This window comes from Enoplosus armatus, chromosome 6, assembly GCF_043641665.1.
Source record: "Enoplosus armatus isolate fEnoArm2 chromosome 6, fEnoArm2.hap1, whole genome shotgun sequence".
NCBI classification, from domain to species: domain Eukaryota; kingdom Metazoa; phylum Chordata; class Actinopteri; order Centrarchiformes; family Enoplosidae; genus Enoplosus; species Enoplosus armatus.
In genome coordinates, this window is record NC_092185.1 from 19,855,029 (window position 1) to 19,999,207 (window position 144,179).

The 144,179-nt window shown below is 41.9% G+C and overlaps 1 protein-coding gene across 1 annotated transcript; it reads left to right on the forward strand.

Moving 5' to 3' along the window:
- The first annotated feature begins 20,357 nt into the window (after positions 1-20,357).
- Positions 20,358-108,869, forward strand: tmtc2b (transmembrane O-mannosyltransferase targeting cadherins 2b). The gene is made up of 12 exons (XM_070907728.1): positions 20,358-20,440; positions 60,620-61,196; positions 80,972-81,818; positions 83,559-83,673; positions 84,200-84,285; positions 85,635-85,819; positions 87,075-87,153; positions 90,016-90,137; positions 95,967-96,048; positions 97,768-97,882; positions 102,946-103,009; positions 108,690-108,869. Exons 1-12 carry the CDS (start codon positions 20,358-20,360, stop codon positions 108,867-108,869), a joined length of 2,535 nt encoding a protein of 844 aa, XP_070763829.1.
- Positions 108,870-144,179: the final 35,310 nt, after the last annotated feature.

Sequence of the window (144,179 nt, forward strand, 5' to 3'; positions counted from 1 at the left end):
CTAGATTATATACACAGTTCTACTTGATGTATTGCAGCTAATGAGCAAGGGGGCTACTGATTATGAGTTGTTGCTTTCTTTCTGCATGTGCAATCATCTGAGCTCTCTTTGTCAGACAGAGCGTCCCGCCTACTAACAAATTGTAATTATTGTACCTAACATTATGTGACTAGCTGCACAAAGCAGCTGCTTTATGTTATTATGAATGTATTATGATCAGTTCGATATATGATAAAAAAAATTGGTTTTATAATTGTTTTGAAGATTTGGAATATTTGAGAAGACAAATGTAACGCTGTCCAATCCAAAACAATCAATTATGTAAACAGGAAGTCACTATAGCATCACGAGCTGTAACATAACTGCCAAAAATTTAAGTTTTAGGGGAGCAAAAAAGATATATATTAAACTGAACTGCCAATCCTTTTTAAATGTAGGTGTTAGGCTTTGTTTTATTTATGTATGCATACATGGAGATTGCGATTTAGAATGCTAACGTGGCTAACAGGATTTAGCCTAACATTGGTACATTTTGTAATATAAAGGTATGCTGTGTCATTGTTGTGAACTGAAATGTAATTCAAAATGTTTCCAGTTTACTTCATTATTAAACAGCATTTTATCAAGAATCAGAACAGATATGTTGACCATATTCTATCGGCTCATTCAAGACAGCCTTTTTAAAATAAGGCCTGCTTTTCTGAGCCTTCTTTAAGAAAAATCAGCATGTGGCAGGTGTCTGTTCCATGAGGCAGGCTTGAGTTATCTTTTATTTTAATTTCAGCGTGCGGATCATTACATTGTCTCTTTTAATAAATACGACCTGATTTGAGTCCATGACACACCTTCACACATTGTATATTTGGTATAAGGTTATTTCAGACCATGCATATTGTGGCGCATCTCTGGTACCATAAGGTCTGTGATACATTACCACAGATTTACTCTTTGTGGTACTGAAACATAGTACCACAGGACATTTTTGTAAGGGTTTCCTCCATTCTTCAATGGAAACGGACATATTAGAAAGCTAGCTTTTGTTAGCTATGAAACAGTTACACCAAGAAGTTACAGGTGGAAATTACAAACTACTTTGCTGACTTGAATGGTTTCGTGCGGATCAGTTAAAAGATTGGAAGTCACTGACTAACACTCAACTGTGTTTCCTTATATACACATCAGTAAGTAAACGCATCATCATTCATAACGCTGAGTCGTTGATTCTCTGTGTTGGAAAAGCCACCATGGTCCCCGGTCGTTCCCGTAACCCCACACCCAGTTTATCCTGATTGAGGGGTGTATGGGGAGCTGTGGGAGAGGGCTGTGGGAGCACACTATAATCCAGTTGTCAAACGAGAGAGGGAAAAATGTTGCAGGTCATCAAAACTGTTCAGCACGGGGAGAATATGGTGCGCATAGTATTGAGGCTTTGTGGGAGGCTATTACGCTGCAGATTGTTAATTAAACTGATATACTGGCCTTTTCTCATGACAAACAGACACGACTGCTTTATTTTCATTGTGGAAGATAAATTCTAATTAGAGAGCTTGAGACAAATTGTCTGTGCATCCAAGCAAATCAAATCAGAAACACGTGAGCCCCCTATCGTGGATGATTTTGTGTAATTTAGCTTGTTTAGCAGAGGATGGTTTGGGGCTCCAGCAGTACTCTACCAGATGTTGTTCTTTGATTCCATGAAGTGATTATTAAAACATACTTTTCCACCTGGATTTGGTGGCTGCTGTCAAAAATGTGTCTAATGAAACTGGGGATCTGGGTTGTGTTATTATTTATGGCATGAGGTTTATGTTTCCCACAGAGAATACATGATTATCTGCACCAACAGTTCTGAGGTATTGTAGCCCAGGGAAAGGAACAGCTACTTGATTTTCATTTATGCATCTTAGAGTTATTTAACGTACCCAATTAACATCAACGTGTTAGATTAATTTCAGTTCAGCAGATGGGACAGATTCATTACTGGAATTTATTCTTTATCTTTGCATGTGTGCATTTCAATTCTTTATTTCTGAAGTCACTTATAGACTGTTGCTGGTGAAAAGAATCAGACAAGTGTGAACTATCTCAACATTTACTTGATGGATTGCAACTAAATTTTGTACAGACATTCATGGTTCCTAGAAGATGAATGTTGATGACTTTGGCGATCCCCTGACTTTTCCTGTAGCTCCACAACGACGTTCACAATTCTGGTTTTGACATCTTTTGGATGGAGTGGCGTGAAAATGGGGTCAGGCATTCATGTGCCCCTCAGGTTGAAGTGTACTAACTTTCACAATCTCTGAACTTTTCTCAACAGCTCAAAATGATTAATTTGTTAAATTATGCTTACCTACAAAACAAATGACTTTTATATCAGCTTCAGCTGTACGTTGTGTTTGGTGCTAATTGGCAAATGTTAGCATCCTAACACGTGTGTGTTGGCATGCCGACATTAGCAATTAGCTCTAAGCCCTGTTCCATGAGACAGGCGAGTGACGGACGTCAAAAACACTTCTAAAAACGCTCTTTAGGTGGATTGGCCCATCTTGTTTTTGGTCACTTATCGGGTAAAGAATCCCACATTCCACAGCTCAGTGACACAAAAGGTAGATTTATCATCAGTACAATGACGCTCACGGTTATCACCATTTAAACCAGTTTCATGTGGATCAACATAACCATCAAAGCCTTTATTGTTTCTCATTTAGGCACAGTACATTCAGACCAGACTACATTTTTGCAGGACCTCTAATCATCAGGTCAAATGCTTCTCAGTATGTATCTATACTTCATTTTTACGGCTGATGGTCCCATGGATTTCACTGTGTGGAATTTCCTGTAATGCAGTAAAGATGGCTAAGCTGCAACAAATCAACTCCACAGCTGAAAGTTTCATAGGCAGCTTTTTTTTCATGTTGCAAGAGATATTTATTTTACATTTAGGTTGAATCACGATTGAGAAATTTGTGTTTCAACCTTTACTAACCCAATAAGTAAGTAAATACTCATATTTGAGAGATATGTCGATGGTTCGTTGTTGTGGCAAGTCACCTCAGCCTTCTGCCAGTTTTCTGCATACATTATACAGCTGATTGCTTTTCTTGACTACAGCCCAAATCACAGGAGAGCAACACACACCGCTAGTGACCCAGTGTGGTTTAAAGCTAGCTGCTCTGGAGGCCACTAGAGGAGACGGTGCCTCTGACACAAAGGGAATTCTCTTTGTCACGTAATTGCTTCATAAACACACACACCTGGGGCCCTGGTGTTTCCAAACCTGCTGGGAGAAAAGCTGAACCTCCTCTCGTGTATCTATGAACTTCGTACATTATCTCATGTTTTCTAAGAAAGACATTGCTGTGTGGGAGTATGAGCGCTGACTTATGGACATGATGCAACGCCATAGAGAGGTGATGGCTCCCACATGGCCTCTGATTTAAAGTCCATCCTCAGTCTGCTGCATTGTTTGCATGTCAAATACTCCTCTTCCTCAGGATTTGGGTCTTCAACCCTTTGAGGCTTGAATATTGTGGGAATGGGTTCATCAAGCTGTTGATTTTCAGCGTGCACAGGGTCTCTCTAGATAGATGTTACAACACCACGAGGGGTCACTACTTTAGATGTATCTTCCTGTTGCAGCAATAAAACCTGATAGAAAGGAACTTCTTTGTACAGAGCACCAAACTTTCCAAACACAGCTGAATTACAGATGCGTTTGTGGTTTCTTTTTATCTATTTTTTTCCACATATCGACTTAACTGTGTCCTGCGAGCACAAGAGTAATGGTACATCCACATATCCAGTTTCCTGCAGTAGTGTCTAATTTCAGCAGTAACTGTCTCCACCGCTGTTTTTTTTACGATACAGTAGTCTCAGACGCAAAGGACCACAAATACCCAACTGTCTGAATTGGTCTAATGAGAGACAGCTATAGCAAATACACTGTAGATTTACATGCTGATGAGTATCTGGCCTTACACGTGGCCAAAGAGGTGCATGAATGAAAAAAAGGGCAATGTACACAGCTCTATATTGTATAGCTGTCCGGGCCACAACTTTACTGTTTTGGTTCACTCTCACCGCTCTCATAGCGCAGTTTTAGTACATCTACTCAAGTATTGTACTTCAGTACAATTTTGAGGTAGTACTACTTGAGTATTTCCATTTCATGCTACTTTTAGTTGTAAAATTCAACTTAGTCCACAACATTTATTTGACAGCTGCAGTTACTTTTCAGATTACGATTTTATATTATAAAAAATAAAATGAGCTTATAAAATACAACACATTGTTAAAGATTAAGACAGTGAGTTCCAACCTTTTTGACTTGTGACCTCTCACAACAAAGTTCTATCTGTGAGTTCCATCAGAGTGATTTCCACTCTAAACTTCTCAGAGGTTTCATTTAAATAACTGTTCGAGGCCCAAAGAGGTAAAACTATTGATTCTTTTCCAACACAAAGCAAAAATTGTCTAAAAAATGGATACAAATTTGTTTAATGTTTAACAGAACTTTGTTTTTTCTTCTTTCCTCTCCCATTAATCATTTTATGAACCCTCAGATTTATCTTGTGACCATTTGGAGGGAGCTCAAACCATACGTTGGGAACCACTTGTCAGGATAATAAAGACATGGACACAAACCACACAAATCATGAAATGCACAGTTATAATATCAACAAAGTAATAACATCACTGCAAGAAAATAATAGTCCTGAAACTCTATTTCAGCTTTATGGGGTCAAATCTCAGAGCACATCACATCACTGGTAATGCAACAAAATTCAGCAAAGGAATGGTCCACCCAACCATGGATCTGCCCATTGCTCGCTTGGCACTCACACTCACTTTGCAATGGACACAGAAAAGGTTGAAACAGAACAGTGGACCGAAGTTAGCTGAACTCAGCTGATGTTTAAGCTGGTCCGGAGGTGTGACAGTGGAGTTTGATAACCTAGAGTTTTCCAGAATTTCTCGGCGCCAGTTGGAATGCTGATCCACCAAATACAAAACCTCAATACAAAACCTTCATGCGTAATCACGGACATAATGGAGAGGTAATACATCTGTCAGTACAACATTTACAGCAATTACAGATCCCATTGTAAAGGCTTAATTACTGCAGAGAGGACATTCATCTTTGCATGTCCTTTAAATGTCACTGAGTCTGTTCTGTCTGGGAGACGCCACCTCGTACCTGAATTGCTGAATCCTGTGTTCCAAAGGCAGATCAGATAGGTCAGCTCACATCAGGAGGCGTTTTTTTCAGCTGTCAGTGTATTAGCATATCATTTACATTCATTTACTTCAGTGTTTAGTCATCATCGCCTGGGTCTCACTGATCAATAGCTTTCTAATGATAATAATAAGGTATACATAAAGGAGAAAAGGTGGATCTGTCTGTCACATCAGCTGTTGCTTGATGTTTATGCAACATGCTGTCCTTGTATAACTTTGACTTTGAATTTATTCTTTATGTCGAGAAAGTTACACATGATGAATATTGCAGTGACTTCTTTGATTCCTATATATTTTTCACTCTGATTATCTAATTGTACACTTAAACATGTGATATTTGGTCAAAATATGTTTTATAAATACTTATTATGCTTATATTTACAAACAAAAAAAACTTTGAGACTTTGTTTGCAGATTAATCTGTTAATTTCTGATAGAAAAGCTACCTAGTTTCTCCAGTCGCTCACTTTCACTATGGAGGCCATTGATATTTACTCTTATCTTAGATATCTTAAACTGAAAAGGCCAGCTAAAAGTGAATGTGGAATGTTTTGTCCTTCACTGAGCACTGCAAAAACATCATGAAGCAGCTTTACAATGCCAGCTCCAGCATCACCAGCATTCATTTGTTACCTTCAGATGCTCATATGTTTAACAGAGCTCTGCTTTCACAAAAGCTCCGGCCTCGGATCGTTGTTTTATTTATATGACAGTTCAGAGGCTTTATTTTGAGCAGCAGTCTAACTTTGCTGCATGTGTTCTGTTTTGGTGCACCGCCAGGACCTACACCTGTTTGCTTTTCTGAAAATATGAAACATTGAACTGCGAACCGTCGAGATGAAATGTAGCTCCCAAGCAGGGGGACTTTGAAACCGAGGTAAACGAATACCTGCCTGACACACAAAGCTGTGAGTTACTCAAACCCAACAGCCAGCATCGAACTGAGCCGACGGAGTCAAACTCTTCTTTGAAGCATTGAAATGCGATGCTCGGCTTTGCAGAACTTTCCGCTCCTAAGTCATCTCAGTCTTTACTGCACGACCCCTCCCCTCTCTGGTTCGCTGTCTACAGTGTGTCTGGATGCATGTGTGCTTTGTGTTCTATAATGTAGTAAGTCCATGTGTTTGCACAGATGAGCCTCTGTTTGTACAATGAGATAAACCGGAGTGATATCATGCTTGGGCCCTTGTACATGGGACTTGTGCAAGTGAGGTCAGTGCCTGTGAGGGGGGGTTTGTGTGTGTGAGAGTGTGAAGATGGGCTCCAGATGGCTGGATGGTGGAGATTTATGGCTGAACGGTGGCTTTGTAATGTGAGCGTGTGGGATGGGAGAGAGATGTGTGACCTCAGTGCTGCTGCTTCCACACTGTCGAGTGTATCTACATGCAGCAGGTTTGCTCTGCATGGGACTCCTTTTGATTGCTTGTCCCTTCTCTTCTCTGGGACACTGGGAGCAGGAAAGGAAACCCTTCTGGCAATGATAATGATTCCAGTGAGAAATAAATCCTCTCTTCTACAGCCTCGCTTTAGTTTTTGGGGTGTGAATTTTACTGTGTCACTGTGGAGCAGTGGAACTCTGCAGTCCTGATTCTTCCATCTAAAATAGCACACCTGCACGCAGTCCCATGTTCCTTTTCCTTACTCATTCTCTCCTGCAGGAGGTGCTGCTTTTCTAGATTCATCGATATCTCCTCTGCTCTGTTCCTACTGTGTGGACAAACCACTGGTCCTTATCATCAAAGGATTTAGCCAGAGGCTAATTGGTTTCTCACAAGCCTCGGCCCACACTTTCTGGGATGCTGCATATGGGTGGAGTGTGTTCAGTCCAACCAGCCCGCCACTTCTAAAGGAGAGAAAAAAGTCTTGATGAGATTAAGCGCTTCAAGATGTTCGCATGTTGGTGTAAAGCGGAGAGAGAAAGAGAGGGCCACTCGGGGCATTGCATTGTCACATCCTGTTGTTTGTAATGGTGTGCACTCTCCCACTCTGATACTCACGCAGAGCATGCACATATACAATGGCAACACTGTCCTTGTGTGTCTGGCAGTAGTCAACAAACTCCATCACTGCCTCCAGATACAGGCGTAAAAGAAGAAGTAAGAAAAGTATTGGAAGTGATACACTTGACAACTTCTGCTGGAAACCAAAAAAAGACTCTTTATGGGAAGTGGAAAGTGGAGAACTTGTTGCACAAACAGAGTGGAAAATTAGTCCCATTGGCTGCCAGAGGTCTTCTTTAACATCTTCAACACATTAGTTACCTGCTCCAGAGGCATAAAAAGTTTCCGTGTCATTTTATTACATGGCAGGACTTTCATTCATGGTTTCAAAGCAGCGAGTTATAGTCCAAAACAAATGCGGTGGGGTTAGTTAATTTTAGGCACGCAAAGCAGCGCACTGCACACATATTGACACAGCCTAAGGCGAGGCCTGGTGTCCTGATTTCTGAGCTGCCAAAGATTTCTAAAATAGCATGCGTTGCGTACAACAGTTCATTCCCCCTCTTCCTTCCAGTAAAAAAGGGGGAAACCAGCTAGAAGGATTTATTTTTTGTTTGGCTTTCGTGGCGTTATTGCATGCTGAGAGTGAAATTGACTTGTGTTTAAGTCATGAGGCTCAACCACACACACTCACACACTGTGAGTGGCCAGCCCAGGTAAACAAGCCACAGCAAACAGAGAGCGAACAGATGATGAGAGGACTGGCAAGGGGAGAAGCACAGGGTTAAGGCACCTACATGAAGCCCTCCCAATGGAAGGCTAAACTACATGGCCAAAAGTATATGGACACTATCGTATATACTGCACACACACACATATATATATATATATATACACATATACTAGGGCTGTAACTGACTCAGAAATTTGTCAGTCACATCAGATGTGGCTGTTCAATACGAATATTCAATTATTTGATCCTTTTTTTCATATAAACCATCAAGCGGCAATTCATTGAACTGCCAGATTTTTGAACGGGGTTTGGCAGGACGCTCAAGGTGAGGGACGTTCAGGGTGACAGCGAAGGTCAGTAATATAGTAAACAAGTCAAGTTAGCCCCCCAAGCTAATGCGTGCTAACTGCGCTAACATATACGCTAACATTTTTTGCTGTCAAACAAAAGCCAGAAACTATATTGTATTAAGTTGCTGTGACCTGTAAATCCACCAGTTCTAAGCAGAACCGGGCAGCTGCCTCCATCTCACTCAGACTCACCCCAGAAACACACTGCACACTGACTGACAAAAAAGTCAGTTAATGTCCATTCTGACTTTGGGTAAAAGTACAACAAAGTATTCTGGGGTTTTTTCATCAGAGTATATCTGTTACTCTGCCTCCCATTATGAAAACAATTTGTTAACCTGAACTTTGTGTAACCTGCACTGAATGACGGCAGCAAGGACAGAAAATTGCTTGGATGATTTGTTGTGCAATTATCAATGAAAAATTCAAGGCTGATCCACCCACTGGTCATCATCATCATCATCATTAACCTGATATTGCTTCCACACATGCAAAGGCTGGAAATTCACTGCCTGCCGTCAGTGTTCACAGCAACAATCCCGGTGATGAATTAGTGACACTCAGGCCTGTGCAGCAAACTGAACCAGTTTCAAATGGAAAAAACATTTACAGTCTGTCTTTTGAAGGACAGCTTATGCTAAATGAGAACCAATATATGTGTATGCTAATTGTTAAATCTAATCAGGCATGTCTGCCTCATGGCCTAATAGTTGAGGTTGCATTTATCAACACTGTGACCTTTGTTACTAATCCAAATCATCACAGCTTCTAGTGGAGCTCTCTATTCCTCAGAAACATGGGAGACAATGTGAGATCTTGTAGTTCAGAAAATATATTTATGTTAAAAAGATACAAAGGCAATTTAGTATTGCATTTCCATAAAGTTGGGACTTTAAAAAGAAGGGTCACAATTGAAGCAGCAGCAGCCGAGATATCCAGGCTTTAAGTCTCTAGTATGGACAAAGCTCCCAAAACACTGGATCCTACAATTCCCATAATGCAGCTCATGGATACCTGGATATCATCATCAGATTTAAGTTTCTAAACTTTGGAAAGCTCCCTTTAAAACCCCAGAAAACATCACACAACTGTTTTCACAGGATGGGTGGACGAGTTAACTGACTTTGAAATCGGTGCAGTGCCCCTTTAACGTAGCACACAATATATTAGGACAGATGTGGTGAAAAATGATGCAGCGCGTTAACGGCAGCGGGCCGTTCATGCGTGGTGAGTCATTTTCAGTGCATCTGTGTGTGTTTAGTGAGGGACAAGCATCATCACAGCACAAGTCTGCAATAAAAAGGAATCCCATAACTCAAATTCAGTGTTAAAGCCAACTGTTTCTTTCTCTGGGATCTTGAAATCTTTATCAGTTTGCTCTATGAAATATGGTCAGTAAACATTGCAGGACTTACTGTAGCTGTGGTTACAGCATTAAGGAGAATGTGGGAATTCTATAAAGAGATACCCCTCTGCATTTTTAAGAGAATGTGTTCAGAATCTGAATCAGAATGAGAAATACTTTATTTATCTGTGGGGGGAAATTATACAGTACCGGTGCTCCCATTCAAGAGTAGAAAGTAGCATAAAATTTCTTTTTAAAAATCCATCCAGCCAGCTTTTATCAAGCCAGCCTGCTGGACCCACCTGGACTTACCTGATTCTGGTTCCCTTGAAGATCAGCTGTGTTGCAGTCAAAAGTGGTGGAAATTCACAACGGGAAATGAACACAACGGTTTGGTTTGGTTTGAACGTTTTGAAGCTTTTAGTTTGGTTTGGTTTTTGCATTTTTTATTTTGAAGTTGTTTTGGAGCTCCACACACACACACAGGTACCTCAGGTAGTCTTCCCCAAGGTTTGATCCCACGTTCCCACATCACCAGTCGGTGGCCTTCCCCTCTGGACCATCAGCACAAGGTGGGAGGTTGAGGGGCAGGTGCATGGACAAGACGTCCACAACTAGAACATTTCATTGGTCAACAGATAAAGTTTTGACAGACAAGGATCTGTTGAAAATGTTCAAGGGACAGTGTTCCCATCTGATCAAGATCAGAAACCTTCCCTTGGACATACAGTTGAAGAGGGTAGATTGTGTCCTTCCGAGCGACAGGGAAATTCCCTGTGGGAAATTCCCCAATTTAATCTCAGTGGGCAATTCACTTCGGTGAGTCAAAATGCCACGTGACGTGACATCAGGCTGCACATTAATATTGTTTGCATGGGATGGAACATTTACAAGAGAGTTGTAGGGTGTTGTGTGTACGTAGAAATGGCACACTTTGTTGAAAAAGTTCAAACATCGGCTAAAAAACAGCTAGTTGATCTCAGTACATAAAAAGTTAAAATTCTTCATTGAATCACTTCCAGATGTCCAGGACAAAAATAAACTCAAACAAACACGTAGACCTGCGCAACACAATCTGCTTCAAAATTGAAATGTTGCAGAAAAAAGTCCAAACATTATCAAGCCACTGTTTATCGCCATTCCAAATATTTTCCTCTACATCCTCCACATCTGTCCCCATCCGTGTCTGCTGCGTCTGGCTGCGCTGTTGAAAGGATGTGCAGATTAAAGGGCCCATTAGAGCCTCAGTGACAGTGTATCCTATATCACAGGGGAGTGCGGTGGAACTGCTGGGCGAAAGGTCTGTGTAATCCTAGTTGACGGTATAAACAGTTTGAAATATCGCGGCGCCCCAAAGCGCAGCAAGGACAAAAGGCATCATTATGCGTGTGGAGGAATTTCACTCATGGTCATTATTTGTGATATGAGGCTGCTGAGCCGCAGCGTCAGAGAGCGTTCTCTCTAATTTCATATGGGAGGCTGAACCATTTCTCTCTGCTCATTATCTCCCTGGCTTTGGTGAAGAAGAAGTGTGTATGGGCTGTGCACTCTCTTTTACAGTGTTACTGCATGTCACTGATTCAGCCCTGATTAACAATAATGGGCTACTGCACTTATCACATCAGTATGCTGGAAGAAATACGGTCTAATATCTGCTCTAGGGGCACATACAAAGCTGATTTTCATTTTTTAAACATTGGTTTTGGGATGGACTGCTTGCCAGTTTTGGGCAGTGGGAATAATGGCAATCAGTGGCAAACAACATCTGCTGCACCCCATTCTTTTTCACCGAAAACCAGAAATTATGATGGTGGAAAATAGCCTGCTGTAACATTCAGTTAGAGCTCTGCGACGCGCCAAAATAGCAAGGGACTGAGTTGAAAAACATGTTCTCCGTTTTCTTAAAATAAAATAAAAACTGACATTCATTCATTTTTTAACCGGCCAATCAATCGCCTCACACAGTCCGTGTACGTTGGGTCTGGCAGACGCTCCTGTGTATATGCAACATTTAAATCCAATTTCATTACATTTGACGGAAAATATGTCAAGGCTGCTTGTGGTATTGTGGTATTTTGAGCGCTCAGCCTTTGTTTGGTATCTGTCATCCCTTCGCCTTGCATTGCGTGAGCTGGCAAACATGACTGCACTCAGAGTCCCCGTGCCATTGTCCTCTGCTTGTCTTAGAAAATGCAGACTTGTCAGATAAGATTGGATCGCTTTACATTCAAGACATCTTAAATGAATGCAAAGGCCCTGGTTTTATGCGTCTTGTTATATCAAGACCGATCTTTCAGACTTGATGTCATTTTCAGTCTCTCAAAGTTGCAGGGGTCACAGTTTCTTCATTCTGCTGTTGCTCATGAGTGCTGCAGAGTAGCAGCCCAGCACGACTCCACAGTGACTGAGATCTGTCATCATGGTCCACAATAGCTAAGAGCATCTAGGTCTAGTTGAATTTGGCACTGTTTTGTCTATGATCTTTGAATGATTACATACATAATGTGCATTCATGCCAACAAGGAAAGAGCAAAATCGTTGCAGTATGTCACTCGATCAACGACACATGAAACTTATTATGTGTTTAGTAGGAAAACAGCTGATTTTTGAACATTTTTGCTTGATGTGCTTTATCCCACTTGTTTGTGTCTGATGATGCCCGCCTCTGTTCTTTCATACATGTAATGACATTATTACCAGTGTAAAGGATGTTGGTTTTCTCTGATGTATAATAGCACACAATCCGCTAAACCACATTATATGGACAAATTACAGCCTAAGTGCATCTCTGTTAGCCCCAAACAGAGTTTCCTGTGTGTCTCCTCCATATCAGTCCAGACTGAAATCCTTGTGTGTGGCTCCACTTCAACTCTGAAGCTCCTGGCTCTGAATGCTGTTGGAGCTGAGAGGAAAAAGAAAGCAGCAGGAATAGAACAAAGGAAAAACGTTGGAGCCACTTGCCTTTCCTAGCTCGCGTGTTGCATTCGCCGCTGAAACTATTCCACTGTGTAGAAATGCATGAGAGCGGCCCGACAATATGTCAGCTGCGTGTTGTCTCCCAAGAGAGAGCGCGGAATTAAGTCAGAGCGACAACAAGAGCAGGAGAGTGGGCACAAAAGAGGAAAAGAGAGGAGGATAGAGAGAGAAATAGTGTGAGAAGTGTGTTGGCAAAGGCGAGAGGGGGAAGACATTTGTATGCAAGGCTTAACTTTGGCACATTAGCATTCAGTGACTAGTCACTCTCCACTATGTGCTCACCCCACTATAAATCAAACAGCATGTTTACAGCGTAGGAGCGCACCGACTGAGGGGTTATTGCTGATGCAAGGCACACCATGAGACCACTCTGAGCGCCTCACATTTGATTTTGATTTTATGTGCGAAGCCGGCAGTCAGAGCTGGATCTCCATGCTAATGACACTCAGAAGAACACCTTGATAAAAATTGATTCGACTGATAATTGGCGTCCAACAGACAATAAAACCTTCTTTTGCTTGGAACGTCTTCCAGTAATTCATGCAGTTCAATCGACTGGTTTTCATCTGTGGCTGCTCTTCGCTAATATCAACTCGTTTACAAGTTTAAGGGGATCTTAATGGTCTTCGCGCAGAGATTAGGAAAGAGTCCCAGTCTGTCTCACGGTTCCCCCAAGCCACTTTTGACAAAACGCTGGAGAATTATTGGTCATAGTTGGATTTTCAAAGTAACACTGGCTGGCCTGAGGGGTGGTGTACGGTGGCCCTGAAGGTCAAAACACAACGACATTTCAGATTACAGAAAAGGTGGGACAACACTTCTTGTTTGTGATTGGACAGAACCCAAGTCCCTGGCGAGTTCAGTGTCATTTCCTGTTTCTGTTGTGTAGCCTACTACTCTCAGCAGCACACATTTTAAACTGAGTTTGAAGGGATGGAAGAGGAGACTGAAATCATAAGGGTGTATTTTAACAGACATTCCTATGATGTAATTCTCGATATGCTTTCAACATATCATGACATTAAAATGTCCTGTGGAACCCTGAAAGCACGCTTGAAAGAATTAGAACAACATTTTTTAAAAAGCTGTGTATATTTTTTCCTTGGTGGTAATTTTAGCAACTGATCAAAGAGTTGTACTCATGAACATGTTTCCTTATTTCCGTCCTCTGGTCATCTGAGTTATCGGCAGAAAATATCGCTCATTCAAACATCTGCCAAACTGCAGCCGAGCCAAGAGACTCGTGACCAGCGGCCGTCATTCTGTGGAACTCTGTCTCAAGACATGACACCAAAAATACACAATTCTGTAACATCAGGGAGACTTTTATTCATAGCCCCCCCCCCCCCCCCCCCCGCCTCTGGTGTGCACTTACCAGAGGAGTCGAGGCCGAGGGCAGGAGGAGCAGGCGGAGGAGACCTGAGCTGACGTTTAAAGGATCCCTCGGCGCGGCTCTCCTCTTCAATCCTCTGCAGAACACATTAACCCAGATCAGCTGCGCTTCTCATCAGAGGCGCTCAGGCTGAACACCAAATGTTACACATCAAAAACAACTGGGATTGGTGTATGAACACACTGCTTTATGTGTATGTGCAAAACATCCAGACACACACATAACCTGTCTTTCTGGCGCTCATGCTGTACAGTAACACACTAATACGTACACACAACTACAGCTCTGGGATTCACAGCTTGCTCGGGTTGTTGGGACAGCTTCAGGGAGCAGTGTGTTCATTAAAATGGCTGCAAACATCCTCTCATTGAACGTATTTATGGGGTGCAGGTGAGAGATGCGCCAGCTAAGCTTGAGCAGTCCTTTGGGTCTCATTAAAATGATCATTTAAAGGGTTTATAGCACGAGTTGTTGCTGCAGATCAGACAGATTGTGGTTTGCAGTTTTTACATTCAATCATCTACTTACATTTTGTGCATAATGTCAAATATTCCTTTCTTACTAGTGTTTCAACAATCATTGTGTTTTATTTCATTTATTTATAGACCAGGGCACAGTTTTATTGACTAAAGGCATAGACTAAAATGTCTTCAAGTCTGCTTCCAAGAAAAGCATCATGTCTGGCTACATCCAATATCAGAAGGATATTCTGAAACAAAAAGAAAGGTAGTTGGTCGAATGTCTTTTTGCCTGAAAAGTGTCATTTTTGCAGCTTTTAAAGGTTACAGAAGGATCCAGTATGAATCCTCACAGCTCTAATGTCCAGCGGAGCTTAGAATCTGCCAGTTGTGTGGGTTACAGAGGCCGAGGTTGGGAATAACAGAGGTTTCAGGGATTGTCTCTGGAGTGGAGACGTTGATTCATCCATGGAAAGAGACCTTGCTCCGGGTAATTTCATTATGCAGATGAGTATGAGAGCTCCTGTGCCTGTGACCGTGCCCAAAAGGACGTAGGCTGGCAGGACACGTACGGGCTGGCAGAGTTATCCATACACCACCACCACCACCACAGTGATCTCCTGATCAGTTGCAGTTATCCCCTTTCCTTTGGTTAACAGGAAAAATGGCATTCTGAAAAAAGCCACAGCATTCCTCTGACAATGTCTATGTCTGTATAGCATAAACAGATGGGAGTTCTTGGCCATGCCGAGCCCCAGCTTAACTTTACTTTCTATTGTTTTTATTTATAGCAGGCTGCCGCTGTGTTGGCATTTTCATCTGTGGAGCCTAATCAAAAAGACTTGGAAGTTACTGAACCTTCCATTGCTAATGATAACAAAAATTAAAGTGGACATTTAATATAACAGGTTTCCGGCAAAGTGTTGAAACACACACAATGGAAACTGTTCATTTTGTAGATGATTCGTTGGCTTCCTGCTCTTCCACAGCTTTTATTATTCTCCTTCCTTTCTGTGCCACAAATAATCACCCTCCTCCCTCATTCTGCTCATTAAAACATAACCATTTCTGCTGCTGTGGAATGTGTACACTGATCCTTTTGAGCCTAACATTGCACATGAATGCTTAACAGTGCAAATATATATTCTGAATTCTCTCCTGCTCATGAGTTAATGGGCGGGTGATGTGTGGGTAAAAGAAGATAGAAATCAAAGTTCTTCATCAACTCCAGCTTGCTTTAATTTTACCTGGCAAATCACAAGAATCTACCTCAGAAATTATGACTCAAAAGAGGGAAGACAGGGTTCCCTTCCTCGCCAAAGATCAAGACTTTTCCCTCTCTGCTTAAAGTTGTGAGGGAGACAGCAGCGTGGCTGCCGCCGCAGGGGGCGTCAGGGGTTCAAAGCAACACGCAGAGTGTGCTGATGGACTCCTAAGATGGTGGTGGTTCCATGGAGAGAAGTAAAAAGCTCTTTTAAAACAGCCAAAGAACCTTAGGTTATGTACCACTGATTTAGGCAACTTCAGCCTAAAGATAAGCAAGCTGCAGTCGGGTGCTTTGATAATACGCTGGATTCTCTGCTCGGAATTCTAATTGGTTTTTAAATTGGAAATGTTGTTCTGTTCGCCCCATCGCACACTGAGAGGTGGTGGAGGGAGGATGTATGTGTGCGTGTGTGTGAGCAGTTATCTCCATGTATATATTTAGAAGGTTCAATGTAATCTTCCTAACATCACACAACCAGGCAGCTTGAACCTCCCTATACCAACACTCCATACAGCACCCTCCACAGCAGAAGGTCCATCAAAATTCTTGCTCCTCCATTTCCGTCACAGTTAATGGACCTGCCACGTGGATTGACCAGCCAGCTCCCTAATGAGAAAAGAGAACGACAAATTATATTAATGGAAATGCCAACTGCGTCCTGTTTGATAGACACATTCTTCTTCCACCTCCACTCGGTCTGTTTGTCAGCTTTACGTTCTCTCCGGCTGCACCGTCGACTCTGAAGAGAAAAGTAATTTACTGATGATAGTTTACTGCTGACTAAGCTGTCTGGAGACGAATATTCAGAGTTAATGTCTCACACTAATGATCTCGTATTTTTTCCTGATTGAGAGTCTCTTTCGGGGTAAAAGGTTGAAGAGCAGAAGTGTGTCCCCTCACACTTCTGCTCTTCAACCTTTACCCCGAAAGAGACTCTAACAGATCACACGAGGATGAAGGCCATCACACCGTCTGTGTGCATTTCTTGGCGTTAATGCTGTTTTATATGTTTTCTTGTCTGATACTCGTGTCAGTCCCTCCAAAACACCCGCAAAGCAGATCAAGCCTCTTGGCTTCATGCAGCGCCATACTTGGGAGAGCCTGCATTAAGCATCACTTTCTTTTTCTTTTCTTTTTTTTTGTTCTACCACACTCACGTTTCTTCTTCGTTTTTTTTCTTTTTCCATGCAGAAGTGATTTGGCCCCTCAGACGTGGATCTGAACCTGTAATTATCTAACAGCCAGAGCAGTGCGCCTGTAATTCTTTTAAGCAGTCCAGCATCCAAAGACATTCAGGGAGGTCTTCCTCTGTCGCACACATCAGGCAAAAGAACCCCTCCAGCGCCCCGCCCCCCTCTTTTCTCTCCTCCACCCACACACACATGCATATGTTTTCACTTTGGCACACACTTTACATGTGTGAAGCTGAGAACGTGTCATCATAATGTACGGTCACCAGGATTCCCTCACACAGAAGCTCCAGTACCATAAATGATATTTTAGTCTGCACAATATTCAACTGCATTAACATTGTAATGGTACACAGTGTAAACTTTTCCACAATTCTTCATTCCTTTAATTCCAAGTTGGTCACAAAAGAAGTCAAGTTGTATTGAAATGTCACTTTATGCAAGTTCACACAAAGATCCAGAGGTCAGCGGTGTAAGAAGTATTCAGATTCTGTATTTAAGTAAAAGTAGCAATAACACAATGTAAACACTTTATATATTACAGCTTATAGTGAAGTAACTTGTAACTATAGCTGGCAAAGGAATGCAGTGGAGTAAAAAGTAAAATATTTCCTTCAGAAATGGAGTAGAAGTATAAGGTATCATCAAATGAAAGTACTCAAGCAAAGTACAAGTACCTCAAAATTGTCAAAAATGTTGTTTTTCCCCCTGAAGTCTTTGGTGTTTGGAGAGAGAGAGACAGCCACCTGTGAAGTAAAGGAGAGCAGCTATACATGCACATGACATAATAGCAGGACATTTTGAGCATAATCAACAAGACGAATCGTTTGATCAACGGTTCCTCTGATAATCAGATTATAATCACTTTGATCACAGCAAAAGTTTCTGTTTTGGTTTCTTGCAGTGTAACACAGTGAGACGTTGTAGCACATGTGTCGGATCTTTCATGTTTAGATGTTTAAGCAGTCCTAGTGAATCGTAGACTAGAAGCAACAACCTTGTACTGCTTGCTCTGATCAGTCTAATTAATTCCTGAAATGTGTTACATGGCAGTGTCCTGCTGCTGTCCTGTGAAAGGCTACATTGAAGTCTGCTCTGACAGATGGGCTCTGTCTATTGAAACAACCCTGAATCAATATGCAGTGGGCCAGGCTACTTGCTTTGTCTGGGAAGCACTTTTACAATTATTCTTTTTTTTTTTTCTCTTTTTCTTTCCTGCTGGTCTCTTACTTCTTTATATTGTGCAACGTCCTCTATGAAAGAGAGTCCAAGAACATTTCAACAGTCATGAACAGTGGGAGACTTTGATTTTAAAATGCTGTATATTGTTTTTGGAAATTAAAACATGTTGTTCGTCCTGAAATTGATGATACAAGATCCAATCTAGAAAAGTATGATAACTACCAGGCATTAAAGTCATCATGAAAAAGAACACATATTTTATTCTATCAGTGTTTTAAATGAGTCATTTTGGAACAATGAGATAATCACTGGAGAATAACAACAGAGTACTACAGAGGCTGAAGTAATGAGTGTTAGTTGTACCGTCTCCGCACAGACATCATGCACTGTGAGCCCTCTACTGGTCACTGTGGGGCCAGCTAGAGAGTACACTCATTTTTAGCCTGGTCAAACCCAAATCAATAGAAAGCAATTACTGGAGTGACACTGAAGAAACTCTTAGTAGCCAGTGTGATGAACATGTCACCTCTTCTTCACATCAAGTAAAGGAAACGTTTTTTTTCCCTTTTGATTTAATCAGACAACCAGTCTTTCTGATCAAAGTGGTCTCTACTCCGACAGAAGTCCTCTCCCACAACTATGATTTCAGACTATAGCAGCTTTAAATAAACAACTGTGAATTTTCTGCCTTTTTTCAATGAACAGAAGTCAAAGCACACACAATGTTCCTTTTATAGCTGCTGTTTTCTGCAGCTGTGTTCAATGTTTGGTTTATTGAAGCCAGATTAGTATCATAATAAAAGTTGTGAGATTCAGTAAAATAATTCACAACACACTGGAGGATTTTGCAGCAGTGCTGTTGTACTTTATATAGCCTCTGGGTTTAATTATTGTGTGTCATAATTAAAGAATAAGAAATACTTATTAACCTATACCATAATGTACTCTATGCTGTAGTTGGTAGGTGAGGAGAGTGATTCTTAATTAAATAATATTTTATTCATCATGGTGGTAACCCCTAGGGAATAAAATAGTAGTGAAATTAAATAAAATATCCATGATTATGCTCGAAGAATCCATAGTGTCCACCTGGAAAAAAAAACCTCCTAGATGTCCCTGAACGTCCCTCTGAGGACCACCTCCATATTATGGACTACAGTCAGCGGTAGTAAGTGACCCTTACCAACGGGTCTCAGCATCATGTAGTGTGATTTATCCCCATCTCCGGAGGTGGGGAAGTGCGCATGCGCTTGAGATCTCCTAACCACATGCGTTTGGATCTGGACTGCGTCAATTCCCGGAGACACGAAGAGCAGGACCGGAAGTTAAGCGGGTCAGTATTAAAGCATAAATATCTATTATAAACAAGAGTCCAGCAGTAGGAAAATGAGCATGGACAGAAGCTGTAATATACATAAAGTTATATGCATACGTTTTATTGTAGCCTATGTCGCCTTTGCTAATCGCTGTTTCAGGTGAGAATAGCTACACACATAACAACATGTAAAATATCAACTGTTAGATGATGCAGAAATGGATGATTGGCTGTTTTAAAATGATGCATTCAGGCACAGATGGCAGAATTGGGTTCAGTCATACGCAATGGCAAACATACAGTGCATGCAGTCATTGCATACAACGTGGGCAGGTGACATTTTTATTTTTTGTTCTGTCTTAATATGTTTTAATAAGGATTTCTACGTTATGAAATTAGAGGGAAGCGTTCACGTCTCTCGCTCTCTCTCTTTTTTTTTTTTTTTTTCAACATTCGTAGTATTGCTCCGAAAATATAACGTGTATCAGCGGGCTTTATTTTAAAAGTCAAACCGGAAGTTGTAGGCGTCAGTGTGGCTCACTTGACGGCGGTCTGGCTCTCGACGTTCACCCAGCAGCATCGGCCGCGGAGCATCAGAGCGCCGATCCTCCTCCGTGTCGGGAAGGCGTGCGTTCCGCTGTCACGCGTTCACTGGACTGCTGCTCGTGTTTTATTTTCTGCCCGACTCCCCGCGGGATATAAAGCTCCCCAGGCTCAGACCCAACATGGGTTAGAGAGAAAGCCACCTATGGATTATCCACTTTGCGCACTTCAGCGGAGATGATGGGGGGGGGGACGGACTTGTTTTCGCAGAGACATCCTGACAAAGACGGGCACTGAGAGGGAATAGAGACCGGGATCCGCTGCCTCTCTCTCTCTGTGTGTCTCGCTTTGCATCTTTTGTTATTTGTTTCCTGTTCTTGTGTTTTGTTTCTTCATCGTTTCCCCGCGTGTGTGCGAGAGAGAGATGTTTGCTGAATTGCTGTGCGGCGCCGTGGCTCTGGTCCTGTATGTCAACACTCTGGGCGCCGATTTCTGCTACGATGACAGGTAGGCTACTTGGGTGAATGAATGACATCCAGCCCGGTGCTACTAACGGCACCGTCCCCACTATCTCTCCTCACGCACACCGTGTCCGTTCTGGACAGCAGCATGGGAATAATGATTCATTCGTTATGTTGCCATAACTCAGACTGAGCAGCATTTCACTGCACCAGCAAACACTGGCGTGTAACTCACGTGAGCTGAGCCTTTTCATTAACACAAGCAGGTTGCCTGAAGGCAACTATCAATTTATCAATAGTGCATGCTGCTTTGAAGAGCTGTCGAGTGATCGATCTACTGGCTATCTGTAGTACAGTGAGCCAACAACTTGGAAATCACTGTTGCACCCTCTCTCCTGCAGACATGTGTGTGTGCGTGGCTTTATGCGTTTATTGGGTTTATTTTCACATTAATTCCTATCATATTCCTGCAGCATTCTTACAGTAATGTCTTTCCTGGAATCACTATAGTATTCCATAGGAGGAACAGTGAAATCAGGCATCGTGCTTGGACGCCTCAGTGCAAAGAGTTGCAGACTCCAGAGTCTGGACTCTGCTCTAAGTCTTGAGTTGTGCAGAGGAAATAATTGATCTCTGGAGGAGAAACATGTCTCCTCCACTCCACAGCAGAAGTCCCTTTGCCAAACTGTCCCAAATGTTCTGCCTCCTGAAACTTTGCGCAAAGCGTTTTGTTGTGAATTTACTTTAAAAAACAAAACAAAAAGAAGATTGGCAGCAAGTTGTGTCACCCTCCACTTGGAACCATCAGTTTGAGAAATGGAGCGCAGTGAGTGCAAGGGTTCAGCAGGGTGATGCATTACTCATAGCTGGCCTTTTGATATTTGATGGCTGAATGGTTGTCAGAGCCTCGGGCTCATTAATGCACCATCCACGCCTCCATGTAGGTCAGAGGCATCGTCGTTTTTCCTGCCATGACTATGTTGCATCTTGTTATCCTTTTATAGCTAATACAGGTTGATTCGTAAAGAGCCGATACTTCTAGATATGAGGAGTACACACCTGCTCTCAACAGAACATGACGCAGTTTATACAGCAGTCATATAATAGGTGCTGTGTAGCTTTTAAAACACACCCTGAGGATACAGCTTAGTGAGCAAACAGTACATTAACACCCTCCACATCAACTGGTGGTGTATTTCCTTCACAACCTACTGCTCTGTACTGTGCATAGAACCCTTCCTGCTTAACATATCTCCCCAAGGCCCTGTTTTGCTGAAAGTCTTGATACTTTTCTTGCGGTAGAGTCGCTATGCCTTTGCACTTTGTGTCATGGTCAGGTGCTTCTGGCAACTCCTGTGTAAGAAAGATGGTGTTCAGTGTCCATAAACCTGTCAGGGAGCAGCCACGCTGTGGAGAGGTGAGAGAGGCTCCCGCCGCCGCTGCTGCTGCTGCAGAGTCAGCTGCTGTGTGGCTGCCGGAGAGCCTCGAGCCTCCAAGTTTTAATGTAAGACAGAGAGCCAAGCCCTGATTATTCTGCGAAGAGATGTTAACATAATGTTATTTATTACCATGTGAATTTGGGTCCAAGTTATTGCAGGCTTCTTACGAAACAGATGAGTGTGAGAGAGCTCTCCCATCCCAGCCAGGGATTTTTGAAGATTTTCTCTGACGTTTTCTGTCGCTGGCATGTTTTTCATTGCAGCCTATCTGTCATCCAGCGTTATCTGTTTTTAACACCATGTGTTTGGTTCAGGCTTGTAATTAGCAGCCGTCCCCTGTCCCCTTGGGCTCCACTGGAGGAGGGATGGAGGGAGATAGAGGAGGAAGGGAGGGAGGGAGGGAGCAGACAGAGATGTATAATTTTGCTAAGTGAAACAGCCCAGGACACACAGACGGATCTAACTTGCTAATGCTGCGCTTGTGTAGATGTGACTCTGTGATGGTAAAGAAGCTGTCATCGAGGAAAACACTGAGCGTGTGGATGACGATAAATCAAACTGCGAGCTTGCCATTACCCCACACCCTGCAGCTTGTAGGCAGGCTTTTATTTGAACTGTGACTCTGACAGTAATTTATGGATCATTCAGATAATGTTTTTCAAAAACTGAAAAGGACGGCAGTATTACAGAATGAGAGGCGTCACGCTCCAAAATAAAGAGCTGCAGCTGATGTCTCATTTGGTGTGCATTTAGAAGTAAAAGGAAGCTTTGAGGCTTCCATTGAATATTTGTGATAAGTAGTTGCAGAAGAATGAAATGTGGATATTTTGCCACAGTGCAGCATTGATTCCTCTCTGTGAGAGGACAGATTGTGCCACCCTTTTTTTTTTTGCTCCCGGCCATGAAACCAATTCATTGACTTAACTCGGCTACTGATAAAAAGTTAAGATCCAAAACTGTGCTGTGTGTTTGGGTGCGTGTAAAAAGGCTAGGCAGCTACAGAGACACCTGAGGATTTGCAATCGATTGGCTGGTAGTCTGGTATGGCAGTGGAATACGTAATGATTTGTTGCTTTCTTTCCATTTATTCCTGTCATGGAGTGAGAAAAAAAAAAAGGGTACTGTGTGTTTGGAGACTTGTTATCAAAGGTGAGTTCACTGGTTACACATTAATTTGAGCTTTATGCATTCCATACATAGTAACCAAGGCCATAAGGAGGTCACAGTTAAAGGAAAAAAAACTGTTTACATGTGTTAAAAGAAATGTTATCCTCCAGGCTGTTGAAAAAAAAAATATAACCCCATGCAGGGCAGTTTTTTGACCCTGCAGTCAGTCACAGCCCCTCCCTCAATTTAAAAAAAAAAAAAAAAAGACAGCCTGGAAGAGTGGCCTGCTTCCACGGTGCCAAATCGCCCAGGGGGAGCTTTTCCTCTCCCCTCCCCTGAACACACTCATCATTAGCACGTACACAGCGTTGACACCTGCGCTGGAAAATGGGGATCATACGTCATGTGGTTCATATCTCTGCCGCTGTAATCTACAGTTAGGGCTGGGTGAAGGAATGGGAGAGCCCGGATAAATGTCAGAGGAGAAATACTGGTGCAATATTCTGTGACTTGCTGTAAGCCTGCATGCTAGAAAACGTGCGGTATAACAGCAAAACCTGGTGAAGGCTGTAGTGCTTGATTGTAAATGTCACAGTCCTTAAAGTTTATGAGTTAAAAAAGGTTTTGTGCCGCAGGTTAAGCAAGGTGAAAATACTAGTAGTGAAATCAAAAAGGTAGCCACTTCCTCCATTTAACAGTTGAAAACTGAGCTGTTGTCGAGGTGTATTTCAGCCTACACACACACACACACACACACACACACACACTCACAGGTTTCATGGATTATCGTGCACTGTCAGGAGCTTGACGGATGCGATGGGCTGCACCCATCTCATTTCTCTGGACCCCGGCGTGATGTCGTAAGGTTTTGACTGTGCGAAGATGTGTGAAGGTTGCAGGTCCCAGCTGAAGGACGTGGCCTCCCTGTGCATGGCCGATGATTTATAGCGCTCAGACAGTCGGTTAAGGCGAGTCGCTGCTCCGCTCTGCGCCCCATGAAAGCTTTATTAGAGAAGTCGGGATTGGGGGCAGAACGGCACACACTTCACACTGATGCAGTTCGATGTGAGCGCCGAGTCGATGACGGCAGAGAAGCCACACAGCGCTTTGGGCTGTGACTCATGTTGTTTAATGATGGTACCAACCGGGTTACGGAAAAACACAGTAGTGAATCTTTTTAGTTATTTATTTTTGGTGTTTTTTTTAATGTTATTTTTGCTAGTGTCATTCCATTTTGTATCATAGCAGTTTCCTCAAAGATGCACAGACAAACGCAAAGAAAAGTAGACTGGATACTACAATCTGAAGGCTCTGTGTGGTCCCTGTGAGGTGGAGACCGGCCTGCGTTGACCTATCTGGCATGACGTGGACTCTGTCTGTGCCCGTGGCTGCCTCTTCCTTGGCACTGCGTGTCAGCGCACTGACCTGGAACCCTACTCTCATGGCCTGTACTGCAGGATGAGGCTGCTTGCGGTTATGTTGAGGGCGGTAACCCAGCAGTTTGAGTATCTCCGCTTTTTTTCCCCAGTCAGGCTTTCTCTGTCTGTGCCCTGTAATTACCGTCCTGCCTGCAGAGAGGGACTCACGACATGGTGTGGTAGACGTAGCTGCTCCACTGTCTCTCTCTCTCTCTGTCTGCCTTCCCTTCAACAACCCCCCAAAGCCTTTTAGGCCTCCAGCTCCCATCATCCAACGGCTGCCTCCAGATGGTCCCGTTTGGTAAGCAGTTTAGGGTTTTTCTCCCTTCTGCAGTTTGGAGGGGAAGGTTTGAAGTGGATTCAAATGGAGGATGTTGTGCTCGCTCGTGGTTGCCAGGATGGAGACATCAAAGTTCCCGATGGCACAGACAGAGTCAGTGAAGATGGCCTCACGACAAAAGCACATAGTCTTATTTTTGTATTAGGTGACTGTTTTCAGCAAATTAGCTTTAAAAACCCTAAAAACACAACTTTTTCTGCACCGAACAGCAGAGTTAGCCACTAGCTAGTGAACATGGGCTCACATTTAGAAGTTAAAGACTCACATTTTTCTGTCAAGAGTGGGTGGAGAGCTAAACAGAGCTAAAAGGAGACTAAATATTGGACTTGCATTTGCCAGGTGGCTACAAAATACTACTCCAAATGAATGCTAATATTGCTGCACATCTGCCGGATGTGTAAAAAGGTAACATTTCTGATGACCAGTGTGGTAGTGGCTGTTTTCAATGTGCAATGACTCTGTTGTCTAGAGGAGGAGACTTTGATGTTCCTGCATTTCCTCCCTCAAAGCACCAGGGACTACAATCTGTTGGCAGGAGAGGAAGGAGATATGTGGGAGGCATCCTGCACAATCTTGTTGGCTGCACACTTTCTCCGATAGATTCTCAGATGAGGGGAAGACGTTTACAGATTATACATAATTACTGTGCACCAACTTGTGACTGTTCACAGTCCAGGCACAGTCGCTTGTTGTGTGTCAACAAACCAATTCTTTTCTCATTTTTCTCTCAAGATGCCAACGTGTCGGAGAAACAATAACTAATCTCCCGCCATCTAGTGATTTCACAGAAATGGATGAATCGCTTATTAGAAAATGCCGTTGCTGTGACCGTCTTTATTTGAGCTACAGCGGCCCGGAAAGATCAGCTCAGTGTCTGACCACAGATAGATTGGATTTCCATTTTCCTAAGCTCTCATTTTCCAACAGATAGCCGATGAGGGCAGAAACAGTTATTTTCACTCTCGCCACAATTGCAAGATAAGCAAGCCTGGCAGAAATTCATTTGTGTCTAAAAATATCATTAATGAGGGGTTCTGATGTGTTTGTGAGTTGCTTCCATTACCCACAAAACCCTACAGACTTCCTTGAAGCATCAGAGTCTTGGATAGAGTGAGTTCATATTTAGGTCAATGGGAAACAGCTGACTAGATATGATGCTCCCTTTTCTCCCTCACTGCCATCAGGCCCAGAATAAGACTTCATTATGCTGTATCTTGGGTTATTGAATTTCACCTCCTGAAGTTCATTTAAAAAACTGTTGGCCTTTGTGCTGAATTCCCTGTGGTGAGGGCAGAAAGGAAAAATCAGAAATACCTGTGTATTTGGAGAGTGTGCAATAGCAATTAAATTTGAGAAAGTGTTTTATGAGTGCGCTTCCTAACATATAAAGCGTGTGGAAACGCACACATTGCAGCAGAACACTGCATTCCTGTCGCCCAACTGTGGACTTCCTTTTCCCTACCTTTCCATTCTGGGTCACCAGGTTTCTCAGTGACTGTCAAAACTGTTAAATTAGCTCCTCAGACTGCTGTGTGGCCCAGAGTGGGAGGGCAGCTTCCACTCTGTGATCTGTGTATTGGTGAGTATGTGACCCCGCCAGGCTTAGGAGAACTTTCTCCTTCCAGCTGCTCTCTCAATGCTCTGGCTGTTGAAAGGTTTGAAAATGTTTCTTTCCAACTTCAAACTGAGGGAATACCAATTATTTTATACTCTAAATACAATATTTTCTATCACTTCCTATAATTCAGCTAGGCCAATATGTTGACTGATAAATAATTGCAGTACAGAAATGCCAAAGATATGTTTAAATAAACAATAAAAAAAAGAAGGAAAGGCTGGATCTTATAGTACTGAAACACAGAGCAGGTGCTCCTGATGCACAGGCACAATACTGAATACAAACAAAGGAAATAGAAGCCCTCAGTACACTGCTTCATTGACATACAAACATTTTAATCTTTATTATCGCAGCTACATGATTATAAACAAGGCCAATACATATCGGCCTAAACAATGACACTATTACACTTACAAGTTTATTAGCCAGTCTAGCCGCGTGGCTCCATGGGTGGCAGTGTCAGTCAGTCAGTCAGTCCACCACTTTTCACCAACTATCAGATGGACTGCCATTAAACTCTGTACTGACAATTCCTCATTACTTTGATTATCCCCTGACTTTTCCTCTAGCGCCATCATTAGGTACAAATGTCAGTTCCTCCAATAATTTTGGTTTATGACCAAATATCTGTAAAACTAATGACATGTCCCATTCCCAGCTGGACTCCTTTCAACTGTAAATTGTCTTCATTTGGTCACAATGTTAAAAAAAATAAATATTATTATGAAATAGTTAGTGTTTCAATAAAAAATCAGACAGGCTTTTTAATAAGCCAACAAACAAGATCACTATTCACAAATCTGGCATTCATTATGAAGAGGACACAGTTTATACTACAGTTAAAACACACATTTTAAACATTGTGCACAAATCTGATTAGTGTGTGAACAGTAGCAGGTTGTAGTGCTGAGCACGGTCGCCCCCACTAAGCCGAAGTCGAAGTGTTTCACTTATTCACAGTAATCCTGGGTGATGTTTTACACAAGGAACGCGGCTCCTTCAACGCCACCGGACACCCATAACCTCCAGGTCCAGATGATGTCTAGACTTTTGAGAAACTCGATACGCACACGAGTCTTGAATACCTGTGCTTGATGTGGAGTTGAACACACAGTGATGGAGCTGAAGGTGCCTGCCCTTGATTACTGGAGCATACTGCTATCTGCCGTTGGATGAAACGGAGTATGTGCGGCAGGCTGCAGGGAGCCGAGTCACTCCGGTGATTGCCCGCTTCGGCTGATTGTCATTTGTGATACGCTGCAGCACGAGGTCACCGGTCTTTCTGTGGGATGGAAGGCTGCTCATGAGCACTCTCCATGCCCCATCGTTTCCTGAAAGCCCTCGCTGTGTTCTTGCCCGGCTTGAGCAAGCTGCTTCGAGGCTGCATTAATCAGGCTAAAATGCTTTGTAATCACCCCACTGGTATGCACTGGGATGAGAAATGGGCCATATGTAGATGTCTGGTTGCTGCCTGGTGGTGGATTGAGGCATTAGAGATTGTCTTCGCTGTGCTGCACAAGACGTTAACCTCAGTCCACTTTGGGTATTCTCAGTGCTCTTTGCCCAGCTATTTAATTAAAAGCCGAGAGATTATCTCTCCTAATACATCATGTGGTTATAGCAGCGCACACACACATACAGTACAGTATACTGCACACAGACAGACACACACACACACACAACGATAATAATCGCCTTAAATGGGAATAATGTGTAATACTGGACTGAATCTAAATCTGAATCTAATAAGCAAACCCTTCACGTGGTCAGTATTGCATGGCAGACATTCAACACAGCTACTCAACAATGTGAGAAAGACATCAAAGTTGCCAAAGAATATACTAAGTCAAAATGATGGATCAAATGTTCTGTTTGACGAGCAAAATGAGATTAATAGGATAATCAAATAACTGATGCATCTGGTGTGTGTGCATTCCTGAAAACAGTGTTTTGAATTCGTGTAGTGATCATAAATGCTGGCTATAGGTTATGCTCCCATCATTAAGCATTGGTCTCAAATGATTTGACTCTGCCAGGCTAAGTTGTTAATGGGTCTAGACAAGGGTTTGGATTTCGAGGGCTAATGCTGGCTGATGGCTCTTAAGCCGAGGCCACTCTCAAGCTCTTGGCCCTCTTCATATTAATGGGATTAACAGGACTGTGGATGAGAGGGGGCACGACGTGTAAGCAGAGAACCCCAAGCCATTAGAAACAAAAACTCCCCTGTCCCCCATATCCAACAGGGATGCTATAGTTTGCCCTTTTCATTAAGGAAGAGGAGAAGGCTACCCCTCTTCACCGGGCCTCTCCATCTCGGTGGCCTTATTCTCTGACAAGGAGCACTGGCTCGTTTCGATAAAGGTTATGACATAAGTTGGCCAGTTCGGGGGCAATGCCTTTGTCCATTGTGAGAAGAAGGGGCTGTGTGGTCCCTCTGTTCTCCCTGGGCCCAATGAAGGAGGCCATTTGTCCCCAAATAGAGGGGAATTAAGCCCTGGTTGTGTTGGCCTGTTGTTTATGAAGGACAAAGAAGCAGGACCTCAGTGTTCACTGTTTGAACAGAGCAGAAAACTGCTGCAGCTTTGCGGACCAAACCTGTCAGAACCAATTGGGTGGACTCATTGCGGTTGTACGTGCTCTGGTTAGCGTTTTCAGATGGCGAGACAGAGGAAGGAGGGCAGAGGATTCACAGTTAGTGAGCTAACAGAAGCTTCTTTGTGTTATGAATATGCCAGCTCAACTTGTCAGTTTTGGGTGGCATGGATGTTTAGCTGGAAAGATGATGGCGACATTCATTGCACAAGGGGAAATGCGGCCCGACAGGTTTTAAGAGCTGCTTGCCAGGCTGGAAACCAGCCATTGGCTTTTGGTTGCCAAAACTGACAGAATGGTTGCCATATTTCAGTCATTTATAATTGAAGCAATTATAGGCCAGCTTAATTACATGTATAAACCACATTTTGGTTCTGAAAAAGTGAAATTAAGAATGGTTAAACATATTTTACATAACCCAAATCTACTTGTTGGTGCCCTCACTGTGGAGGGTTTGTTGTCTTTGAGTATTAATTAAATGGTTGTGAAGCTTTCAGGAATAACCTGACTTGCCACATTCATATTCAGAAGCATGGTTTGTTACAGTACTATCCTGTTGATCGGGATTGTGGAAATCAGTCATGTGGAAATCAGTGCAACAGCAGCACTCATTCACCTCTAAGGAATATTCTTCACTGAGGAATATAGATGACTTTTGAGACTGTCCTCCCTAGAAGAACCACAGAAACAGTCCCCAAAATGACATACTGCTTACATTGAAGTGACAAAGCCCTCGAGCGGCCATAGTAATTATGACGGGATCAAAGGAGGTAGTCAGGAGACGTTATTATAAAGCAAAGTCCACATAGGGAGCAGTTCTGGGTGGATGGATGGGTCAACAAAATATCAGACTGCTGTTCGTTTCCAATTTAAAACCAACTGTCGTTTCCTTTTAAGCATAACCAGGATTCTTCCCTAACCTTAACCACGTGTTTATTATTGTAACCATGACGACGAAGCTTCCCTTGACCATGACATTTCCCCTAACGTCAGATTAGAAAATGCTTGCATCCGTTGTTAAAGGGCAGTTACAAATGACGTAATGTCATCAATTTTTTTTTACATAGTATCAGTGGCAACCAAACCAAATGAAATGGCTGATCGTGGTCTAAATCTTGTTTCCTGGGGCAACCTGGCAAATGCTACTGTTGATCCCAGGGGGAAAGAAATCACAGACTTAGCACTGTACAGGTTGAGGGTCATTCCTTAAAGAACACAAGTGTTGGAATTTCTCTGGCTCGTGTTATTATTGTGGTTTAAGTGGTTTTCAAATATGATTACAGTATCTGGTGTTTCCTAAGTGGGGTAAGTGAGTCAAATGCAGCACAGAAGGGCCTGTGGTCTGGCCAGTTTAGCCACTGTGGGTAACCTGCCCCTCCCCTCGGGCTCGTAACACTGGGACACAGCTAAACACGTGCCCTTTGTGGCCTTAATTCTGATGCTGTGTGTTCTAAGTCATTAAGTTGAGGTATCTGTAGAGTGGGAACATTATTGTGCACTTCAGACGAGAGAAAGGAAATAGAGAGAGACCGGTCAGGTGCGTATTGTAGAACACTGTCTTTATTTGTGGACTTGGGAACAAGCTGACAGAGCAAATTGAAGACTGAATTCTTGTGGACCCGAACAGTCCCTACTGTAGGAGTTGTCTCCTCCCTCTCTCTTCCCTCACTTCCTACCTCTGACCAGACCACAGTAACGGAGGAAGCACATCTTTTCACAAGCTGCCTCTAATTGATACCATTGAGCCCTGGGAACCCAGTATGTGGTTTTAGTACTCTGCAAAATGCGTGCAAAGCACAACAGCCTGCAGTATGCCACCCTCTGGGACACCACAGGTTATTTACAACCAGACGACCAGTCTGGCCCAGGTTCTCGTATAGTTTCATTTAAGTAATTTAAAAAAAAAATGAAAATACCCACCGCACTTGGATGTGACCCTTGCCAAGCCTTTCATCAAGTAGCTGCACTGAGAGAGGGCAAGAGTTGAATCCAATCCAGAGCTGTAATCTCAGCCTTAGGGGGCTTTTCACTAAATAGCTGTGTGGGTTATGAAAGAATGAAACCTGCTATATATGAAGGGTAAGTTCCTGCTGCTGGTGCTGGCTTTGTGCTACTGTTTCTGTCCGTGCGCTTGCTTCTCCTCACCAGCTACACCTGTAGAATACTCTGAGTTTTAATTAGTCACTTTAAGTAAAGTTTTGCGTATATTTTGTGTGTTTGGATGTGGCATGACTAAATCCAATCAAATGCGGTGTCAATTGCCTAGTTCTAATGTAGTCTGTCATGGCTTGGTGAGGCAGACGAGTCTGACATCTCTCCAGATGGAGAACAGCTTGTGTTGTATTGTATTTCACCGGCAGAGCCAACTCTCTTGCTCGCTCTCTTTCTCTCTTGCTGCCTCTACCTCTCTGTCATCATGAATAAAATCACACTGGTGACAGATTGATGGAATCATGATGGTTTACAGGGTTGATTTCAGTGGTTTATTTTGGCTGAGCACTGACCCCCAGTATCTGTGGCCGTGGTGTTTCTCCTCATCTTTGACCTTTCGCATGTGCGACTTTCCCCTCCGGCTATTTTGCCAAGTGAGGTCTTCCTCTTCGGCAGGAGGTGGATACACACAATTGGCCCGAGTTTATTTTTGATCCGAGGAGGAAGTTTGGGTTGGGAGAAAAGTGTGCACAACTGTTTTTCCTTTACCAGCCCCTGAGGTTTGAGGATCTGGAGAGGAGCGCTGTCAGCTGCTCTGACAGAATAATGAGACTGCTTAAATGCGCTCTCAAGAAAAATAAATGTTTCATCTGAAAGAGATTGAGGGTATGTAAAGGAGAAAAGAGCGGAGCTGGCAAGAAAGAAAGAGTGACTGATGGAGCATTATGGCATTAGATGGAAGGTCTGATCCTTGATTGTTTAAGTGTGACTGTGAAGGCCTCGAGGCTATCCGTTTCAGTCTGTGTTGAGCACGTGTTGTCCTGACTGTGAACTCCAACTGCTACGGGTCTTACAACATTTACCTGATGAGATGTTAAGAGGGCCCAAAACCGCACCGGATCCCCCAAGTGGCTGTTCCAAGCGTGTCCAGCCTGTACAGTAGACACATTTCTCGCCACCACATGGTAGAAACATCAGCGGCTGTTTTAATTAGGAAGCAGTTGGAGGGAAATCCATCCACGGCCCCACTGGCTTGCAAAGCTTTGTTTTCATTTGTGTGAGTGACTGCTGGGGTCCCCCGATGAAGACCCTAACCCTCAGACACATGAGGCTCACGACTGTTCAAACAAACCGTCACTCAGAAACCTCAGACCACCTCTTTTGTCTGCCAAAAAAGTGTTGACCCTAGCAAGTCTTTCAGCCTCACGGTCAGACTTAATGTTTTATTTTCTAGAAACAAGAGCCATTATCTGAGAAAAAGACAGATTACGCTACGAGGAGGATGACACTTATATCAAGGAACTTCTTGAGGCGAGTCGATTTCTGTCCGGGAAGAAGTGAAATTATCTTTCCCTGTCGCCAGATTTCCATCACAAGAAAAATACATTATCAGCACTAAACACTAGATTAAATGACTTGTGCGGTGCTCTCCCTGCCTCCGCTTCTCATTTAGTACGACTCCGAAACATTTGCTAATGCAGCACACCCATCACTCCACTTGATTGATGGAGCTGAAGACTCTCCCACATGACAGCTGAAGTAAAGCAGGCAGGCCTCGGGTACCTGCCATGTGGGTCCTTTCGCACCCTCGAGACTCCGGCCCTGTTGCCGTTCACGCCCTCGAGAGTCGGCTCCGTTGTTTGAAGACAATAGACCTTGATTGGCGGTATGATTATGTCGCCACGTCCTGCAGCTCACATTCTCATTCTCCTCTGGAGCTCGCATCTACCACCGGCAGCTCACTGAGAGGTTATTGATTTTTAGCGAAGGAATAATCCACCATAGTTTCCCAATGAGCACACAGATGGCTGGCCCTTATTAGGTGAATAAGGATTTCATTTATTTCCCCCTGCAACGGTTGCAGGGCCCATTCATTCAACGAAGTGCAAATCCATAGTGGAAAATGAATATGAATATGTCTATTTCCTGCGGCGTCACAGCAGTGTACATTTATATGTGAAATGTATTCTCTGTGGGAGTGGTTAATGTCCTAAAATGGGTTTAGTATCGAGATGGACCTGCATGAGGAAGTAAAACCATACAAAAACTTTTTGAATGAGATCTGTTGCATGTGGCCAACAAGTACAATTCAGATTTATGTAGGAGGTGATGATGTATCGCACGCTCTACTGTTGGAGACGTTTGGCCGTAAATCATGTGGACGAATGATGGATACAGGTTGTCACAGTGAACAGATGAGTCGGCAGGACGCACCCTGCTCGCACGCTTGCCTGCTCAAGAAGCTTTTAATTTGTGCTAACAACTAAACACCTGCAAATTAGACCTGGTCGGAAATCAGAGAGTCAGACTTCTGTGGAAGAATAGAATCATTCTTTCTGAGATGTACCTGTTTTCTAGATGCAGTTGTCTTTCATAGATTGTTCTTTTTGGTAAGGTTTTTAGAAAATAAGTACGGAAAGGTAGAACAATACGAAAAAAAAAAAATCTGTTGTTCCAGTATTATTAGGTGCCTCAACTTAGTAGTTTATTAATCTTTATTGTATTTATTTTTTTAAAACCCCAAATTATCCCTCGTTCTCAGTTTGGCCATGGTTGCACATTTGTTATTTCCAGTGTAATTGGCTGTTGTTTTCATGGGTAGTTTGTGTTTTACACTAAATTGCAAACTTGGCTTTCACCCTGTGCAATTACAATTTCCCATGTGAGAGTCGTGATTAAGCTATGCTTGGTTTCCACAACCTGCTTAACACAAGGCATGGCTCTCTGTTATTCAAAAATATATATTTTGAATGGAAATAGCAATACTTTGAGTTGAAAATTAAAATAATGTGCTGTGAAGCTCTTCCTCAATACATTACTCAAATTTTTGTCTTGACAGTTATGCTGCATGTTGCCAAGGCCTAATAGTTTTACAATACACCGTCTGAGTGTGTCGTTGGAAAGGACACATTCATAGCTGTGCCATATTCACATAATCATCATTATGAATGATCTCATGGCATTTATTAAGAAGACCTCTGGTTTTCTTCAATAAACCAGCTCTGCTGTCTCACATCATGTCCATTGTCTGATTGGTTAAGGAAATAGTTATTTGAAATATTGCTTATTTATTCTTGGAAGCCATCAGTGGTCACACTGTATTCACGGTATTGCATTTCCATTTTATAACCAGTTCATCTGCATTCAAATATCTTACATCATTGTGAGCAGGGGGATCCTTGGCCTGAGAGTGAGTGGGAGACTCTGGGAAGTAGAAACCTGAGCAGAGCTGAAGAAGAGCCACAGGTCCATTGACTGCTCTGCGTTGCCTGGTTTTATAAGTGCATCACAGTTCCAGTGTTGTAATAAAAAACAGATTCTTATATGTGGTTCTGCAGGTTCCTTCATCTGAAACTTTCGGATAAGACTGAAATAATAACAATATTGGCAAAGATACCTCTTCTTACATTTAAAACTGTATAACAGATGGATGCTGCTGTGTGTTTTTCTCATATAAACAGTTGCATCCTCAAAAAAGATTTGGGATACATTAATTAATAAAACAGAGGATTCTGTCTCAAGCTTTAATTATTTGCAGATTTGTCTGACTTAGGAGGTTTTTTGTTTAACTGTCAGTAGACTCCCAAGGGTGAGTCAGCTGCTGCAGCAGTGGACGCCCACAGTATAAACCAGATTAAGAGTTTAAACCTTTCAGTCCCTGGTCGAGGCTGTTAAACCTCTCTTAATTTAGATCCATTAAGTTAGACCCTTGTTCCATACCTTTCTTGCAAGGGATTTCTGCATGCAAGAACATGATAAAGGTGTAGAATTTCTAAGTTGAAAAAAGTAAACATGATGACTGCTAGATGATTCTTTGGCTAAACTGAAAGCTTGAAGCACGAAGAACCTTGAAGGTGCATTTGATCTTGATCAGATATTTCATCCAAAAATCAGTGATTGAGATCAAAGTGAATCAAAACTGGTCAAACATCTTGAGCTTATTTAAAAAATGTATCAAATATTGTATCAAGATTTTGTACCGACCCCAGCTGGAGATGCAGAGATAAAACCCAGTTCTCCTCTATGACTGCGTGCACAATGTTTTCACCTCAACCCAGTTACACTTTCTGACAGCTATAAACCTTGAAGCGGAGGTCACTTGCATATTCATAAACCTCAGCGCGGTTGACCTGATGTCTATCTGGATGTTCAGCTCTAAACATTTTCATATGCCTGCAGATGATGTAGTGTGGTTGTTGCCTTGTTGAGGACAAACAGCAATGCTAAAGTTAATAAGGGGCAACTGCTCTCTACATAAATACATCATTGTAGATTGTGTATCATAATGAATTTTGTGTTGTCAGTCTCAGCACACTAAGTAAACACTATTCATCAAAACACTGGGTGCAGTATGACAAGTGCCTAATGTAAACTGTGGAGCAGCTGAGAGCTTTCACTTTGTCAATCCAATAAAGCTTTAGTTTAGCTGTGTGGTGCAACCTTTGGCTGATCTATGAGTCCATCTCCCTGCCAGCTTTGTGCAGTAGCCAACATTAGTTTTACTGGAAAACTCGCCTTAGCTCATCACATCGAGACTTCATAAACATTTGATATGTTGAGCTGCTTTCCTCATTTTCCACTTTTATTTATTTTTTCTGCGGAATGCAAATGGGACTCTTTTCTAATACCCTCATTAGCAAATACTTAGGAGGTCAAACATACTTTATTACCAGGAACACAACGTGTGTTGAATGAAAGTAAAAATATTTGAAATCACACCTGATGCCTTATGGAGTTCACTGCAAATGCTGCAGGTTAACAAGGCAGTCCGACAATTCAAAAACAACATGTTAGCAGAAATGACTGAATCTCATTTAAATCATTCATAACTGGACCCGCTACTGTGGACAAATATCCTGGTATATCTCCTGCATCATTCAACCAAATGCCAGAAGTAAACACCATTTCCCTCATACAGTACATGTCTACAAGGCTTGACAGCACGCACTAGCTTGCATTATTTTCAGCAGCTTCGGTTTGGGTTATTAGCTCAGTTGGTGATGTGTTTATGGCTGTTGGGACTGTGTTTATTTGAGCGGGATTTAAGGCTGTTTATTTGGGACCAGCTTCTGCATGCAGTAGGCCCAGTCAGTTAATTGTGAGATTTATGAGTTGGATAAAACACCAGCTCAGTATTCAGCAGTGTTTACCTCAAGAGTTTCGGTACAGCTAAATCATCTGCTTTCTTACGGATAACCACAAAATGATTTTGCCTCGCTCACAATGAACAGAAAGTACCTGCTCATTTTCCCCTAATGCTCTCTGATTGTGAGGAACTGCGAGTATGACTGACATTGACTAGTGCAGAGTAATTATCCTGCTGCTTTTTTACTTAGCTTTTGCGGCAAATAGACTGAAACCAAAGAACCAAAGTATGTACAATATTATCATTCATACATTATTCAAAAGTAATAAACATGATCCTCTTTATTTTCTGAACAGTCACATCCCTGATCTTCCTCCTTTCTTCTTTTGTCAAAGCTTTCCGACTTTCTATCTGTGGCACCCTAAGCCCATTGTTGATTTTTGGAAAAGTTATCTGAACAGGAGTAAATAGTGCACTTGTTGCCGACTACTTTTAGTCGAGGATTATTATTATTATTATCACGTATTTTTGGTGCTCTACTGAGTAAAAAGGGCAGCTTTTCGATCGATTCAGTATTGGGTTTTGGTCTGTTCGTGGGATTTGTCGACAATAAGAAGAGTATAGAACTTTTCCAGCCATATATCCCTAAGAACCGATGTTACTCTTTGGGACAATATGTTCACATTTGCTTGACGTTTTAGTCAAGACAGAGCTGTTGCTTTGGCAGTCAGTTAACACTGGTGGAGGGTCGTGGGTTTGAATGAGTCAAACATAGAGCACTATTGACTCTCTGAAACATAGTGTTGTGCCCCAAAACCAAGGGCCAGTGGTGGTCTCTAATAGAGCTAACCAACAAGGGACTGGTAATTGATTTGTTAAAGCCCCCCTACTGGCTTGGTGAAATGAGATGACAAGTACAGTCCTGAGGCGTAGTTGTGTGGAGGGAGGGATAAGGGAAAAAAAAGGGGGGTCCATGACCCACAGGAAGATCAATACTACATGATGAGGCTGTGGAAATGGTGCTGCAGCTCTTTGTTCTCGTCCAGGCCTCAGCTATAAACCAACCATTTTGCTACACTACACTTGTGATGTTATTAGAAAAAAAACATCTCAGTGACACAGGCCATTTGTTTTTTACTGGCCATATGTTTGACCCTGTGGTTTTCCATACTACAGGCAGAGAATCATTCTTTTTAACTGCCCATCATTGTAAGTGATATCAAGGACATAAAATGCAATGTGGACCCCAAACAAAGGCTTTTGATATACCATTACATGGAGTCCCACAACAAAGGAATGGAGACGTCACACACTTGTGTTGTGTGTAGTTCAAATGCCACATTAGAAGTCGTTACAAAGATTGATAACCACAATTCTGCTCTATTGGAAATAGATGAGCTCAAATCTTTGGAATGTAGGCTTGATTGCAGTGTGCAATACCTGATGTGTGGAGGAAAATGGTGTCCATTAATTCCACCAAATACTGGCATTTCCTCGGGGCAAGGCCTAAATAATTTGTTGGTATAACATGAATAATACAAGCAAAGGACACTAATGCAGAGATGGTGTGAGCCTGTGGTTGTTTCCTGGGTTGTTGCGGCTCCGACTTTGAAACCAGTTGTAGTGCTTCATTCATCTGTTTGCACGTATGGTATAGTATCCTACCATGCAGTGTAGTATTTGGCAGTGTTGCCTTCCAATTCAGCTTTTCTAAGCCAGAAGAGGGGATAGGTCAATTGCAAGTACACTTTTCAAGTCATAAAAATCCATATACAAGTATTTTTCTTTGGAGTTTAGAGAGAATTCCTCGCCCTCAGGAAAGGCAGCTGAAGGGTTGGAGGGAATAATAGCTCACTTTGCACCTCATAAAAACCTGTGAGCACACCTCGAGTGCTGCTGCTGAAGTCCTCTCGCTGAAGGTCCCTCACTTGCAGCCCTCAAAACTTCAAAACAGTCCCTGAGGATTACAGAAGCGATGAAGAGGGCAGTACAGAGAACGATGTCTGCTTTCACACCATCGATGTGTGTGTATAGTGCTCTTAACTGCGTCCTTCACCACAAACCACAGTTTTTAAGTGTCATACAAGAATGACAGGACATCATGAATACCTTCTTCTCCTCATTTTTTTGAATGCCAGTTGAGCAGCCTTTTCCTGCCGGCTCCTCTGGACGGCCACAGCTGACAGTCGACACTCCAAAGTGCTAAAGAGTGTATTTCTTTGAGTCTGGCCTGAACCCTTTGGCCACTGAGCCGAACCAAATGTGTGCACAGTGTGGCGTTTTAACTCAGTTTGCGTGACTTGAATTTTTAATATCTGCTAAGCTCCAGGAATGCACTCTGTTGCACTGGAATAGCAAGCGTGGCAGATGGGGTCTCCATTGCATCTGCTGCAAGTGATTTCGTTATTCTGCAGCAGTTCACCCACCAATGCCTTTGGGCAATGATGGGAGACTGAGCAAGAACTGAACTTCATTGGATTATGAGTGGATAAACGACAGGTGAGTGCTTTGTTTCACCCTTACTCCCAACAGATATGTACCTGCTGTATCGGCTGGAGCTGTATGGTCAGAGCCATTTGTTACGTTGGTGGTAATAGTTGTCAGAGGTCAATAGTTGTAACGATTATCTGAGTTCTGGTGAACAAAGCTAAGAAATGAGTCTTCTCCTATTTTGCTTTTTGTATTGAAACATAAGAGACCAAAATAAGCTCAGATTTATGAGCGAGCGGCTTGGTCTCATTGTTGTGAAGTAGCTTCGCTTCATTACTGAAGTGAAGTCTTACAATTCATCCTTTCTAGAATTTGAATATCTGTAGCAAACGTCACGACAAACCATCCAGTAGTTATTCCAGAAGATATTTCACTCTGAACCACAAATGTTGATATTTGGTGGTGCTTGAGATAAAGTCAGGGGGTCGCCAAAATCTGTAGGATCCATCCTCAGGGGACCTGTACCAAATGTCACATTGAATGCATTTTACAGTGTGGACCAGTGTGGCGGACCACCAACATTGCCATCCACAGAGCCAAGCTGCCTAAAAAGAAAAGCTGTGGCCTATAAAAAATGGTAATATTGATAAGATAAATGTATTGCTCTGCACCTGGGTTGTAAGTCAAGATCTAAGAGGGAGATGGACTAGGATGTGCAGTATGTAGCCAAAAATGTCTGACATTACCGTGATTCTGGATTGTATACGGCTCACTAGATAGGAGGCTGAAATGAATCCTTCCTCCCTCTCTTAATTCACCGACTTCTTCTAGGTCAAACAGGCCGGTAAATCTTTCCTCTGAGAAGGCCCGTCCTCCTCTGAACTCCTCTATCAGCGATCTGACATGCTAGCAGGTTCATGTAATTAAACCCCACTTCTTTGTTCACATCTGCATGCAGCTGTGTCTTACATGATCCCTCTCTGTCTCTCTTTCGCTTCAACACGTCCTGCCCTCCACTGTGTCCCTCCTTTCATCATTAAGCATGCAGTTTGCTCGTAATTAAGTACATCAGTGAATTACGGGCTCACTGGTGCTGATTTGTTCCAGCAGTACACTAGAGATGACAGTCTGTCTCTTGCTCGTGCACAGATATGTAAACACTGGCCCACGTCCACGCAGCTTCCTGAGGCGGAGTGGACTGATGCCGTTGATCTTAGTGTTGTTAAGAAACTGCGCCACAAATAGCCTGTAGAGACGTCACAAGCAGGTGTTGCTGTGGAAGAATCCATGTCACATTCAAGTGTTAATGCCGGCTTACATTACCATGTTTTATGATGTTCTCGATAATATCACAGAGTAGTCCTTATTTAGTCATAATTAACACATGTTAGTAGTACCTGCCTAGCATGACAATCATTTATCAGAAAAGCGGACGGTTCATTTTCTGTCAATTGACTAATCATTTCAAAAGCACTAAACAGCTTGTTTTGTACAATATGTTGCTATTCTGGACTGTCATAAGCTACTACATCAGGTGAACAGGTAGGGAAGTTTATTCATACCCTCAGTAGTCTTGAATATTTCATCACTATTAATCTGCCCCTGTGAGTCAGAGGTTCACAGAGGGCCACTGTAATTTCTCAGCACCTCACTGTTTTGGTCATTACCACCACAGCATCGGTAGCAAGATGAACGCACGCCTTCAGTCAACATGTTATTTTTTGAGATTATCGCTTCCTCTCTCCTTCATGAGGAAATTGGGTTGACACAGTGAATTTCTTTCCATTTAAGCAACCTTAATACTTAATGCTGTTTTGTCTGCCCCTGGGGCCCGCTGAGTGCGCTCTGCACTTTTCTGGGTTGGCACAGATTCTCATTACCCCTGGAAAAAAACTTCCCGTGTTCATGTAAAACAGTGTAACCTGATCCCGAGACTCGAGAAATAGTTTGCGGGAGACTTAACATCCGCCACAATCTGGTGAAGGCGACGCTGCTTCCCAGGAAGAGTCACATAAATAGAAAACAGCCCAGCAGACGATGTAAAGAAACAGCATGTGCTCGTTTAACACCTATAAATACCCGAGGTGAGGTTAACATTATCTGTTTGCTCTAGTGAGAGGGATTCTGGGTAATCTAAGTAGACAAAGGGACTTTCAGAGAAGTGCTATCTCTGCTATTTCTTATATGGCTATGACCTCTTTCCTAAATTGTAGCCTCTGTGGATGGAGTTAAATTGTGTGGGGTGAGGGCTGATTTATGGAGGTAAAACAACAGACATCTTAACAATCAGTATGTTTTTAGGAAAGCAGATCTTCTCTGGGATGTCTCATAGTTTTTGGCCCAGGGAAGTCACATAGCCTCACAGTTACTATAGTGCTGGAAACCAGTAAACGCTGATGACATGTACTCCATCAGAAGAATGGGATTTGCAAAATGTTTCCAAGACATCATCTGTTGTGTGCTGAAGGAAGTTATTTCTTACTCCCTGGAGAGATAATCTATTTTCAACAGCAACTTGTCACGCTGGAGCCACCCAAACACAAAAAAATCAAATCCCGACCCCACTGGATAATGGGCCTTTGAATCCTTTAGGACCTGTGATAGTGATTGCTTCTGCGTTCATTGGAAAGCAGTTCAAATTCAGCAATGTGTGTTTGTTTGGGCATATTGGGGCTTTGTGTGTGTGTGTGTGTGTGTGTGTGTGTGCGTGTGTGAGCTCTTGTGAGTAAACGCTGTGTGTGCCTTTTTATGAGCTCGTCTGAGTGATTTCCCAGTGAGAGTGCGTTTTACAGCCGGATTCCTCCAGGATGAGTCTGACTGTTTGATAGAACAGCCCCATGGCGGCCTCCCACTCTCCAACCTAATGAGCATCAAGTCTAACAGGTGGTCCATCAGAGCACTGAGAACAAGAGGAATTAGGCTGTTTGTATGTAAGTTGCTTATTTGCTGAGCAGAGAGGTGTTTTGTTGTACCAGTAGTGCTGCTGCTTTTTTCTCCATCCAGTGAGGAAATTGAATCATAAACACAATATTTCTTGGATCAGCGGTTGGCAGCCTAAGATGCTCTGTGGTTTGTGGAGTAAATGATCAAACAATTTCAGAAAACCTGGAAGGTAGTTGCAGTTTATTGACTGATTTAAAGGTTGTTGACATTTCTTACGCTGTCTGAATTGCACTGTGAACAAGCTGCGTTGTTTCATGTTCCCACTCTGAAGAACTTATAAAACAGGGGCACAATTTATACAGCTGGAATAAAAAGAGCTGTAAAAGTGTTAATTGTTTCCAGTTGCACTTCACGGTTATGTAATGTACACAACATGGGTTCATTACATATTTTCATCATCAAATAATTTGTGTGATATGTATTTGCTTTAATGAATTCTTCAGAATCCCAGTGACTCATAAGCTAAGCATGTCCAGTATTGTCAGCATTCTAATGTAGTTCCAGTTTTTTATATTTTATTGTGCATTTTCTACTTTAAATGCCAAATTACTTACATACAGGAATCTGTATTTGCAGTATTCTAACTTGCAAAGGTAATGTGTTACAACCAGACTCCAAGTTCCCTTGCTGTTCCCTCACCCTAACCCTACTGTTAATGAAAGTTACAATAAAACTATATTTGTAAAATGCTAACCTAACCTGACTGAGATTACAAAGTGATTGCTAGCAGTGTAGCAAGTAGTCGGTCCACCACTTGAGTCCAGAGTGAACAGCTATTTGATGAATTGCCATGAAGTTATGTACAGACATTCATTGTCCCCAGAGGTGAATCCTAATGACTTTGGTGATCCCCTGACTTTTTCTATAGGACCACCATGAGTTCACATTTGTAGTAGTGAGTGAAATGTCTCAAACATCTAGTGCCATCGTAACATCACAATTCCGATACACAAAATACACGCGAAATGACATTCCCATTAGCCTCAGCTGGTGTTTGTGTTAGTGCTAATTAGCAAATATTAACATGCTACCATGCTAAACTAAAATGCTAAATATCGTAAACATGATACCTGCTAAACACAGGTAACTGGTAACACAGTTTATCTAACCAGGACGGTCAGTTGAGATCAAAATTCCTTTTTCCAGAGATTCCTCGGCAGAATGGCAGCATAATTGTGCTACACAACCAACAGCGATCCATCATTCCTCTAACATTCACAGACAGAAAGAAGAAAAGTAATTAAACAACAAAACATTATAAAAAGTGCTTGTGCACTATAAGTCCCTTAAATGTCCCTGACTAAAAGAAAATGTTATTTTCTACCCAGTAACACAACAGCAACATCTTATTTTCAGTCTTTGCCGAATTCATTTAGGTTCCATTCTGAGCTACAAATCTTGAACTGAGACAAGACACATGAAAAGAGGTTTTGCCCTGCTCCCAGCTGTAGTTGCTGCTCTGATAAAGGCCTGATTCATGATAAATGACTCTAGCCTTCTTGAGTCTTCACAGTTTACTCATCTGCTTTATGTGGAACTGCACTTTTTTTTATCACAGCCAGGTCCTTATCTCAAATTACTCTGTGTTACACTAAGTATTAATTGGGTTTAGTGAGTTGAATTATTTCAATCATACTTATATCTAATCATAATAAGATCTATATTTATGATAATATTTCAGTCAGAAAAAAAGATTATAAAAGCTTTGGAAATTAAACCGTATGCAGTTTTGGCTCATAACAAGTGTGTATTTTTACTCATGTTGTTTCTAAACTTTTGAAATCATCACCAGCATAAGAAAAATAAAATGACATCTGCCATTAATACTATTTTTTTTTTTTTCTACTACTTCTTTTTGTGCTGCTTACAACTTTTTGGTGGTTTTATGAATTTATTTCTTTAGCAGTGTTGTAATGCTTCTACTGGATGACCAAAATACAGTATGTCTGAAAGCAACACAGCAGGGGCATTCAGAATGACCACCGAATGTCTTTTGTTTTGGCATGAGCTCATGAAATGATAGTGTGTTATAATGCATGGGCTTAGGGTGGGATGGGGTACATGACCCCCCCTCCCCTCCCCTCCTTCTCTCTGCTACAGCTGACTTTTAATGGAATCTGATTTAAAAGCATGTGAATAATTCCCGTGGGGTTGTGGTTTGTAGGTCATTGTGCCATTATGGTTTGTTCCTGGTCTGTCTGCGGGAAGATGTATGCATGCGTGTGTGTCTGGGTGTGTGTCTGGGTATGTGTGTTGGTGGGGGAGGGGGGAGCCAGGCACGGAGGCTTCGCCCGCTTGTCTGGTCGAAGCATCGCGGCTTCTCTCTCCTTGCTGCTGTAGGTGAACCCACCCACCCCCACAGGCTTGACCCACAAATCTCTTCCTCTGGGTAACAAAGGGATTATGGGAGAAATAGACTAATCTACTTCTGTTAATTTACTTATGCAAAGTGTTTGCCACACAAGCACTGGCATCAGATGAATATTAGAGAGCAAAAGAACAGTTTTAAGTTTTGTTTTCTGTTTTTGTTTATTTAATCATCCAAAGCTGCACTTTTTTGGTGTTTTATGCTTTTTGTGTAGAGCAAAGAAAGAAAACGCTGCAGTTCCAATCTGAGAGCCTTTGCTTTCTTTATTTGGGATACTTGAGAAGGAACACTGGGCTTGTAAGGGGCCACCTGCAATAACAAATTACTCCCCAGTGTGTAGGAAACATCCAAAAGCAGCACTCTGGGTGATTTTTGTCTTGATTTATTAATATTCTGCATATGCCTGAGGGTTGTGCATGAAATATAGCTGGAGGTGTTGCAAGATGAAAAATATACCTTTTGTTAAGGGCTTCCCAGCCAATTCTGTTCAGTAGCACATACCAGAAGTGACAGTTTGTTACTTGGACAAATGCTTGGAGAGCAACTTTCACCTCCGGATGGTATTTCTGGCCAGCTCAACTCAAACACCTTTGATCTCTTCTTTCAGTTTATTTCTGGATGTCATGCCTTTATCTGCTGGTGAGGTGGGAGTGGAGTGACGGTGAGCGAAGGAGACTGAATAAGGATGAACTTATCGCCTTTGCCTTTGGCCAGACAGATCGTGTGGTGGGTTTCATCATAGCTGGCTCTGTTTCACTTGTTTAAATGTTCCTGTCTCGATGGTGCGATACGGTCTGTCCCAGGCTAATTCAGACAGTCCAGAGAGAAATAAGCCGGGGGATTTTCTGCAGTGAAGGTTAGCACGCCGGAATGGCTGGAAACATACAGTAAAAGCTTCTTGGCAGTGATCACGTTATTGTTCCTCCTCAGTCTTCCCTAGACATTTGGAAATTAGCCTACATATTTGCACAAACTGCTAAATGATTGTTTCGCCTCCACATTTGGCCTGATGATGAAAGATTGTCTGATATTGTTGTTGGGTGATATTTATCTTAGAGGGAAGAGCTTTCATTTCACACCACAGGAAGAACATGTGGGTAGTCTTTGTGTTGCACGGTGCTGGATTGTGTTTGACTCATTTCCAGACTAGGTCCCAGATGCTGAACCTGGGTGGTCACACCCATAGCGATGTTGCACAATGCCTGTTTACTGCCTCTTGTTTGCTAAACCAAATATTGTTTCTGCGTTTTCCTGGTTCTAGAAAAATCAACTCTACACATCAGGGGCATTTAACTGGTCGACCGCACAATTTAACAGACAAAGCCACTAAACTGTCATAGTGATATTTCCTTTCCAGATGTTCTAATGATGGTCTCATCAGCTCTCACCACCTCTGTTTTCACAGTGTGTTCACAATGTGAGCCAGATGGGTTGTTCTCTTCGGAGGGTGCAGCAAAATGATCCAACAGTGTAGATGTGGGGACATGCTGTATTATCGTGCTGGCCCCAAATATAGGGTTTTGATTAAAAGAGGATCCTGCTTTTCCAACACCTATTGCAAATCGACACTTTATCAGACTAGTCCTCTTCTGGAAAGTTTCCCTGAGACAATGTTAGTCCAAGGAGAAGATAGTCCTCATCTCTGAAGCCTTTTCTCTTGTATTGAAACATGAAACACCTCCTTGTCTGTGCAACTAAATCTTCATTCTCTTCATCAGTCATATACTCACACGCTCTCAAGCTCTTAAAAGCAGTCACATTTTTCACACCATCTTTTTGAGCTCCTCTTCATGACATTCTGTAACACCGGTAACTCTTGGCTGCTTGAGAGATCCGGACCCCAGTCCTCCATTGCAGCTAATCACCTTTCAAAAGCCACAAATCACCTCAGTCCTAGTTTGGCATCTTTGTACTGCAAGCTGATATGTTGTCTTGGCCAGTTTGTTGGACTAGCTCTAATTCAAACTTAATGGAAAGTTCTAATTAAGTAGCATGAATTGAAAATAAACCAAAAAAGACAAATAAAAGTAACAGAAAACTGTAATCAGAATCAGAGTCCATTTCCCACTGCTCAGGTAAACTTGTGTTTTGAACATTACAGTGAAACAAGGAGATCATCTGGGTTTTAATGGCTGATGTCCATGAAAGGTTGAGACATAGTGGCTTTTCTTAGCCTGCAGGCTTCTTGCACAAGCTTGAGTGTCCCTGCTCTCTCAGCTCTCTGTGAGAGATGAATGGCCCTCTGGTGACTTGTTGATCTTGCTACTCACAGTGTGAGCGCATGGTTAGACTGGACTTGTTCATTTTATCACTTAAATGCTACCATGAGAGCAGCCTGGATTTTTTTTTTTTAAATGTAGCTTTTACAGCTGTGTAACATTAACCATCATTTTACAAGTGTTGCAGTTTATTTAACCTCATCAGAGCTGATTTTAAACACTGCCTGTTGCATGGAAACAGGAGTACTGTTAGGCTTCTCGAGCACATCCAGCCTCTCCCAGGCATCCGTCATGGACTGCAACAAGCTGCTGTTTGAAGCATGCATGTTTATGTACCATGCATGCTGAGCGCTGACGGATGTGTAGTGACAGTTGTGAGATATGGCCTGCTGGACATCCAGGACAGGGATTGTAGTGTCTGATGAGCGGCATCACCAGCCTGCTGCTCTCTGAACCCCCTTCTCATCTGCTGTTGGCAGCGGATAATGCAGCTCTAAAGCCTCTTGTGTAAGAGACCTGGTCACCGAAGACGGGACGGGAGGGGACAGGGAATGACGTAAGTGTCCTCTCGTTGTTCCTTCCATTCTCCCCTGATCCCTCATCCTGAGCACTTGGGAGGTCACCGGAGCAGAGCCACTGACCCTGATTCCTTAAGGAAAGGTTTCCTGAGAAGAGTTGCCGCCTGCTCCCTGCCCCCTTTTGGCGGCTGACCTGGAAACAGCGCAAGTGAGCAGCTGACGCAGACAGAGGCTGCGTGTTTGTGGAGCCTGCAGACGAAGGGGCTGAAGGGCCTTTACTGCCTCCCTGGTTTTTTTGATCCGATGAAGGACATGGCTCCATCTGTTTCCTGCTCCCGAGGGCTGCTGCATTCGCAGTCCCATCAGATGAAGACAAATGAATAAGCGGAAGGATGAGTCACAGCTTTAGTCTCATGTTTTGACAAGTCCTTCTGCTTGAGCGCGCAAGGCTGGAAATATTGACATGTTTGTCAAATGACTTTGAGGCTGGTTGTGTGTCAGGCATCATTAGAAACAGCTAAACACAAACAATAGACAGCCCCGCTGACAACCTTTTCTGCCGATAACTGTTAACCAATTCAACAGTTCCGTGTTTGCTCAGTCGGGTTCCATTGTTTTCTCTGAAAATATACAAGCCAACTCAAAATGTAGGACATAAATACTTGTTGTGCTCCCCCCAGGAAGGTGTTTGCTTCTTAGGAGTGTCTCCCCTTTCTTTCAGCTCATCATCCACCTCCACACTCAAACCCTGTCCATCTCCTTTCTCTCACCCTGTCCTCTTGTCTCACTTCCTCCAACACCTGTCAGCTCCATTGTCCTCCCCTGAAGAAGAGTAAACCCATGCAGGCAGGCTCCTGCGACCTTTTTCAATGGCCCTCTCCCAACGGGGCGGGTTCCTTTGTTCCGTTTGCCTTTCTTACCGGGTTTTGGGGCAATCAGCAAGGGGGCATCCGTCTTCCCATTGAGGGAGGCGTGGTGCTCGCTGCTTTCTGCGGTGTGATAATGGACCACACATGGTCGTGCTCCAGCGGCTCACCAAGACCTGGGGCCTCGGTGCGTGGGCACAGGCCCCGGCTCTGCCTCCATCTCCCTCCAGCCGGCCCATAAAGCTCTCTTCTTCTCGGCCTTTTGTCTGGGCCCTTTCACTCAGCCTGAGCTCTGCCGGGCCCTTTGTCCTCCTATCTGGGGGCCCGGTGCCTCAGCGTCCACTCCCTCAGCTTTGTTCACTCCACCTACAATGTGCCACCAACAAGTATTCCAGAAATGCAATGAATGCGAGTCTTTCTGTCAGTGTGAATGTGCCTAAGTAAAGAAGGAGAAAAAGGGGTTTTTGATTTCATGTTGCTCAGGAGGTTTTGCTGACGATCTGGGCAGTTTATTGAGCTGAGCTGATGATGTGGATAAATTCATTGGGATACAAGATGCAAAAAAAATCCCAGCATTCTTCTCTTACTTTTAAAAAAAAAAGTGAAATGTGAGTCTTACTTTAAGGAGTTGAATTAACATTTTTCCTCGGTGAGGGATTGTTGTTTACGTGGTGCAGTTTCTAAAACTTGCTCTAAATGAAGTGCAAGTATTAAGTATTAAAACCTTGTGCCTTTAATTGAACCCAACGCGACAATACAGAGCAGACCTCAGTCCCGGCAGTCCCCAGCAGTTGAGCAACCTCCATCACAGACCACATGAATCCCAGAAAGGGCTTTTTTTGATCAAACCTGCAGACATATTTATCATTCGCGACTGAATTAAAGAGCCAAAAAACAGGCGTCAGACGTCTGGATACTACGCTAAAAACTTAATATATGTCCCTCTCTCTCCACGTCCACTAACATGTCTGACTTTGCAACCATAAATCTTTATATCCAAGGCTTATTAAGTTTCCTTTTTTTTTCTTTTTATCTGTAGAGTGGAGCTTTTTGATGTTAGACACACATGTCAGTGAGGTTTCTTTCTTCTTTCTTTCATTATATCGGAGGCCTTGCTAATTTAGAAAGCTTCTGTCAAGGCCTGTAGCGATGGTACCACCCTGACACTTCATTAGCTTGAATCATGTAGGATAGTAATGATGTAAATTTAATGAAATTCTTTTACTTGGATTTCATTGTAACCATTTCAAATTGTAAAAGGGCTGTCATTTTATGTACCTCGTGAAATCATTCATTGCTCTGGTTTACCATACGAATGGCATTGATTTGTTGGTGCTGCCTGCACAGACCTGCAAGAGTGAAGTGTAACATGCAGCTGTTAATGCCGGTCCACACAAGTAATAAGTCCTCCACACCACATGGTCCTTTGTTGTTTTGCCGCAAACCAGGAATACAGTATGGGGAAACATCAAAGGGAAACAGGGGTAGCCTTATCAGAGGCCTTGAAAAAAATCCTATTTTTTCCTGTTCCACTCATTCAGGTCACCATGCTGCCTGTAGTATTTGACACAGTTTTCACAAAGTCCAAGTGAGTTTTTGAGGTATCAGTGGGTTAAAAAAACTTCTCTCCGTAACATCGGATCTGAGTCATGCCAAACGTTTATAACCCCTCATCAAAAATATGCAAGCCTCAAAATCTTGGTAGGGTCCACATTGGTAGTACAATTTTTTTTTTAATTGGGCTTCTTACAATATAATGAAATGAAACCAAAAACCAAGGTAGGTGTATGCTCGCTATTCCACGATCAACACCAGGGGCTATTTTAAGCCTCTCAGGGAAATATTGAAATCGAGCAATTGTGATCATTCACGTCGCCAGCCAGTTAGGAACAAGAACACAGGCAGCTGTCTGTTTTAACAACAACGACTTCCCTCAGGACAGACAAACTATAGATTGCCGTTGTGTGATACCTGCTCTCTGAAGAGAAGACATCGATTACAGCCCACTTTATCAAATTGATTCTATTCAGTTCATTCCGCAGTAATTCAAAGCTAACAATACAGCCTCATCAACATGTAGAGTATATCATTTTATTTGTTGTATTATATATATTGTACAATGTGGCATTTTGTAAGCCCCCTATTTGGGTGTGTTGAGCAAATGGTTTTAGAAAATCCAATAGTGCTGACTGTTGCAGTGTGTGCTGTATCTTAGTTTGGAATTCAATTTACAGAAGTCCGACAATGGGAACTGAAGAAAATGGCCTCTGAATGTTGTTGACTCAGACAAAGAGATTTGCCGGGGAAAGTCTTTTGTGGTGCAGTTACAGGAGGGACAATACAGTACAGAGAAGGAGACGCAGCAGGAAGCATTGCTGTTAATGGAGGTTTTCCATTTTAGTTCATTGCAGAGCACAAAGAGCTATTATTAGATGCATGTACGCCGAATGTGTGACAGTAAAATGTCTGATTTGCATGTCTCTTTTCAGATTAGTGTTGTAATATTTCCTTTCCTTTGTGATTAGTTCACTTTGTATCTCAGCAGTGTTAGTAATCTGAATGTACACACTGCATATGTGCATATGTTTGTCTGAAATGGAGGGCAAAGATCTTACATGCCGTGAAAGAATAACTGCATGTGACGATAGCGAGCACTTAAAAATGCTCTTTCGTTATGATTTGAACACGTGGAGTGTTAGTGTTGATTTATGCGTTTGAGAGAGTCTATGCTTTCTAAATGGAAAACTAAGTGAGGAAATCCAACGTCTGTAAAAAAAAAAAAAAAAGCACAGGCACTGGTTACGGAGGCGGTGTGGTTTGTGTGATTTTGTGGCCATAAAATTTCAAATGCGTAAATGAGCTCCTTCGCAAAAATGCAAATTGACACCATGTGGAAGACAAAGCATTTAAAAACACGTAAGAGGCTATTTAGGTTCCTCTTGGACATGTTTATTGGTTTACAAGGCAGTGCTGTCTCACGCAATGGCAGGCGGCACTGGGGATATTTAGGTCCCTTTTGCATTAACAGCAGGCTCCGGGCCACGGAGATGGACCTGATATAAAGTTTTGCTTTCCTCATTGTTTCTTTCCTTTTATATTCATCTGTTTCTCTCTCTCAGCTGCTCATGTAAACACTGCTTACCAAGTGGTAGCCTACAGTACAGCTGATCTTTCATCTAACTTTTTCAACATATAAGCGTCAACCCCCTAAAGCCTAGTTTTTCGTTTCCAGTTGAAGTTAAAATAAATGCCAGATCACCATTGCGCCTCAACCTGATTTCCTCCCTGTGTACCAGCTCACATTGGCCCTGACTATCTGAGTGCAAGCTAAAGTTAATATGGCGGCTTGATCGGCTATCAGAGGTGCATCGGTCCTGCCACAGAAAGACCTCGCTGACCTCCCAGAAGGAGCACCAAACCCCCCTGTCCCTCCACGTTAACACTGACAGCCTCCACACGCTCACGTGGCTGTCGATGGGGGCTCTCAATCCCTGTGTGAGTAGGCTACATGTGCCTTCAATTAGGGCCTGGAACTGGAGCCCAAATGGGAGAGTTGGGAGAAAAAAAAACTGGGTTGAGAGCAGTGTGAGAACACTGGCCTGTTGTGATAGTATCTAATGAGATCACTCAGAGCTGCATCCTTGAACGCTGCCATTCATTAATGTAATGATTCTGTGTGTGTGTGTGTGTGTGTGTGTGTGTTTGTGTGTGAGTCCTAATTCACCAAATAAGCTTTCATGCTGTGTTGTGGTTGCTGCCTTGCGGTGAGCAGAGAGAAGCTGCGAGAAGTCTGCTTTTAAAAGTTTATACAAAGCTAATGACAGCATGATCTGAGCAAAGAGCAAAGTAATCAATTGCTCTCTTTCTCCTGGTCTCCATCTGCCTGCTTTCTCTTGCACTGTTGGTGCCTTTAGCTGATTGGTTCTCTCTCATATTTATTTGTGTTTGATTGATTGCACATGGCCTCCAGAAAATAGCCACTAATCACAACGCCTGCAGGAGGACAAGCTCCCTGAGTCCTCCTGCACTCAGGCAGCATCTTCTTATTTAAACAGAAGAGCCTCATAGCCGTGAGGAGAACTGGGACAAGACACAGCTGTTTCAAATGCGGAAGATATAAGATGGTCGTGGCACTAAAGATGTCTTCTCCTTTCTGCTCCACTGGCATTCTCAAAGGCTCTTCCTGCACCTAAGCCCCCATGCAATAAACATCAGTGAGCGGAGGCCTCTGCGCTGATGTGCCATGATTCAGGCTCATCCTTCAGGGCTGCTGTGTCTCGTAAAGCCCCTCCATGCAAAAAGGTTTGGGAAGAAGAATGGCAAATGCCGGACAGACGACCCATTCACTCGTCTCTTGCTTCTCTGCATACGCGTCTGAGCTCTGGCTTGCACAGGGTTTTTCCATCCCACTCCGCTGGTCCCCTCCATCTGGTGCGGGGGTCTAACTGAACCCCTCTGTGGGTCAATATCCTCTGAGCCCAAACCAGAATGCTTAAACGGCCTAGTGGTGGGCCAGGCCGGATGGGTCTTGCACGCAATGCGGCCACAAGCCCAGAAGGAGCGGCCTTCCCTGCATTGATCGGCCTCTCCATGTGAGAGAGGAGCACTCTAAACAGAAGAGGAGGAACAAATCAAACAAATTTATTACCACATGGCTGAAAAGGTCAGAGTGTAACAAAAGCCCTCCTGTTGTGAGGAGGAGTGCTGTGGAGTGGCCCCCTCCCAACAGAGTCTGGATGACTACCGCAGCATTAGACATGGGTCAGGCTGAGGGGAAACACGGAGATACAACTAGTTTGAGAACAAAGACCTCGTTCTTGATTCTTGTTGTGCTGTGACGTTTATTTGATAAAAACCTGTTTGGTTAAATTTTCCACTTAAGTGTTAAATTGGCTAAATAGTCTAAGAACACACTGACAAATTAGATTTTTCAATTTGGAGACCATTATGTGACCATAATAAGAGATTCAACTAAATATAGACAAGGTCATTAGAATATTAAACTTAATGAGAAATGTAGTGTTGCGTTACAGTAATAAACTCTTCTCAAGTGATTATTTTTCCAGCAATCTGGTGGGCAGATCCTTATTTCATATTCTTATTCAGTGCAATACATACAAATATACATTGATATTGTGTATATTGTTTTTAATTTTCACTTTTTTCACTTAAATATTGTAAATTGTATATTTTTTATTTCTTATTTTTTTTATATCTTATTTTTGTACATACTCTTATTTCTAAATGTATGCTACTTTTTACTCTTGAATGGGAGCACCAGTACTGTATAATTTCCCCCCGGGGATCAATAAAGTATTTCTGATTTCTGATTTTCTTTTATTCAAGCAGTTATCAAATAGTGATTTGTCAACTTGTTCTCTTTTTTTGGAATATTATTTGTTCTCAGCTGTATGACTTTACACTATCGCAGCTCTAGCGATGGCAATGTCGGTCTGTGGACTGGCCTGTCCACCACTTTCGGTCCAGACTGAAATATCTCAACAGCTAATGGACGGATTTCCTTGAAAGTTGGCACCGACATTCCTGCTCTTCTCAAGACTCTAATGACTTTGTTGATTTCCTGACTTCTAATCTGGCACCGTCATCAGGTCAAAATTATTATTTGTACAATGCTTTGGCTTTAGCATGCTAATATGCCAAAATAAGATGGTAAACACAGTAAACATTATACCTGCTAAACTTCAGCATGTTAGCATGCCAACGTTAGCATTTAGCTCAAAGTACCATTAAGCCACACCATTCTAGCGATGCAGAGCTGCTAACTCTTATGAAAACCATCTGAGCCCTAGCCGTGGACAGTTCTTACCTCTGACTGCCCACTACACTTTCCCAAAGAGGCAGTCATTTGAAGATGGAGGTACTGACAGATACAAAGCAACACTTTCTGTTTGGACAGAAGAAAAGAGAGAAGAGTTAGTGCCTGAGAAAGAGAGGGATGTGTGAGAGAGAGGCCTACAGGGGTGACCCAGCAGCCCTTTGCTGTCTTGCCACAGCCCTGCACACGCTGACAGATTTATTGGATACAATAATCAGCGTGTATATCACCCTGATGTGCTCTGCACGGACAGCTCCTGTAATAGGCTCTTACACCTGGAATTGACTATAAACATCACACAACTTCACACTTGGGCTGAAAATGTGACCTGGACACTTGATGATTTGTTTAGAACGCTCCTGGTTTCCACAGTGATCGAGATGCTTTTCTCCTCTTTAATTTTTTCATGAAGAGCAGCATCAACATTTTCAGCCATTGTTATGTCAAATTATACAATATTCTACCTTACTGAAATATGATGTTTCCATTTGCGTGTGAAGTTTTGAATTCTTTAGCCTACAGAATATCATTTAAGTGTTGGTGAACTGTTGTGATGTCTAGTTGGTCAGAAAGTAATAGAAGCAGACTTCCAGACAGCTTTATCAAACGGGGCAGTGGCCCTAAGGCTTCTGCTGGACATCAGAGGATTGAGCAGGACTCATACATGCCCCTGGCAACTTTACACCATGGGATTCAGTGCTGGGCTGCCAGGATTCCTGCTCTGCCAGCCTGGTTGGCTGGATAGAAGCGTGGCTCGCTGGTTGGTTGGTTGGTTGGTTGGTTGGTTCGCTGGCTGGCTGGTTAGCTCTGGGGATCAGCATTCAGGTCATGGCCTACTGTGCCCATCCTGCACAGCACAAAGGGCTGATCAGGGATGCTGAGCAGCAGGCACGGGTATTAACTGAGCTAAAACACACTGGACGAGCCTGCTCCGCTCCAGACTCAGTGTCTCAGTGTCCCAGTGTTTGCTTGTCTAGTGTGCCCTGTAATGGAGTGAGTGTGTATGATCGTGCCAGTGGAGCAATGCAAATACCCTCCCTAAAGGGAAGACCTAGTCCATTTAGTTAGGGAGTGCTGTCGGATGAATTGGACAGTGTTGCGTGTTGCACTCTGAAAAACACTTTGATCCTTTTTAGTGAGCCTTTAGTGAGCCTTTTATATGCACGCAGGTTTGCAATATAATAGAGAATGTTGCAAAAACATACACTCATCACTTTCAGCAAAGCTTGAGGCTCTGGATCCTGTATCATTACATCCATTTTATTGTTAGGAAGTGTATTCTTCTTGATCGAATGGAGAAGTTGTTGAACATTAAATTAAAAGTTATGGTGCCAGTAGCTCAGAATCAAGAGAAAATGTGTCTGTTTAGACTCATTGTGCACCGCATCGTACTGTATAGAGATAAACATTTATGCAAAAGCTAAGAGATACAAATTTCGAGGAAGCAGGTAGAGGGAAAGTGGTGACTATTCACCTACAAAGTCACCATATATAATGCAGTAATTACACAAACTGATGATATCGAGTGTAAGAATATTGAAGGGAAGAATTGTCCATTAGGCAGACACAGTAGATTCAACCCAGATCCACCCCTAATTACCGTAGTCCCTGACCTTTATCCTGATTGTCCATCGCCACTATCTCATCCAACCTCGCTCTCCTGCCTTTCATCAATTACAATGATGGAGGGAGGCATCAGGTGTCCACAGCCAGGAATAATAGTGTAACACCCTCCGCTTACTTTGCTCTCAGGAACGGGGAAAAAAACTGGGTTTCTGGTTCTGTAAATATTGTGAATATTATAGTTCTCACTCAGAGGACGTGTGAATATGCGCAGAACAGGGTTGTTTTCAGGTCACTGAATTAAAACGAAATAGCTTGAGATATTTCTTCTTCCTAAATAACAAAAAATTGTCTTGTGTAAAAAATATGCTCTTCAACGCTCCCTGAGGCCGTTTTCTTTTATCGCAAGCTTTTATTATAGGCTTACTAATCACGCATGTCAAATGGAAGAAAGCAGCCATTCATTCTTGACAATAGGGATTTTACGGCGGTCTCAGTGGTGGTGTGTTGGCTACAGTGAGCAGCCCCACAACCACTTTCACTGTTTGTCCTCTCCAGCCGTCCTCATCTTTCATTCAGTGCGCTGCCCTCTTGTTCAAGCTAAAATATCAAAACATTCAGTGACACTTTGATACTGGAGTTATTAATTACATTTTATCCCGAAGATATAGAAACGGAGAGTTCTGAATGTAAGCCAAAACAAATTTGGACTTTTCCTCCATGTTGAATGGGACCCAGGTGCTTTTTTTTCTCCCTGGCTGAGCTATCTTAAAATGTTAATGCTTGATTACATTTTATCTTGTTTGGCATCCATTGCCAGTGGCTGGTGGGTTTCGTCCATATCCCCGAGCTTTACGAAGCTACAGTATTTGTAACAATGCCCCAAATCAGTAATTTTCCTCCTCTCATTTGGCAAATTATCCCCCCCCATCATTGTGCATTTCATCTCCATCACCGTCTGCATTAATAATTGATGTATTCAAATGAGCTTTTTGAGAGTTGGATTGCTTTTCCAATGCCACTGAATGCATTAATCACAGCACCCTAAAGGCACAAAAAGGACATTATTCATCTTTCATTTCATGAATTCACAATTCAAGATTTAAGCGCTAAGTAGCCTATTAGAATTGTGTTGTTAAGATGTTATTTCCTTTTAGTAAAGACAACAAATTGAATATGACACTCTTGACCATAGGGAAATGCTTTTCTTTTTTCTATATTAGGTACCATAGGTGCAGTGGAGGTATGCCATTAATGACCTGCGAGTATGCCCATGGGAAGAAACATTAGACAAAAGAGCTTGCCGGAAACACTGAGCGGGCTACCCCAGTGTCTCTGTGGGCAGTCTAAAAATACCACTGTGCTTCTTTCAGATATTGAAGCTGGGTGATGACATATAGTTGGCAGACCTACGGTCACTTTCCCCAAACTCCCACCAGAGTTGATTTTCTTTTCACATGCTCAGGAAATCTTTATATGCCTTGTATTTCAAAGGGCTGCCTTTCTCTTCAGTGTTTCAGTCTCCAAACTGTGCACTAGTTAGGCTGTACTTGTGTCACCCACTGTGGAGTCAGTGTGAATATTATTAATTGGTTTCCTCTTCTTGTGTAATTGCCTAATTCAGACATCAGTTGCTGGATTTCTGAGGATCTTCAGAAATAATTTGTCTCACTAGTGTGTTGTGATTCTTTAAAAAAAACTATTGGCTCAAGATTGATGTGTTATTATTTGCTTGCTTTTCCCAGTCTGCTCATGTGAAAGTTTGTGCAATCCGGATTTGTTACCTTCGGAAAGCACCAGGTTAGCCGTTTCCCCCTGTTTCAAGTCTTTATGCTAAGCTAAGGTAAGCTAACCACAAGTTAGCCGCTGCTGGCTCCGGCTTCATATTGAGCGGACAGACGTGAAGAAAGTGATTAATGGTATTTCCCAAAATGAAATCAAACTCATCCAATAGGAGAATGCTATCATTGCAGAAAAAGGATCAAGTGGATGGTCATTTGTTTCCTGTTTACTTGTTGGTGCCCTTCAGTTTGTGCCGATACTTTCGGCCACACAAGGCAGCTCTCACTTCCAGATGAATCTTATGCTTTCCTCCTGTGTGATTTGCGGACAGATGCCCATTATATGCATTCTTCTGTGAGAATAGTTTTATGTACTTTTCCTTCAGGCTTTAGAGGATTCTAAAAGGAATTTATTCTGGTCATACAGCTCCATTTTCACTCAGAGCTTCATCTCAAATTCATTGAGTAGTTGTAAAGACAAAATCCTGATGACATGTCCTTGGTTTTCAATCTCCTTTCTAATATCCAGTCTCCTCTGCAAACGCTGCTTCGTCTCTGCACGGAAAAGCCAATCAATCTTCAATTTTAGATCTCCTCACGTGGGATCCTGCAGTCATTGGACCTGCCTGTTTTTTCTCCACGCTGCCAGTGCATTCACATTATAAGTGAAACTGTTCCAGGGGTAAAGAGGTTAGCTCTCACATGATTATTTTTCAGCTAAGGAGATAAGGAGATAAGGAGATAAGGAGATAGCAGGAGCATTTTTCATGGAGAAGCTTTTCAACTCAGCACAAAGGGCTCGGGATAGGCCCACGTAGGAAATTGTTTTTCTCTGGGTTTATAATTGCATGGTCTACATCTCTGTGTAAGCAATTGTCCTTATTTAGAAGCTAATTTATGCAAATGCTAAATTATATCAGAATAATAATAAGGCTCTTGTGTCCAATTTGGTCTAAAATAAAAACTAATAATTTGATCATGAATGAAGAATAACAAACTGGGAACATTCTCTGCACCATAAGAAATGGGCTGTTTCCGTGGTCCTGCCTGTGTTTTCTGAAGTGCTGTTGGAGTCAAAGTGTTCTTGAAGCTGTAAGAAGAGTTAATCAGGCCTTTGATATGAACACCAGACACTGTGCTGTCTTTGTTTTCTCTGTTCAGCGGGATTCACACGTCTTTGTTTTGGTGAAGTCATGTAATACTTTTCTAAAAATATTGAAGTGAGGAAATGCTGTTAACATTTCTAGGGTCTCTGGGTTCACCGCAGTTATTCCAATTAGTGGTGTTGTGTAGATACAAAGGCACAGAAAGCTTACATAATAGCGTTCTTACATATTCTTTACTGTATTCACATAAGTAAACAAGCCTTGACTTAAATAATCAAAGACTTGGCTCATATATGAAATTCGAAACAAGGATAAAATGTTTGTTTCTGACTTCACCCCGTTTAAGTCCAGATTGTGACAGATTGAGATCCAGACAAGTTATTGGATTGACAAATTGAGGCTGGCAACAAGAAGTAGGTGATTGACACAGAGTGATGGGAGGGAGAAAAGTTTTTCACGGGCTTCTCTTCTTGTTAGTGGTCACATGATCCCCACGTTCCTCTGGGAGAGTCGGCGGGTAGGAATGTGCTCCAGGCTGGAAAAGGTTTGTAGTGCACAGAGAGGTCCTCCCTGCCGCCAGCTCTGCTGAGACTTGGGCCAGGCCAGCCGCCGAAACTCAATCTACCTCTCCAGCTGGCCTCTTCAGCTGGTAGAGGAGTAGGGGTCTGACGATGATGAAGACCTGCAGTGGATTAATGATTTGCCATAGATCGGGGAGACTGACCATGACTAGTTAAACTATGATGCAAATGTGTTAAATCAGCTGTGAGTGTATCTCATTCATTAGCGCTTGAGTAGTTGCTGCAGATTTGGGTTAAGAGGTTACACCCCCCTCTTTCTCTGCCTCCCTCGTCCCCCTGCTCGTCAGCTACAGTGTGTTAGGTGCTACCCTGCCTCTGTGACATATAAGCAGGAGACAATCTGAGAGGCGAACCTCCTGCGCGGCCACTCAGGAAGTCAAGGCTGTAAACGCGGTGGGCTTTTGAGTGACTGGCACTGGCTTTTTGTCTGTGCTTTGCTGCCAGAAAAATCTGGTGTGGCTTTGCAGGCAATATATAATGTATCTGGCCTCGTTGGCTCCACCGCACTGTGCAATGGAAAAAGAGCGCACTTGTCTCCAAAATGGCTTTGAGATGTAATTGAACCACAATGCCTCTTATGTGAGTATCTTGCGGTGGAATGAAGATCTTGCTTGACAAATGGGCCAGTGAAAACAAACTGGCATATCTGAGTCATGAAGTGGAGAGTTGAGCTACCGACTCCTTAAGCCTGCTGGTGGAGGGCTGGAGCCTCCGTCAGTCTGACTAGAGAAGCCGGAGAAACCCAATCATCTGTGCGCTGACATCCAAGGCATTTCTATTATATCCCAGCTGATTATTTCTACGCCCTGTCCAGCATCCTGAGGCCAGGTAGTATTTATTTCCCTTAGATCCATCATGAGATGGGCTATTTCTGAGAGAGCCGGTTCATGTTGTGATTTGATGAATACTACACCACACCAAACTCCCCATGAGCTCTCTGATATTGAGAGGTGTCAGTTGCCAAGGTAAAATGTTATGCTTAAGAGCCTCAGAACGGCCGAGGAAGCCATCGAGTCAACTGCTCTTTTGATTGATTGATTTTTCTCACATTTCTGTTATTCTGTTGACAGATAAAAATAATAATTTTCTTCTCTTGTTCTGTCTGTGGCTCCCACCCCTCTCCCTTTGAACTAATTGCGTGTGTTAATTGCGGCTGCCGTGATGACACATTACGACCTGGTGCACTTGGCTTGTTATCACATGTCATGTCCCATATATCACGCCTTTAATTACAACACCTCTGTTCTGCTACTGCCAACCCCCTTCTCTCTGCGGAGGCTCATTCTGTTGCCTTCAAATCATCAGCACCACCGTCTCCTGGGGAGAGCAGCAGAGATTCCTCGTAACGTGGCAGAAAAGACAGGAAAAACATTTAACATTTAAGAACTCTTGTAGGGAGAAACGTGCCTTCCTTTTTCTCCTCTCCCTTGACCCCTGCTGGCCACCTACCCCCCCTGCCACTGACACACACAGCTTGTGGCTGATGTAGCAGCATTAGGTTAGGTCACGCAGGTTCATCCCTGACAGAGGGGAAGTCAAACTGGCCCCTTGTTTGGTGGCCATGCCTGCCAAGACGGGCTGAAAATACACATTTGGTGTTTAGAAATGTCCGTAAACATGGACGTATCTCTGTTTTGCACCACTGCTGCTTTGTCCCCTTGAGTGCAAGATACAAACTCCGAGCTGCCATGTAGATTGTCACCACAGGTCGCCTTCTCTCTGAGCTGCGTTTTGCCAACATGGCGTTCCCCTACTGCGTGCCAGTATGTGTTTGTGGTTAAGGGTGTGGTGCTCTTGCTTAATCCCGGAGTCCACAGCTGTAAGAGCTGTGGCTGTGGTGGCAAAAGCTGCCCAGAGCTTTGGAGCTCGCCCTCTGATTTTCTGTTTGTGAATGCCACATGACCACACTCTCGGGGTGAAGCCTGAAGCAAATGCAAAGTTTCATTTCATAGCAACCTATATTTTCTGCATAGTCCGCACACTGGTAAAGAATAGCTGTGCATCCTCCTGAGAAAATGTGCAGTGCATTGCCAGTAGAAATACTGTATACCATACACACTGTTTTCAGACGTAGCACTTTTATTGAATGTGGCAGCGCAGTAAAGTGGAGAAGCAGTATGACATTAATTGAATTGAATTGACAAAAATGCCAGCGTTCAGTACTATATCAAATATGAATTTGATCGTTCCATCTATGGTGTATACATCGTGGGGTTTTTTTGTTCCCCTTTTCCTTCTCTAATCTTTTTTGTTCTCTTTACAGCCGTGCAATCAAGACTAATCAGGACCTGCTCCCAGAGACCCCCTGGACAAACATCTTCTACGATGACTTCTGGGGCACCTTACTCACTCACAGTGGCAGCCATAAGTCTTACCGGCCCCTCTGCACCCTCTCCTTCCGCCTCAACCATGCCTTGGGTGGGCTGGAGCCGTGGGGTTACCACCTGGTTAATGTGGTCATCCATGGGGCTGTGACAGGCCTGTTCACCTCCCTGGCTCGCCTGCTGCTTGGAGGAGGCCTGTGGAGCCTGCTCGCCGGTTTGCTCTTTGCCTCCCACCCCATCCACACCGAGGCAGTGGCGGGCGTCGTGGGTCGGGCCGACGAAGGTGCCGCCCTGTTCTTCCTGCTGTCCCTGCTGTGCTATATACGCCACTGTAAGCTGCGGGGCCATGCCGGGCCCTGGCGGCTCGTGGCCTGGTTCCTGGGCAGCCTGGGCTGCGCTGCATGCAGCATGCTTTGGAAGGAGCTCGGAGTGACCGTCCTGGCTGTATCGGCGCTGTACGACGTCTGCGTTTTCCACAGGCTCAAATTGCGACAGGTCATCATGCTCCTCTACAAGGTAAACAGTTTGCTTTTTCACTTGTATCTGATTTCTTGCACCCGCTCCCTTACTCTCAAGAATCTGGCAAACAGGAGTGGAAAGCTGATATCGGTGTGTGTGCATGTGTGTGCACTATATGTGTGTGTTTTGTTTGCTTTTCATCACAATATGATTTGAAAAACATTTGCCAGTGTATGCACAGCTGTGTCATTCAGGTCAGATTGTTGTGTTTTCCATTAACTGCAAGGAAAGACACATGTTGGGAAGGGAGGGCAAACAGAAATCTATTTTCTGCGTTTTCAGAAGGCATTTATTAGTGCATCTATTGATGGGTAATCTGAGGTGAACGTAATTGATGAAAATGATTAGTATCATCATGGTAATGAAAAATCATTATAGTAATCAGTAGGAGGGGGCTTCATTTCTGAAATGTATTCTTTCTGCCTCAGGACTAAACTCATTCTAAAGCGCAATCCCACAACAAACTGGCCTATTACACGTTTCAGGTCGTGACTTAATACTGACATAATTTAAGATGTTGCCTGTGTGAATCCAAATCTGTCTCTTCATGTGGCTCCTCCGTAAACAGTCACATACACTGTTTTCTTCTCTCTGAAGAAACTTAAGCTTAAACCAATAAGGAGTCAATTAAACCAAACCCTAGCTAATTGCTCATCGACCCATTAGTGTTTATTACTTTGAAATGGATGATGATGATGATGTCTTTATAAAACACAATGATGAAAAGTGAGCTGTTTCCCACATGTTACACATTGGAACAAATCATTTTGTGCAAGTGTCTCTGGAGTTTTCCTCGTTTTGTGTGTGTGTGTGTGTGAGTGTGAGTGTACATATATATATATATATATATATTTAAATATATATATTCAAGTAGCACACACTGAGAGAAAGAGAAGAAAATGAAAACCTTCAAAAGAAATAGCTGATTTTATGTTTTCTTGTCGCATTCGGCTATTAAGTAGCCTTTTTCCCCCAGCAGCTCCTGTCAGAAGTATTTACTGTTTGCTGTCAGTGTGACATCTCTGACTCTCTGCCCATCATAACACATTCAGCAAGACGTGTGCTAAAATGTGAGAAAAGGGTTCCCGAGCAGCCAATGAGAGGGTGGCTATCTGGCACGCCCCAGCAAAGAACAACACTTAGAGAAATGTTTTATGGCAAGGAGGGATAGGGGTCACGAAGAATCGAGGCAAAAACTAGGAAAGGCAACAACAAATGGTTTAATTGAAGAGCAAATCTATCCCCTCCCTTTTTATTGCTCAGCATAGTGTGGAGATGAAGAGCGAGGGCCCTTGCTGCCATCTTCTCCACGCTGTCCTCTCATGATTTAAGCCTTATCTGACTCCCGGTGTCCTCTGGAGGATGGCCCATCCATTGCCGCAGGCAGACAGGCCTTCTAATGGCTTGTCAGGCATGGCTAGACGAGAGAGGAAGCAGAGCCAAAAGGGCTGAAGGAGATGATGCCTCATAGCTGACAGTTTTTCAACTTTTTGATTGAAAATCCGCAAAGCCTGCTGATCCAATTGTCTTTGGGGAAAAAAGGACTGGCAGATAGTTAGACTTCTGGCATGGAGCGAACCCTACAGATTTCTTTCATGGTTTGCCACTGTGGTTAACTAACTTGGCAAGCGTCTTTAGGGGCAGATGTGTTCTGCTACAGCACAACACATCCAGGGTTGCTTCTGAATTCCAGGGGGCTGTGTTTCTGATGCTGTTCAGTGGTGATCACATAAATAATATAAGAAACTTGTAGTTGTATCGCACCATTCATACATAAAATGCAGCTTTACATAAAATTTAATAAAAAAATGTTTAAAGCATTTAAAAGTTTGGAAACAATTTAATATACAATGAAACAGAGTAGAGCGTAAAGTATTCCAGTAAAATAAGTGAGGCGACAAGAAACTACATAAAAGCAAGATTCAAAAGATGAGTCTTCAGATGTTTCTTGAAGGAGTTTGCAGTTGCAAGTTGCATGTCAAATGTTTATGGGCAGGCTGCTCCACAGTTTTATCAATAATTGGTAAAGGCTGCCTCTCCGTTGGTACATTTAATGCTGTAGTGTTCGATGACCTTAGGCAGGAGCTAGGAGGACTGAGGGAGAGACAGTTCAGAGCCGTTCAGAGCCTTTTAAACTAGTAATAGAATTTTAAAATCGATTCTAAAAGAGAGGGGGGGCAATGTAAAGCTGCTAAAATGGGATGGATGTGCTCTCCTTTAATTGTTTCGGTCAAAGAATCTGAGAGGAAAAGTGAGGCTACAGCTCGGGTTACTTTGCATTGAGGAGGCAAATAAGGGACTGCGTGGGTTGTCAGGCACTTTTGGAAACACAGCTAACTGTTTCTCATTCTGTTGAGGGAAGACTGTAAAACAACATATTTTTTTCCGGGAGTGAAGCTGCCATATATGGTTTGATTCTCCTAACGTGCAGCTCTGAGCTGACAATTGTCATTATCGTAGCATGTCATTTAGTCGCACCACAGACAACATGAAAGGAAGCACCGACAGAGAGCTGTCATCATCCCTTCAATCACGTTGACTTGGGAGGTTTCTTTCAGAGAGACTCGTCTGCCTGTAATGTAATGCTGCTCTGTGATCATAGATTCATATGTATGAGTATTGTGACCTGATCTGTTATCCTCGTGGCGCTACAGCAGCACGTACATTCGTCTCTTTCTGTCTCTGTGGAGAGAGGCGGTCACTTTGACTGATGATAAGCGAAGGGAGTTACTCCTCAGGGCAAGTTGAGCCTTCAACTGCCTGCGTGAACATTAGTTGTGTACGGAGCTGAAAATGATCACAGTGAAAATAAATGCAGTTCCCTCCCTCACGTTAGGGCTTGAGATCTATGAGGTGCTGAGAACTTGGCCACTAACTCCCCAAACCGATATGTATGAATGGGAAACCAGCATTGTATCATTAATGTCGTGTGATAAGAGGGAAACATAAAAGCATAAAAGCATGAAAAAAGAACTGTCACCATGTCCCAGCCTTTTTCCTTGTTTCAGTACATAAAGCCCATTCTTCACTCAGACTAAAGAGCCCGCCTTGTTGCGTGACTGACAGGCGGGGGGCCGGCGCTGCCTTTTATCACAGCGCGCCCCACTCAGCTGCCGTCATTTGACATTTAACGTTGGAAATTGGTGAAACGGGCCCGCTTATCTGATTGTGGCGCTCAGTCAATTACATTAGAGTTTTATATCTGCTGCAAATCTCCCATTGTGTCATTACGGCTTCTGTGTGCGGTTTGAAGGTCGTAGGCAGTCGAGGCTGCGAGTTTCACTTTAATTCCACAGAGGTTCATAACTCATTTCATCAAGACTTTAACTGTAGACTCTCTGTGTACAAATCAGAGGGAAGAGGTAATGCATGGATATTATCTTGATTTATTGGTTGTATGTTGCATAACAGATCTTGGGACAGGAGAATCATGCGCTTCAATTAACCATATGTAAAAATAAACCTGAAAAAGAATAGCTTTTTTTTAAGGATTGTAGCAAAAAAAGACATAATTGAAGTTAAACAAAAAAGAGACATCTTACTTTAAAGCATGCTACATTTAAATTAGGTCAGAACATATTGTCAGTTTGAATAGCCTGTAATTGGTTTGTGTACTGTACATGTGTCTCTTCTTGCAGGCTTTTGTCTGTGTAATGTCAGCTTCAGAGCTTACAGGGATCCAGTTCTTCCATTCATCAAATTGAATTGTCCCTGGGCAATTCAATGTCCTTATAAGGATTAGACAAACACATGCCAACTTGATATTCTCCAATGGACTCTGTGAATATTAAGCGTTTGTCGCATTATACAGTGCGTTCAGCCTAAAAGCTGTTTCAAGTTTAGGACTGCTTCTGCCTGCGATCATGTCAGCAGTACAGGAACGTCTCTCGCTGAAAGAATTAAAGAGAAAACAGACAACGGCGAGAGAGAAACAATAGTTCCCAGACTGTAATTGAATAAGCACATGTTGGGTTAACAGTGACGCTGGAGTCAAAGCTCTTGGCATCCAAACTGTGGTGAAAGCTTTTATTAAGAGATCTGGTGCAACCTTTGCATGCTCGAGTGACCTTTCAATGAAAGTCGTAGTGCTCTTTAGAAAAACCAAAGTCACTCATCAGCACTTTTTACAGATGTTTATGAATGTTTACATACAAAACACCTCTATTACAGAATATGCCTGCATTAAGTTGCAATTTAACTTTTTTCATCACCCATAATCTCCTATTTACCATCCTCTTCCTCCCTCTAGTCATTAGTGTGTATGTTTACTGTTGAACCCACCAGCACTTACAGTGTTGATAACCGGTGCCAGTGCAGCTTACAGTGTGTTGTAATTAGTCCTTTCCGAGACATGTGCTGTCTTCAAAAGTGGAAAAATTAAATTGTAAACATTAAATTGTTTACTCAGGCTGACCTTTACAGTGGTGATATTCTCCAGTTGCCTTTGTGCCTGATGAAAGCATTTATGGCCATGTGTTCTTATGTATTGAGCTACTCCCAGGCAATGAGTTTATAGCATTCAAATGTAACATAGTTGGCAATGGAGTGAGAGTGTGTGGCGTAACCACAATTTATGTGGAAAAAACGTGCCTTTTACGAGACTGTTTCCTGCGCAGCATTAGTTAATAGGCTCATTTTCAATAAGAGATAGTGAAACACAATTAGAGCTCCTAATTTAGTGGAGGAAGGAATTCTTTTTAAAGTAATCTCACGGTGTTTATTCCATGGCACAATGCAGTAAATTGTCTGTCCTGAGGACTTTCTTTGTTAGTTGACCAATAAAGTAAATGTTTGGACAATTGGAAAAAGTGAAATCGGCCTGAACACAAGCTCTAGCAATGGGAAAAAAAAGACCTGTTCGGCCCTACAATTCAATGTAAACATCTTCACTACAATTTTCTCCTTTTCTTTTGATGTGCGGCTTTGTTTAGTCACGAGGGTCCATTATTCTTTTGTTTGACAGTCCTGCCCACATAATGCTACACTCCTTGACCACATTTTCAGCCAGACAGAGAAAGTGAGTGAGTGAGTTCCTTTCACACTGGAGAGACGACACCGATTGTTAACACACAGGTACAGTATGAGCCACAGTCCCTGAGGGGCCAACACTCCTGACACGGCAGAGACGAGAACAACCCTTTGAAACCACAATACAGAAATCTGATGCTTTGAAAGTGTAAACTGGATAAAGAGGAATTATCTTGGTGATGTCATGTCAATGCCGTACATCCATCAGGACCTCCTGAACACACAAGGGCACAAATATATCTTTAGAGAAACTTGAGACGTTCCTCTGCGATAGCTTTTGTTCAAGCTGCAGCTGGAAAATGATTTCCAAATCTGGGACGAGACCCAGCTGGCCCTTCGTGAATGTCAAGCTTACACACTTTATCTTTTCACACCTCCCATTTTCTGTTCACACTTTGGCTATTAGCGCAAGGTCACTGCTTTTGGCGTGTGTGTCTGTTATGCGTCTGGAAGGTGGCGGAGCTGACAGAGTTTACCTGGGCTGAGAGCTCAGGTGTTGTGGAGCTGGTGAGGCCGCGAGGCCCAACCTCAGGGATGTCAGATGTGGAGGAGATCGGGGAGGGCAGATGTGAGATGGAAGGTCTCTCCGAACACATGTATGTGTGCAGTGCATGTTTACATGCCGTGTGTGTGTGTGTGTGTGTGTGTGTGTGTGTGTGTGTGTGTGAGCTATAGACCCTGCATACAAAATATGACATCCTTCCATACCCTTGCTGTGTATTAGGTGAGGTAAAAGGAAACACAGCCCAGCCAATACATTCTTACCTGGGGCTCCACAGATGCTCCTCCATGCTCTAATGACTCCTGTCACTGTGTGATGGATTGGGCCTGGTGGGCTCAGCTAGTGCCCCCTGCCCTTACCCACCTGCCTCTCACATGGGGATACACACCACCGCTTCTGGTCTGGATATGGAGATGGGCGGTCAGAGACATGCATAATGGATACACGTGTACAGAAAAACAAATGGTGCGACATTTTGAGGAAAAAGCTCATTTCTTGCTGAGAGTTGGATGAGAAGATTGATACCACTAAACTATTCATCTGCGAGCCTCAGCTTCATATTAAATCTATACAGTATTTACTGTTATGTCCTGCACATAACCCTCCGTGTGGTATTGATCTTCTCACTGTACTCTCAGCAAGAAAGCTAATATGCGTATTATCCCAAAATGTCAAACTATTCCTTTAAAGTTTGGTTTGAAACTGTATATGAAAGATGCTGTTACTATGTCTTTCATTCTGAAAAATAGCACATGCAGTAGCAGCACAATAGTGAAGACATTCCAAACAGAGGACTGAACGGGTCTTTTTTTCGACCCCTGAATGTCTTCGCTTTGGGGTAAAATGAGGCAAGTGCAACCACAGTGATAGAAAGTGACTTGAGCTGGGTTTGCTTCAGCCTACCGTCCGTCAGACATAAGTGAATCTGACAGGCAGGGTGCCAGCGACAGCCAGCACCCATGACCCTGACTTTGCCTACTGCGAGAAGATGGAAATGGAGAGAAAAGATGAAAAATCCCCAAAACAAAGCCTGGTGCTGGTATGAAAAACAAATGTGAAATACAGCGCGGGGCTTGAAATATTTCACATGGTCCCTTGCTTCACTTCTCGCTGAAAATGATTGCATGCCCCGTTCTTTTTATAGCCAGCATGTCTGAGAATCGATAGTGGCATGTTATGTAAGTCCTGGAAAGGAATGTCCCATAGCACCCGTGTCCTGCAGTATCGTTCTACTGCATAAATCGCGTATGTATAGATTTGCTGGTGTGTCTGTTTTCCCAAAATCATTAAGCTTTCACAAGGTACAATTGATTCACCCGGAAGTATTACAGACAAATAACAGTCAAGAAATTCGCCTCATTTTAATGAACTGAGACATGCTTCCAGTTGTTCGTTTTTTGTGTTTTTTCTTCCTCTGGACAGTCCTGACCTACTCTTCCAGCACATTCTAAGGTCAATTGATATTTTAGTTAAGTTTTGCAAATTATAGTTTAGAGCTTCAACACAAGTGAAATATAGTTTGAGCCTTTGTTTCAGCTGCTGACCATAGTTGCTATTTATGGCTCCTTTTTATGGTCGCAACAAATAAGCTGGCATGTAAAATCAGTCAGCCAGAACTGCATTACTTTAGACTTCCAGCTACTGTACCCATAAAAAAAAAAAAGACATGAAAGTGTTAGGCCTCATGTGGTCTTGTCTTGTAATTTCACAATAGGCATTTTATCATTTTTTCCCCTCTTTGAATCATGTAGCTAGTTAGTCCTCTAATTAAACTCAAAGGAGTATTTCATTCAAAACAATACTGTTTGATTATGTACACAATTTTACACACAGTGCAAAGTCACAGTTGTTCACAAAGTGATTTAGTGACGTTTTGTCAGTTATTGTTACGTAAAGCTCAACAAAAAGATGGCTATGAAAACTGGAACAGCTCAAAGCCTTACGACAGGTTTACAGTACTCGTGCTAGTTGTTTGTATGTTTACTACTTACTTAATATGGCTTTTAGGAATCCTAATCTAAACCGGCAAAACCAGATATAATGTAATATATACAATAAACTATACACTTCTGGCAAAATCTTTCAGATGGGTAAGATAAATGAAATAGTTGAGATGTGGAATGTACAAACTGCCACTTTCAACAAACAAAATATTATACCATAATATTCACAAAGGCTCCTGAAGGCAAAGTGGTCTGGTCTATTACCTGAATAGGTTGATTCCCAGCAGAAGTTCCCTGCGTGCACGCTGCTAAAAAAGGGCCGCTGCATTTTCGAGCAGAGGTCCTATCACCACCGTGGGCGCTCCCAGCACCGAGGGAGAGAGCTGGAGAGAAAGGGGGCGAAAGAGACGCAGCAAAAATGTGTTGAAGAGGAGGGGGGGAGACATTAACGGATGGGGCAGCCAGGGGACAGAGAGACGGAGAGGAAGAGAGTCTGCTGTAGACATTTTCAGGAGGCAGAGCGTGTGTGGAGTGCTTCTGTCGGATGGCCTGTCGCTCCCCATGAACCGTCAGCCACTGGATGCTCTATTTTGGGATACACAAACTAGAGATGGACCCATAAACCCAGCTGGTGTTAAAGCCCTTTATTAAACATGGGATATGAATCAGTCATAGAGGATTCCTCTCTGAGCACATGTGAAACCTGCCATTAGCCATTTTTATTTATTTATTTGTTCAGTAATGGTTTCCAGCATTCATTCTTTATTTAAATGCAGTCTATCCCAAAGTTTCCCTGCTAGTTTAAGTGTTGAGTTGTGTCAGCCTCAATCAAAGTCAATCATTTCTTATGTTTCACAGGATTTTTACCCTAAAAAGAATAAAAGTATATATATGTTGAAACTGGACAGTACAGCATTAAATACACCAATTATAATTACATTTAGTTTGAGCTAATCACACAGTCAAAATACTTTGACTATATACTGCTGAAAGCTGCTTGAAAAATAAGAAAAAGTCCCTGTTGTGCACTTTACAAACCCTGATGTGTTTTTAAGGGAGAGGAGGGTGGAGTCGTCATGACATAGCTGTCACATGAAGATTGTTAGTGGATCTCAGACTCTGGAGTTGCGTAGTAATAGTCGGGATACGAGACTCGAGAAATGAATGCCTGGTGTTGGGAGGGACAGTGTTTGCTTTTTTTAATGGCTATTTTATCTAACAAATCCTGACATGATGTTATGATCAAGAATGTGTTTCTTCTGTGAGAGGAACACAAAGAAGACACTGTGAATTTTGAATAACACATCCGTTGACAGTTTGGTCCGTTTTGGGATTCAGTCCCGGACTACTCCAAAACTCTCTTCCTCTCAGTCCTTCTTCACATGTCTTTTTCTTACTCATCCAGTGTCTCAGTCTAACCCAGAGTGTCACTTTTGGTCTGCTGTTACCCTCTCAGGTAATGCTCTTTCATAACTATCGTAGCGAGCATTTAAACAGTGTGAAGAATGAGCTGCCGGAGAGCTCTCTTGCAATGTTCTGAATTTCAAGCACATGCAGATTGTTGGGCATGAAAGACTGCTGCTCTTCAGCTGTTTTCCCATCATTCCTGCCCTTACAGTACTCTACTCCCTAATTGTTTTCCATTCTTTTTTGTTTAGCTGCTGAGTTGAGGGTTTTGTCCTTAAACATTCAGTCAACCGTGTGGACTAAATGGACTCTGGCCCACACCCAATTCTAATTTCTCTTCTGCGACACATTGGACTGATTATCGCAGCGGTGAAGCGAAGCCACACGGGACAATCCACCGGTTGTAAACATGGATACAAATTGTGGAAAGAATCCTCCTCCACAATAGGATCTTTTAAAGGAAATTTCAGTAGTATTGAGACTCACATTGATTAAATCCGTTCGTTATTTGTGATCAAGGCTTGGTTTTGTGAGCAACAGCATGTTAACTCAGCCCAAAAGACACATAATGTAACTCTAGGTAGTTGTTATATTATTCATACAGATTTACACAGCGGTTTGTTTTTCCTCTAGCATAATATCCTGCTGTGAAAACCCTCCACAGAGTTGAACAAATCGAACTTATTAGAAGTAGAAAAAGTTTTTGCGTCGCATCTCACTCACCATCCTCTCACAGAGGTGCTTGATTTCTGTGCCAGCACATGTGGGGATTCTTCTCTCAGTCTCCAGGTTCATTGGTAATCTCGGGTCATGCCGGTGTAGAATTGAGTTATCATGCCCTTGTGTGAGTTCAAGCCTGCATGGAGACATGTGGAGGCTCAGAGACCTACAGAAAGATGTCTGGCATGTCCAGTGTGTATTCATTGTAACATTAAAGGTTTCTCAGTTTTCTGTTTTTCTGTTGGATCTCTTTCTCTCTTTTTTTTGTTTGTTCTTTTTTTCTGTCATCCCCTCTCGAGTGCTATTTACATTTCTCTCTCTGCGGCCATTTTTGATTTACCGTCTTTGCTGAAAACTACTAATTAAAGTAATTCCATGGTCCTTAAGTGACTTTTATGATTCTTTGATGATTTTATGAGTCTGATGTGTGGCTCCATTCCTTTATAGATAAAGCATTTCTCTTTTGATATTCTGAGTTAAGTCTACCTGGTGGATATTCTGTGAAAGCTTCATGTTTTGTAACACCAGTGTATATGCGTGTATTCTCTTTTATTTCTTATGAACAAAGTACTCAGTCTGAACTGCTAATAATTGATTAATACTGCTTGAAAAACCTCAAAATTGTTTTGTTTTATTATGTTGTCTTTGGTTTTATTCTCATAGCGAATTGACTAAGCGACATATTTTAGAGATTTTGACTTACTGAGTGGACAGGATGGCCCTATTAGACTTAAACAAGCATGCTCTTTTTAATTAGCCGTGCTAGCTGGCTCTAGGGGTGACACTGTTGGTTTGTCTGTCCACCACTTTGGTCAAGACTGCAATGTCTCCACAACTATTGGATGGATTGCCATTCACATTTGTGACAGACATTCATGTTCCCCTCAGGATGAACAGTAACAACTTAACTTTTCCTCTAGCGCCATCATCAGGTCAATCTGGTTGAATTTGTGTATAATACCTTGGTTCATGACCAAATATCTACAAAATTATGGCATCATATGATTAGCCTCAGTTGTACTTTGAGTTAGCAAATATTAGCATGCTAACACACTAAACTAAGATGGTGAACATGGTAAACATTAGCTGCTAAACATCACATGTTATTGTGAGTATCTTGTGCTTGAACCTGCAATAACTGTTTTTTTTTGTCCACTTGGGGGCAGCAAAAACAACATTGACATGTCATCTCCTTATAAGTTGATACAGCAAACATGTTAGCAAACAGTTACTTATTTACGCATCCAGCAGTTATTGAGCAACAGTAGCATTCATTTGGAATTTCCAGCCACCTGACAAATGTACGTCCAATATTCACTCTCTTTTAGCTTTGTTTATGGTCTCTACCAACTCCTGAGGGAAATATCTGGCTCTTCACCTGCTGAATGCCCCACTATGTTCACCAGCTGTGTCTGTCTGCTGTTTAGTGCTGGGCAGGTAGTGTTCAGTGGGTTTTTAGAGCTGACAGTGAAACAAAGCGGTAAAGTCGTGGGCCAGACAGATAAACAATGAGCTGAAACTCTCTGTAAAGCCTGATAATTCACACCTTAACATTGTCCTATTGTTGTCGTTTGATACATTGTTATTGTAAAAATATCAATTATAGCCGCTTTAAGTATGGCCTTGTGGTTGTAGTTTCTAACAAAGGCACACTCACTCTCAGACGATCTTCACATTGCTTTTCATTCATCTGTGAAAAAGCAGTGAAGGTTCCACGGGTAAAAAGTGGAACGTTATCATTTGAAGTCTAAGCTTGGACTGAATCTTGACCTTGACGGCTTTATGGTTGACGCTTTGTTTCTGCTGTTCGTCATCCCACACCACAAGTCATCTTTTTGCGTTTGCTGAGCTCCTCTCGCGCTTGTTACTAGCCAGTATAAACAGCAACAAATGGCATGCTGTCACTGAGACGCGGTGGTCAACCGTAACGTGACACACCAGAGAGCTATTTTCAAAAAAGTGGTTCAGAGAAAAAATGCAATCGGAGCAATTTTCTACATGCAGCATCTGACATCCCTCTGACAGTACATCTGCTTAGCTTTGGACCCTAGCTCTGGCTTTGTGTGTCTCATGTGTGATTCATGCATGTTCTGTAGGAGCTTACCGCCTCTCTAAACCCAGCAATACAGTGGCTCTGATCTCCCAAATGCATAGTAATGACTGGGAATTTATGCATGAACAGGACTAATCTAGTTTGGATACAACTGGCAACAAAGCCGGTACATTTTCTGTATATTCTTTTCCGTTTATCGCTGAAGTCCTTGAGAGTCCATGAGCAGCGTGGAGCACTTCCCTCCAACCCACATTTCACTACCCTCCGTAGAGCTTGAATCAGCATCTTGTCACAGCAAATTTGCAGTAGTGGTCACACAGTCTAGTTGGCCCTCGCAGTACAAATAAATATGGGAAACGAAAGACCAGAAATCAGGAACACTCAGTTTATTTTTCAAACCATTACTGTGGTTTCACTCAATAAATATCTGCAACGAAATGTTAAGGGTTTTGAGTCGACTTTGGTTTTCCATTGTCATTATGTTCTTATTGTTTGGTCTGCCCGACGCTTTTGCCTTTTCTGAACATGACTTCAGTTTGTATCGAATACTAATGAAGATTAATTTAGAGTTATTTCATTTTCTGGGGTTTTTCAGTTACTTTAACAAATTGCGATGCATAACCTTGATGTGGCTGTGTGACCTGGCAAATACATCTTGAAAAGTAATAGAAAACAAAATGGCATGGATATTTCTTTTACCACTGTGAGTCAACAGGTCGAGTCGGTGCGCAACTTGATCTTCAAGAGGACAAACTGTCATGACTTTCAGGAAATATAGTAATAGTAATAGTTTTGTTGCTTTTCCATACGTTTTATCAACTCAAGTTTCTGTAACCACCGGGAACTTGGCAAACTGGAGGATTTTCCATTGATTAGCTGTTTATGTTCTTTGCCGTCATCTTCCTCCTGCCTACCTATAACACGCCTCTCCATTTTAAAGTTCAGATTTCATCCCTCGGGTTGACAGAATGAGACATGTCTTTCCTATGCCGTTATAAATCTATAGACGTCTGATTGCCACTGATGACTAAATGAATGTGCTCTGATTATGGCACCAGGAGAGGGAGACCCTTTCTGACCCCTAGACAAGGATCATCTGGCTTCAGATGAAGAGAAGACATTTTGTTGCATGATTGGGACATCTAAAATACGTGTTTTAAAGGGAGACATGGTGAGACGAGCTGGAATGCTCAGTGAAGGTTTCAAGAGAAATGGATCCTGTGTTGGTTCAATGATTATGGTTAATAAAAGCTGACCAAGAGAGCACGAGTTGGCGTGTTTTACGATGTCTTGGTCGGAAATTTTCTGTCTCAGATTTATTTGCTTTCGCCACTTACATTTAAATTCCAACTCTTTTTTTTTCACAGTGAGCCTTTGGAGATAGGCAGTAATACTTTAAAGAGAAAATGTTGTTCTTTTTCACATTTCACAAGCTGCCAGTGCCTTTCATCCAGATAGGCACCACATAATGTTGTGTGTTGCCCTTCTTGGTCTCTTTCCCACTTTCTCCTACTTCCTTTGTGGACTCACACACATCTCCCTCACCGCTGGAAGCTGCATGTTTTTAATTCTCTTATCTTAATGTTTCACAGTCAACAAAAGTCTGTTTTTTTAATCTCCAACTGATTCCTGCTCATCACTGGCCTTTTTCCAGGGCTATGCTTTTTCTGAGGCAGATCCTCTCTCTCCCCCATCTTTGAGCTCTGTCTATCCGCCCAGCCAGACCAGCTGACTCTGTGGGTTTTCTGATGGGTTCAAACGGGTTAAAAGCTTTGATCACGAGCAGTGTGAGGCATGTCCACTGTGGGGTTTGACTCCATGACCTTTCACACCATGTGGCCCGCGATCCAGCAGTTGTCCACTTGACTTTAAGTAAACTATGCACCGCAGCAACACACACTCGTCTATAGAGGGTTATCTACCCTAAAGTGATGACGGGGCCGATGTTGCTTATCTTAGCTACATGACAAATTGAGGAATGTGAATTTATTGCATTGGCCTTGAGATGATTCACGGTCTGATTTGCTAGAACGTCTGTTCATACCTAAGACTGTGAAATTTGTGAAGCGACACTTCTGGGGTGTTCACTAACTCTCTGAGGCAAGCGAGGGCATCTGTCGCCTTTCAGCGTTACATTTAAATTCAGTGTTACATACTTAAATTAATAATTCGAGGTTTTGGGAAATATGCTTATTCACTTCCTTGCTATGTTATATGAGAAGATTTATACTACTCTCATATGTGAACGTTAAATATGAAGCTAACCGGTTAGCTTTGCTTAGCGCAGAGACTAGAAGAGCAGCTATCCTCGAGTCTTGTGATCACCGTGAGGTTCCCAGGACACCAGCAAAGACTTCAGAAATTACCGCACCAAACCAAGAAATAACCCCATAAATCCACAACGCTTCGTTTTTACTGCTTACGCTTCATTGTTTTTTTTACGGATTAAACAAACAAGATATAACATGTTAATTAATGAGCTGTAGAGGTGCTGGTAAGCACATTTTGTAGTATAAATGGCTATGAAATTGGCCTTAACAAAAGGCATTCTGTGTCTGAGAGCAAATTGTCAGGCATCAGCTTAATTTGAAAACATGAGCCAGCTGTTGGTAATCCGTAACACGTTGTTAGGAAGTGAAATAGGCGGGCTCTTATCTTGTCTTGCCTGCTAACAATCAGGTTTTTACACACAAAGGTCGGTCTCAGAGTCTGCAGCTGATAAGAAGAAGAAAGGATAGGTGGCGAGTTTGTGGTTCATCAACCACAAGCTTGATTAGTTGATCCAGCAATCAAGGAACAAGGACACGAGTCGAGGGTGTATCCATCCATCAAACCTGTAAAAAAGATTTATGCAGACTTTAAAAGGGGATCTGGTGTTCTTACCACATTCGAGCTTTGTGTTTGTGTGTGCATGTGTGTCTAAAGGCTTTGAAGGTGGTTATACTCTGTGATTGGTACCCTGAGCTCATTTTCACTTCCATTACAAGTCTATCAATGTGAAGCAAGATCTTGATGAAAGGCCCTCTGCAGACAATTGATCTCAGTAATGATGAGGAGGAGGGGATAGGTCAGACATGCCACTTCTTCTTTCACAGGATTTTCTCTGAGGTGCTCGCTGGAGTGTGAGCCTGTCACGGCGTTGCAGTTTGATGGGCTAGTTAGATGTGTCGTGTGATAGATTGTTCTTAAAATGCTCTTGAAAAATGGTTTGGTGTACATCAGCCAATTATGCAAAAAAAGGCTGTGTGTACCCAGAGAATAGAGAACTTTCTCCAAACTAATTAATACATTTTCTCTCTGAGCTCTTTCCATGTTATTTTGCAACAAACCTTCTTTCACAACACCCTAGCGGATGTTAAAAAAACAACAACTCTAGATTGAGTTTTCTTCTCAGTCAATTCAAGCTAATCAAAGTGTAGAGGGGGAAAAAGCCAGGCACTGGAGCACATAGGGATTCCGTAATTGGCCTGTTTTGCATTTCATCTCCAAGGATATTTTATTCACACGCCTGCCTTATAAAGGCTAAATTGTTTCAATTCTGAACTGATTGCGCCTGAAACACAAAAGGGAAGAAAAAAGCATTGCCCTCATGCCTCCTACGGGGTTGTGCTAAACCACTTATTTCAAACTAAACTGGATTATAGACAAAAGACACAAAGCTGGAATGCCTTGGTTTTCCGGCATAATAGAGCTGTGGAACCCGGGGAGTCGTTGCCCAGCTGGTAATTGAACTTATGCTTTTGAATGGTAGACATATTAACCGCAGAAATATTTTGGAGGATGCACATGTTTGTTTATTCAAGAGATAATAGACTTGAGGTTCATGTTGTCCCTCCAGTAATGTGTGCTCCATAACATCTCTGCAGCACTTCCTGTTTGCTTGCTGCCTATATACTTCTTTGCTTTCACATTCATTTTCTTTAGAAAGTCAGAGCAGTTGGCAAAGTAGGCCAAGAGGAGGAGCAGTGGGGTTATAAATGTGTCCTGAAGTGCAATCAAAGGATTGTTTTATGTTCTCAATACTGCCCAAAGACTTTATTCTGCATAGAAAAAGAGAAATACTAGTCCTGAGAGGCAAAAAAAATATTCTGGTGATCCATTTTCTAAGTCTGATCTATACCTTTTTCTCTCCTCCTCTCTCATTTTGACTTAAGTGTTTTTTCATGATAATCTTTCTAAGTTCATTAAAAATGTTTCATCTGTGAAACAGGTGGGAAAAAAGTTTTGTCAGGTGAAAAACCCCCCCAGAATCATTCAGTGTTTGTTGACGCTGAATGCACCACTACCCCGTGTTCTGAATAGGACTGAAAGCATTCAGGTTTTGTCCAGGTGAGGGCTTCCGTAGATTTCTCAATGTACAAGTGCAGCACAAGAATGTAAATGAAACACTGCCTCAGTCCTCAGCATGGACATATGGATGTGGTTAAGGTGGTGGTGTCTGAATGTGTGCTGCGTCTGGGAAGAGTCAGGATGACATATCTGTTTGTCACAGCGCCAGGTATGAGTATGTATGGGAGTGGTGCCAGGTTGTTGTCAGCATCAGCACTTTCAGGCCTTCAGAGGTGTATACTCAAAAAAAACAACACGAAGCACACATGCTAAGTCATTGCCCTACGGACGGTGGTCTCATCACATCAGGAGCAAAGCTGCTTTGCAGAATCATACTGCAACAATCAGCCATAAACAGCAGAGTAACAAACCCAGAGGAGATCAGGGTGTTGTCTGGCTGGGAGCCTGGCACAGTGCCCAGTCCATATAACACCCAATTTTGGATGACCTGTTTGCTCCAAAAATAGATCAAGCTTTTCTTCCAGTTTCTTCTCTAGAGTGCTCTAAGTTAACTTTGAGGTGGTGTCTCATAAGCCCATGCTTTGGCCAGAGAGGCGACTTGAGAGCTTGTGGAAGAGCTATGTAAATCCAAGCTGGATCTCCCTGAAGCAGTGATTGAGATGTATTAACACTGCTCAGCAAGTCTCTCTGGCAAAGTCTGCACAAAGTGCAGCCCCTGGGCCTCACAGACCACTTCAGTCCACTTCATATCTTTGTAGATGATCTGCTCACCTGCTTAGATTAAGTGCGCAAGTGGCCACAGAACCTCAGTTTTTTTACTCCAGTGATTTTGACTCAAAGTGCACATTGAAACCTGGTGTGTGAGATTTGAAGAGGATGATCTCCATCCATCCATCCATCCATCTATCCCAAGAGTTCATATGAAGTTCAAATGACAGATTTTGGGGAGTTGCATCAGTGTAAGGTTTCTCTTACACTGCAAGTGCCTACTTTATCTATTGGTTACAATATATTTGACAAGCATATTTTTTATTTGTGCACCTGTGGCCAAACAATTTGTATTGTGAGACTTTGTCAGATTGTGGTTTGTCAAAGTAGGTTCAATATGTTATTTTACCATACCACATGAACGGCACATCTAACAGGAGAGAGGACAAGTCAAGACGATAACATCTTAATGTAAAGTATTGGAGGAAGAGAGTTAGATGAGAAGACTGATACCACTCAATCTTCTCATCTAACTCTCAGCAAGTGTTTATCAAGTGTGGAACTATCCCTTTAACCTGTATAAAAAGATCTATCTCATCTAGTCTTTATGGTTGTGTTTATGTTTGTTTCAAGCGCGGCTCAGTGGTGAATCCCGCCATCAACAGGAACATAGATTCCTGTGTGTCATTGAGGGCTAATTAAAATGATACATAGGCATGGTATTAACCTTTGTTTGACAGGAAGTGGCTTTTTTTACTAGACCATTTAAGCCAAATGTTTTGCTTCATGCGCTTTCTTTCACTTGAACTGGCACAGTTTCAGTCGCTCACAGTGAATTTTCACATGACAAAACCCCATTTTGGTCCCAGTTTTTGGAACCTTACACCATGTTATCAGTCGTATCGGTATATACCAACAGATGTTAGTACTTTTCCTTTTCTATTTATTTTCAATAACATTGAGATAATTGTGATTGTTTGGCATAGACTCCAATGTTTTGTATTCAGTTGCCTGGCTGTGGTCTTTTGTTTTTATGTTAGAGCATTCTGTGTCACAGTGGGTTTCCAGCTAAAGCAGATTCATTATGGCTGGTTGAAATGGTTCATCTATTAGGTCCCTGGCTTTATACGCTTAATTTAGTATTGTTTAACAGATACTGATAATATTTCTCATGAGTCTAGCCTTCTATGTATTCTATACTATGTAAAATATCTTACTCCGTGATTTACTGTGTCTCGTCTTCCCCTGGGATTCATGGAGAGCTGACTGTAACACCTTTGGCAGTTGCTCAAATTAATGAGGAGGGGTGACGTGGATTGAAAGGATGACCTTTTGTTACCAAGCGACTGAATAACTTCTTCAGCAGTGGCATATCCTCATGAAATACTGAAGCACTACGGGTCGTTGTCAGGTCTCCCTGGAAGCTTTTGACAGAGCTGACCTTATACAAGTTGTTAAGTTTTTTTTTTCATGTTTATGCTATGAATATTGCATACCAACATTCAACTCCACAGTGTTGTACTGTAGCCACACAAATGCACTAGGTGCTCTAATAAGCACTTAGGAGAATGCATATGCTGATTGGAGTGACAGATTTTTTTTTGGCCCTAAAAACAATGAACCTTTTTTGAAGAGGAGTTTTTCTTTCACTCTTCACTAAATACACTGATCATATAAACTTGTTGTATTTGAGGATTTGACAGCAAAAATTGTAATTAGTTAATGGTGTTGTGTCCTGTGTTTCCAGTCTCATTTCCTGTTGCCTGAATGATGGGCTGCAGCTCTTTGCATTAGCAGTGATCATGAGCAGACAACAAAGCTTTTCCCCTGCAGTCAGGCGTCCCCAGAGGTTACCGAAGCATCTCTTCACAGATACAATCTGTAAATGACAAAAGGCAGGCGAGTAAATCAATAGTACACCCCCAAAGCAGTGCTGGTATAAAGTTTATGATCACAGATGAGGCGTGTTTGTGCCCTTTGGCATGTGGAGATAGAGAAAGATCACATTGGCTGGAATAAAAGTAATGTGAGGTTACCCTGTGTTGCCTTGGTTTTAAGTTTAAATAATGAAAAAGACTACATCTGAGAAAACATCTTGGACTATGATGCCCTGGAGATTTAGATTCACACTGTTGAGGCTAATGGAACAAGCCATTGCTGCATAGTTTATGTATTGATAATCTATGTTTTGTTGTGTTCCGTGGTACTGAATTATTTTTAAGGTATTTTTGAGGCACAATACAAGTTAATACTGCAGGACACGAGTGGACGTTGCCGTGCATGCTGATTTTAGGAAAAGCTCTAGATTTGGTTGGTTGGATTTCTAACATGAATGCAGTAATAAAAGGTCAGTTAGTCTTAACATTGGAACATGCTTGCAGGGAAAATATGTCCAGTCATTTTTCATTGCTCTGCCAGCAAAGTGTTAAACAACCAAACACGCTATAAATTTTTCGTAAGCGTTTCCACACAGCATTTGGAAAAGTGTTTAATATCAAGTCTGTAATATGATGAATGGAGTTCATATAGTTGTGTTTGCTTTGATGTCTATGGAGGCCATGGAGGAAAAAATTGTGCATGAATAGAAAGTTCTGATGTAAGGTCACCTTCATTTATAAACAATCGATGAATTGAAAGTGATTGAAAGTGTGAACATTCTGGCTTTAATAAAAGTGAACGTGCCATTTTTTTCTTCTTCTTGGTTGGTTTAAAAAGCAGTTTAAAGAGTCAATGACAAAAAAAGAAAAAGATGGCACTGAACTGATTTGGTCTTGCATCACATGAGTCCAAAAAGATCACAAACGGGATCACAAATGTCCTTGAACACTCATTTTGTTCCAGATGACAGTATGCAGCTGTACTGTCATGGCCATATAATAGTCAAATTATTCTCGAGAGTTGAAGTGATGTAAGATCAGGTGTTCCTTTGATCAATGTCAATCCATAGCCTCAGTCATAGTAAATGTTAAGGTCCAAGAATCATAAATATTACAACCACCCGGAAAACGAGGTTTGGCTTGATGCTCTCATATGTGCAGTATATTTTTTCCAACTGTCATTCCTTTCCTTTCCAGTGGATTGAGGGTTTGATCCCTGTTTCTGTGTTTTCTTTGTCCTTCAGAGAAAGAACGTCCACCTGCTGCTGAATGTGTTTTTGCTGGCAGCCTGGGGAGCTGTGCTGTTGGCCTGCCGCTTCTACTGGATGGGTAACAAACCCCCTAACTTCTCCAACTCCGACAACCCAGCAGCCGACTCACCGTCGCTCCTCACCAGGACGCTAACCTTTTTCTACCTGCCTGCCATCAACTTTTGGCTTCTCCTTTGCCCGGACACGCTCAGCTTTGATTGGTCAATGGATGCCCTGCCTTTGATCAGGAGCCTTGCTGATCTGAGGAACCTTTACACAGTAGCCTTCTACCTTGGATTGCTCTTGCTGGCTTGGTTCAGCCTGCGGACGCATCAGACGGCTAAGAGCAAGGACACCAATGGCAAAGCTCATCATTACACCAATGGCAGAAATGGGAACAGTAATGGACACAGTTACCAATATAACAATCATGAACATATGAACAATTCCCACACAGACGCTCACATTAATAGTGCACAAAATGGTACCAGAAACCACTATGAGAGCAGGACTCCACTCCCCACCAGTGAAAATGTTGTGGTGTTCTCTCTAGGCCTGTTGGCTATCCCTTTCCTCCCTGCCACAAACTTGTTTTTCTATGTGGGGTTTGTGATAGCAGAGAGAGTACTGTACATCCCCAGCATGGGCTTTTGCTTGCTAGTGGCAGTGGGGATGAGGTCTCTTTACGTCCGTCTGCGACGCAGGTCCACCAGAATGATGCTGGTGTACTGCAGCGCTGCCATGATACTTCTTTTTGGTGTCAAGACTGTTTTGAGGAACCGGGACTGGCAGAATGAGGAGATGCTCTACAAGTCAGGGATTTATGTCAATCCTGCTAAAGGTGAGGCCCAACTCGTGATCATGAGTTTGTATGCTTTCATTCCAATCAGCATGCACTGCTCTAACATGTGCACATACACACTTTTATACACATTCCTACACCAAAACATTTCACACATATTCGATTGTCTGGATTGTGAGCAAGCTGTTAGGCAAAGTTTTGAATTTGATAAAATGTGCTGTCTCTCTACTGCCTCTTTGAATAATTCAAAGTAAAGCTGCTTCAAAATGTCTTCTCTTCATCACTCAGCCTTACCACAGAATATACACGAGCTCACAAGTGGAACTGGATTGAAATGAGAATGGTGTGAATTGTACTACTCAAGGCTAAATGTATTATTAAAAACGAGGAATACAACCAAGTTGTACCTCTTTATCACACCTCCTCTTATACCCAGCAGGCGATCTATTTAATGACACCAGATGCCCTGTCTTACTTGGAAGGGCACCACCACCCGTCTCTGATTGGCACCTTTAACAGCAGATCAAATATTCACTAGACGTCACGTTCAAGGTCATCAGACACAGATTCCAAGTTCTCAGAGCTGCTGAGGAGGGAAGCAGGGCAGGGTTAGTCGCAAGGCAACAGCGGGACACATTGTGTTAGCTAATTTCCCTTTCAGATTCTGCAGCGGAGCTGAGGCATGACAGCTGTTTGTTTTGGCAGGCCATCAGCCGAACAGAGCAGCAGCAATGTCCCCGACTCACATTCATTATAGCTAATATGAGATTTGAACAGAACCCAGCCTCAAACACAGACACACTCATTGGACCGTCTGACTGTGAAATTTCAGGATGCACAAAGCAACTCTTTCCTGTAAAAGAAACTTGAATGAACATGAATTAACTTGTGCATAACTGGCTGCACAGTTGAATGAAGGAACCTTTGGGTTGTTTTTCTGCTTGTTTATACTGAATATTCTTCTGGGATTCCATAGATGTCGTGTTTCTCAACAACTAAATACTGTAAATGCATCGCTTAAAGGCACATTGCATATTTTAGCGCTTTAAACATGTCAACAAAAGCAGCATGATTTTATCTTCCTGTTCAACATGACTAGTGGACAATATCTTTACACATATTAGTGTTATACCTGTGTATTAACACCATAAATGCACCTCTGTCTATGTGTATTTAATTTAACTTACTTTTTCTTGAGAAATTAATTCTGTGGAATCATAATTATTGTGACGTTTATGCAGACTATAAAGTAACCATATGAACAAATCAATGATGATATTATGTTACAGTTTACATCTAATTCATTTCTCTCTGTTTTATCACCACCACCCTCTACATTTACTCCACACTCCGCAGTCTCTGCACAAAATGTACAACAGCTCTTAGCAACTTTATTTCACCTGCCAGTCACTGCCATTCAACACTAATGCCATTAGCTGTGCAATAGCACTGTGGTGGTCTTCTTTTCATTCACACTGTCATAGAAATGACTGGGGGTTTTGGCACAAACCTCCCCCGGTGTGTCATCTCGCTTTACCCATAATGTCTTGGTATACGAGCTGCAGCAGAACAACATTCTCTTTGGAAGTAAAAAAACACTGAACTCATGTAAGTAAGCGGCTGTGAATAACAAAAGAAAACGATTACTTGCCACAGAAACGTCCTCACTTGCTCCTTTAACGAAGAGCTTTTTAAGATTCTGAACAAGTCGTTATTATAGGAAGTTGTTACAAATGTTCTTTTTTATTCCATTCAACCTTTTCTTTTGTAACCTGTCAGCATGGGGCAACCTTGGAAATGTCCTGAAGAGCCAGGGCAAGATGGACGAGGCTGAACAGGCGTACAGAAATGCCCTCTATTACCGCAGCAACATGGCTGACATGCTGTATAACCTGTGAGTTTGTGTTTTATTATATTTTTGTGTTGTCATTTATATTTTCTTATGTGTAATGCTCAAGTTCATTTGACTTTGATTTCGTTTAGTGTCAAAGCAGGCTTTTGTACTTGTATACTGCTTTCAAGAGCGTCTCCACTCATAGCCGTTCCAATGACTTTGGAGTGTGTGCGAACAAATGGTAAAGTTCTCCCTTTACATGCGTGTGTCCATTGATCAGAGCTATTCTCTCAGAGGAAGTGCCGTCTTGTCTTGTATTCTCCAGAGGGCTGTCTGTCTGACAGGTTTATTGATGATGCTGTTTTAGCCTGAGGGGAAACGCAAAACATCCACAGCCAACACTCACAGTGTGCTCAAATGTCTGTGGTTTGCCAAAGATCTAAATCGTCCTCCTCAGTTTTATCAGCTGCTTTTGTCCTTGTCTAATCATAACAGAGGCTTTTCAACTTTAAACATCTCCTCTTTGACTTTTTTTTTTTTTCAATTCTAAACTGCCTGTACCGTCTTTTCTTTTGTCTGTCTGCAGCGGTTTGCTGCTACAGGAGAGCAACAAGTTCTCAGAGGCGCTCCACTACTACAAGCTGGCCATTGGGAGCCGGCCAACTCTGGCTTGTAAGTACAGCTCTTCTTTTTTATTGACAATCTCCAGCTCTTGCGGTTGTGGCTGTGCTGTGTCCAGGCAACAGTGAACACAGGCTGTGGTTATGTGCAGGGAGAGGAATAGGTGGCAAAGGGCAGTTAGTACGCGACTGACTTCAACATACAACACAGCTGGCTTACAAAGCCAAGTCATGTCAACAGATCAAGCTACTGTGTCACGTCATTTATTATGAATCCAGGCCATGACACTCTCATTTGGTTTTTCCCTCCTACATTCACAACATCTACTTCTTTGTCTTTCTTTGCTTATCCCTCTTCCTCTCCTCACCATGAGAAATCACCACAATTTCCCCGCTTTTCCTGGAATTCAATTTTCCACACAGTATCATCTTGAGCAGGTTCCCTTCTGATTAGCACAAATCTCTCACAATCTTACCCGATCATGCAATACATTAGCCCCCCCATTGTCCTAGGCATCAGTCAATGACAGATAAAACAGAGAATCTTAAACGTCTCTTCCTTTCTTTCCACGGATTAATTATCAACCTAATCAAGATCACGGTTAGACAAGAACATTTCCATTCAGCATGCAATTATTCAATCTGTTATAGCCGATAACAAGGTTAATTAATTACCTAAAGCAGCAGACATGTTGGGGGCAGAATTAGAATGTGACAGTTAAAGCGTTTTGTCAAGGTTATGCCATTACTCACTGCCTAGTTGGGAGCTAACTAGAACAAACTGTAGCGTAGCGTTTTTTTATTTTATATGTAGAGCTGTGAGAAAGTGCTATTGATTTCTGTTTCCTTTTTTTTTGCATGAAGAAAATCTGTTTGGAAGACTGATGAAATCGGGAAAAAAAAACTTTCTTTCGTCCATCTGTCGTTTATCTTATCTGTTCCGCTTTCAGTGCAGATCCATGCAATGGAAAGAAAGTCTAGATATTGACCAGAAAGTGCAATACCATGCATAGACGGATAAGAGGGGTGTATGAATGTGGAATGAAATAATGTGAGCTTTTGTGATAACAAATCCAGGAAGAAGATAACTTGTTTGTGAGGCTGTTTGATTCTCAACCACACCCCTTTGACTTGATTATGCGTCAAAACCCTGTGGAAGAGCCGTCCAGATTGATCTGCTGTATCAAGTTAATTTATTCCAACAGCCAGGCTTGATAGGGAGTTGTTTAGAGAGGCAGGTCTACAGAGACTAATTACTCTCCAGCTACATATTGATCATTAGATGTTGTCTTTGACTGCTCAAGGAGAAGTTTAACAAGTACCCAAAGTATCCCACAGGATGCATGCAAAGGTCAAACGTACAGTAAATCATGGATATAACACGTAATGTTTTCCCAACAGCGGCCTACTTGAACACAGGCATCATCCTGATGAATCAGGCTCGCCTAGACGAGGCCAAGCGCACCTTCCTGACCTGCGCTGATATCCCAGATGAGAACCTGAAGGACCCCCACGCCCACAAGAGCTCAGTAACCAGCTGCTTGTACAACCTGGGCAAGCTGCTCCATGAGCAGGGACACCAGGAGGTAACGACCCAAAGAAAATATATGTTTCACATTTTGCATAGAAGATCCTTAGAGATACATGTGTGTTTCAAAATAAATTAGCATCATGGGAAAACAGTTACACTAATTCCCAAATGTGAGCAATATTTATTGCCTCATTGTTGAATAGCAGAATAAGTCATGTATTCAATTTTATTAATAAAGGTGGTAAATGTGATATTATGTTGTTTGTCAATGATATAGCCATAGCTTGCCACAATATAGAATGACAAACACCATAAAATGCAGTCCTTCAAAACACTGCTGTTTTTTCTTTATAATGTATATTTTTGCCCCTCATATAAAATAAAAAACATTTTGGCTGCATGTACTGTAGTTTACATGCACGAATCTAAGTGAACGCTATTATTAGGTACACCTGTACAATCTAATGCAACCCAATACAATTGTTCTGCCATATGCTTTTGAACTGAGGTCATAGTAAGTGGTGGTGTTGTACTGGACTGCTTTATATTCAGTGGTGTTACTAATATTCTGCCCCCCTCACATATGTAGATAGTACGGACCGCTCAATGTATTGTAGTCCACTTTGAATTGAGATGAAATGCAGGCAGTTGCCTAAGGAGCCTTTGGGGGACACTGAGAAACTGCTTGGTTTGTTCCAAAATTGCCTGTGTCATAGGGGATGCGGTGTTTTGTGCAGATAATCCTCCGGCTGTTTCTAACAAATTCACTCTCTTTCGTGCCCCAACAGACCTATATGCTGCCTAAAGTAACTGGTTTTTCAATGCTTCACATTTATATTGTACACAAGCACTGATGCTGCTGATTCAATCAGGACTGAAGCAGTGGTACTGCAGATTCAATAAAGGCCTTTATAAATTGTTGGCATGCTGGAGAAGGAGCGCAGTCCCACTTCCTCCGACTTCTAACCACAACATTTGCTTCAGCAATAAAGTAGTTCCAGCTCCTTCTACCATTTAAACTCTGAGGTGAATCACTGGACCTACACTCTATACATACCAGAGTCAATATGTGACACCACTCTAGTCGTCTTAACAGCCGTGACACTGAGGATAGACCCTTTCTCCTCGACTCTGTATGAACCAGCCTCCCAGCGACCCCCAATTCCACGCTGTGTATTCACAGTGTCAGAGCCCCGGCTGCAGGGGAGGAATGACTAGTTACTCCAGCGCCAGTTTCTCTGGCGGAGTCTCTTCGCTCTCTAATGCAAACATCCCCCACCTTCTTTTTTTTTTATTTGTCTCATTCACAGGAGGCCCTCACGGTGTTTAAAGAAGCAATACAGAAAATGCCAAGACAATTTGCACCGCAGAGCCTCTACAACATGATGGGTAAGAGCCGCTTTTGTTTCAAGACCTAAAGCCATAGAATCTGTTGTTTTTAAGTCCAGGAAAAATAACAAACAGTGGAGCTGAGGGTTAAGGGTTATTTTTGGAGTATTTTGGAGCAATTGGCTGCTATACATCATGCATTTTTGTTTTACAGTGTTGTTCTGGGTCTCTTAAAAGAAATAACTTCTGGACAGGCAGCGTCTTAAATGAACCAAACTTTCAGTGAGCATTGGGGATGGCTAATTGCAAGTAAGACCACTGCTTACAGCCTCATTAGCTGTTTTACACTTGCAGCTTTGAGTGTGGGATAGCCCAGGGCTCACCAACCCCCACTGTGGAGCAGGGATTCTTTTGAATTTTGTCCCCAAAACGCAGTTAAAATCACTCGTATAAACAGAAGTTGGAACAAAACAAATAGAATGAATGTTCTTTGTGATTGTAGATTTACAGTAATTATTAAATATTTTCATGTGTAGAAAAGAGGAGGTCAAATATTTGTCAAACCGCTGCGAGAATTCAAGAGGTTAACCCCGGGTTCAGGTTTCCAGTTGTGAATCCTAAACCTGGGGCTTACCGTAAGCCCTTGCATGATAAATATGAAGATGAAAACTAGGTTAAGCTCACTTCAGCTTTCTGTAGCCTAGTGTTTAAGTTAAGCCAAGGCTAAGATATGCAAAACGTGTTAAGGAGTGCTGGAATGAAGTAGATTGGCAAAAAGAATGTGTATAACCATTGTCAGATAGACATCAAGCAAACAACTATTTATATCAATTTTCAACAGTGAAATGAGAAATGTAATTGAAATGAATGCTGTTAAACAGTGTTTTGACCAGATAGTAGTAAGCTTTCGAATTCATGTTAATTAGAGTTAATTTGCTTTTCACTACAAGAACAACCCAGCTTGTTAGATTACAGCTGTAGAACAGCTGCTTTCAGGCTCATTATAGCTGCTTTCTCTTTGCTTTTTTTTCTCTCTCTGTCTCCCTCCTGCCTTCTCTCTGTCTCAGCTACTCACACACACACACACACACACACACACACACACACACACACACACTCACTCATACACACATAACCTGGGACGTCTGTAATCCAGGCTGGGTAGTGCCACAGGTTCACTTATGTGTTGGCAAAATGCAATTTGACAGAGCTACTGAGATTATGTCAAAATGTTGATGAAAGCACTGCGTCTGCGACGGAGGCACTGAGCCAGAGATCTGTGATTTCTGCAGCTTAGCGTTGTTTCCTCGCTGAACTGATTTGGCACACCTGCTCAAGTGTATTTCCAGTTTCAGTCACCGCGCTGCTCTCATGCTGTTTGTCAGACGCCAAGGAGCAGAGGCTTTCATCAGAGGCAGACCTGGGTGGTAATCTGCACCCTGCTGATCTCGCTCCAACGCTCTCTGGTGGGCCGAGGAATGTTCCACTCCGAGGAGCCGGTTTTCTGCTCCTTGGATTCGACGTCACTTCTAATTGCACGTTGATGTTTGTGCTTACACAGAGGTCGGCTGCCAGGAAGGCCAGACGAGTGTGTTGGCTGCTTTTAAACTCGTCAACGAATAAAGAGGTCATGTCAAAACAGACCTATACAGACATTATTTTGAATAGTTCAGTTCCTTGGGCTTGTGGTAAATCTCTAAAATCCACATAATCCTGTCTATTAAATACATTGATTTATTAAACTGAAGTTATTCACTATTAAAAAAACATGGACCTAAATGGTATAAATCTCAGTTGGAAAGGGAAAAAAAGACAGGAGAGACAAATTGGTTTCAAGTTTGCGATATCCTCTAATCCATTCTTTTACTCTATTTGATGTTAGCTGTTGACAAGGACATTTTTGATGTAGCTACAATGTCATGGATTTCAGTGAAGGATATCATCTTGAAAAGATATCCTCATGTATTACTTTACATCTCAGGGGGGAAAGGTCTTAAGCCTGGACCTGAACGGAAGTTACGCCTTAAATAATGGGATGTCTTTTACGTGCCTATGTGTTGAGAGGTGACTTTGCACAGCGTTATCGCTCGGTCACACCAAAAGGAGAAAGTGTGTTTTCAAAGCATTAAAAAGGTCCCCGAGTTGTGATTAGGTGTGTGACACCTGGTGCTAATCACAGTTCCCGATCAGGGAAGTGATTAGTCCTAATCCCCACAGGGATTAAAGTTTCAGTCCACTCTAGTCTAAACAACTTGTCCGCTCATTTGAAATATAAACCATGTTACCAAGTTCTAGTGAGATTTTAACAACTGGGATCTCTTCCCCTAAATATGTTATAATGTTGATTTTAACTGTGTTGTGTCCAATTACCAGCCGATGTTGTCAAAGTCTTGCAATAATACAAGTGTTATTGGATGGCTATGGGAAAGAGGTTATTGTTTTTTCAGGTGTGAGCAGGCAGAGGGTCAGATCTGGCGGTGAGGGAGGTATCAGATGATGTCTGACAGATCAGGGAGAGTGAGGAAGTGTGTTATACACAAAGCAATATTCTCCTTATTTTTTTAAGCCCCACCGTGAACTTTCAGTTTCTAAGAAATAAAAGCACTTACAATGACTTAAATGTTCATTACTGACTGGGTATCAAAGGTTTGCTGTTTTGAGAGGCATTAGAGGTAGGACATAAATTGTTTCTGCAGTATGAATGTGGCACTCAAAAACAGAGGTTAACATTTGCATTCTCTTTGTTCAGTGCCAGATATTGTACAAGTAACAATGTCATTTGGGTTTGGGGCCGGATTTCGTGCCCCACTGGATTGAGGTCTGGTCTCACTGTCATGGAAACCCTCGGCTGAACAATGGGAAGATGTCTTAACCTCTGACAGCTTGACCCCCTGACCCGACCCTCATTTCGCTCTCTCACAGGAGAGGCCTACATAAGACTGAACAAGCTGACTGAAGCTGAACACTGGTACAGAGAGTCCCTGCGAGCCAAGCCGGACCACATCCCTGCACACCTCACCTATGGCAAACTCCTGGCTATGACGGTAAGACTTTATATCTGATATCTGTGTCATCTACCTTGAAGGCAAGACTATGTTACTTTTGACAGATGAAATTACAAAATCACGTCCCATTCAAAGAAATTTCTGCTGGTCCACTGTATCAAACCTTTCTGGTCCGAAGTCTGCCTTGCTGACTTCGACATGTCTAACCTCACATCATGTAATTCTTTGCTTCCCTGAACCGGTTTTCATTCTCTACGTGTGCTCTCTCTGTTCTTTTCAATCTCTTTATATTACACTCTCCTTCATCTCCGCTGGCTCTTTACTGATGGTCGTAATGTTTTCCTGACGTCTCTACAGTTAATCAATAGAATGTGGGCGAGAGGGGAAAGATTGGAATTGGAGAGTGAGCATGAGGGAACAATGAGAGAAGGTGGTCATGATGTCTTTCACAACATGTTCCTGTCTGACATGGGAATAGGACTTCTTGATAAAAATCTTGCCCTGGCTGCCGTTTTTTGGTCCATGTGACTTGTTACTAGCTCTTAAAAAGTAGCTTGAAAAACTGAATTTGCAGCTTTGAACCAACAGCAAAACAGATATCAGGCATTTGGCGTGTTTGCAACATTGCTCTGCAAAACAGAAATCTCTTAACACTGTAAAGAAAGAAACCTACGTCTGCCCAGCATTTTCAAGGACAGCAGAGATAACACAGCTGACCTTCAATAACCATAATAACCGGGTCTCAGGGGCAGAAGCAGTTTCCAGGGTCCCTGAGTTTACGAGGAGGTGGTCATGTGGTTGGGTCATACAGTCATCCCTTACAGATCGCAGCTAGATTGGCATATTTGGAGTATAGTTGACCAAGAGGAGCGGTTAGAACTGAAAAGGACTCTTACAAGAGAAATAAACAAATTAGAAGAAGAGTTTCACAGACGGTCAAAAGAAGGGTGGAGGACTTCTCTTCAGCTGACACCCCTCTCCCCCACAGTTTGGGCCCTAATGAAAGGAAGTAAATGTGTTCAAAAGCCTGGAGCGGTGGGATCTGGATTTTCAGAGAAAGGCTACAGTCTTCCCGGACTTGTCCCTTTTCATTTCCCTTATGGAAACAGAGTCTTTTTTCAAGTTCTTTTCATTTATAGTCTTTCCAAAACAGTGGGTTTTTCTGTTCCACAACTGATATGTGTGGAAGAATTTGTTTGCACATAATATACCTAAACTTGCTGGAAAAAAAACATATTTTTCTAAACAAATGTCTGTTTTTGTATCAACACTTTCTATTAAGCCCTTAAAAGCAGTTTGCCATTTTGGGAAATATGCGAATTCCCATTCTTGCAGAGAGTTAGATGAGAAGATTAATGCCACTCTCAGATCTGTACAGCAAATGTGAAGCTACCACCAGCAGCATACTGGAAACAGCTATCTTAGCTCTGACCATAACAAAATTCACCTACCAGCAAGTGTAAAAAGGACACGTTGTGGTTTTACAGGGGTCGTGCCAGACTGTTTTCTTGGCCAGGCTTAGAAACTTCTGGCACATAACGCGTAGCTTAAGTGAAAATGCTTGTAAGACATTTTTGGAAATATGCTTATTTGCTTTCTTGCCAAGTGTTAGATGAGAAGATTGATACCATGTCTGTAGGGTATGTGTAGCCAGGACACAGTTATTTTAGCTTAGTGTTAAGACTTGAAACAAGGGGAAACAGCTCCTGGCTCTGTCCAAACAACAAAATTCACCTACCAGCACCTCTAAAGCTCACTGATGCATACGTTATATCTCGTTGTTTAATCTGTAGTAGTGTAAAAATGACGTTTCAGTTTTAGTGAGCTAATTAGTGAGCTTCAGAGGTGCTGGTAGGCCGATTTTGTTACCTTTGGACTGAACCAAGCTTGCTGTTTCCTCCTCTTTCCAGTCTTTGTGCTAAGCTAGGCTAATATATTGCTGGTGGTAGCTTCATATTTACCGTACAGACATGAGAGTGCTATCTACCTTCTCATCTAATTCTCAGCAACAAAGGGAAATGTCAAACTATTGCTTTATCTGAAAATGGGGTTAATTCTTCCTCTTGGGTGTCATACGTTTGTGGCTCAATAATGCCATTACATAGTGTGTCCTCGGTGAAGTAGTCTTGCAGTCGTAGATCATTGTGTGTCTAAATTAAATTGAGCTTAAGCACCATACTAGATTGATTTTTCCATCTGTAGTCAGACTGATACTCAGCTTAAAGAACTGTTCAGCTGACGCCACAGATAAAAGTTGCAGCTGTTAAACTGACATGAATTCCTCTCTCTACAAAAGCCACTGGACATCAAATATTATCTGAAACCAAACTCTGTCAGCAAGGACAGTCTAGGGGAACAACATAATTCTTTAGAGGAGAGTGTTAAGACTTAGTGAAGTGGGCTGTGAAGAGAAACTCATTTTATTTAGGAAAGTGATATTGATTGTGGAGGAAAGTAGTGCTCAAACCTGCAGGGATGAATATCTGTAGATCCCTGACCATGATGGATGGTAGAGGGCTTTTGAGCCCCAGTGATTCCGTGCAAATAATGCCTCAGAGAAGGTAACTCAGTTGTTCGGACAAGCTTCTTTATCCATGACAAAAAATATGAAAGAAAGATTTTTTTTTATTGAAATGTGTCGAAAAGTTTGTACCGATGAACTTCAGTTATGGTACCAATTAATGTATGCTCTTTCTGTTGTGGCAATGGCCTCTGTGCCTGATGACAACAGCATTTAAGAATGATCAAAACCAGTTCAGGAAGTTGACCTGCTCACCAACCTTCGCGCTCCCTGTGTCACCACTGAGTGATGAAGACGCTTCAGATACTGCCAGGGGTTTTGAGGTTCAGATCCCTGCGGGAGAGGTGGAGAAACTAGTCAACAGGGTCAGAGAAGGGTGGAGGGGAGGACGGTGGAGCTGAGCTGGTGGCTGAGGCACAGAGAGCAAAGTGGTGCTATGATTTGTGGATGAGGGGAGGACAAAATAGGGAAGGAAGGGAGAGTTAATCACACAGATCAGTACCCCCCCCCCCACCAAGCTGACCCCTCCACACCTCTGCTGACACCCCGGGGGGTCAGGAAGTGTTTCGGGCTCTCTGTACACACTGCAGGTCAGACATGGACACAGCCGCCTTGGTGCTTAAGATTAGATTCAGTCGTCTACTCGTCATTTTGTCAGCTAATGCGATGCAGGCTTCATTCATAATCACCTCGGCAACCACAGAGCTAGAGCCACATCTGCAGTTTATCTGACATTATCAGGAGATTTAAAGGTGTGAGGCACGCACCAATAAGCTCAGCATGTGTGTGACAAAAGGGAGGATATTGTATCCACACAATGAGCTGACTAGAATAAGAAGTGGATTTAGCTGATGGAAAGTTTGGTTTGAAGGGTTGTTGGCAGTTTTATATTGACTTCCTGCATAATCTTTGTGTTTTCCACCCCCTCCCCAAGCTAGTGGCCTCAAGGTGCTTCCAGTTCAACAAAGCAGGGAGCGTTGTCATGTCACGAAATGTGGAAATGGAGTGACAGCAAGCAAGCTGGCTGCGGGATCCATTGATCCTCATCTTTGTCTGTTTCCTTCCATTAGCACTCATGTCAGGTTCCACTTTAGGAAGAAAAATCCTGGGATGCAAACAACCAAGTAAAGATGCATTTCCATTCTGAAAATCTAACCCTTTACTGAGGAAAATCTAGTTTGCCTTCATGATCCCTCACCCGAAGAACAAGTCTATCTCATTAGTCCACATCAAGACTTGACAGGATGAATTATAAAATGTCAAACGGCTGTAGACTCTTAGTCTCTTAGTCTTGATTGCACACACTAGGGTTCTTCACAACGCTGAAACTGAGATCTGAACCTGATCTTTACCTGCATCTTTAAGACTCAAACTCACTGAACTTGATGGGTACTACCAAATTTAAAACCCAAACCAAGATCCTGAACCTATATTTTTGCTTCCTTTCATCTTTTCTTTACTGACTGTTATCTTGCGTGGCACGTGCAACACATTGGCCATACTCTTCTTCCCTCTTCCCACTGGGCAAAGCATATCTCCTTGCAGCACACGAAACATATGGTTGCTGAAGATTGGCACAGTCAGGGTATGAAAGAGAGAAATTTCTTATTAATTATATTTGACAACAACCAAACCTTAGACGATAAGTGGCGAGTAGTCAACTCATATTGAGTTGGAAGAACTGCCAGGATTTTGACTTTGCAGAGAGAAGATAACAAGAAAGCACCAGTGCTTATTCGTAGAGACATACAGGTGAGCCAAATGGGTTATAATCCAGAAGGTCTAAAGGTAGTCAACTGTGATGTAATATAACAAGCATTGTACAAATTGCTTCTCTAGGGATTAGTAAGAACTGTAAAAACATTTCTTTTAAGACAAGAAATGAGCAACATGTTACTTTTTTTGAGGTCCTAACTGCTGTATAGCTTACTCTGGGCATGGTGTCCAATAACATAGTTAGACATGTCATAATCCAAATCTTTCATCCATTCACAACTGCTACTCATTTCAGTGTGTGAAAGCTTAATTCTGAGGTTTGACAAACAGGCGGAGGCCTCTGTTATTATAAAACCAGCTGGCCCTCAAACATACACATTCCTACATCTGTGAATAAGAGTATAAAAATACACAGAGATGATGCTGTTCAGACTGGAACTGTGATCATTACTTGGACACCATCAGCTCTATTAAACATATACTTAACACAGGCTTGATTTTCCGCAGCATCAAGGAAAACCCCACTCAGATATTTACATTAGAAAATTATGTATTTTCTTTCATCTACAGCTCACTGAAAATGCATATGCTTGAGTAAGTATACAGTCATTAATGCCACACTGTACTGATTGGACCTGAGCCCATTCTTCTATTTGACTAAACTAAAAGTAATTTGCTGTATTTCACACTCAGTTCATATACATTATTTTTCCTGGCTCATGCAATCTTTATTTAATCCTCCTTCGTCTTTTCTGATGTTTTGGCATTTTGCCGCAAAGCTTTATAGACTTGGTAAAACTCCAATTTAACCATATATGTTAATATTCATGCGAAGGCATTATCTATTAATGAAACACACACTAATGTTGCATTGTTAATGCTAAAACATCAGCTTTTATACATGAGTGCGCATTGTTAATTGTTGATCAGATGGCATCTGGTGCCCAACTGAGAGCAGGGACGTGTCAAAGCCCCAGCTGGCACTTCTATTGGCCAGCTGCTCTGTACTGTTTGAGCTGTGATTGGTTATGTGTCACAGTCTAAAGGACCTGAGGGAGCTCTTGAGGTCCAAAGGGCTTCAGTGATGCTTCTCCTCATCATGTTATGCTCACCCTCCCACTGTGGATTGTTTCATTTCCCTAAAGGCTGGAACAGCACTTATGTAAACCTAAAGATCCCTATGGATACATGGTCACACACACCACCCGTCTCTATCCTCTCCTCTCCTTTCCAGCCTCCCGCTCCATTTCCGTCCACTGCTCTCTGTCTTGTTTCATAGCGGTGGGGCCACACACACCGGCAATATGCGGTTATGCTCTGGAAGTGTTATTTGCACAGATAAAAGTGTGTAATGAATGAGCCTTTGCCCCGTCTGGTCCGCTGTGCCAAGCATGACAGTGTGTACTTTGACAGGACGACACATGAGCTTGAAAGAACAACAGTCGTGGTCCATGTGTTTCATGTCTATTTATTAAGATTTATTGTTAAAGTAGGTCTGCGGTTTGGAGAGGGCCATGAGGTATACACAAAGGTATTTTGGCCCTTGAGCTTGAGTGTGGTGTTTTTATAATGAGCAGTTTTGAGGAGCAGTTGAAACAATAATGACACTGTGTTTAATCCGTCTCTCTCAGGGGCAGAAAACAGAAGCAGAGAGGTACTTCCTGAAGGCCATCCAACTCGATCCCACAAAAGGCAACTGTTACATGCATTATGGTAAGCATAGATTTGTTTTAGTAGTAGTTTGTTTTTTTTACTTTCAATTTGACATATCCTGACTTTATTCTTACATCCTCAAATATTTAATTTGGCAATTTAACACACTTGTGTGCACAAAGGCAGGAACTCGCACGCCTTGGCAGGTTGTTCAGACAACAGAGTTGGCTGACCCCTTTGCCATCTCTTCCACCAATCAGCCGTGGTGTCAGTCCGTACGTGGTTAGTGGAGGATCGCAAGAGGAGAGGATGATTTCCTCAGATTGTTGATGGAAATATGGAACGTGACAATTTCAGCGTCTCTCTTCTCTTACATTATTTCCTCGTGACTCACTGACTGCGTTGCCACTTAGATTTAATTACTGTCATTGTAAGATTGAGCTTGAATAAGCTGACAAGTTAATTACTTCCTTCCTTTAAAAGCCTGTAAAGCCTTGTCTGTCTGAAACAGCGTTTTATGATGACCTGATGTGTCAGCTTGCTATCATTGCGGCAGTTTGTATGTGACATTTAAAAGCGATCAATACAGCAGGTTAATGGCGGATTTTCCATTTTCAAGGCATGAATTTCGAGGTTGTCACCTTTAAAAAGGTTAAGAACTCTGTTTAAGATAAGATGAACAGTATTGATCCGCAGAGGCAAAGAACGGGATATAGATAGATATGCAATTGATAAGTGATTAAAGTTGGAGCGTTCACATTATTAAAACTCAAACCTTATTCTCGTCAGGGCTGGTTGCTAGTATTTCACAGATTCATATGTTTGCAGTTTGGCACAAAAGCAAACACACAAAACGGTGTTGCATACTGCTGGATATTCATACTTTGAGTGTAACAGAGTTGTTTGTTTTTGAAAGTTACTGAATGTAAATAACCACACAAAAAACCAAAGCTTGAGTTTCCCACTGTCCTGGAACTGGACAGATCAGAACTAGATCTTCTAGTATTCCCTTAAAAGTCCCGCTGTCACATGATGGGAACAGGAATTACAGTATCAAAGTCTGTACATTCAGACCACCGTTGTAAAATATTTAAAAATATAGCAGGACACTGGCATGTATTGATGCAGTGACTGTTATTCCTTCATTACTCATAGATTTGCTTTCATATATCATGAACCCTCCATAACAGTTTGTCACCTGGAGCTATTTTACACTGAGATGTAAAGTGAGACTTCAGACCATCACTGTCTCTCACCTCAGGCCTGTACTCGCGGCTTCAGTTTCATCCACAGTTATTAAGGAAAATATGCTTAGGTTCACATAGTGGTTTAGCATCCCTGGTACAGTAGTGGGGCTAACCAAAGTCAACAGGGTATTAATTCCTCTCTAAACCTGGCCCTTACCAAGGGGTCCACCCTCGGTTCATGGCCTTGTTAGGCTTCCATGATCCCATCTCACTCGACGGGTCCGCAGAGGTTGAACTGCCGACGCAGCCGCACCCATAATAAGACACAAACCTCCTGCGAGAAACATTTTAATCTTAAAGAAACAGCTCTATCAAGGTTGGCTAATGTGAACAAATGGGTCTGAGAGATGGCCAAAGAGCGATGGTATGTTGCACTCATATCTAGTGTTTCAGCATATTATTTCAGGGGCACACTAGGCTGTCCCTCTACCAGGGCCAAAGGCAACACTTGCAGACTGTGTATCCCTCTGTGTGCCTCTGTGGGGATCCCTCAGCGTTTTAACAGCGCTGCTGTTCTCTCCTGCCCTGCCAGGTCAGTTTTTGTTGGAAGAGTCGCGGCTGCTGGAAGCGGCGGGGATGGCACAGAAAGCCGCACGCCTCGACAGCGGGGAGTTTGATGTGGTCTTCAGTGCAGCCCACATGCTCAGGTGAGTGTTTGATTGGAATGATTCTGGGGTTTTTTTTTGTTGTTTTTTGTTACATTTGATCATTTTTATAGCCCCAGCACATGCAGAAAGACACTGAATATATTTCATTCTTTGTAGATGAGATGGGTGGGCCACAGTTTTCCATGGCTGAGTAGAAAGGAGGCTGTGTGTGAGAGAGGGAGGTCTACTGTCTGCATGGTTTATCCGGGGGCTTACACTACTCCTCAGCCAGTGTGATTTACTTGGCTGTACTTTGTAATCCTCTTCTCTCGCTGCACTGCCAGCCAGAGAGCTGCTGGTTTGTCTTAGCGTGCTGTGCAGCTATGTATCTTCATATGCTCTCTCTCACTCTCTCTATACCTCTCTCCCACTCTCTGTCTCACTCCCCTGGCTCGTGCTTGAAAGTCTGCTTCCAGATCAGTGCTCGGTTCAGCTGATGAGCCTGAGCATCTAAAGCTTTTGCAGCCCACAAGCTGTTGTATTTCTGAACACAAGCCATGAGTTGAAATGTGTAAATACAGCCTTGTGCCAGTTTACAGTATGCTGCCCCTCTAACTAAATAAACCTACAGAATTATACAGTATGACCCAGTGTGGAGATTTCCTTCTTTAAACCCATCATGGGTAACTCGTGGCCTTTTAAGTAACAGCTGCTGCTGCAAGGAAAAGGTTGTCTTTAAATATGTTGATTCTTAAAATCGATACCACTCTCATGAAGGCACAGCTGGTTAGCTTAGCTAGTTTAAATACTGGAAGCAGGGGGAAACAGCTAGCCTGGCACCTCCAGTTCTCACGAAGTGACACGTAATACCTTGTTGGTTAAAGCCGTACAAAAACATAGATGTGAAAACAACATGTTGAGATGGAGGTTCCATGAAGTTACCGTGCCCAGCCATGAAATAGTTCAGATGGTAATTACGAGCAACTGAGTCAGAAGAACTTGTAATTCCAAGTTGGAGAGGTCAGGAGTTTCTGACTGCGACCATATTGCCCACGTGGTGAAAAGAACTACAGAGGTGTCAACAAACCTGTGGCAAAATGACTGCAAAGCCACCATAGCAGTAACACATAAATGAAATCCCATATTACATTGCTACTGATGTAATTACTGATCAGTCAGCTAATTTAACAGGAACTATCACTGTTTTTATCAGGTTTTACTTGTTTGCAAACTGCTGCAGATTTGTAACACAAATCATTCAGGCTATATAAATGATGGGATAATTGGAATATTGTGTGAACACTCCAAAGTTTGAATGATTGAGGAACTTCTTGTTTTTCCCGTGAATGCAGCATTAATCCCCTGCCTGTACAACCAAATGTGTCATTTTTACACTTCACGGTTTTAGTATGGATTAAACAAATGGGATATACCGTGTTAATTAGTGAGCTTTAGAGGTGCTGGGAGGTGGATTTTGTACCTTTGGACAAAGCCTGGTAGCTGTTTCCCCGTTTCCAGTCTTTATGCTGAGCTAAGCTAACCTGCTGCTGTCTGTAGCTTCACATTTAGCGTACAGTCACAAGAGTGGCATCAATCTTGTCATCTAACTCTTGCCAAGAGTTTCCTAAAATGTCTAACTATTCTTTTAAGACCATTAAACCATGTCTTGAACCACCAGAGTTCGGTAAAGCTGCTTCTGCTTTTCCCAAGAGTGCTGCATTGCTACACAGCTGTATGAAATATTTTTACCCAGCTGCTTCATGCATAGCTCTTCCCCCACCAGTCCGGTCACGCAGGATCTTCACCACCAACAGCTTTCAGTTTCGACAGCCTCTTCCAGGGTCCAGACCCCTGGCAGCAAAAGAGCGCTTCAAGCAGTGCTGGGGCAGAACTTTTCTCCGCCTGCTTGGCATGGGGTCTCACTCCTCCACAGCTCAAGTTCTTTATGTGTTTTTCTTGGACGCAGACGTGGAAAGGCCCTCGGTTGGTGGGGACACAAGTGAATCTACACGGGGGAAGGGAGGAGATTAAAAGGAGGAGCAGTTGCTCTCAGATGTGCAAATGTCTTTTATTGCCCTCTTGGGCACTTGGTTTTTGACCATTTTGCTTCCAAAGTAATAATTTCCTGCTGCCTTCTTTGAACAATTCTTGTGTTTTTTTCCCAAACAAACTCTTGTTTATAGCATGAATGTAGGACAAAAAAAGGTTGGTTAATGGTGTGCTTGTCAACTTGTCAAAATTATACATCATACAGCAACTTAAGATCTCTAAAAAACGCACTCGTGCACTCATAGTTCACCTCATAGATTACCATCCAAACCATCTGCCTTATATAATAATATAATACGCCATATCTGGAAGATTACTTTGTATATTACTCGGTAGTCATGATGTTAGGTATGCCAATTTGTGCATATTTGGCAGTCCCGATTTTGAAAAAGTATATAAATTGGTAATGAAAGGAAAAATTGGTAGCAAGTTATGGGACACAGACATCTTCCCTAAGGGAAGTGTAGCATTCAAACAGTGAGAATCTTAATCCCCAAAAAATGTTATTCTGTTCTGGAGACAGATGGGACAGCTGTGGTTTAGGCACAAATATCTGGCTGTTGTAATTTGTTCATTCAGTCATTTGTATCCAATAATGTCACGCTCATAGGCAGTACTGTCAGTCTGGGGTTAATAAACCATCTCTAGACAACAAGATGTCAGGGTAAAAAGATCAGCGGCTGAGTTGTTGATTTGAAATATGGTCAAGAATTTCTTTCCTCCAGGGACTTTTCTTTGATTCATTCCTGCTCTATTTTCCCATCCCTCTCCTTCTCTTTATCCCTGTACTCTTGTAGTCTCACACAGACTCTTCCTCGGGTTTAAACCCAGGCAGTGGTTTACATACTTGGCCTCCATTGTCTTCTGCATTCTCAGAACCCGCAGTCAGACAGCCCTAGGACGTCCTTCTGCTCCTTTGGTCATGGTGTGGCAGCTCTCCAGTTCTCTTCTGATAATGTGTTTATAAATGTGATAACGATATTATAGAATTAGATTGGTGCATTTATTTTTATCAGAAGGATGTTCTTTCTAAATATTATGCTGGCAAACAAACATATGGTTGTGGTTGGACGTGAAACCCTCATTTATAATGTCAGGACAAATTCAGCAACTCAAGTCGGTGTCTGGATCGCCTTTGGAATGTAAAATGCTTCTTTGCAACAGAGCTGGAAAATTCAGTTGTACCAGAAAAATAAACAGCAGTGGCATGTTCTTCTGTATATCATCTGGTTAACATATAGGATTACCTCTTTTAGATCAAAATTATTTTTTTTAGTCATGTTAGCATGACTCTAGGGATCACAATGTCGGTTGGTCAACCACTTTGGTCACAGACTGAATTTCTCAATAACTATCTGAAAGACTACCATTACATTTTGAACAAACTTTCATTTTGAACGTTGATCTCCTGACGTTTCCTCTAGCGCTACCATGAGGTTGACATTTGTGGTTTTAAGTGAAATGTCTCAACAATTATTGGATGTTTTGCCATGAAATGTGGTACACACCTTATTGCCTCCTGCAGGGTGAATTGTAATAATATTAGTAATCTATCCACTTTCCATTTAGCGCAATCATCAGGTCAAAATCTCAATTTGTCCAATACTTTGGTTCATGACCAAATTTATTCGAAAACTGATGACATTTCCATCTGCGCTAATTAGCTAATGTTAGCATGCTAACACACTAAGCTAAGATGGTGAACATGGTAATGTTGACACTAGCATTTAGCACAAACACTTCTGTGCCCAAGTATGGTCTCACAGAGCTGCTAGCGTTGTTGTAGACTCTTAATCTTTTTTTTTTCTTCCTTATCCCAGTAATGGTGAACTCTTGGAACACATGCCCCATTACTGGTGTTTAAATATGAAATGCCTTTTCTTGGAGGTAGTTAGTTTTAAATGTCAGTTTCTGTGGTCACCATTTGACTCACATGTATGCATTTGATATTTTACTATATTTTATTTAAATAAGACCCAATGAAAAATGTGTATCCAGGCTCTACATTTCAGTTTGAAGCTTCACCATGTTATATGAAACTGAAAACCATGAATTATATACTCATTAATCATTGAAGATTTTAAAAAAGACCTTTCAAACCAAACACAAATAATATGTGTTTACTTAGGCCACTGATCTGGTAATCCTAAAATAAAAGCTTTTCCTTTTATCTGGAACGATTTGGATGATGATCCCTTAATAGACTGTGACAGCCTAAATGAAACGGTGGTTCCAATGGCCTCGCTTCCTTTGATCATTACGACTTCAGGGGCTCCACAGCCAGCCGTCGTTGACTCTGTCCTTGACTTCGTCAAAGTTAAATTGTTTGCAATGAGGCAATTGTTACCATCAGTGAAAAGCATGCAGCTGTGGACCATAAAGGTGACTTCTGAGATATTAGTATTAATAACAGGAAAGGCCTTGTGACAAAGGAGCCACAGGTTTTTGTATAACAGTAGGCAGAGCAGTGGATTATGAAAGGAGATAAAAAGCATAATATAGGACACTCCTGTCTTGACTGCAGATTTTATGTCCTCAGGAACGAAGTATTTCTGGTTCCAGGAAGTCATGCCGACAAACCATCTGCCCCAAAAATCCTCGCATTGTGGCATATACAGCATGTTTTGGTGCATCTGTGCCATCTACTCTGCTGCCCGGGTTGTTATGATAGTATGATTAAATGTTTGCATTCTTTCAGTGTCTCAATATCCATCAAGCATGTCAAACCGCGATCTCCCCCACCACCTGTAAACAGAAATTCACAGTGAATATTCCTGATTACCCTTATTTGTTGATGAGTTTTCTTCAAGTACCCAATAAGCCAAATGTCCTGACCTCAAGCCAAAAGTGCTTGCTGCGCACTGCTCAGCACAGATGTTATCGAGTGAAAGATGCTATCGAATGAGAAACCTAAAGGCGGTTGGATCGGCTTTTCTCATCCCTCATGCTGTTCCCTCCTGCTATTTTCTCAGTGACCCCTGAGTGCCAGTAAACACGCAGGGTTCAAGGCCTCATCTGAAGCCAGGAGTAATAAAGATGAGTAATGATTGCCTCTCTCTGTTTTCCCTTTGCAGACAAGCCAGCCTAAATGACGCAGCCGAGAAGTATTACGGACAAGCAGCGAGCCTGAGACCCAATGTGAGTACAACTAGCTAATCATCCCCATTGCTATTTACCCTGGTGGACACTGTGCAATCACAGTCTGGGTGGCTTTCCAATATTATTACGGCCCGGTCTGCCTTGTCACAACGGCCTTCATTGTCAGTGGATGAGGCCTAGGTCTTTACTAAGCTCAGAGGTTTGTTTGTGTAGCATCCATCACCGACTTCAAAGGACGGGCCAGGGTAAGTAGATTGAAAAGAATAATGATGATAACACTAGGTCAGGGTACTTTGACATCTTGAAAATGAATGGGGTCCAGTCTTTGAGGGATTTGGCAGGAGGGGTTGTGTTGTTTAAGTGAGGGCCGCAGAGGGAGAAAACTATGTTTGGCATGTGGTCACCCTGTTTGTTCCTGTGTCTTGATTAGAAGAAATCAGTCCAGGATTAATGATCAAAATATATCTGGACAATGTTATACAGACAATAAAGGTTGGTTCTGCAGGCACACAAACCCCAGTATAATATATACAAACAATGACAAACAAAAAGACAAACAAAAGCTCGAGTATAACAAAAGGCTAAAATTCAAGATTTCCACAGAGACCATGAAATTGAACTCCTATTCCCTTTGTTGTTCTCAGTGTCGATGTAGCGTTCAACTTTTGCCAAAGAATTGTGTATTTTTTACATCTAATTAAACCCAGATGTGAGGTAAGAAAAATGAAATTATTTTGCTCATTGCTTCAGTTTATATGCATATATTAAATAATAGAACCGTACAGTTTAAGGTGAACTGTGGGAATGTTTCCAATTCTCTTTTGTGAGTAGCACAAACTCCTCCTTGTGCTGCAAGGACGCTCTCACATCTAATCACTGCTCACTTTGAGATGTTTGCAGAACATTTGGAGTTAAAGAAAGACAATCTTACAGGGACAGTGTGTGTGTATGACTCATTGGTAACAAGCATGGCCAAGTTTATATAAACATTAAGTCACATTGGCCCCCAAAAACAAGAATTTCTAAACCATATATGTTTTATTTGTTATAAAACTTTACCAGAGCCTATAAAAACCATATGTCTGTGACATAAAGTCAAAAACAGGCAGAGAAACTGGATGAGCAACTTTCACTTAAATGAATGTGCGTCATCTTAGAGTACGGTTTTCAGTTCTCTTAACACTGTACAACCATGGTTCACACTCACATTCGCACCAAAGTTCACCCAACTTTAAGCCTGAACCCTGGGAATTATCATAAGACAGGGCTGACCATTGAGAGAACCACTGTCATGCCGCCCACTGATGGATGTGCACTTCTGTTAAAATTGTGCTGAGGATGTTTGAGTTCCTTACAGATGTATTTCAGGGCCAGATCCGTGTAATTTTCACATGACTGTTTCTTGGCATCTGCAGTTGTACAAACACGCATTTTGATGTCCACATCTAAACACAGAGGCACTTTTTTGCCCCTACTTGGTCACTTTTGCTTGGATGCCTTTTGCCATTTGTACTGCTTACAGCTGAAGCATGATCATAATTTAGCATCTTCATCCATCTTCTTTACCATTATCCTTTGTTCTTTTCTATGCGACTTGACTTAAGCCATGTACCCTGTCCATCTTCATTTGTCATTTCATGCTTTACTGCGGCTTGACTCTTCACTCTCCAAAGGCACTGGTGTTTTATATTAAGCACATATGTTTGCTGGCTCTGAGTGAGAGAGGACAATTCCCTCCATTCAAAGGATTTAGTCCCTTAGTCCTACAATTCCCTCTATCTAGACGAGCTAAATCCTATCGGATGCTTGTTTTGCTGTGGTCAATCCCTGCACATGTCCTTTGAAAGTTTCCCCTTCTATGTAGATATTCTTTACCTAAATGCCTATCTGAAGTCATTATGGTCAGGTCATTCCCCAACCTGGCTTTACTCTTAACTCTCACAGTCTTTATAGCACATGTTGCTTTACGGTCTAGGCTAATATGCTCCACATCTGGCTGTGCTTCTGCTGCTACATGCCAGTTTAAGGACGGGTAGGGAGGCAGAGAGGTTACAGAGCAGCAGGAAATGATGAAAAAATAAAGGCTTTTGACAAGGGAACATTTTGCAGAGTGTTGCAAGTGTTGCAAGGGTGAGGAAGAATGCAGGAGTATAAATCACAAATGTCTTAACTATATATAAGTAGGGGGAGAAAGGCTTGGGTGAAGAAAGGTGGGAACCTACAGGGGAGAGTATAAGAAGGAAACTAAACTCAGGAATTGATAAGTTCTGCATAGACAGAAAGAAAAAGATCGTTCGAGTCTCTGCCGTAGCTGCACTGAGAGGAAAATCAGGAGTCTGTTGATTTTCTACCCAGGAGTCTTTGCAAAGTGCTTCATATGTTATGGCACTCATCAGTATCTTTGACTGGACAATTTCTATCCTCAAAACTCATTTCAGAATTGTGGTTACACATCTTCACCATCCTCTAATCCATCTAAAACCCACTGTTTTCTGGACAGACCCATTACAAAAACCTTTTTAAAACCTCTCTCCATATTGTCCTTTACTACAACTTGGATCATCTCTAAGGGAAAACCTTCAATTCATTGTATTATGTGAGAACACAAATTCACTTAGTTGATCTTTGCCATTCTTTCTTTTAGTGATTCCAAAGACTCAATTTATTCTGAGTCATGTTGCCTTATGAACTGACTGACCTCATGGAAACAGACTGAGGCCAAGGGCCTAATTTCTACTTGGGATGGGGTGGGCATTCTTCACTTTTTTGTTCCCCCAAATTTTACAGTTTCAGTTTGATTCAGTCACTAACAGACCACTAAACCGTGTCCTCTTACTGTCCAACTGCCAAGATCCTGAAGGGAGAAGTTGATCAAAATGTTGTACTCAAAGCATTTATGCTCTACACGCAGCTCAGTAGTGAGTGATTAGTGGACTTTTTTTGCCCTGGATATTGCCCCTTAGGCGACATACAAGCGGTCCTACCTTTTTGAAGGAGGTTGTTGGCACCACGTGCAGCTTGTGAGGAAGACTGCCAACACTATGCAGGGCTGAGAAAAACTGAACTCTAAATAATTTAGCTGTTTTTCTGTACTGGTAATTTTCCTAAAATGTCACTGGAACTGATCATCTATCAAAGATAACATTATTTATTGAGTTTAAAGGTTCATTGTTGGCATTAGAAATGGTAGTTTGCATTTTTTATATAACATGATAATATCTATCAAGAAGTACCAGTAAGTCTCAATTAAGAAAAGTATTATTCTTTTGGGTATGGCTAACCTTATTATGGAAAGAATGATAATAAATAAATCATAATTCACTGAACCTCATCGACTCCACAAAATTACATGAAAACTAATTTGCTAATATACACCTACAGTATATTTCACCTTCATGTTGTGGATACAGTATTTCTGTGTGTCCCCTTCACTGTCACTATCAACTATGTCCATATGTATAAACAGTTATATTTGGGCTAGCATTATTCTGAGTGGTAAAAATCCCTAACTTGCAAATTGATCCCCCAGCGTTATTTTGTGGTTTGACTTTCAAATGGTGGGTCAAACTGAAGGTAATTTATGGTGCAGACAGCCTCAGAATTACCCCGACCATTAAAGTCAAGAACTCTGGCTGCTCTTAACAATAATTGAAACACAGAGAGAATTTTTTGTTTTGCTAGGGGATTAATGTAATTGCCCAATATGCAGCGAGTGTGGGGAATTGGTATCTAGTAACTTTAACGCTGCACAGTTTGGAGTCAGTAAGCAGCAGTAGAAGTGTTGGTCATGCCAGCCTTTACTTTGGCTAAGGCATGTGTCGCATGTTTTATATGTTGAGGGAAGACGTGACTCCTCTCTAAGGGACAACGGGATTATTCCAGGGTCTCTTTGATTTATTCATCAATTTTATCCTCCCTATGAGAAAACCAGCACTATTGGACATATTGTTCCCATTGAAATTCTCATGCATGGAGCATCACTCATCCAACCTTGACACTGGAAAAACAGCGAGATGTTTTGAGAATTTTGTGAGCGTACTAGACAAGGGTGGAACAGTCCACACAACCTACAGCACTGTTTGGACAAAGCAAGATAAATGGCCATACACTCTAAAAGTGGTTGTGTTTGGTGACCTCTCTGAAAGACTGTTCTCAATGCATGAACTTGTATCACTATCATGCATGTATGGCAAGTGTTTCGGTTCAAATAATCACCTGTGGTTGCTTGCCCTTGTGTTCAAAAACATACTTTGCATTTCAGAGTTTGTTAGGTGTTCATTTATTGTATATATTACAACCGAATTGGATCAAAATTATTTATAAGCCATCCAGTACACAAAGAGGGATTTTAATGCCCTTTTATAAGCTTTTTTATATGCTATTATATTTTTAGCATGCTCTTGCTGTTTTTCTGTAGCACTGCTGTTGTTGTGGATAGTTTACATTCCACACATTTCTCATGACATTCCACACATTTCTTGTAACATTTACAGAAAATTTAAATTCTCTCATTCAAAGAGAGTTTCCCTGAGAATTACTCTTGATTAGTTGACAGGCCATGAGAAAGAAATTAAGGCTTGTGGTACAATACATCACTGAATGTCAAGATGTCATAATCATGTGCCATGCCATGTGACAATGATGTATGAGGTGATAATTATAGGGAAAAAGTCACAAACAGTGCAGTAAAAGCACACGATTGGCCATTTTTTACAAAGACTGTTTTATTTGAACAGTCCTCGTTTCCTAGGAGTTACAATTACATAAATTACAATAGTCTCAGCCAGTAAAACAGTAGCTCACTAAAGGATTAGACATTTTTTCCACACTTCAAACTAAAATGGAGATCAGATGTGGCCCCTCCCTTGGCCTGGATGCTTCATGGTCTTACCGTGATTGCACCTTGCACTTTTCCTATACTTATGTCCTCATGACTCACCCTCCCGTTGTACCAAGAAGGATTTTGCCCCTTGGCACCAGCAAGAATATACAGTGTATTCATCTAGACCCACTTCAAAGTGATGGTTGCTCCCTCTGACATCGGTGGCCACAGACAAGACACCGGGACACGCAGAGCAGCATGGTTACCAAACTCCAAACACATTCTGGGTGATCGGACAGTAGCGTGTTAGGCTCTGCTCTGTAGCCTCGCAAGACGACCAAATATTCTTTTACAGTGACTTTCATTTAAAAGGACAAAATAATTGTTTATTCTACTACTTCATGTGTTCATTTTCCTCAGTTTTGTGATTTAAAATCTAAAGCTCGAACTTTCAGAAATAACATCTGTTCAGAGTTTGTCTGTATGGAGTTTCTCAGGCAACAATTTGGATGTGGGTCTGTGATATGAAATATTTGTGGTCAAATTCCATTCTTTGCTAAATTATGAAGTGTGAATAGACGGACTTCATTTGCATTATTCATCTCACCAAACATCCATTCATGGCCTCTGATGTCCTAAAATTTGAATTTTTCATTAAGTAATTCTTTAGTCTAAACAAACAATTGGTGGTGAGAATATCACTGTTATTGCCTGTATGTTAGCTCACTCCTGCTGTGTCTCAGCAGCTGAATCACTTCTCAATAACAGGGTAGAATCTTGCTATTCTTGGACAAAAGTGCATCTTTGGAACAAAGCTTAAAGCTACCCTGAGGTGTACTTCGTCATTTTAGGACAAGATCAGTTTCATACTAAGACTATTTTTTTTTTTGGTTTCAGTATCCTGCCGCCTTGATGAACCTGGGGGCGATCCTCCACCTCAACGGGAAGCTGCAAGAAGCTGAAGCCAATTACCTCCGAGCACTTCAACTGAAACCGGATGACACCATCACCCAGTCCAACTTGCGTAAGCTGTGGAACATCATGGAGAAACAGGGCCTCAGGACCATGAGCCCCTGAGCTCACCCCACCCGCCTACCTGCCATCTGTACGCCAGACCTGGGGGAGAGGACGGCCTACGCGCCCCTCATTCTCTCTTCTCATCCAGGAGAGATGGAAGAGACTCTGGGAGGGTGTTTGCTCAGAGAGGCCATGACTGTGCCGCACAGCCCTCCTAATGACTCCTGAGCTCTGCATACACCTCAGGCCAGCAGCGTCCCTCAGAAGCATTGCTCACAGTTTGGCAGTCACTACATGGTATTTGGATTCTTTCGAACTTTCTTCAAAATGAGTGCCCTCACAGGAACCACGTTTTTTTTCTGTTTCTTTCTTTATAACTACAGCACTTGAACTTGAAGTGAGACCACAGGTAAATCCATCAACATTTGTGATGAATTAAGGTTTTTTGAATAAGCAATTGTAGTTCACATTTGTCATTTGTCCCCGAGCAGTGTGAGAAAAGGAAAGGAAACTCTGCACTGAGGGTATTTTCCGTTTATCATCGTTTCTAGTTCTTGGTTTGATTAGATGCTCCACCTTGATAATGAGGAAAATAAGGCAATAGGAAGAATTGGATTCCATCCAAAATCACCAAATTATTCATGTAAATTGTGTTTTAATCACTAAAATCTCCATTCACTTCCTCAATGGGTCACTTTGTTTTGCTAATGAGATTACACACTCTTCATAATGAAGATATGGCAATTAGCACCATCATTGCAAACCATTTGTAGCAGATGTCCTGAAATTTGGTGAAAAAGGGAATTTAATTTGGTAGCCATCACAGCACAACGATAGCCTCTAAAAGCTCAGCGAAGGCTGGATTTTGCCAAATACAGTATGTTTTGGCAAGAAAACTCAGAAGCAAAGAAAAATGGGACTCCTTTCACATTGTGATGCCTTATAATAAAAGGTGTGAATCTTCTTTAGCAGTGTACAGTAGCATACAGGCGGCATTTTTATCACTAACGCTTCTTGTTCTGCACTGGCAAAGAAGCCAAGTCACCATGGCAACTTGTCCGTCGACAACAGTGAGAAGCTATAAATGGAAATATTAAGCTACCTTCTCATGGAAGTCACAGACAACAAAGAAGCAGGTACGGTAGTTTTGATACACCTTCTCCCCACACGCCTGAAGCTTTTACAAACCAGTGTGCGGAGCCGAAACAAGTGAAAGAGTTCTTCTAACCAAATACAAAAGCTATGCCGACACCTTTTCATCACAGGACAATGCACAGACATAGCACGTCTGAGGGAAATGTCTTAATGCCTATGTCGGAATATTGTTGGAATAAAACTAATTTCATTGTGTTTGTATAAATGAATCCTAATATATACCTGCGTTGTGTATAGTATACAGAAAATCATGCAGCAAAAAAGTAGCCAGACTTAAAGTGGAAGCTCAGATACTGAGCAAGTTTGGTTCGTTACATGAAGTATTTCCCATATTGGCAAAACTCAGTCTTAAGGTCTCATTTTGTATATATTCTGTGTAATTAACATCTATTTGTTTGTTGTTGTCAGCATACATTAAGTGAAACGGCACCTTCCCTGGAGTAAGACTATGTACAGTATTTGTGATCATTTGTTTGTTATTGACCACAAACCCCCTGAAGTATCTCTGTCCTTAGTTTATACATTGTAAGTTATTGCTTTATGTTACCTTAGCAACAGAACCAGCTGGCACTGTGTTTTTACATGTACAATGAAGGAAGTTAGCAAGAATGATGTCCAAATACAGTAGAGTGGCCCAGATAAATATAGATGCAGAGCAACACCTGCAAAGGAGGATAATAAATTTGAATATATATGTCACTTGTTGCAGTCACAATGGTGTCAACACTGTTCTGTTCTTTCACTGTGATGGTCACCAGTGATATGTTCAGTAAGATAATCACAGTTCACATTCATTCCTGCCCCACACCTCACACTCCCTGTAGTCAAACAGCGTGTGCATTTCTCCTGTGTATATAAAGTGTTTATGAAAAAAAAACACTGATAATTGTTATTGCTTGAGTGAAGATGTAAAAAAGAAAAAAAAGCGTTTCACTCTGTGTCTCTGCTCAGGGATCTCAAGCGGTGGGTTATTGCAGAAACTTGTTCACAGAGCGTTTACTAAATTAAAGATTTATTTTTGAAAGTTGTTGTATTTGTATAAATTATCGAGATTTGTAGCCTTTTTCTCCTTTTTGTAATATAAAGATGAACAATGTGCCAGAATAGACTTTCTTTTGTTTCTTCCCAATGTTGCTTTTTTTCCACAATAAATTTATGGTGTTCTGCTTTTATTTTTGGTTCCTCTGCAGCCCTTTTTTTTTTTTTAAGTAAATGTAGATCACATTTCAGATTCATTTGTGGGTATTTTTAACATTCACTCACAATTCAAAAACACACATTTCCTTCACACTCTGCAAGTCAGATTTCCTTTATATTCATGTGGGATATCAGACTTAATGGGGTGGTCTGGCATGCTGTGGAACAGGTTTTACAGGGCATTTAAAGTTCCCCCCTGCAAATTTGCTGAAACGTGTCATAAAATCAACTCAAATGGATCTCCTCCGCTTTGATCTTGGAACAACAAAGAAGACATGTAAATATTCCCATATGGACGGGGTAGCACAGTGTCTACATATGGCTGGTGTGTTTCGATTACAACCGCCCCCACTATTCAGACCCCGCTGACAAGCAAAAGGCCCTTCCCTGAGAACGAAGCAGTCGGCCTTGTGATGTTTCTCACATGTCTACATGGAGGGTCTGCTCCCATGATCGCAGCTTACCGTGGTGCCCGGCTTTCCTTATTGGACTGGAATGCACAAAGGCCGCCTGCACTGTCCAGTCCAGTTTGAATCTTCTTCTCATAACACAGGTGCGCCTCACTCATCTTGCCAAATAATGAAATAGTGAGTCACGCTACGAAGGCAATGTGCTTTCATTTCTTGCTATGGCCCTCAGGAGGCATTTGGGTTTCTTCCCATATACCACTGTCTTAGGAATGATGTCAGTGCACACGGTAGTAGCAACAGTAGCAGAGGGTACTGTTTTAGGGATTTTTGAAAGTGCAAGCAATTTCACAGACACAGTCTTGGCCCTGTCCTAAAGGACTCTTAGCCATGCTAGCGGCATGGCTCTAGGGATGATATTGTCGCTCTGGTGGTCAGTAATTAAAAAGAAAAACAAGGACAGCACTTTGTCTTTACTGTTGCCACACAAACGTTTCGGGCAAGACGCCCTTCTTCAGCATGTATTCTGGCAGTTTCACAATCAATATACACAGGTCTTTTGGTGGTCGGCCCCCCACTTTGGTCCGCACTGAAATATCTCAGCAACTACTGGAGGATTTCCATGACATTTTGTACAGACATTTGTGGTCCCCTGAGGATGAATCGTACTTCCTACCAGCAAGGAGAATTAATTTGATGATACCATCGTTTAAACGCCATTTCACTGACTCGCCGGAAAAAAGAGAGAGAGTGAGAAAGGAGAGAGAGAAAGAGAGAGGGAAGGTGTGCATGCATGGGTGATCGATAGAAAGATGAGTCCCACTTTCACAGACATGGTCTTTGCCCTGTCCTAAAGAGTTTTTAAAATACAGTAAATGGACCAAAATGTGGACCATGCAGCTGTGCCACATGCTGTTCAAATTCTCTCTGCACAAGTCTAACTGTAATATGTAACAGCAGCCATATCATTCATGCTGGTTTTCCCAAAAAGAACTGAGCAGATACATGTTGAGCTTATTAGTTTATTTGGATGTCAGTGTCAGTGGCCCTTAAACAAACAGGGATGTTTCCGGGCTCTCGTGTGTCCTCATTTGCCTTTAAACTTTCATGAGTGTTTATGCGAGCATATCATTTTGTCAGTTGTTATTAGTACTGCACAGCTTAAATTAGAGTGGTAATGATGAATCAAGTCAAGGATGCTTTCCCGTTGACACCATCATTATGTGCAGCAGAAAGCCTGTAAATTAAATCGTGTGGAGAATTACAAATTAATATGAAGTGACATCATCATACCCTAAGTGATATAGTACTGATTTAAATTTAGATTTCACCATGCGAGGTACATTTCTTTAAAAATAGACATGTGGAAACGTAAAGTGTTTTTAAAGTAAAATGAGACATAAAAATACTTTCTTCCCCTGGAGAAAATCACATCTCATGCAACTTGATTTCCTGTTCTTACATCAAAATATTCACATTTCTCTCATGGCGTTAGGTAAACCCTGGATTCCCTGGAGTTCAGCACCCAAGAAAATCAAGAATGTCTGTCTTCCACTCTCCAAACTTCTTGTACTTCATTGCTTTATGTGACCTCTCGCATCAAGAAGAGTTAAAGCTGGGAGGAAGGAATTTATCTTATTATGCTGTGATCTGGCAAATCTGCTCGCTTTTATCAAGCAAATATTTTGTGGTATGTGCTGATGAACTATCACCACTTTGATCTGAAGTGCCTGAGCCCGGCGCTCACAGCACCCAGCCAGCTTCTTTAGAAAGGACGGCTGTGCGTGATGCTGAGAAGTCCTCCTCTGAACCCAATATCCATTGTTATTACTTGATAGAAGAAGCATTAAGATGAGACTCTGCTTCATATTATTGAAGTGTTTTGATGTCCAGAGAGGAAATTGTCTTTCTTTGACGTTATGCTACTATGCAATATCTACTACTACTATAGCCCTGTGGAACACAAACCATGACTTTTAAATACAAAGTGCTCATTAGAACATGGCAAAGTTCACAAGGTAGGGTATTTGTGAGCCTTATCTTTTCTCAGTTTTTTATAGGTAAATACACTGTAATGGATTTGTAAGCCACACTTTATTTTGTAGTTACGTGTGCAACACATGTTGCCAATATTGGGTCAGCCTCTCCTACCACTATCAAAATAAGCTGTAATGTGAAGTCATTTCTATGTGCATAATACTTGTCTTGACAGATTTACTCAGGAAATGTCCACACCCCGACCTCAAAACACATTGGGTAAGTTAATCAAGTTAGCATGGCTAAAAACCATTGAAATGTTATATGGATTGCCGTAACACTTGGTACAGATATCCATTGTTCCCATTGTAAGATGAACTGTTATGACTTTGGTGACCCCCTGACTTTTCATCTAGTTCCAACATCTGATCAAAATTGAATATGACCAAATACCTGCAAAATGAATGACATTCCATTCAGCCTCAGCTGTGCATGCTAATTAGCAAATGTTAGCATGCTAACATACTCAACCAAGATGATGAACATGGTAAACATGTTAGCATGCTGCAGTTAGCATTTAGCTCAAAGCACCATTGTGCTTAACTACAGCGGCACTGCAGGTAGCACGGCTGTAGACTCTTAGTCTTGTTTGTTTGTGAATTTGACTCATTTCACATTGTCTGAGAGCACACAGCGAGCACCCCAGTTGAGATAACAGAATGTAACCAATTATGGGACAGTATGTCAGCAGAGGTGTAGTGCAACTTTCAAATACATAAAAGTTATATTGATTTTCCCTCTCTGCTCGCCACATGAAATCATACTGCAGAAATATGTGGTAACACCTGAAATTAATATTCTGCTCACATACTTTGTGAAGCTCAATTTTATATGCATATGTGCCTATATTATGCATATATTCTAATACCAATCATTAAAGACTCATAATAAAAGCTTAACACAAACCCACAACATTAAGTTTAGTCCAGTAAAATGACAACACATTCATCAAAGTGACACTGTCAAATCCTTTGCTTTCAGGACTACGTGTACATGTAGATATGCAGTGTAATAACACCCGACTGGAATGAGTTTTTGATATTATCATTGAAATTAGTGTGTGTGTGTGTGTGTGTGTATGTGTGTAGAGAGAGTGCGCTCTGGCACACCACAGGAAATTAACACAGTGGGTGGTTCTCTGTCGTCCGTGGCATAAATCTTCTCTTCAACGCTACAGCACTCTATATTTGGTTTTTAGCCTTCACACCAGCCTACTGACAACTGAGCATAGTGTAATATGTGTGTGGAAAATGTCTCCTGAAAAGTTTGAGGCTGAAGTTGCTGATGCATGAGATTCCCACAACTCAAATTTAGAGTTACAGTGCCAATGCTCACCCAAATGTAGGAATCCTCCAAAGCCTGTTATGGGTTCTGACTAATTGTTGGCAAAGGACTGCTCTGTTCTATTTCCCTGTTTGGACTTTATTCCCACATATACCAGCTACCACACATGCTTGTGTGTCTTGTTTGAGCGTTCATGTGTGCTTGTGCAGGTGTACAATGTTAGCATGAAAAAGGAGTCAGAGACACAACCCAGATCCCCATCTCCCCAAAATGGCCACCCCTGAGGATTTACAGAGAGCTATTAACAGCCAAACCCTTGAGACCTTCTCAACACACCATTTTGTGTGTGTTTTTGGCAGCTGGGACCCACACATCTCAGGAAATGGCTCCATTTTTTTTACGTCTACTCTGACAGAATGCACTTTGTCTTCCTTCTTTTCCTCACTGATGTGGAGAAGCAGGACTGCAGTGTTCTCCGAGCACGAACAGCATGATGCGTGTGCAGAATTGTGTGTATGCATGGGTGTCCATATGTGTGTGTGGTAGCCAGAGAGGACGCAGGTGCGGCCTGTGCATATCGCAGCGTCAGGATTGATTAGTTCCAGAGACAGAGACAAGATGTGAAGATCCAGCAGCATACTGTCAAAACAACAGGCTCCTCTCCAGACAGCTGGATTTCCATTCCGACCATCACATGGACTGCACGCCTGCTTAGAGGGGAAGAACTCTAGGGGCCAATATTTATAGGTGAGTTGTGTGAGATCCAGTGTGGGCTCAGAACTCCTTTGGGCAGTACTGGAAGATCAATGTTGTGCACAATAGCACAACAGAGAGGAAGTATTCATTTGACCGACGGAGAGGTGACTCCAGGTGATCTAACACACACTGACAGCCATAGCGGAGGTCCTCAACTGTCTAAGCAACAATGCGAGTGAATGCATTGCATGTCTAAATATATAACTTGGTTTCATCAATAGACTTTATATGTGGTTAATTGTTGTGCTGTTTTGATAGGGAAATTATCAGATTTCATCACTATATATCCCAATGTCCTACACATTGCGCGATTCATGCGAATTTGACCACTGGACCGTGTTTATTCGGCCCAAACAGCCAATGTACCAACTGTACGTTAGCTGTAAGCTAGCCAGCAACAGACGCACCGACCGGAAGTGTGCCTGTGTGTTTGTGCTCAGCCTCTGACTGAACTCAGAACTCACCACAAACTTCAGTTCGTTCTGTTATTTCCTTCCAGTCTCTCTCCTTTTTCTTCCTGTCTACACATTTATGAGGCAGATTCAGAAAGCCCTGTGTTTACCTGCTTTTTCACCATTCTCCCGTCATTACAGATCCTGCCACTTCCTCCTGTCCTACAGGTGTCCTTCTCCCGCCTGTCCCTTCACCTGAGCCTCCCCATCTCCACACCTGGATCTCATTGCCCTAACCAGTCACTCATTCATATAACGGCCCAGATCCACTTATCCTCTGCCAGATTGTCTTGTGTTTTGTGCCTAGCTCTCCAGCGATTCTCCACCTGTCTGACTCTGCCTGCCTGATCCCTTGCTTGATTCCCAGTTTAAACATTGCTTGCCTACTCCTCTTTGGCTTTGTCTGTCTGCTCTGCCTGCCTGCTTGGTTTGTGACCCCTGCCTGTTTTTGGACTTGATTAAAGATTCTGGACCTTCACCTACCTTACTGCCTCTGTCGTCATGCTTTTGGGTTCTGTGATTTCTGTGTCATTACAGATCAATAAGAGTTGGTACCCATAATGTTTTTACCCAAGATATCCATCTATGTAGTGCAATAGCATAAAACAAGCATGGTGGTACATTTAGTGTGGTTGGACGCTCATACTCAAGCAAATGTTGATCACCTTGTCGAGGCTTGTTGATTCCCACCTTTCCTGGTTAATGTTGCCAATCTTAAAAATGGTGGTGAAGAGAAGTCAACTCAGTACAACTTAAAAAAAAACAGTGACGGTGAGCTACACACTTCTAATAGGTCATAAGTGATGATTAAGAAGGGTTATTTAGTCTATACATTGTTTTTTAGGAACATCCTACTCATTCTTCCGTTAAACGTTAATTGCATTAATCCGATATTATTGGATATACTGGGTACAATGTTAGAGGTTACTACCAGGTTTTAGTATCCCCCTCTCCATTTGCAGCTTGTTTCTTTATGCCACATATGTACTATCAAGTTGGTGAGTGTGTCTCTTGGTTTGCTTCAGTTGCAGTGCATCGTGCTATTTCAGCCACCATACTGAAGTCTATTCAGCAACTACTCTACTTCCCTTCTTCTGTTAGCAACAGAAGCTGGACTACCAAAGTTGATTTTGATGCTGGAGGGCAAAGAAGGTGTGCTAGTCCACCAAAATTGTCACATTTCATTGCTGTGGTTTGAGGGCTATTTAGGTTCTTCACACTCACATCCAATCTGAATGCAGATGTGTTTCTTACTTACTGTGGCTGCTGCTGTTGCCAGAGGCTCCTCGCTCCTGCCTCCACCTGCTTTAGCTCTGCTCTGTTTGTATGCACCTTGGATGGTGTTTACTTCCACTTAATACCCACTGGGGGATTATTTGCACGTTATTTATCATGTGTTGTGTTTGCACGTTGTTCTGCCATGTTGCCGCAGCAGGGAGTCTTTACCAAGAGGAGAAGTCTACCGCCAACTCCGACTGCATTGTCGTCTCCATTTGTCATGTGATGAGAGCGTTTCTGACAGAACTGAATTGACCCACATCCACATCACAACAATCTTGTCAGTCATTGGTCTTGTTGTCAGGCTGCTCTCACAACATGTAATGAGATAAATACAAAGCCTGAAATGGTAACATGGTCCGAACAGAAGCAGTGAGGGGAATATGTCTGCACAATGGGATTACATAGACATGACTAGAAACAGACAATACTTTGACATTGAAATACTGCAGAGCAAAGTAATAGTATGGAGGTTGATGTAACTGAAGACTTAGTTTAAACCCAGAAATCCCATGATTAGTTTACAATTTATTCACTTATTAACACTAACTATGAGGTGATTGTTTTAGGAAACCTACATTTTACTGTTGCCTGATTTTTTTCATGTGACCAACAGGTGAAAATGTCCAATATTTGCTCCTGTCGCTTAATCCAGTCTGACATTCAGGCTGTGATAGAGGTACACCAGCGTCACATCAGTGTCCACAACCCTAATCTGCTTTTCAGAGTTAGTGCTTTTTTTTTTAAACATTTTTGGATGCAACCAATTTTTCGTCAGAACCTCCATTATGGCACCAGTTGCCAGGGGATTCATGACGCAACTGTAGAGCCTCTACATCTGGGCAGGTTTCCCATCTGTCCGGTGCTGTGGCCATGTTGATGGAGTACAGCCACCTCCCCCTAAATCACAGACCTCACAGCCCATCTTTCATCCCTCTGTTACACAATGTGTGTAAACCCTGATGGATCAGAGAGCCAAACATTACAAAATAAGCCCAGTATCTGAATGCCAATGATCATCAGCTTCAATCAGGAGAGGCTAACATGATGGAAGAACGGCTGCCAATGAAGGGCCTGGAATCTGCAGAAAAGATTATTTTATTACATGTAACACATTAACATTGAAGGTGGGAGATTGCAGATGCAACATCAGTGGTTGGATGTAAACAGCAGAAACAGAAAATGACAGCATAAGAAAACAAATGATGATGTTAAGATTAACTTGATTAGAGCATGTGAGAGAGTGGTGGAAGTTAAGGTGGAGCGCGTGTCAGAAAAGATATCAATCAGGATTCGTACACAGCTGATTTGTCTTAAAATCTTTTTATACACAGTAGCTCTTGCAGTTTGTCTAGGAGCAGAAAACTGTGGGTCTAGATACCAAACTGCAAATTAAACAGAAAATTATGCTTGTATTTACAATAATTACTGTTTACAATTAGATCGCAATTTATCTCCAGGAGCTTCTGTGATGTCTTAAACACAGCCTGAGTTTGACATTTTTACATTGTTTTTCTTGTTGCATAATTCCCTTTATGTAAAAAGAGAAACCCTGTAATATCCATACAGTATCCTCTATAGACTAACATGACCTGAGAAGGTGTTATTTATGCTGCAGTTTTGACTCACTGTTTGTATTGCTTTTAAAAATACATACTGCCTTCTCTGTATATCAGCTCATATTGCAGATATCACTGTGAGTTCGTTAGCCATGCAGGCTACTCTGCCTCCTCTACTGTTTCCAACCATCTGTTGCAGAATAATTTCTGACTGCATCAATACATTCTTGACAGCTGCTGTCATGTGTTTCAAGTAGGCACAGCTATACTCTTGTTCCTAATCATGTCAATGTATTTATCTCACTCCATGAGAGCTTGTGTATCAGAAAATGTGACCTGGAAGGTGGTATGTCCGGCTGTTTAAAAATGCTACACTTCACTGTGTTAAGTACAGACATTCATACTGAGATCTCGCGTCAGTTTCAGTCTTTGCACCCAGGCCAGTTTCCACTGAAAGTGAACATACTGCAGTGGAGCGCTTCACATATTACTTTGCTGTGCAAACCGTCTAGAGCCTACATATGTGGTGTGACCAAAAGAGAGTATTTTAAGAGAGTGTATCTTCGTGTCTCAGCCTTCACTCTTCATTAAACTCATTATCTTGCTAAAGAGAGCTCTTCGTATTTCTTTGCAGGAGTGCCATCAGTCAGGTCTTTCTTGGCCAGACCCCCCTAAAGCAGAGTTGTCCAGCTTGTTATTTATCCTTAGCGCTGTGGGAATGGCTGATTAAGTTCCTCAGAGACCCATTAGAGCAGGCAACCTGTCCCACTCGGCCACTGCCACCATCCATCATGCAAATCTAGAACACGAACACCACGCTCAAGTCGACCACAGTCTGCTTTATTATACCCTCATGTCAAAAACCAGTAAAAAGTCTGCTGCTAACAACTCTGGACACTTCCTTTAAAAAGCTCCCATAATAACAGAAATGGGACACCAGTGGGTGAGTGTGGAAGGAGCAACAGGTCTCGTATCAGTAGGGTTTGGTTAGCAAGGTTTGACACCTCCCTTTGGTCCTGCCCCATATCTCTTCTCCCTGAGGTAGCTGACCCAGGTAGCCGGGTCTCGGACAGACGGCAGGCTGCTGTGTGTTATTCTACCCTTGACTCTGGAGAAGGAGGTAATTTGCAAATAGGCTTCAGGACGCTCAGCACCAGGGTTCCAGCCGTGAGGCCCCCTGACAGGTCCAATATGGATTCCAATGGAAAATCTCTCAAAGCTGCGGTTTGGACATCTACCAGTGGGCCTGACTGAGCTCCAGAAGTATCCTGGGGGCCCTTTATTCTGATAAAAACAGTATGTTTCCCCTTTTTGATACTTTGTCAAATGTGAAATTCACTTGTGCCAATAATTAGGACTATGCGTACCTCAAACATTGGAGTGTATGCTAAGGCCACTAATCCATCCTTTCACATCAAAAGGTTATCAAGGCAACTGAGGAAATGTTATTCAGCTATGCTATTTATTTTAAACCTAGCTGAAATCAATCTCTTGTGCACTTGTTTTTACCATCAACATTTTTTCTCTTGGAATCAGCTCATATTAAGATAGACTCTTGATAAGGCCTGTGGATCTGGCCCCTCAGAGGCATCAGCATGCGACCAGTCAATGCTAAAATAAAATGTTGCTGATGAAGTAAAATAGCTGCCTAAGTTTTAGTTTGTTACAATGATGAAGTGTTTATTTGGCTGAAATACGTTCAGTGCTGTTGAAACAATTAACAGACACGACCACATTTTCGATTCATTGTTTGCCAAGACGTGTCTGTGTTTTTCATCTGTTTAAGCAACCTAAATGCAGCCTCACACATGTGGAGTCTCTCTACACACATGCAAATGTGTCTTCTGTCAAAAATCCCTCTTTTTTCCTCCTAAGCCAGAGAACTTTTTTGCAAATCAGCTCTTTCTCAAACAATGCCGATAGCTCCATTATATGCCTGATTGTAATGGATGCCTTTGATTGTGTCAAGCTCTGACATCCACAGCCATGCAACTAGCTCGAGGCCACAGACCTTCGTCATGTGAGGAGAAATCCCCAAAACAGCACGCACTGCTGCTGCTGCTGCTGTGTATCAAACCAGGCAGAGAAAACCAACAACCAACACTGAGACCAGCGGCAAAACCCAAGTGCTGTTGACGCTGTTCATTTACAGCAAGAGTGTAAGACTGATGAGGAAATGCTTCGTAAACAGCCTCCCAGCTTTGTGGCAAATGTAGTGCAGTCAAATGTATGGTACGATGTAAAGTTATTTCCAAACATAGCACAGATAATGAATGGGTTATTCCTTTAAAATCAAAAAAAGTGACCTAATATCTTCTGAGTCATTTCATAATTTTCATAGGTACCGAACAGTAACTGTTTTTCAGTTGTCAAATGATTGGATTTGGTGTGTTATTCCAGTCTAGTGGCAATAGCAAAAAGTTCTGGAAGCAATCAGACAATGTTTATATATTTGGCAAAACCATATTCACTTAATGCTGAGTATAAACTGGAACTGAGGCAGCTGGTGGTTAACTGCTTACTATCACAGCCATTAGGCTGTCAGTTTTAAACCAGTCATATTTCTTCATTAGCTTGAACCACAGTGCTTTACTAGGCTTTGAGGGCTTTTAATGATGAGAGTCTAAGTCTTGGTGAATGTGTGCAGCACCATGACCAGCTTTCTCCAGCCTCTATTTTAACAGTTGTCTTTGACAATGTATGATGCACTTACTTTTGTTTCCATTTGAGTTTGTTTTTCATTTTTCGTGAGTGTTTTGTTCATTTTTTTGGCGTGTTGTGAGAAGAACAGCATGTCTGTTAGCCTGATTAAAGTTATTTGGAGTGCTGTTTCAGTGTCTAACCCAAGTGCTAAGGCTCAGCGATGTACAGTAATTAGCCATAAAATAATATCTTCATCCAAAGGAATCTCTTCCTCTGTACTCTTTCCAGCTATCTAACATGAACAGATGGAGTCCATTGAGTTACAAGTAAATAACGTGTAAATAACATGGTAAGCGTGCTGTATTTGTAGTCAGCATCGACCATTTGTAGTCAGCATCGACCATGTAACATCCTGCATGTCAGCATAAAACATTGACTTACTTTTATTAAACAACTGCTGCTTTTTCAGCAGGCTGGATGCAAAATGTTATGGTTTAAAACTCTAACTGTGTACATGATTTTTTGCTAATGTTCTGCATGACCACTCTCTAGCATAATCTTCAGTGTTTCCTCACACAAATGACTTGTTATTTCCACATTTGAGCTGCATCGTGCATTACAGGAGATAATGTACTTTGGCACTTTTGACAAAGCAAAATCTTTTCTGTTATTTTCTTATCAGTCATCATGAGGAACTTTGTGTTCCAGTCACTGCTTGTCAAGGGCAGCACAACTTTTGACAATGAAAAACTGTTTTTTCACAAGTTATTTATTTAATGCCGTGTTTACAGTGGACAAGGACACCTTTGGGTAACAGGACCGCCACAGTTTCATTTAATGAATGTGTAATGAAATCAGATTTACATTGATCACTCATTAAACAAATGGTAAATATATAGATCAACTTAAGTCTCTGAGCATATGTGTGTTCAGGAAATTAATTAGAGGGATTCAGATGAATGGAGCCTTCCCGAGGGCATGTAAAGCCAAATCATTACTGGTCACAAGCATGGATGTGGATTTCCTCTTGATTTGCAAAATAAACAGAGAAATTGCCTGTTTCTCGGAAGGTCACGCAAGAGGTCAAATATGGCTCGTGTTAAACCTCCTTTATTGCCTTCTGTTTTGGGAACCAATGCTGATAAAAATGTTGTTTAAATAATGATGAAAAAGTCAAGCCGTGAAGATGAAACTGAAATTTGAAATGCATTAGTCACAGTTTTTTTTTTCTCTGCACAGTACATGATAACTTCTGTTTTGTGTTTTGAACCACTCAACAGGATCTTAAAACAAGACTGAATGCTGCTTTAAAAAGGAGTCTTACAGGAGCAGATTCGTTTCAAACATCCTGACAGCTGGGCTTAAATTGAGGACTTTTTATTTTAATGTTTTATGACTCAAAATGTGGACTTTGTATGTTAGAAATTGATTCAGCACATATCCCGCCCGCCCCAAAGCACTCTGTTAGTTAGAAACATTCAGTGACTCTTTGCATCTCAGCAGGATCCATTCAGCGTGTCCATTGCCTCGGCCCAGCCTTAGAGAAAGAAGCATAATGTTTTAATAACAGCAATCTGTATCAAGGATGGTTCTTTTTAGGCTCTCTGTCATCATACAGTGCCACACACACCACAATGTCTTTGATATAAAAATGCAGTGTGTTCGGCTACAAGTTCTGGTGTAATTTTTACATTGAAATTTTACATTGAGCTGTCAGTTGGTCAGGGGATGGGAGCACAAAGTGTTTGCACAGTATGAACAACAACAACAACAAAAAAACTGTTAAGGTTAAATCCACGCTTATTAAAAAGGGCAAAAAGACTGCTGCTACTGTGTTTGATTGTGTGTGTGTCCTTAATGGTGTTTTTTTTCTCCACAGGAAACTGAGAATTTACAAGCAGTGAATTTTAGAGTGATCCTTTCTTAATATATTTGAACTTTTTTTCAATGCACCAAAACATGCAACACCTGGACAAAGAGTTTCATTGTGAGTGCAGCTTTGTAATGACCCCAGGTATGGTTTGACTCACAGAGCAGCTCTTTGTGTGACGGACACCTGGAGGAAATAGTGAAAGAGGATGGAGGTGGTGCAGAGCCAGGACTGGTGGTGTGGACTGTGGTTCAAACACTCTGTTTCTCCTTCTTTTCTGTATGACTTACCGTGTGATTCAAAGCCCTGTTTACCCTGAATGAGTTACTGAACAGTATGTAAACATTAATTATGTGAAACCGCATTGATCACTCCAATTAATTAAGATTATATCAATAAGAAATCAAAGCTGTGGCATCACAGACATCCAACAATCCTTTTTTGACGTAAGTGCCACTCTGGTTGCCAGACCTCTGACCGCACAACGATGTCCAGTGAACTGCGAGGAGCTAAAAATGTTCCCCTGCAATTACACGTTCACCACAATTTCCTGGAATTCCCAGGAGATCATAAATCACTGCTGGGCCAGTCAACTAAAACGCTTGTGTTAATACAACATCAACAGCAAATGACCCTTCAAATGAACATCTGTAGGCCATATTGGGAAGACTTCCCTATTAGTGCAGGAGAGCACATGTGAAAGGTGCTGGTGATTCACAACTGACTGAACAAAAGGCTACAGGTGAGAAGGACCCAACACGAGATTTTATATTCTGCCACAGTGGGAGCAGGCTAAGCTGCCTTGCTAAAGGATGTTGTTATAATAGTTGCTGAAAGAAGGTAGAGCCCAGCTTTTTTCCTTGCCCTCCTTGTTTGTTAAGGGAATTAATGCGGTGACCTTTTGTTCACACCCCAGTTTCGTAACCTTAGAGCTACCGCCGCCACACCAGTTCAGTCAACCAACTCTCGTGGAATGTATATGAGCGAGGAATATGTTCAGAGTTGATATTTGACATCTAGGCTCTGACCTCGTCACTCCCTACAAGGACACCCCAAGCTCCGCACAGCAGGGACTGGGGAGTGACGGTAATGACTTCTCCCTCAGGGGAACATGCACTAGAGCCCGAAGGTGGATACTGGGGTGAAGGTGGGGCTCCTGAAATGCTTTAAGAACAGCAGCAGTAGCAGTAAGTGGCAGCTTAGCATTCAGGTGCGCAGCATGGCAGCAGGCAAGTACACCGCCATAATGCAAAGGGTGCTTTGGATATGTGTTGCGGTGAGAGGAATCAGTCCAGCATTCAAGTATATATTGGATGATGCTAACATTATCGTTATCCAATGCTAACATTCAGTGCTAATGCAGGAAGTGGAAAGTGTGAAGGTCAGTTGATGGATGGGTCTATACAGTAGCATGTCTGACTTTCATGCAGGAGATTGAAAGTCCTATCACTAACCGGAAATTAACGTTCACCATAACCACGATTTTCCCCACCTTCACCATACTCTAAACTTTAAAGTTTTTAGTGCTCCCACAATAAAAAAGACAGTATCACTGCATCAGTTTTTATCCTTTTTTCAACTGTCCAGACAATTTTATAGGAGTGCAATGCTAAATTGGTGGAGTACCCTTTTAGCCGTAGTTGATTTGGTGTAACCACAGTCTTCACCTCACCTTAACCATACAGACAATTTTCAAAATGTCGGTGTTGTACATTGTACAACAGTATGTTCTCTGAGAATAGCAATGGATTCAAGTTGACTGCCTGTACTACCTCGCAGGTCTTGTTTCATGAACACCAGCCCGGTATGTGAATGATATGTGTCCATACTGTTTGCGTTCATGGAAACAAAACATTGCAACCAGTAAAACATGATCCAAACCATGTTCCTGTTCACGATCCAACTCAAATGGTTTAAATTTTGTAGAAAAGATTACAGTGTAAATCTGTAAGGTAAACACAAACATTCTGCAGTGCCTGCCGTCTGTGTGTTTGGCACATGGTTTCTTCAGGGGGGGATAAGTTGTGTAGCAGATGAGGAAAGGAGGGAATGAGAGTTTTTCTAATATTGTTTTCAAGGTTTGTTCTATGAGATTCATCTTCCCTAGTTTTCCTACCACCATGTCGACCTCCTCTGCTGGGTCTTTACATGTGCCTGAGGTTTATCACAGGACAAATTAACCATCCACAGCATGATTATCCAACAAGTGAGCAAAGCGAGCCTTGGAAAACTTCCAAGGTGGAGATCTGAGGAGCTTTGTTTTGGTCGACTAGAGAAGCATGAGTTTCTTCTAATGTTCAGCACTGAGCCAAAAGTGGATCGCTGCTGGTGTGCAGAACTTATACAAGATGATTATAGATTTTCACCATGTAATTATCTCCTCTAATCACAAGATAGGCCTCTCTATTTTAGGCATCATACTTAAACGCAGTTACATTAACTTTCAGGTCAAATGTTGAATTCCTGAGAGCTTGTTTATGCACAAGAAATGTGAGCTGGGGTTTTGTTTATGTATTGTAGAGGCATCTTAACATTTAGCCAGATATAAGAGCTGTCTGAGCTCAGGGCAGGGAGGTAAATATTGCTACAGGGTGGTTGTGGTTTTGGGATTGTTGTTTCTAAGAAGGCTGAAGATAAAAACACAAGCCACCTTATTTTCAGCTGTTAGGGTTAAAGGTAGTTAAGTGAAATTATCCTCTTCAGAAAATAGAAGTAAACAAGGAGGGAGATGGTAATAACTGCTCATTTTTGCTCAAGAGAAAAGAACATTTTTGTGTCCAACTCCAAGTGTTATGAGTCTTACTGTAGAAGAAATGTTTTTACACAAGCACTTTTTATTATCTTGCATATGTTTATAATATACTGATGTAACCCCGATGATCTGATTATAATCAAGCATGACTTACAGTCTCACCCAGATTACACAGTCTGCAGCATGCATGCTTTTACATTAATCAAATATATTAGTTCTCAGTCAGTGTACTCCTCACTTACCAGAAAACACTTGTCTGCAGTACTAACTGACATCATCAAGAATTTGATGCTCCACCATCTGTGTTTTATCATATGCATCCTCTCCCTGGATGACTCCTTTCACTACTCATAATTTTTTCAATAAACAATCCCAAAGGTCGACACGGGGGGAAAAAAACAGGAACGCATGAAACAGGTCTGGTTTGGTAATCAGCTTGAACAGATGTCCGCGGCTTTGTACCAAGAAGGAATAGCATTTGGGAAATAAATGCAGCTTATCACTTAAAAGGCTCCCGGTAGGCAGGATGCTCCATTTGTTATTAACATGAAAAAGTAGAACTGATTTTCATTGCTGAGAAGCGCTCATCAATCATGCCATGGTATGACAGTGGAGACAGTGGCCGTATATGCTAATGTGATAGATCTTCCTGTTTCATCACTGTGGTATTTGCCAGGGTTTAACCTTCGATGGTGAGTATATTAGTTAGAGGATCAGCTACATTTAAAGTTTGCATCTCTTATTTATGTGTCTCCGCAGCAAAAGTGTGCATAGTAGTGGAACAAACCTTTCAAATAGCAGTAATATTCATTGGTTGAACTGTGAAAGAGTGGATGTCAATACATATTAAAAAATAGACAATCATCTGAAGTATTTCAAACTGACAAAAGTTGCACATGTATATAGCATTGAGCGTGTCTCCTTAAAGATATTCATTTTAGATTCAAGTTTTATTTATATGGCACCAAATCGTCATAGAAGTTATGTCAGAGCACTTTTCATATAAAGCAGGTCTAGACCGTACTCTTTATAATATTTACAGAAATCCAACACTTCCCACCATGAGCAAGCACTATGGCGACAGTGGCAAGACAAAAGCTTCCTTTTATCAGGCAGAAACCTCGAGCAGAACCAGACTCATCTACAGAGCTTATGGATGTAACAAAACAATACAGGATGTTGTCTCTTTATTGGACAAATGCAAATACAAACCTTGAAATAAAAAGAGAATGCCTTATTGTTGAAAACAATCATAGCATAGTTCTAGACATAGTTTTCAGAGATGTTTTTTTTTCTCTCTCCCACACCTGGGTGGTTATAAACTGGCAAAAGTCATAATTCTCTTGTCATTCATCACAGACTTCCCCATCCAACACAAGCACAGCCAAACCTTTTAGCATGTTTGGTTTTCCACGAGTTGCAGACCACGTTCCCATGAGAGCTCTGTTCATTATGAATAGATTTGTGCATTTGAAGTCTCTCCTCTCTCTTATGTTTGATATGTTGCAGCAGGCTAATTAACTTCCACATCAGTGAGAAAGGTCAGAGAATCATTTCCATTGCAGACGGAAAACAGAAAGCTACATTATATTAAAAATGGATGCTGTGTGAAATCCTCCATGTTCCTCTAAAATCACAAGCTGCAGTGCATCTGACCCACTGTGACACTTGTTGCATTATTTATCATTCATGAATAATGAACCGATCACAACAGCCCTGAACATCCCTGTGAGATATCAGATAAAAATGTGTACAGTTCATTTTAGGGCAGCAAGAGGATTATTAATTTGTCTTTGTGTGGCTGCTTTCAAAACCAAAAACTGCAGGAGAATAAACACTTGAATGCTCTAATTGAAAGCTGAAAACGATTTAAATATTTACATCTTGTAAACGATTCTTGTTCCAGTGAATCGTATTGCATCTAACTTTGCCATTTTTCTGACAATGCTGCTGAACAATTATTCAACCATGCAGGCCGAGGAAATGTACCCACTAATTGCTTTTGAAAGAGACCATTTACGCCTCCATGAAAGACCAGTTTTCAACTAAGTTACATTAATACTGTTGGCTTGTTTTCATCTGGGAGCCACCAGACATTTTAGGATGTGGACTGTTGAGCAGCTTGGCCATGATAATTAGCTACTACGTTTCCCTCATTTCATTGCTCTGTTCATTTAGCCAAGAGAGGAAACAGGAGAGCCCAAAAGATCCAAACAGAGCTTTTGGAAGTGCTGTTTTATAAATTTTCTTCCCAACAATGTACCATGACTATTGTGTCTGACAATAAACATCTTTTTAAAGGAATAGTTTTACACTCATGTCCTTGCGGAGAGTTAGATGAGAAGATTGATACCTGTATTGTAAGTATAAAGCTACAACCAGCAGCCAGAAAGCTTAGCTTAGCATTGTCCCATACATCCTGTAAACCCACAACATCATCTTCACACTTCAGTTTTTGTACAGATTAAGAGGAGATATAACATGGTAATTAGTGAGCTTTACATGTGTACAGATTTTGTCAGGCTTGCTGTTTCCCCCGTTTTAAGTCTATATGCTAAGCTAAGCTAACTGTCTGGTGGCTGTAGATTAACCATACAGACATGAGAGTGGTATCAATCTTCTTATCTCTTAACTCAACTCAAGACTGAGACAAGACTGGAAAGAGGGGGAAACAGCAAGCCTGGCTCTTTCCAAAGTTAACAAAATCCACCTCCCAGTACCTCTAAAGCTCAACAATTAACACATTATAACTAATTTGTTTAATCTGTACAAAGAGTGAAAGAAACCATTCAACATCTATGTGGTTATGTGCCAGACTAATGTTCAGCTCCTGTTTCCAGTCTTTATGTCAAGCTAAGCTAACCAGCTGCTGCTGGCGTTAGCTTCATATTCACTGTACAGACGTAACAGCGGCATCAATCTTTGCAAGAAAGCAAATACACGTTTCACAAAATTATTTTATTCCTATTCCTTTAAGTGTCAATCAGAACAGTCTGATGAGCACCATACTGTAGTAAAGTGCATTTTACAGATCCTCCTTTGTTTCTCGACTGCAGTTGACACGGCCTGGTGTGAATCATGTTCTGCCCACTCACTAGGTTTCTCTCTGTGTTAAAATAAAGAGCTGGCTTTCACACTTGTCATTCCTTTGCTAATTCAAGATCAGCCTTACACTCCTAATTACTCACTCATTCATCCTCTTCACACAGTCTTTCTTCCATTCTGTTTCACAGCACCAGCAGGCAGGAATGCTTGGATAGCGTCCTCATTACGGAGGAGACAACAGTTTGGGAATAGTTCTTCAAACACAAGTTTGGTAGCTTTACTTGGAGAGATACAATCGACCTTGGAGTGTCCCCGTGGGGGAAACACTAAAGCTGAGTTATGCGGCTGAGTGTGGGAAGAAAAGTGTAATAACTTTCACCTGAATGCCTCCACTCTACCAAACACCATGGGTTTGTCATTCAACGGCGTCAGACCCCCCCTGTATTCAGAGAAGGAGGCCTGCAGGGATCTAGCACTAATGAGGCAGCAGGCATTTCTCTGGCTCGTTACAAACCGCTGTGTGTGAAGCCTTTCTCTTGACTAGAAGCTGCACCCAGTACCAGCTACTATTTCTCAGAGTGAAAGGGATTCACAATTAATGATGCAATTATGCTAATGGAGTTGCCAAGCTGCTCGTTTGCCTCCCCTCCTACTAAGTATCAATCCTGGTGAAGAATGGGGAAGTGAAAGCATCACTGCTCAGATTCACAGTGTATATTTGCTCGTGAGTCTGAGGTTTCCTGAGAAATGGCAGCCTGTGCAAAGTTGATGACAACAATTGGCTTCGAAATAACAGAACTCTTGTTTATTGTCACTCAGCTTTTCATGCTAACGGGAAGAGTAGGATTGGCAGGCAAGTCTAAAGTATTTTCTTGAGATCCAATCAAGTTTTGGCCACAAAGTTATTCCTTAATATTGACAGTATGACTTCATTTATGATGCTGCAGCCACAGAGCATAGTATGAGCTATTCTGGCATGAGGGTGCATTTTCCTTCTGTCAAGCGAGGTCCAACCTTTTCCATCCACCTTTAAACTGTATTTGCCTAGTCGTGGATGGTCTGATTGAGTCAATTTTCTTGTCATTTATGGACACACTCATTTATACTGTTGGCCTGTGTAATTCTCAGCAGACCATATGGGCGCACCTTGACATCCGCCGGCCATAATTACAGTTGAAAAAGCTCCTGATGCTGGTGTGAAGGACCGGATTATTTCTCCATAGTGACAAATGGCCATTTAATGAAAAGAGGCCTGTAATTGTGCTTGAAGTTGCCATAACAGTGGCTGCACTGGAAAACCAAGGGAGTAACCCATATTTTCACTGGCACTTCTACTATCATGTAATAAAGATTGGTGTATTTCTTACGTTTCCATCCAAAACCAATGCTTAATTTCATTCAGTGTTTAGTTAACCCATAGCACAAGAACCAGCAACAGCAGACTTTACTGACTTCAAATGTCAGTTTGCACTCCTGTTTTGAAAAGCATTGAAATAATCTTCAATAGAACCTTTGTCATTTGTCATCATCCACTTGGCCTGTAGACACTGCCAGTGTTTCCAAACACCACTGTTATAGCAACCTATTTTATGTTTGTCAGAAAAGAAAACATCTCTATGTAACATCTCTTTGGTCTTGCCCATGCATTCAGCCAAATTACATGATCATAATCAGCCAAATGACCCTTTGGTTGCCTTAATTTATCTTTTTCTGCGTACCTTTCCTCAGTGCAGTAGCTGTTTGTTGGGGAATGCTAGAAATTCTTCATATACTTATAGAGGATCTTCACCGGTTTTACACATCAAAGTGTGTTTACAGGTCTTGAAGAGTACCACTGTATATGTGGGGGTAAAAGTGATGTCACTTGAGGCAGCGTTGGTTGGGTGGCAAGACTATAAATTTGAAAATGAAATGAATAAATGAAGTGAGCTGTGGAGTTAGAAAGAAGTGAGCTTACCAGACCTCTGCAGCCCGCTCCTCATCTCTGATTGAGGCTAGCGGCTCAAGGCTACATTAGCTGCTTGTAGTATAACACACCCAAATCTTCAACCGAACTGTCTTCAGCTGAGTTGCATTGTGGGTAGTGTAGCCACCAGATTAATAAAAAGAATTATAACTCTGGTTCTGCAGCATCGATTTGGATCCTTTTTTGAAACTGTCCATCGTGAGTCTGGCAATGTTACAGGAGTACAACGCTAAAGCGGTGGAGTATTCTTTTAACCCTTTGGCGACATGGTGGTGTAGTGGTTAGCACTGTCGCATGGGAGGTAGAGCTGGTTAGAGCGGGTTGGGGGTTCGAGCCCCGGCTCCCACCGTCAAAGTGTCCTTGAGCAAGACACTGAGTTGCTCCTGATGAAGACCAGCACCTTGCATGGCAGCTCGGTTGCCATCAGTGAGTGAATGGGTGAATGAGACTTAGCTGTAAAGCGCTTTGGGAACCGTGAAGGTTGAAAAGCGCTATATAAGCGAGATCATTTATTTAGCATTTTTGGGGATAACACTATGTTTTTAAGTCAGATGAAGAGCAACTGTGCTCTAATCATCATATTGTAAACATTTTGCAGGAAACAACAAAAAGCAATGCCATGTCCGAAATGTTTTGTGTCTTTTCTGTTTCTTTGCACAAAGACACATGAAACTGCTCATTTTACAATAGTTTGTGCAAAGTGTGTAAGTCGTTCACTTATCACAACAAACATAGTTCAGAAAGTGCAAATGTGGCAGCAATTGTTTTATCTGCTTGTGTTTGCAAGTGTTCTGCTTCATTACCATGAGCTGTAGTCAGTTGCTATTGTTTGCTGTCTTGGCTTTGGAAATCATCTCAGCTGTTTGATTGCCAAGTTGTTGACAGCTTGGATACATGCAACTAGTGCCAAGCTGGTAATCGCCCCTTATAATCAGGCAAATAAAATCGACAAATTCATTAAACATCTCAACTAAAATGCTTGTTTTGTTATTTCTATGAGGGCATAGAATTACTAGATTTTGATGTTAATGCAACACTGACAGGAAATGATTATTTAAGTATCTTTGACTGCTTACCGCCCAGTGAAAACAACGCACAGTGCAGCAAACCCTCTAAACTACAATTCATAAACATGTGGATGGTGATGCTCCGGGGTGGTTGTGTTTTGATTAAACTGAGAACAGCAGTAATTGGAAATGTTACACCTGTGAGTCCCTGCATAATCATATTACTTCCCATGCCAAGATCTTTCCACTCCTCCTCATTTCATCAGAGACAAACTGTATTTGTAGCATGAAGACATATGCGTGATTGTTTCGCTCCACTGTGCTTTAGCTTGCACAGATGAGTAAAGGTTAATTATATAAGCAATGCACAAAGGAGTCCTGAGTGTCAGCTGCAGATGAAATGCTGAACTAAAAGGCTATGCTTTTACAGAAGCTGTATAATGCCTTTTGTTATTTGCATTTTGTGCTAAAACTCTTCTGGCACCCTGTGATTTTATTACAGTTTGATACAAAATGTTATTTCATTTTCTCTTTAACAAGCTTATTGCTAGGCCCCAGTCAGCTTTACTAACAATAACTGTCACATTACACAACATCTAAAACCACACGACACAACATGAACAATGACTACCCAGAGCCTGACAATCAGTCAGTGGAAGAAATGAATACTAACTAACGGTAGACAATCCTGTGTTTGTAAGGGCATGTAAATGATGTGGGGTATGTGTGTGTGTGTGTGTGTGTGTGTGTGGGTTCCCAGGAGATTTCGCTCTCATGAACAATACCATGGCTGCCTGAGTGTTTGTTCTTGTCAGTCACCTGCCAGATGATGACAGAGATGGAGCAGCCAACAGCAGCTTGAGTCAACTCCAGACCACGACGAGAGACCAGCAACACAGAAACTGAGCCGCCTCCTTCCTCACCCAGCTGCTTCCAAACTCTGTGAGAAGGCAAAGTAGGTTACATGAAGGTGCTACAAAAGCAAAAAGACTTGTAACACTCATGTTGTTTTTGCGGATGAGGTGTACGATGTAGATGCAGGAAAAACTTCCTTTTGAACACTTTTTAGCATTTGATAATCATTAGATGCATATTTCAGATGCCTGCATGTTTCAGTTTTGATGCAGTTTCTATTATAAATCATATTACACTTTGTTTTTTTTCACGTTGAGAGCATCATTAATGAAATGAAAACAGCCATGCTGAAATGATAATAACTGTAGTATTTTGATAAGCGGACTACAGCAGCATAGAGCACATTTCAGAAAGTGTTCTTGACATTCAGACCTCACAGACTCTCCTCGTTTTCCTTACAGCGTGACAGTTCATATGTGTGATATATTGGAAGTGGAAAGCGTAACACAACACTTGCACAGACAATTAATGTAAGTGAAACTTAGAATATATGGGTAAGCCTGCACATATGGAAAGAGTTTATAGGGATTCAAGCTGTTGTAATTTATGTTACACTGCATCGTTATTCTTCTATTAAACGATTACAAAGTTTTTCATCAGAGTAACTTCACAAACAGAATACATATTAAACACCAAGACTGAGGTTAAATCATAGATTTTATTTATGTACAACTATATAGTTGCCGTTAAACTATATATATATATATATATATATATATATATATATATATATATATATATATATATATATATTCTAGTATTCAGACCATGAGAGGAGGTAAAAGTATAAAAAAAAGAAATATAAGGCACCAATAAAAACAAATATAAATCTCAGATTCCACAAAATACAGATGCATTTTGTTGGGATATTTCAAGATACAATATAATGTAAATAAAGCATTTTTGGTTTCTTGTTCACATATCAAAATAAATCAGTCAAACTAAAGGTTAAAACACATTTTATTCCAATAACAAGAAGAGTTTACAGCTGCGCTAGCGCTTCTGTGAGGCTGCACATACGCAATGCTTACATGCTGATGTTTAGCAGGTATAATGTTTATTATTTTCACCAGCTAGAGGAAAAGTCAGGGAAAAGCTTCAGAATTCATCCTCTGGGGACCATGAATGTCTGCACAAAAATTCAAGGAAATCCATTCCATAGTTGAGATATTCTAGTTGTGGACCAGCTGACTGATGACCAACAGACGGACATTACCATCTCTGGACCCATGTTATTATCATGGATAAACTGCACCACTGACATAGCTGGATAAAGATTTCAGTTGACGGGAGATGAAAGACTTCATTCTAAAATTACAGCCCTTCAACTCAGTAGCTTGCCATCCAAATCCCACCATCACAGTAAGACTTACCAGTGTATAAAATATGCATTTTAAAATCTATATTTAGATAATATCATGATGAAATATCCCCCAGTAGCTCTGCTCCCCTTAGCAACAGAACAATACATTAGGAAAGGAGTGCCATTTTCACTTAGCGTCTTTGCTTTTCGCATTTTTATCTTTCTACCCTAACAGGGTTTTTTGGACCACCCAATTTACATTACAGTGGCAGTTCTAGTGGCCAGACTAACAAGGAGCCTTCAAAGACTTTTCCCAGGGCTTTTGTTCAGATGTGGTTCATTATTTGACAGATGAAACACTGGTCAATCTCCAGTTCAATTCTCTTTTCTGTTGTAGGGAAATACTGTGGGTTCTGGCAGTTACTGAGTTGCTGAGCGAGCTCCATGTCTCCAGGTCTGTTATTGCTTCGCAGTGAGTCACAGTGAAAGGATGATTGCTGTCTGTGATGCTGTGATGAGGTTTTATTCATGGTGCAGATGAGGACAGAACTTTTAATCTGCTTGTCACCAAATGGAAAAAAACTTACCACATCTTCCTACCTGGGGCAAAACAATATCAAATAAATGTTTTTCTGATATTGCGTATTATAAGTTTTCCTTTGATCCTCTTTTTTTTGATAAATAAAATCTTGAAGCCATATCAAGCCAGTAGCAACAGGTGTATCCATAAACATGGGCAAAGAGCCCCCTCAGTGTGGCTTATCACCATGTGTCCAGAGTAAATGAGTGTCCCCTGCCCACCCTTTCACATCCTGTCCTCCTCACACTGTGACATTTCAGTCATGTCCCCCATAACAGAATGTCAACCTGGGAATCTGTCCTGGGCCATTAATCTGCCTAATTGAATAAAGATGAAGAGAAACCACTGCGATGAGAAAGGGCAGAAGAGTGTCTGGGGTGTGATTTAATGACCCGAGTGATTTATGGCCGAGGATAACACCCCATTTAGGACTGTGTGGGTGGTGTGTCAGAGGACAACTTGCAAAAATGCCCTTTCCATCGTTCTCCCTTTAGTACTCAGGGCAAAAACCCCTGCCGCACCTCAGCATCATAAATTTCAAGCCAAAAGAGTAGGCCAGGCCAGTGTGAGAAGGAAAGTTTGTAGAATACATTAACAGTCAAACCTGAAAGAAAACAAAACGAAATGAAACGAAAGGGACAGGAAATGACAGAGAAGTAAAGGAAAAGGGCAGGAAACAAAAGGAAAAAGACAGGAGAAGAAAGGGAAAGGACAGAGAGGAACAGGAAAGTAAAGGAAAAGAAGAAGGATAGAAAAGGGACAGGAGATGGACAGGAAAAGAACAAAAAGGATTGGAAATGAAAGGAAAGGAAAGGACAGGACAGGAAAGGAAGGGGAAAGGAAATGAAAGGGCTATAGGTTGCCAGGTCAGTCCTTGTGGGGCCTGCTCTGCTGAATGCAGCATTAACTTGACAAATTAAGGCAAACCTTTGTGGAATATGGTCTCTTTCAAGGCTCATTAGTCTACAATCACAATTTGTTTCATATACTGTAAGGTATATGGCTGCTGGAGTGGCTACTGTAAATATACTGTTTGATTGAGACCTCAGCACAGCGTTCATGAATGAGAAATGGTGCACTGTTCCTGGATCTGTCTTATTCTTTTGATGGATTTCCATGTGAAATATGAAAATGACGGGCACACTGCAGTGTCTAGTTTAAAAACCATAAGGAGTTTTCTTCATAGGAGGAAGCAAACGGGCACACACCTGTTTTTAAAAAGCGAAGCCTCCTTCCTCTCATTCCCATACGCATTTCAAAGGGAAGGCTAATGGTATTCACAGACACAGTGTGATTACATGGCATGTTAACGCTCCTGAAGACAAAGTCGTGTCTCAGGCCTAGAGGGGAAATTTATTTTACAGCAGGGGCAGCCTGACACAGATGTTAACAGAATCACAGCCATCTGCCTCGAGGTGGCCACCGCCGTGTGCTCCTGCTGGTAAGTCGTGCCACGTTTGTGCAAAGTCACACATCAGCTGTCAAGTCATTCATAATGAAGGAAAGGGTTAAATTTGAACATAGGCACACGATAGCAGGACAGACACACCGTGGTGTCATAGCACACACACAAAGAGACTGAGGCTCCTCCTCGTCATTTGTACGCTGTCTTCACACTGCAATCTATCACACAAAACGCAATGACTGCAGGTTGGTGATTAATGAGCTTCTCAACATGTCTGAGCCTCCGGGTGCTATCACAGAACGTGTGCGGGTGCAATATTAGATTCTCAAATACAGCAGAAACGTTGCCATGAGTGCCTTGCTGGAGTATTTTTATATAAGCCCCTGGCTGACTGTGTGGGCTTGTTTCAATATCTGCAAATTTGCCTTTAATTCATTTATTGTTCCCATTATTCCAACCTCAAGACATCTGGGCTCAGCCAGGGAAGCTGAATATACAAGACAATGTTGAAATAGAGGCATATCTTTCATCCTTCAAGTTCTCCAATGTGCACAAAAAAACATTTCCAAAGTAAATTCAGGCAGCTCCCCCATAGTGACTCTATGCAAACACAGGATCAAGGACCCAGGATGCAGCAGGGGTTTGTTACTCGGGAAGCTGGCAGAGTCCTAAAAAAAAAGAGGAAATCAGCAACAGCTGTGACATTAAGGGAAACGCAGGGCACTATTCTTGGATGACTGGCACTAAAAGCATAGTCGGGAAAGTTGGACAGAAAGAGAAGCGAGCTGTGATTTCAGTGAAAATGGATGTAATGAACGCAGAACAAGACGGCTGGATGGAAACAAATGAAGCCAACCACCTGTGTAGTCATGTCTGCCTCATTATGTCCCTCATCTGTGTCATGACGAAAGAAGCAGAGTCAGAGCATCTTCACAGTCACAGTCAAGTTTTTACTGGAACTTGTTTGATGTCCTATCACACATCTCAAGGCATGTCAAAGCTCTGAAGCTCTCCAGCAGAGTAATTGCTCCCCCTTACCCCCGTAGCTGTAGGCTCCCACTCTGCAAGTGCACATGTATTTGGGCCCCTTATTGCCACATTTACATAAAAGGAACAGAAGAAGGCCAGACTGCAGTTGAGGAGACAGCGAGAGAAAGGCGGAGGCACCTCAGAGGATTTATTTAATTTTCTGAAGCTCGTTAATGCAGAAAGCACACATAGCTTGCATCATGTTTACATAATGTCTTAAAAGGTGATTCATGTATTCACGTACTGCATAAATATTGAATTACGCTATCTCTCAGAGAATGGCATATTCATGCTAGTGACAGAACAAGGCTGAATGTTCTCCAGTTCATTTAATGAGTAAGTCTGTGAAATGCTGAAATAGGAATTTGAGCCAAAGAGCTCCATCAGAGCTTATTCTCTTCTCTTATCTCAGGTGAGAATTTGAAATAAGGTGAATTCAGGGCAGGTGTGAGATATTCATTTATGTTGAACAGTCTAATTAGTAGTAGGCTATGAATTTAAAAGTCAAGTTGAAGCTGAAAAAAAACTGGTAACACAAAGTTGAACTGTTTTCTTCCTCAAGTGGAGATGTTAATAAATGTACAATTGTGCTTTATAACTTTGTCTGTGTATTTAACCTTCCTCCCCTTCTTCTTCTCTATAAGTATGAATTACTTTGATGATCAAAACATTTATTTGTATAAAGAACAATAAAAATGTTCAATTTGGAAGAAAAGGTTACTTAGAATAATAATGTTTTTGAACGTGATCATGCAGTCGATCCTTGCCTTTGTAATAAATGATTTAAACCAGCCATGTCAAATCAGTTTAGAAAAAAAAAAGGAACTGGCCCACAGAAAGTCCTTTTTTACCTTTATTTCCCCTGGGAAACCCAAACTAAAAACACCCACCACCATAACCTTCATCTCATCTGGTTGTACCGATCATAAAGTGCTAAAAGTTGAACCTTCCAGACCCGATGAAGCACATCTAAAGCAGAACCAAACATAAAAAACCTTTGCCTTTTCCCGTATCATAATGGCACGTGTAGCCCTGTGCTGGCATGAAGAAGAAATTAATCAATCACTTTTCTTATTTGGGGAGGGGGCTATCATTACTGTGCCAAATGAGAAATGTGTTTGTATTTGTGTGTAGTGTATACAGCATGATTTATAGAACAGACCCTTGATGACATGCACATAGGTTTCCTTGACAAAAGGATAAGCCGCTGGAACTATGACACATTACATTAATTAAATACCTGTCTTTACCAGTAATGGTCTTAATATTGGATCTTTATATCCCTCATCAAATCCTCATTTTCTTTTTGTCTGTTCAGTTTTCCAGTTTTGGAAAGGGGTCAAACTGCAGTCTATATAGAAAACTGCCTTCAGTATCCCCGTGCAATATTTGTGGGAGGTCAGGAGAGTGCCTCATATATTGAAGTTACATCAAACATTTTGTAGGGGTCAAGTAGTTTACCATGATGTGCCTGCTGTTAAGCTTTTCAGTGGCGCAGGGGCAATATGAGGATAATAACAGCAGAATCTATCATTAGTATCACTACAAATATCCTACCAACATTTTACTGCTGTGTCACAATGAAAATAATGCAATAAAAACCAAAATGATATATTTTAATGCATTAAAGTGACCATTTAAACGGACTTTTGCATGTTTGGATCAAGGCAAACCTCATTCAGTGCTAAATAACCGACCAACGTTATAACACAAAAAACAGGTACGCACTTAAAAAGGAAAACCAGTGAATAAATAACAATTCCCCTGGAAAAAGTCATGAAACAGTAAAGATTCTCTTTGACTTTTCTTGCCCTACATTACATAATTATAAATTCTGTCCTACTTTCATGACCCCGTAAAAGTCAAACAAAGGCAAAAAAAGCAACCTATTTTATCCTGAAGGTTAGTGGAGGCCTCCCTCTGTGAGAACTGCAGAGCCCTGACAAAACTTTATCGCTTCTTACTGAAACGGTGCTTCGACTCCATGAGCGAGGAGCACCGTCAGCATGTACACATGGAGGTTATATGACCATAAAGCGTTGAGATAGGGCGCAAACAAACCATCTGTTTGGCAGTAAAACTGAGGGACATGATATGATAATATTCAAGACAAAGACGTGGATCCCGTTGCTTTTCCAAATCTCAACATTTGCTCTTAACGATTAAACGTGCACCGGCTAATTCTGAGGATTTATAATCAGACTAAACTCTTGCATGTGCTAGAGTAGCAATCTAACTTTTGGTTTCAGTCCCACACTGCAGATCAAGCCAAATCCCTAATACTGGATGTTTGATGTGGTAAGCTCATCTGAAGTCATCGTGATGCCTGTGCTCGTCCCCGGACATCACGCTCATTGAGTAAGAGGCTTTGAAATATTAGGAACAGTCGGATAGCCCCGCAGTCACAGTAGCTGAAGACTCCGGCGTGACAGGCCGCGTCGAAAGGCGTAATCCCAGTTTCCACTTGCACCGATCCATCAATCTGTAATGATTCATAATGCCATAATCTGCTTCGCCTTACCCTTCTCTCTCTCTATGTCTCCCGGCTCTTTCTCTCACGCACTTTGTCATGAATACCCACCTGCTATAAAAAGGTTGGATAACACTTTTTATAACACTCTTTTCCTGTTGTTTTTTAAAGATACATGAGTCATTAACTGTTGAATTATGTATTAGCACATACAGTATATGACAGAAATAGAATTGTTGTGTTGCTGCTATCTCTGGCAGACGAGTGCAGAACGCCCTAAATTATGGATCCAGTCATCCTTTCTTGAATTATGGAACTGCTGAAGTTTTTTGCATTGAGCAACGATATAACCATTGTAGCTCTTAAAATATTCCAAAAATGCCAACAGAAACTTCAGTGTTACTTACTGATGCGTGGCTTCATTTTCATCTCAAACTTATTCAGTTACTTATTCATTCCAAACTTCCAGACTTCCATGTTGAAATGGGCAAAGTTTATCTCTTTTGATCAATAAAAAACACCATGTATTGAGAGGGAAAAGTTTCAGCTATCTATGTCAGCACATATTACATGACCCTGAAGTCTGTTCTGGGAGCAGTGTAATATTTCAAACAAATAACGGGATTTTCTCCTCTCTCAGCTTCATAAGTGTGTGTGTCAGGGCTCCCGTCCTTCAATATTCTATAAGAAGAAGAGCACACAGGGTGAGCCATCCTTCTTTGAGTGGATTAAAAAGAAAACTCCCTAAAGATAAAGATGAAGACAGATTCCTTTAATATCTTTGTCATAACACAACCAGGACACCTTGCCCTCAGCCTGCACTTCTCATAGATATTGTCCAGTCAAAAATGATTACCGCTCTCTGGTTAGCAAGGCCACCGAGGGGATGAGGGACCGGCTGTCAGTTCTCACGCCGCATTGGGACAATCAATCATGTGTTGTGAGTGTGTAACAGACGGCCACAGGGAAAGACTGAGCGCAGGGATGAGACGCAAATATCAAGTAAATAATTAATATTTGATATCATTCAACCATACATATCCCTTTGGTTTGACTTGTTAAACATACTCATTCTGTGCAAACAAGCGTTGTTCAAACCCAAAGTACTTTATTTTCAACTCCAGACAAGTTCCCAGAGCGCCCAAAGATACCCAAAATGTAGCACTGAATTACAGGAAATTGTGTAGAAAATGATACACAGCATATCTAAACTTCCATTTGATGTGATGGTCTCGCCATAAAAAAACAGCATCTTAGTTTTGAATTCAGTATTTTTCTCCAAATGTGATAAAGCTCCAGTGAAGCAGGGAAAAAGCAGATACTGACTATAAATGTGATGTTGTTGCAGGTATGTTGCATCTAATGTGAAAGCTACTTGAATGGTGTAGTGTTAGCCGATCCAGTCATGCAGATAGTCTTGGTTTCATTAACCCAGGTTTTGAGATATCTGTCTCTGAAGGATATCTCTATATGGAGGTGAGCTGAATTTCAATTGTCGTGCTAACAGCATTGCAAAATTACATTTAAACAAGACTAAGCATCTACAGCCATGCTAGCAGCTCTGTGAAGCTGTACTTATAGGCACAGCGGTGCTTTGAGTTGAATGTTGACATCAGCATGGTAACGTGCGCATGACGACAATGCAAACATAATGATGTTTAGCAGGTATGTTTGCCATTTTCATCATCTTAGTGTTCACATGCTAACATTTGCTTATTGGCAGATTAAAGTTTTGATATGATGATGGTGCCAGATGAAAAGTTAAGGGATCACCAAAGACATTACAACTCATCCATGAATGGGAACATGAATGTCTGAACCAAATTTCATGGCAGTCCTTTAGTCGAAATATTTCACTCAAAACAACAAATGTGAACCTGCTGGTGGCACGAAAGGAAAACTCAGAGATCCCCAAAGTCGGTGGGATTCCTCCTCTTGGAACCATGAATGTGCAAAATGAATTATCCAATCCAGCCAATAGTTGTTCAGATATTTTAGTTGTGGACTGACTGACCAACTGACAGACCAACATTACCATCCCTAGAGCTACGCCGCTACCACGGTTAAAAAGTCAACTAGAACTTGTCTTTCCAGAAACAGTGTCCCTGTTACTCTGGATAATTAGTCAACATTTTTCATTGGAACTACTTTCTACTGAAGTAGCCCCTGAAATGAAGAGCTGTGGATTGTCCACAGTAACATGTTTCTGGTGAAATTTTAATATGTGAAGTTGCGTTCATCTTCACTGAAATCCCAGAAATTTATATTGCAAAAATGGCCTTTTTAAAACCAAAATTACCTGCATGACTAAATACTTCATCACTAGAGATACAGTAAGTGAGACAATTTGGCTGAACTGACCCTTTAAAAGAAAGACAGGGCTATTGGGCATTGTGGTTCAAATAATAAGATCTATTAAATGAAGAAATGGATTTCTAACCCTAACCCTTTTTTTTTTATCATCTCCACATGTCATTAATAAACATCTAATGGCTATTTTAAAATCAACCCAATAGGCCCACAGTGCTGACGTTTACTGTTAACTCAAACCAAAAACATGTTTCATGTCTTGGACCAAACACAAAAACCGTCTCTCCGCAGCATCTAACTAATGTTAGAGAAATTCCACAATGGCAATGTGGTCGAAAACATCCTAAAGGAGCTCTCAGGGTGAGAACACAGTGGATGTTAAATTTTATTCTTCCACTATAATTCACGTATGACACACAGGACAAAAAGAGAGAGGTTAACCTCTTGAAAACAAGCCTCTTCCCAGCCACAAGAATGCAAGTGAACAGTGTGTTTTCAATTATATGAAACCAGCTCGACCATAGGTTGCTTCATTTAGATGCCTGTCTTGCAGTCTCCATAATGCTCCTTTTCAATGAATCACAGTTTAGAAAATAAAACATGTCTTTATTCGCCCACTGCTGCTAATCAGACAGCCAGAGAGACTTGTCACAAGTTTGTAATTTTCAGATCAAACAGGCTGTGGATTACTGGATTTTCATACAAAAATAGGCTCCCCTCCCTCAAGCAAAATGTACATTTTTGTGGGATCTGACAAAAGAAAATGCCACAGTAACAATTATGAAATCTGCACTACAGTACTGCATACTGTGGTGGCAGAGCAGTGAATTAAGTCAGCAAGACAGCAAAGAAAGATGTTTCTGACGTATTCGACATTTTGTATAGACACCAAAAAATATGTTACTTTCACAAAACGACATATTTCATCATCTTCCATAAAATGTGTTTGAGGAAACAACAAATGAATATGTACATCTGTAATCATGGGGACAAAGTGAGGTGGTTTTTGCTTGGTGACAAAACTTGGATTCTTAAAGTTCTCTGGATTGTGGTTTACCAAGCCTCCCAAAAGACATATAAACCCAACAAATCTTTCCCAGGCTCTCAGTGTGCCAGATAGAGATTTGCTTAATTGTTCCCCATTCGAGGGAACCAGTGAACACAATGTGTGTTATTATGCTCATCCACTGGGTGCTGGTTTTCACATTGTGCCCCCGTGCACTCAGATTTTTTCAGACTCTGTAATTTCCCCCGGGTCTCTTGAACATGGCTGTCAGTTTGACTCTGGCTCATAGTTGGGAAAGTGGCCACCTTCAACTAGGCAGACATCTCATACCCGCTTGCCTTGGCTTGGAGACAGCAGGCTCCCAGTTCCCAGTCCAGCTTCCTGCTCTCCATGGAGGGCCCAGCTTGGTGTGCAGCCTGGGAATAGAGGTTGAGAGGTTGGAGTGGGGACAGAGAGGAGGGAGCGGACGCAGGGGGAAAGAAGAAGGGGGTACATTTGAAGGGATATTTCCTTTCACGGCTTCCGCTCCTCTCATTTTTTCCTTATTATCAGGACGTCTGGTGCCAGACCTCCAGCTTGATCCAGCTGAGGTAAGAGATGAGATACAAAGTGCAGACAACAAACTGAAAGTGGCAGTTGATCATTTTAAGATGAGGGGAAAATGCCAACTCCTGTTCTGACGTCTGCTTTTGATTAGGCTTTCAATGGTTCTTCAACCAGGAAGGGTTAAAGAAAGAACACTAGTCCCCTTTATTTGAAAAAATACAAACAAGTTATTTATTCATCTGCCCACCCTCCCTTTCCTGAACCTCCTTTAGAATAATCCTTAATTCTTCATCAGTAGCTTTTTCCTCTTCACATCTCAGCGTGTGTTGCACCTCCTTGACTTCAGCTGCCTTGCTATTCACAAAGACCCGCACAGGCCTCTGCACCTCCACTCCCAC

Excerpts from the sequence above, each read along its gene's own strand:
- tmtc2b (XM_070907728.1), top strand. The coding sequence starts at position 20,358 with ATGTTTGCTGAATTGCTGTGCGGCGCCGTGGCTCTGGTCCTGTATGTC. Across the intron at positions 84,286-85,634 it reads GAGCCGGCCAACTCTGGCTT|CGGCCTACTTGAACACAGGC; the intron begins GTAAGTACAGCT and ends TTTTCCCAACAG. Across the intron at positions 85,820-87,074 it reads ATGAGCAGGGACACCAGGAG|GAGGCCCTCACGGTGTTTAA; the intron begins GTAACGACCCAA and ends TCTCATTCACAG.